This window comes from Doryrhamphus excisus, linkage group LG10 (genome assembly GCF_037039965.1).
Source record: "Doryrhamphus excisus strain RoL-2023G ecotype Guam linkage group LG10, RoL_Dexc_Guam_v1.1, whole genome shotgun sequence".
NCBI classification, from domain to species: Eukaryota; Metazoa; Chordata; class Actinopteri; order Syngnathiformes; family Syngnathidae; genus Doryrhamphus; species Doryrhamphus excisus.
The window spans coordinates 1,607,879-1,752,057 of record NC_136366.1 but is presented as its reverse complement, the minus strand read 5'-3'; the positions used below and the strand labels follow the sequence as shown (position 1 = coordinate 1,752,057).

Here is a 144,179-nt window from a genome sequence, read left to right as displayed (position 1 = left end):
CAAAGATATGTTGCTAATAGCTGAGGAATGATGATTGTCCCCCATAGTCAGGTTACACAAAGGAGACCCTTACAGAAGGGGGACAGGGAAGGGAAAGTGTCCAACAATTTCTGGATGTAAGCTCCAAGAAACACGACAGCCGTTTAATTCATGCTATGAAAGTAAATTAAAGATTTTATGTTTTTCTTGAATAACTTCAGCTTGGAAAATTTTTTGCCAAATTTTGATCCACATTACAACACAAGCATGTCGGTAAACTAACTTCATTTTGTTCAATTAATTAACTAAAACGTTCAGTTTTAATAATAAAATCTTTCATAGCATTCTGTACTACAATGGGCTTTGTTATGGGTTTTATTTATTATTATTTATGTAGTAATACCTCATTTATTGTGGTTAATTGATTCTCAAAGTAGGATTTCTCATTTATCAATTGAATATTTTTGTAGTTAAAGCAAAGAAAACCTGTCCAAACTTCTAAATATAGTTTTTAACTGTATTAGAGCCCTCTACCTATGAAATAACACCCCTATAGTAACCTTTAGACTCGTATTGCATGATATACTCTGCTAAAAAAAATAAAGGGAACACTAAAATAACACATCCTAGATTTGAACTAATGAAAAGTTCACATTAAATACTTTTTTCTTTACATGGTGCTGACAACAAAATCACACAAAAATTATCAATGGGAAAAAAAAATCATATGTTGTTGAAAAACTGTTGAAATTTGATTTCCTGTAGTAAAGACTCAATACAATGTCTTACCATCTTTAGACCACCCAGTGAACGAGAAACTCTCTCAGACTTACATTGGATTGAATCCACTGGTGAGAGATAAATGTGAAACCTGAACATGAGACTCCCTGTATCAACAGGCCTGGAGGGGGTCACCGAGATAGACGACTTGTCCTTAATGCCTTTGTTGCAACAGCAAACATGAAGCCAGACAATGATCTAAACCTGAAAGGTATTTTGGGATAACACAGCTGACTGAGGGCCTCATCCCTCAACAGGCAATGACGAAGCAGCGATGAACTGAAAATAAAACTGCGAGAAAGGCTTCGAGCCTCTCCTCTCTGAAATGATAAAATAAGTGTATTTAATTTTTTTGTACTGGCATAAAAGTTTTAAAGATAATAACCTTTTGTGTTATAAAAGGCTGATCAGACGTCCTTTTTGCCATAATTGTCACTGATCTTGTAATCATTTGGGTTATTATTTATACATATTAGTCTAACTCACAGTGAAAGACAAAATACTAAAATCATCACACAGGACATTAACACTCAAAAGGTACGCTAAGAAACAAACAAACAAATACCAATACGAAAAAAAGAACGTTTTCCCACAATGCTCTATCAAAATATTAATAGAGTGACAACATACTATTTAGATTAAAAAAAATAGCATAAAGTTGAAACAGACTAAAACATGTTGCGTTTTTTAATTGTTATTATGAGAAACAAATAAAACAAAAAGTAAAGTTGAAATTTTAACAAAATTATATTATTATGATCACAAAGTCCAAATATTATAAAATAACAGAATAAATAAAATATTTCTAAAAAATGGAAGAATAAAGATATCAAAATATTAATAGAGTGACAACATACTACTCAGATAAAAAATAGCATGAAGTTGAAATTGACTAAAACATGTTGATTTTTTTATTGTTATTATGAGATACAAATAAAACAAAAATTAAAGTTGAAATTTTAACAAAATTAGACTGGGTAAAAGTTATATTATTATGATCATAAAGTCCAAATATTATAAAAATAACAGAATAAATGAAATATTTCTAAAAAAAATGGAAGAATAAAGATATCAAAATATTAATAGAGTGACAACATACTACTCAGATAAAAAATAGCATGAAGTTGAAATTGACTAAAACATGTTGATTTTTTTAATTGTTATTATGAGATACAAATAAAACAAAAATTAAAGTTGAAATTTTAACAAAATTAGACTGGGTAAAAGTTATATTATTATGATCATAAAGTCCAAATAAAATAAAAAAATAACAGAATAAATGAAATATTTAAAAAAAAATAAAAAAAGAAACAGCAAAAAATTTATACCAATAATACGCTTTGTCACAATTTCACACACTTGCACAGTTTTTTCTTTTTAATTATTAAAAAGTGTCCCCATGTCTCTTGATTTTTAACCAAAACAATAAATTTCAGATGAATTGACTAAGAAAATATAATTAAATCAAATAATGAATAGCAAGATGTTTTCAAATACTTTTTTGTGAATGTTAAAGTGCATTTACAGAATTACGGTGGATTTGCTGAATGTACGGTTTTCATACTATGTCACACATGTCATTCGGTTTGAGGCAAATCCTTATAATTTACACAAAAATGTTAAAATGTGCTGTCTTAATTCCGAAATGGAGAATAACACTCAGGCCTCCTCTTTCCTCTTTCACACCCGATCCAACGTAGCAATTTACACAGGGATTTCTGAAGTGCTATGATTGGGTGCTATTACCAAGCGACTTACAGTATATACCTAAGAACATGTGCTGGCTTCAATAACGCTGCAAATGTACATGCATACACACACACAATACATACACACATATACAGCAGCTGGTGCAAAGCTGCACACCTCAAACACTGATAGACCCCCATTAATTTAATATGAAAATTGCAACCACATGAAATTTCTCCCATGGTTCAAACATACAGCAGCTGGCAACCGCACTGTATGGCAGCCTGTCGATCCGATCCTGTTTTTTTCTCTTTCCTCCACTCCCGCAACTCCCGATCAGGCACTTCAAGGTTTGCCAAGCATAACAAAGTTGGCACAGCATCTGCACCCCCAATCACTGTCGTGCACGCAAGTGTTGTTTCTCTTGTTTTTTTTCCCATCATCTGTTTATTTAGCTATTTCATCTCTTTTCCGAATGGAAATTTTGAGGTTGACTGGTGTTGCCTGTTCCGAGCGAAAACTTGTGCGCACAAAGGCTAAGATGAGGGATGGGCAGAGGCTTGGCGAGAGACAGTGAGAAGTCACCGGGGAAAAATCTGATTTTAACCAGCATTGAGGGGGTTTCAAAACAGTTCCCATATGTTATTTATTTCAACTGGGGTTCAATTTTAAATGGAGCGAGGCCAGAGCTGGCTCAATCCTCGATGTGAAACACAAGTACTGACAACGCACTAAAACACATACTCTACGCTAACTATCCTTGTCTATCAACCGCTGCGATGGTTTATAAAGTGATACACCGCTTTACTGTTTAACCGTCCTGCTAATGTGGACATTTTTATGATCTCGTTGTGTCTTTACAAAACACAAAGAGGCTGCAGTTTGGCTGCGCTGCGAGTACAAAATGTCCGTCTTCAAACAAGTCGAGAAAAAAAACGGTGGTTAAGAATGTACAATATGATTAAAGTGTTGATGCTATGTGTATACGTCGGTCTTACTGTCGTCATGGATACACACATATCGGCGATAAACACAGGACGTGAAGCCCTTCTCGGTTTGTTCTGCTCTAAACATGAAATCGCTTTCATGCCGGTGGAATGCAGCGACGTGTGTACTTCGGTGTCTACGTGTGTGATTTTGTATATGAAGGTCGAAAGAACGCCGTGTCTGTTTATCCTCACCCTCGCAAATGTCAGCGCTATTGCTCAACCCTAACAAATCAGTTATATCACTGTGTTGTATTTCACAGAGTAAATTGAGCTTGGGTGCTCTTTGCAGGAAAAACCTGCAGGGAAAATAATTCACATGTTACATACATTATGACGAAACTTGGCTGTCAGTCGAAATTCAGGGCTTATTCCCTGAATTTCGAACTTGCTTGAGTAGTAAACACATTCCTTGCTTTTCAGTGTGTGATTCTTTGAACCATAGGGGATGACAATAGATGAAAATATGGTGGCCCGAGATATTTCAGTATTGAACAAAGCAAAATTTGTTCTCAATGTTCTTTGTTCTCAATACAAGCAGTTGATGCTATTACAAGGATGAAGAGTCTTGAACCAGTCATGATGTGCTATATATATCACTATATTGACACTTACTATGGTACCCATTATGTCATTGGATGCTCATATCACCTTGTACTTCGGTACGAGGTATATTATTTCCCAAAAAAATAAAAAATAAAAAATAAAAAATAAAAACTTATGGAAAGCAGGAAGTGAACAAATGGAACAGTTACTGATTCGGTACTGACTTTGGTACGAGGTATATTATTTCCCAAAAAAATAAAAAATAAAAAATAAAAAATAAAAAATAAAAAATAAAAAATAAAAAATAAAAAATAAAAAATAAAAAATAAAAAATAAAAAATAAAAAATAAAAAATAAAAACTTATGGAAAGCAGGAAGTGAACAAATGGAACAGTTACTGATTATAAAAGTACCAGATGGAGGGGTAGGATTTTAATAAGCTTTGCTTCTTCCTACTCCTTTTGGACATGTGGAACTGGGAACTGATTATGGGATGCACTCAATTGTAATCTGATGCATGTTCAAATGAAATAAAACCATTACCAATACCATTACCATTACCATTACCATTACCATTACCATTACCATTACATTACCATTACCATTACCATTACCATTACCATTACCATTACCATTACCAAATGATTCCCAGTGACAGACTACCGACCAGTCCAGGGTGTAGTCCGCCTTAAGCTTGAAGTCAGCTGAAGCTTCCATTGTTGGTGGTAGCGATTTTCCCTTCTCTGCCCTGTCAACCGACAACGGAAAACAAAAGGAACAGACACACATCAAGATCAAGGATCTTTCCAACTGTGGGAATCCTACCAGGGCCTACTTCTGTGGCTGGTTTGTCAGAAAAACATCTCCAAACAAAACATGGCGATGCATTTTAAAGCCACCAACACCCTCGGACAAAAGCCGGTTCACCCCAAAGACAACATTTAGAGATGCAAATTCAGCAAGGTTGTTGATGTAGTGAATCGTGCAATGACCTCTACGTTGGGGAGACAAAGCAACCCTTACACAAACTCATGACACAACATAGAAGAGCAGTTTCTTCGGGCCCAAAGTCAGCGGCTTATTTGCATCTGAAAAAGGAGGGGCATTCCTTTGAGGACAACGATGTCCAAATTCTGGATAGAGGGGACCGCTGGTTTGAAAAAGGTGCAAAAGAAACCATTTTTGTCAAACTAGCAAGTCCCTTGCTAAACAGAGGAGTTTTGGACCATCAACTCAACATCTTAAAATCATGTTAACATCTCTCCCCCAAAGATTGTCTTATTCCCTAGGAAGACTAATGGGTTGTTTTGCCACCAGGAAAGTGGATGGCCAATTGTTATCCAGGGGGGCCTTTTACCAACCATGTTGGGCAACAACCACAGCAACAACTCTACTGGGACCACCCCCAGGGGGCACACCGTCCAAGGACATAAATAGAGGGACTCCACACTTCAAATGTTTTGCATTGTCGGAGGAAAGAAATATCTCTTATTGAGCTTTTAGTTAGATGCCAACCAACCATCCAACCAACCATCCAACCAACCATCCAACCAACCAACCAACCAACCATCCATCCAACCAACCATCCATCCATCCATCCAACCATCCAACCAACCAACCAACCATCCAACCATCCAACCAACAATCCAACCAACCATCCAACCAACCAACCAACCATCCAACCAACCAACCATCCATCCATCCAACCAACCATCCATCCATCCATCCATCCATCCAACCATCCAACCATCCAACCAACCAACCAACCAACCATCCAACCAACCAACCAACCAACCATCCAACCAACCATCCATCCATCCAACCATCCACCCAACCATCCAACCAACCCAACCAACCAACCAACCAACCAACCATCCATCCATCCATCCAACCATCCATCCAACCAACCAACCAACCAACCAACCAACCAACCAACCATCCATCCATCCAACCATCCAACCAACCAACCAACCAACCATCCAACCAACCATCCATCCATCCATCCATCCATCCATCCATCCATCCATCCATCCAACCATCCATCCAACCATCCAACCAACCAACCAACACAGGCCATATCTGACATCAGTGATGGAAATAACGGTGTTAAATAAACGGTGTTGCTAACGCCGAGCGAGTAATGCAGTAGTTAATATTACTGGTAAATGTAGTTACTTTTGTAGTCGAGTAACTCAGTAACTCAGTTACTTTTTTGGAGAAGTAACTAGTAACTATAACTAATTACTTTTTTAAAGTAACATGCCCAACACTGTTGGACATGCATCTACGTATATTGATTGCGTTGTGCTTAGTCACAACATCCTATCCATCCTGGTCACTCCCAATGTGAACCTCAGCATATCTGCTGGAAAACTGGAAATTAGAGCTTGAAATTACAAATGTACAATATATTTGTGTATTTTATCTTTGAATGTAATGTAAGAAATGTTTTTTTTTACTGCCACAGGGGGGAATTTCAGATTTACAGCAACGAAAGTACAAGAACACACAAGAGCAGATAAAGTGCAAAAACACGGTAATACAAATCAGAAGTTATATACATTATATATAGCTATATAGCACGTACATGTTGACCAAGTCACAGGTTTACAGTATTTAACGGTTATTGCACTCGTTTATTGCTTGGTTATTGCATGTTTTATTGCAAGGCTATTGTAAAGGATTTTTGGAGCAGTTTTTTATGACAGAATCTGACAGCTGCACAACGGAAAGACCTGCAATATCTCTCCTTCACACACTTTGGTTATATCAGCCTGTCTCTAATGAAGATCCTTAGTGCAGTGAGTGTGTGTTGGATGGGGGTGGGCTTTTTGTATCCTTCCCCTAAACCATGATGTTGAACAATTTATGTTTTCAGGTCATTTGACAGTTGTTTTTGAGGCTACTGTTAATAATAATAATAATACTTTTTTTATATAGCAGGCTTTACAGTGAAGAAAAATAGAATTGAGTAGAAGACACATTAAAATACAACATCCATACATTCATTCAGAGCTAAAAACAAGGCTAAAAGCAGGGAACAAGATGTCCAAATTTTGTTGTTACTTGTCAGAGAAGATGCAACTTTCCCATGAATGGCTCCACTTGTGTATGCAGGTCAAGGGTCAAATAGCTTACCAAACAAATGTTGTTTTCCAATAATTAGTTTTAAAGGTATTCAAATCAATAAAGCAAACAGGGGTGCCCAAATTTATGCACCTGCCTACTTTTGTTTAAATAATTATTATTATTTCACTTCCCATCTATGATTGTGTTGGTCTGCTATCTGATATATTTCACTAAAATTGCTGATCCCGACAACCAGCGATCATGTTGAAAATGACCAGGGGTGCCCAAAATTTGTCATGCCACTGCACATATAAGTATACATTGGTCACGGCCTCCCCCCACATAGGAAAAGGCATGGCATAACATATGACTGGGTCATACATCGATCAGATCAATCATCACTCCCCAGGCTCTCACATAGCGTTTAAACACATGCACACCCTTTTTAGCCATTTAAGTTGAACCGATCTTCCCTTGTGGGGTGTTAACGGCGGAGCAGATGTGGCTGAAATGCTGTTTTAATGTGATGTAGAAACTTCCACAGGAACAATTCATTCCACCATTCCACCCAGCAGAGCTCTTTCAGCACCTCATCATCATCATCAGCATCCCAGCCACCAAGGCATAACAATCCTTTGTCTTGACGATTAATTTAAGCCTCACTGCAACAAGTGCCGGCGCTCACTGATGGGGGGGGGGGGGTGTTGTGCTGCAGTTTGCAGTTTGATAGAATCAAACATCGGGATGCTTTATCTGTCTTAGTTTGGCAGTTGCGCCGTCTGGCTCCATGTTTGTTAACATTGCTATGGAAATGTTGGACATAACAGTTATTATCATAACGGGAGTCATGTTGAGGGGGTTTCCACTGAAGGAGTGCATGCGTGTTTAACCGTCAAGAGGTGTGTATATTGTGTGTGTGTGTATCTCTGAGAAGGAAATGCAAGCACAGATTGGGGAGATACTATATGCGTGGTGATAGGGGTGGTTTGGACTAGAAGATCATGCAGGTTTGTGCAGCCAAATCTGTGGAGCCTGCATTTAATCCTTTCTCACTCGAGGGATTTATTGTAGGAATATTGTTGCTTTTCATTCTGTGATCTACCAGGTTTTGTAAATCAGAGCTAATATAAAGTTCCCGTTATGATAAAATTAATGCTTTTCAGCTTTTAGTTGACTCCAGACTGGAGTACAGTGATATATGGAAATTTGACCCTACTTTGGCCACGTCAAATTTTGATTTAGTCCACATTCAAAACAAAATTTCCCTTTGAGATAATTTATATTTGGAATGGTTTCCCATTTAAAAGTTAACATTATTAATTATTTGAATCATGCCCGGTTTTTGTATGATTAGCCAAAAATAAAAAAAAAAACATTAAAATTTTTTCAAAATTTTAGCCAAACCTTTATCGTAAATATTGCATGTAACAAACAAGTACATTTTCCCAGTATTCGTTCTCCACTTTGTACTTCAAATTTCGCAGCTTCGCTCGATTATTTTTCAAAAACATAAATTACAGTCCGATGTAGCAAATTTTTTTTGGCTAAATTAAGCATGTTCAAGCATTAAAAATTGTTAAAGTAACAAAATTAAAAATATGCAGCTTTCAGAAAACATAGATCAGAGGTGTGCAAACTATGGCCCGGGGGCCACATCCAGCCCGCCAAGTGTTTGAATACGGCCCGCCCGTTATTTCCAAAGTATGTCATTGAAACCTAACATACAACCTGGCAACATGGCTTGAGCCAACCTTTTGATGGTTTAGGTAGCTTTTTTTTTTTTAAATCAATTTTGTTATGGGCTACACGGCGGTCTAGTGGTTAGCGCGCAGACCTCACAGCTAGGAGTTCAATTCCACCCTCGGCCATCTTTGGAGTTTGCATGTTTTCTCCGGGTACTCCGGTTTCCTCCCACATTCCAAAAACATGCTAGGTTAATCGGCGACTCCAAATTGTCCATAGGTATGAATGTGAGTGTGAATGGTCGTTTGTTTATATGTGACAAAGCCAGCTGGGATAGGCTCCAGCGACCCTCGTGAGGATAAGCGGTAGAAACTGAATGAATGAATGAATTTTGTTGTTTGATGTGGTCTGCTGTTTACAAAGTTGTCCTGAAAAAAAGGACACAAACACATATAAAGCAGTTTGCATGACACTTACACGACAGATACAATAAATCCAGGTGAACAGTTACTTCTGGACCCCTGTCAATTTAAATTAATTTGGCCCGCGAGTCAAAAACTTGACACATAGATAAAGAAAACCTACAAAATTAGAACAGTGATGTGGTGAGGGATGACTGTAAAATGAAACCAACCACTAATCACCTCAATCCCAGCTGAGCATCCCATTGAGCCAACGCCAAAGCAGAGACCCACCTAAGTTATTACACTACATAGCTGGATTTATTTGAATGAAGCCATAATAGCAATGATTGTGTTAAACATGCAGTATTTACACTCAGTACATATGTACAATCACGTGTCCATATGTTTGCACTTACGCTTTGTGGATTTTGGCATTGGAAGCTCTGAGTGACTGTGAACTGGAGGACAATTTCATGGTTCACTTCCACTACTTCTTTGCTTTTTGCGAGTGTTGAAAGGCTGACCTTTAAAGTCTCGCATGCTCCGTTTCCTGGAGGAACTGTACTGTTTTGTTTTTTTTTTTCGCTGTTGCTTTGCTTGTGTTTTAGTTTTCATAAAATTCCATGTGGAGACTTTTATTTCAACACTTTGACTCATCTGAATGAAGTCGTCTGGTGTCAAACTAACGTCACTTTTGTACTATCATAGCGAGTTTCTTTTTATGTATTTTGGCAACAATGATGGAGATGCACAGAAACAGTTGTTAAAACAGGTGCACATACATTACAGCCCGGGTTCCTGTCCATCTTATTAATATTAAACCAACCACTACAGTCGCGTTTTGCTAAATCGCCGTTCAAACGTCGCTACCTCGCTTTATTGCCAAAAAAAAAAAATCATGAATAAATGATCAAGGTTGCTCATGGAAAAGTACTAAGAGGTGAAGATAGTAAACAGACACGCTATCGGCAGAGTTAGAACCAGTTTGAGCCAGTCTCTCGCACATAAACTTGACTTCACTTTTAGAGGGGTGTGGCTACTGTGTACTATCTGTGTACTTTTTTCATTTTGGGCACTTCTTCGGTTATTCCTAATTCTCTGTTGGCAACGCAGTCGCAGGAACCAGAAACGCTGGTCATCATAATGATGGGCAAAATTTGAAAAAATGTGCACTGTTTTTATTTTTTATTTTTTATTTTTTATTTTTTATTTTTTATTTTTTATTTTTTATTTTTTATTTTTTATTTTTTGTTTTTTTATTTTTTTACTGTGATATAGGAATGTTAAATGCTGTGAAATCCTGGTAATATTTAACAGTGTAGTAATGATCTGGCACTTTTTTATCTTTTTTAATATCTTTAAAACACAGAAAAGAGAAAGACATACGTATATGTTCAGGATTGTGGATGATGGTGATGGTAACGCTAAAAGAGAAGAAGTAGTTTTTACAAGTTTTAATATAAGTCGTAACTTGTACTAAATGAACTCCTAAGTCACTGAGTTGTAAAATCAGTCAATACAAAAATGAAAAGAAACTGTAATAAAACAAAAAGGACAACTTCTTACTTTCCTTCTTGTGGTTGTCTTGCAGACATTAAAATATTTCTCCGGTCTAGTCTGGAAGTATAACCTCTTCTTCTCCTACCAGATCTCCTTTTAACAGTAGACTGAATCTACACTTTGATCTCATTCAATCATCTTTCATCATCATTCATTTTCAGTTGCCATGTACAGTAAATGGCTTTCCTTTTTGATGGTGCACGGTTCCTTGGGAGACATCATGAAGTGTAAAAACGCAACTACAGTAAAGTCTCGTTATATCGATATTCTCGGGAGTCGGAAAAAATACCGATATAACCGGACTATCCATATATCTGATCCTGCGCCGAACTGCATTAAAAGTGGGCGGATCTTTGATATGGCATGTAATTTTCTCCTTGAGTTCATGGATTGCGTATCTAGCATGCTTTTGTACTACAATACATTTTGTACTACAGTAAATAAAAATAAACTTACGCTGTAGTGATTACCAGTTACCGGGACATAATTCACCCCGGAACTATCGATAGGGAAGGTGTTGCCACCCGGAGGGGTAGGCGCGAGGGACGGGTGTTTTCCGCTGTGTGTGCTGCACTCTGGTGGTGGAAGTGTGAAAAATAAAGTTGACTGGAAGCAGCCGTTCGCCGTGTTCTTTTTTGGTATTGAAATCCTTAAGCAAAGATCGATTTAAGCTGCTTTTGTATCGATATAAGCAGACCAAATTGGCTGGCGGGAGATGAAAAGGGCATCGTAGTAACCGGATTATCATAATAACCGGGTATCGTACTAACGGAGCTAATTATATCATAAAAGACTAGAAATTTGCCGGGAAATGAAAATAGTATCGTAATAAGTAGTAATTCGTTTTAACCGATATCGATATAACGAGACTTTACTGTAGTTCTATAAGCGAAAGCTAGTTCTTCTGGTGTTTACAAACCACCACCAAATGCTTTTTCATTCATTTGTGGGTTCATAACCAAGAAACGAAACCAAAACGGAACACCTTAACTGAGCACCACCTGTAGACTGAAGATGCTTTGGAGTTGGATTCCAAGGGGAAGACAGTCTCTTCTTTCTGTTAGGTTGATTTTTTTTTTTTTGCACACACACACACACACACACACACACATCCTGCAATCAAGGGAAAGCAGCAAGGATTAGTTGGACATTAACAATGATTAATGAGAAATCTAAAAAAGGCAGCCAAACAAGGCCTTGACTTGGCATCACTTGGCGGCTTTGAAGAGGACTCCTCTTTCTTGTTCTTTTGTGGGCACTCTGCAATCCAACGCGCAGGCCGCAGAGAGCGCACAACACAATATGCATAGCTACACACGTGCACACACACACAAAACACACACACACAAAACACACTTTTCCATCTGCTTTTTACTCTGACTGAGGATCTATAAATCAAAGCTGGGATGAAAAAGGAACACAGGGCTTGTGTTTAAGCATGGTATAAAGTGTCAGTGTGTGCAGATGTGTGTGAATGATTTCAAGGAAACTGCACAGCTGTAAGCCCCCCCCCCCCACACACACACCCCAACCCTGAATGGAGAAGAAACTAAGGGCAGACATTCATTAATGTCTTTTTGCAGGCTTCTATGCGAGACCTCTTTAATCGAGCGCAGTCAAACGCACACTACGATTCATCCAGATTGAAACTGGACTCGTTGGGACAAACACTCGGGCCGTCCTTCCTAGTCAGTCTAGCGTTCGTTTCACCTTGTCAGTGTGCATGGCCTGATGAAACCTGCTTGGATGGGAAGCGAAACGTCTTCTAAGACACTGAACATGAACACCCCAGTTGGGATCGATCAAAGCTTGGATGAAAACCGGAATGCAGACTTTGTATTTGGTAATGGTAATGGTAATGGTTTTATTTCATTTGAAAATGCATCAGATTACAATTGAATGCATCCCATAATCAGTTCCCAGTTCCACATGTCCAAAAGGAGTAGGAAGAAGCAAAGCTTATTAAATCCTACCCCTCCATTTGGTACTTTTACAATCAGTAACTGTTACATTTGTTCACTTCCTGCTTTCCTAATATAGTTTAAGGTTATTTTTATTTTACTTTTTATTTAAAAAATATTGTTATTATTATTTTATTTATTTTGTTAATATTTTTATTTTATTTATTTTACTTGAACCAGTCATGATGTACTATATACGTATATCACTATATTGACACTTACTATGGTACCCATTATGTCATTGGATGCTCATATCACCCCGTACTTTGGTACGGGACAAGAATAAAATAAAATAAACTATGATATAGTTTAAGGTTATTTTTATATTTTTTTATTAAAAAATATTATTTTTTTAAATTAATATTTTTATTTTATTTATTTTACTTGAACCAGTCATGATGTGCTATATGTATATCACTATATTGACACTTACTATGGTACCCATTATGGTATTGGATGCTCATATCACCTCCTACTTCAGTACAGGACAAAAATAAACAAAATAATAAAAAATGAAAAAAATACCTTAAACTATATTAGGAAAGCAGGAAGTGAACAAATGTAACAGTTATTGATTGTAAAAGTACCAGATGGAGGGGTAGGATTTAATAAGCTTTGCTTCTTCCTACTCCTTTTGGACATGTGGAACTGGGAACTGATTATGGGATGCTGTAAAGCATCAGTGTGTGCAGATATTTATATTTGTGTATGATTTCAATGAAACTGTAGTTTTATAGAAGACACTAAGGGCAGACGTTCAGTCATCTCTTTGCAACATCACACTACTCACGTATAGAGTCAAAGAAATCTTTTCACACTCAGTACTATTTATAGAAAAGAACCTGCCATGTGGGAATATGAATTCTTAAAAGAAACATTTTCTGTACTGTTTCATATATGTATTGCGATCCTGTGGAAAAAAAAAAGAGAAAAAAAAAGAATGATTTGTGTGTACGGTGAGATGTTCCCATGCTATGGAGCGTCAAGCAGCTGGCTGGACAGCAGCCAAGCCAAACCTGTGGCCGATGGAAGCAGAACAGGCCAACACGGATCTCCATTCCTATTATCCAAATCACGGAGCAATAGAGAAGTTGATGAGAAGTCTTTCCTGTTTAAAACTGATAGACCTGGGAAAGCAGGATCAACTCTGTGCAAATGTCCACCCTGTGTAGAAAACAAAGCCACATTCCCAAACTCCACTCAGAAAGATCTAGAGCCAACTCTCCTGTTTCTACTTTTTGTCCTCTCATTAGGGCGGCCGAGCCGTCCTCATGCTGAACGAGGTCGAGGTGAACCAACAGGGGAGTTACGGATCCCATTTGGAAACCATTCTCCTTCTCCGTCGGGAATGTTTGCACGTCTTCTGGAGATGACTGCAGTGATGTCACACACTGGCACAGCACTGCTGTGTCAGGAAAGAGGGGGCGGGAATGAAGGGAGTAGCGAGGAAAACGGGAAGGAGAGAGTGAATTGCTGAAACGCCAGTTTTTTTCCCTCTCCTTCTCACCACACTGTAAATTAGTATGCCGGTTCCTTGATGGAAAACATTTGGGGGGTAGCACAGAGGGGGCCTCGGAGACCCTGGAAATGCGAGAGCTCTGTGTAAGGTGGGGGTGGTTCTGGTTTTGGTGTTCTTTCAGTTAAAAAGGCTGAGGTCCCAGTAGAGGAACTACAGCAGATGAGCCTGGCTGCTTCTAATAAAGTTTCTCCAAGCTCCATATTTGATGGAAAAATCAGAGGAGGTATAAACAGCTTGGCCTCGCACACTTCTGGAGATAATTAGGTCAGAATAGTCCAATTTCCACTGTCTAATGTTGACTGTTTCTTGAAGTGGGATATACTGCAATCTTTGTACATAATCCAACAAAACCATCATAGTCAGCTGCTGGGTAGAATCTCGTAAAAAAAAAAAAAATCGGGCGCTTTTTGTGTTTGTCTTTCATGAACATCACTGAAACATAATTTACCCTTAACTGTAACAGTGAAGAGCAAGCGCAGGCCACACAGTTAGGAGAACCGAGTTCGATACCACCCTCGGCCATCTCTGTGTGGATGCATGTTTTTTTTCCGGGCAGCTGGGATAGGCTCCAGCACCCCGCAACCCTCGTGAGGATAGGTAGAAAATGAATGAATGAATATAAGTCATTTGTCTTGAGTACCGGCACGGCGGTCGAGTGGTTAGCGTGCAGACCAGGGTTCAATTCCACCCTCGGCCATCTCTGTGTGGAGTTTGCATGTTCTCCCCGTGGGTTTCCTCCGGGTACTCCGGTTTCCTCCCACATTCCAAAAACATGCTAGGTTAATTGGCAACTCCAAATTGTCCATACGTAGGTATGAATGTGAGTGTGAATGGTTGTTTGTCTATATGTGCCCTGTGATTGGTTGGCGACCAGTCCAGGGCCCCAAGACAGCTGGGATAGGCTCCAGCACCCCCGCGACCCTTGTGATCAAAAAGCGATAGAAAATGAATGAATGTCTTGAGTACCCCCTCACTTGCAGTTAGGGTTGGGTATGTAGCATCGATGGGAATCGGTACGGGATCGTTCACATTTCTTCATGTCGATGCCTAGATTCAATGTGACGTCATAAATAGAAGAAGAAGCCAGTGCAAAACAATGAAGAAGAAGACGCTAAAAGGTTTGGCCACTGTGTCCCCTGATGAGGAGGTTTGATGTAAATCAAGAACGGGACGGGTAAGTTTAATCATGTTTAAGCTACCAACAGTCAAGACACCTTTTCCGCCCAAACAACATTCTTCCGGCCTTCTGTTGGCTACATCCTGTTTACAACATAAGGCTAAATAGCTTACACCAACACGGTGGCAGAAACCAAAGTATACGAGTGCTAAGTGATAACATTTCCTGTGTAAATTTCATAGACAGATATTTTGTCGATAAACATTTAGTCTCTCACAAAAAGTAATCATCTTTTGTTGAAGTAAACAACTCACAGAGAACTTCAGACACCCTCATTTTTAGACCATGCAACCTTTTTAGGACCCTTAACCGCATCGGAATTGAGAAACCGAATCAAAAACTAGAATCCAAAAAAGGAATCGGAACTAAAACTGGAACCGGAACTGTTCAAATTCAGACGATTCCCAACAATGTATGCGCACCCCTGGTACTGCGCTACCTGGTAATGGTAATGGTAATGGTAATGGTAATGGTAATGGTAATGGTAATGGTAATGGTAATGGTAATGGTTTTATTTCATTTGAACATGCATCAGATTACAATTGAGTACATCCCATAATCAGTTCCCAGTTCCACATGTCCGAAAGGAGTAGGAAGAAGCAAAGCTTATTAAATCCTACCCCTCTATCTGGTACTTTTACAATCAGTAACTGTTACATTTGTTCACTTCCTGCTTTCCATAATACAGTTTAAGGTTTTTGTTTTTTTTTTTTTAATAATGTACCTCGTACTTTGCCATTGCATTAATGTTTAACATTTTTTGGTTCATTGTTAAGGTTTTACAGCCTCAAACATGAGAAACATGAAAGTTAGTTTGACTTTTTTTTAATTCGCAAGTCAATTAGTCCGTTTATTTATGCAGATACGACACAATCGAATTTATACACACAAGATTTTGACACTGCCCCAAAATTAAAATGGTACATTCCCGTCCACCCATTCATTCCTTCCAGCTGTTAGACAGTCTGAACAAAAAAAATCATGGGCCAAAGAAAAAAAAAAAAATTCTTGAGCTTTCTTCCTGGACTGCCTTCCTATCGGACTAGTAGTTCATCACACAATTTAAAAAGTCTACCAGTTGTTACAATGCCTTTGAATACCGATCACAAAAGGTGATAACCTCTGGCTAATACTATTGCAACCTGCCCGCTAACCACTAGTGTAGTGTCGTGCTGTAACATCTTTGGGAACCGTCCTATGCCCACTATCCTTTACACTCTTTACACAGGTGTGCCAAAACCAAAATAGTTTGTGGAACAGTGATTAACAGTGATAAAAATAAAAACAATGACTAAAAACTGTATGCAAATCAGTCCTTCACGGTTGTATAACAATATGATCTCACATTAAAGTTGGACAGTAAAAATATAGGATTACCATAATGAGTCTCTGCTGCACTGGCAGTGTCATGAAAACACGTACGCCTAAATTTAAGCCGGTCCCAGAGGCCAGGCAAAACAAAGATCCAGGAAAAAGGCGCCTGCTTTGGTGTGCAGTCCCAGCACAGAGCTGTTAAGAGTGGAAAAACAACAGGAAACACATGTGGAGGCCTTCGTACAGGGAGGAATAGAAGGGCAATGGAGCAGCCAGGAACCAGGCTGAGACCCAACCTCACATGGACTGTTCCACTGACACTTCCTTATCCGCTGCATGAAGGCAAAGGTCGGACCAGTGGGACACGCGGAGTCGCTATCGATGCTGAGCTCAGCTGCAGGAAGCAGCCCGGCACAGAGTGATGGCTGAAAACAGAAAAAGGACGGGATGATGGATCCGAATGGAAATGGTCACTTGTGGAATTGTCATACTTACATAACCAAGACATACAGTTGGGAATTATTGATGGAAAAACACCTCTGACACCAGGAGAGTATCAAAAAGGAAAAATTCAGTATTTGTAAGAGTTGGGAATAAAATGATAAAATTGTGGCTATAAGGTGGCTGACTGGTTTAATTTTTCCGCATAACGGAAAGCCACATGTGTAAGTTGTCATCACTTTTCCTCAGCTGCCCGAAGATGAAAAGCTTCTGGGAGAAGACGTTGACTGTAAGCGGCGTTCATCTACAGCTCATACGTTCAATTTCGCCTACAAAGGAACAAAGCTGTTTTCCATTCATTCTAATCCGCTTCAGTGGCTGGAGCTTATCCCAGAAGACCGAGGGAAACGTTGGACTCTGCCGTGGATTCATCGCCAGTCAACTGCAAGGTCATTTTGAATTGGGTGGGAGTGGCAGGCAGGTAAAACATGGCAGAGTCAGGGGAATGGAAAACCAGGGATAAAACTGTGACATTTCGAGTTATAGTATATGGAAATAAAACACCAATCAGAACACATTAACGATCCCATGTGTCCAATTCTCTTGTGCTGTCGTTATCATATAAGTTATCAATGATAACTGAGTTATCAATGTTATAAGTTATCATATAATCATTTGTGATTTACTTCAAAACTGTCACAGGAACGGTCAGCAGAGGTGTTCACATCTTTTTTTTAAGTTCATTTCCTGAAGCACAGGTTCACAACTAGTGGGTCGGGACACAAAAGTGGGTCGTAGGTCCATTCACATTAAAATATGATAATATTATAATAAAATATTTATAATAAAATTGTGGAACATTTTAGTCCTCTTCCTCTTCTTAACAGAAAAATTAATAATATCACAAATTAAAAGTACTTTTAGAAAATGAAGTAAATAAAATTGCGGAATATTTTAGTCCTCTTCCTCTTATGAGTATGAGTAAATTTCTTATTTAGTGCATTGTTTATTTGTGCATTATTTGTATGCAGTTTCATCGTATCCTTCCTCATTTCTTGATAAAATGTCATAATAAATTCTTCAAAAACATACATAAAATGAAAATAAAAAAACAAAATAAAATTGATTAATAGATGAATAAATAACATCACAAATTAAAAGTACTTGTAATGTAAGAAAATGTAATTTTAAAAAATGTAATTAAATTAAAATGAGTGAATAGAAGGTGAGTCGTGACTTAATGACCAGTGGAAAATATTTAATTTAATTTAATTTAATTTAATTTAATTTAATTTAATTTAATTTAATTTAATTTAATTTAATTTAATTTAATTTAATTTAATTTAATAAAAATTATATTTTTTGGAAAATATTAAGCACATGTCTTTAATGTACAGGGGAGGGGTGCCCAGTCTCAAAGCACCAATCACTTCTCCTGGCATCCATTGGAACGTATGTTGCAAATGATGTAATAGTCAAATTAGTCTATGACATCATTTAGGGACTTATAAGACAACATTTCATATGATCCGTATGAAATGTAACTTGCCAGATGGAAATGTCAGCATGTCCCAGGTCAGCGAGACTTACTGAGCCTTTACCGGCGTCATCACCTCAGGTCTGCAGGTACCTTACTTGGATGGACCAGCTAAAAGGATGGAAAAGCTGATCTTTTGCACTGCAGCTGGATTCCCCTCTTTCGCTTTAAACGAGTTTGGGATGATTTGTTTCCCATTTGTTTTCTGTCATCATCAATATTCCAGTGTGAAAGAAAATAAATACAGGTCTTGGGAATCTACAGTATGACGGTTCCAAGAGACATTCATCAATGAAGTAACATTCTTCTTATGTAACAGACCCTGGTTGGGTTCAGTTCTTGTCACAGTTTATTTAACTTGATTTCCCTAAATAGGAACCTTATTGCATTGCATAAGTCCTCAGTGGAGCAGAGGAGGGGTATGATGGGAAGAGATGATGGAAAAAATTAGTGGAAAATATGACTTGGGCACACAATGGCAAGTGAACTTCATGCTTTAATCTTTGACCCGACTCTACTTACCTTGTACACATTTGATTACATATGCTTTCAAATTTGGTGTCATAAAAATGGTTTTATTAGCTGCTACTGCATTACTGCAAATGCTGGTACAACAGACTGAAGGGCTCACCTTTAAAGGCAGGATGAGGAGCTTGGTCATTCGGAGGTACCCAAAGTCGAGTCGTTGCTCCTCCACATTGAGAGGAGCCAGTTGAGGTGGTCTCGGGTGTCTGGTTCGGTTTCCTCCCGGATGAATCACTGGGTGAGGTGTCAAACTGACAAACGGCCCCAGGGTAGACCTAGGACACACTGAGACGACGGTCATCATTATATTTGTGCCTTTCAGCACCATGATACTTTGTTTTTTTAAAGTGTTTACCGATTAGTCTCATTCAGGACCACACCATCTTGTGGTGATATCTCATCTTTGCACCCATTTCAACAACATGGTATATATATATATATTTGTTTTTTATTATATTTATTATATATTTTTTTATTTTTTTATTTGTATTAATTATATTTTTATTATATTTATTATATTTTATTTTATTATTTTAAATTTTATTTATTATTTTAAATTTTATTTATGATTTTATTATATTTTTATTATATTTATTATATTATTAGGGCTGTCAATCGATTAAAATATTTGATCATGATTAATCGCATTTTGTCCATGTTAACTCACAATTAATCACATTTAATCACAGATGGAAATAAGTTTTTATCTAGAATAAGTAGAGGAAATGGTATGAATGTGAGTGTGAATGGTTGTTTGTTTATATGTGCCCTGTGATTGGCTGGCGACCAGTCCAGGGTGTACCCTGCCTCTCGCCCTAAGACAGCTGGGATAGGCTCCAGCACCCCCCGTGACCCTCGTGAGGAAAAAGCGGTAGAAAATGAATGAATGAATGAATGGAGTAGAGGAAATATCTTTGTGGTAAACGATTCGTTGTGCAACTACAAGGATAATTAAATCAAATTTTATGTAAAGGGATATCAATTTAGGAACTTATTTGGGCCATTATTTCAAAAAATAGAGACAGCAAGCACATTGTTGTATTACTATTTTTCTTTAGTTTCCATATTATTAATTGACATTAATCGCACATGCCGTTAAAAAACAAAGTTTAAATAGTGAATTAATTTCAAGTGCTTTCTGATAATTTCATTTGATTTAATTTTTAACTATCATTCAGACTTTTGCGGATATATTTTTGTCAGATATTTTACAGTAAAGAATCTTTTGTGTCCAGAAAGCCAAGTCTCTCTCTTGAGTATATGAAAATAAAACTGTTGGATACAACAGTTGAATGTCAGAAGATGATTTGGACGATTGACCCACCGTATTTTATTGATGGGATCTATTTTGGTCATTGCATAATACATATTTCTTTAACGAAAAAAATAATAACCTGTAAATATTCTGATGATAAATGATATTTCTGCTGACAAGAAACTGGAGACTTAGTGTTCCCTTCCCACGCTTACTTGTATCACAGAATACTTTAGCAGATATTTGGCTGCACAAACTTTGCGGTCAGTACATCCAAAATAAATTCAAAGTTCCAGTTGTGTGAGACAATAAACCAAAAGCTTGTCTGATGAGTTATTCAGAAGGATTTTTAAGAGGCGGGAGAAATCACACACAGATTGCAGACTAGCATCTGTTGAGTCAATAAAAAGGTGCAACAACGCTTCCACACAGATTGGCCTCTTGATCCCCGAAGTCTGACTTGACCGCATTCTTAACGCAAACAAACAGGTGCATTGTGGGTGGGGGGGGGGCAGCGTGAGAATGCCCGCTCGTGTGACGACAACGATGAGAGACGGCTAACACCACAGGCTTTAAGTATACTCTTCAAGGTCAAGATTTTTCTCCCACACGTCTTGTCTGGTGAATAGGCTTCTGTGTGGCGCGGTGGCCGGTCCGTCAACACATCCGGATGCCGATGCGATTACCGTGGGGATATTGGGAACGGATTCCTGAACGGCCACTGTCGTATTTCAAGATTAGTGACTAGTTTAACGGTACGGTATATGTTGATTTCATTATCAATGGATAACTCTGTCTGGTCTGGTTGCTTCCTCACGTAGAGTCAAAGTCCAACTGTCTGTTTCCTTTCTGTTCCTTACTGGCTTTACTTTAATGTAAAAAATGGAGGACTTTTGTTTTATGTCTTTTTCTATTGGATGCTGTGCAGATGCTGTTCATAGCACTGATCCCCCAGAGGATCACTCTTTGGAGATGGGAAGTGATGAGCACTGAGAAGCATAAGGACTATGAAATCGTCCTGTAAAGCCTCTGTGAAGACGGTGTGCCGGGACATCTCAGAGGTCTGTGAGGAAGCATGCTTCAACCAAATGCCAGCACGAAAAAAAAAAAAAACCCTCTTCTCCTGTTCTCAACATCTGCAGACACTCAGAGTTTCCATGTTCTGGCTTGATGAACCACAACACATGTTGAGTCTGAGAGAACACTTATACAAGTACAAATCCACGCACACGATGACCAAGGACTTGTGTTTGTGCGCTCAAGGCAAGGCCAAATATGTTCCTGCCAGAGTACAATCAGGAATCAGACATCTTGTTTGGACAAAAACACTTGCTTTTTGTAGACCCTGTAAATCACAGCAATTCTTTAATGACAATAGTTGAGACACATACTGCAGCCCATACTGCAGCCCAACTTCGAGCCGCTCACAGAGTCAACATGAATAAGACTGAAGGCTGTTTCAGGGGCAGCAGTCAGGTACTGTTTTCAAAAATACCAATTTTGCACCGGTATTGGATAATAATTTAAGGATACTTAATCCTAATATCTGCAACTTTATTCTGATAACCACAAAAATATAGTGGTTTTCAAACTGGGGGAAGTGGGGCTAGGGTTACCCTAACCCCTAACCCCTAACCCCTAACCCCTAACCCCTAACCCCTAACCCCTAACCCCTAACCCTAACCCTAACCCTAACCCTAACCCTAATCCTAACCCTAATCCTAATCCTAACCCTAACCCTAACCCTATGTAAGGATGTGTAATCCTAGTATCTGCAACTTTATTCTGATGACCACCAAAATATAGTGGTTTTCAAGCTGGGGGGAAGTGGGGCTAGGGTTACCCTAACCCTACCCTAACCCTACCCCTACCCTAACCCTAACCCTAACCCTAACCCTACCCCTACCCCTACCCCTACCCCTACCCCTACCCTAACCTAACCTAACCTAACCCTACCCTAACCCTTGAACCCTTGAACCCTTGAACCCTTGAACCCTTGAACCCTTGAACCCTTGAACCCTTGAACCCTTGAACCCTGATCCCTAACCCCTAACCCCAACCCCTAACATCCTAACCCTACCCTAACCTTTGACCCCTGACCCCTAACCCCAACTCTAAACCCAACCCCTAACCCCTAACCCCTAACCCTAACCCTAACCCTACCCTACCCTAACCCTTGACCCCTGACCCCTAACCCTGTTTCATTATTAACCTTTTAGGCGCCAGAGTTATTTTTCAAGAAAATATTCAGTTTTGATATTACTACTTCAAACGGTTGTAGCTTGAAAATGGTAATGGATAGTTGCATACTGTAATTAAGAAAATTCACTGGTGACGTCAATTTGCACAAAAATGGTCGGATCCTTGTCTCCACGATACCCAACAGGCTTATCAAAAATGTTTAGGTGATTGGCGTTACAGCATATATTTCATCTGTGGAGCTAATTGTATTCATATTAACTCATTTGCTTTCAACCTAACTATTTGCTTCCAAAGATTTACTACTTATTAGGGATGAGGCAGATACTCGTTATAATCGAGTATCTATTACAGATAGTGCACTTTTGCTGGATACTTGTATGAAACGAGTACATTTCGGCATTATCCACATTTATGTTTTAAGAAAATGCTCATTATGTATTCACTTTTCAAGCTCTGTGATTGGCCAGTCACACACAGCGACCGCCTCTCCCAAGACTATTTTGGTTTATATCTAAAATTATTTGTTAAACTTGTACCGTAACAAGCACGGTGCACAGCGCTGTACAGACACTCAACAACTCGATTGTGGTAGCATGACCGCATTTTTTCCTTGAAATTTGTGTTTGTCTTATTCCATAAAATCGTCATAAAACAGGCAGGCTACCTACAATATAAGAATTTTGTTACTTTTCAGTTAGCAGTACACAGACACTGGTAATGGTAACCTCCATAGACTGGCGATTGACGGTAGCACAAAAGCGGCATCAAGCATTCTGCATGTATGGCTGACATACGTGTGCTAAAATATTACACCCTTCTCAATACTTTGCTGTATGCAAGTTACAATTTTAAACTTGTTTAATCCGGGGTGCATTTCAGATGCAAGACAGCGGGCACGATCGTGCATCAGTCACTGAGGGTGTTTTGTTTTTTTCATCTCCTTGCTTTGGTTGATGATTTAAAGATTTGGCCATGTCTCCCAATATTTACTGTTTTTATGTTGTTAAAATGAAATAGAAAATGTAATTAATTCAGCATAGTTAGCAGCACTGCTATCGGGTACAGTAATATACCTTCCAGTTTAATAGGAGTGCTCACATAAGGTAGAGTGCTGAGGTGTACCTGATGTCTCTCCAGAGATCAGATCCAATGCAATAGGATTTGTTGGAGGGTCAACAAAGGGTTTTCACTCCACACAGCTGTGAGGGACACATGGGTGACTTATTGAGCGTGGGAAATGAAGCTCTGACTCAGGACACGCACATGGACCTGATATGCAGAGCCACCGGCATCTTGGAGACATGATGGTGTTAGTGAGCGTGTACTGTATGAGGTGGGCTGGCAGTGGGGGGGCCCTCATGTCTCCAAACTGCCCACAGCAGTGGAGTCAAGTGACAGTTGTGCCTCCGCTGCCTCTGACGAAACTTTTGAACTTGTTTTCGGTGGAATGCTGGGCAACCGCCGCATCGGCGTAAGTGTGTGTGTTTGTGTGTGTGTTTGTAAGGAGCATGAAAAAGTGTTGTGGTAACCCAAAAGTTGTAGAAGATAGGGGTAAAACATACACCAGGCCTGATTTCACGACACAGTTTGATGATTACATTGAGTCATCCCATTTTTCAACAGACAGCCTTTTTGGTACCGACCTTTTTTTTCAGTTTTTTACTGTTTTATGCTTATTTTTTGCTTATTTTTTATTGTCTCACTCCCATTTCTTCTCTTCGTATTTTGAAAATCTACTTAGAACCTCCTTAAGAACAATTCTTGCAATCTTTCAACTTAAACTGGTCTTAAATGGGATCTATTAAGCTCGTTTTTCAACCCTTTCTATTGAGTTGTAAACTCCCATAGAGCAGCTACACACAATAACCCATACAGAAAACTTCAGAAATCTTCTTAAAACTTCACCTATTCCAGCTGTATTTCCTTGGATTTCCAAAACGGTCTGTTTTAATTTATTCCACCCATGACCCACTTTCAGGCACGCCCACTCCGCTCTGATTGGTCACACGACCAAAGTGCTTCCTAACTACAAACGAACCCTAATATTGAGGGTATTTGGAGAGCAAATTGAAATGTGTTCAGGAGCTACTGGCTGGGGACCCCTGACTTACCGCGTATGAACTAGGCTCGTCCAACCTGGCCTGCCCAAGGAGGATCACTCATTGTCGCACACACTTTGTCAGAAGCACCACTGGTGCCGTGAAGCTCAGGAGAACCAGGACGTGTGGCCGCTGCCTCTAACCTCACATGCCCCAGGAGGAGCACTCATTGTCGGTCACACTTTGTCAGAGGCACCCCCGATGCTGTGGAGCTCAAAAGCCGGTTGTGAGGGTGCCACGTGGATGCACAGTGTGTCCAAAATTAATGCACCTTTCCGGGTAGTTGAGAATCTTTCATAATACTATACCATTTAAAATGAATACATAACTAGGCTCATCCAACCTGGCCTGCCCAAGGAGGATCACTCATTGTCGCACACACTTTGTCAGAAGCACCACTGATGCCGTGGAGCTCAGGAGAACCGGGACGTGTCGCCGCTGCCTCTAACCTCACATGCCCCAGGAGGAGCACTCATTGTCGGTCACACTTTGTCAGAGGCACCCCCGATGCTGTGGCGCTCAAAAGCCGGTTGTGAGGGTGCCACGTGGATGCACAGTGTGTCCGAAATTAATGCAGCTTTCCAGGCAGTTGAGAATCTTTCATAATACTATACCATTTAAAATGAATACATAACTAGGCTCATCCAACCTGGCCTGCCCAAGGAGGATCACTCATTGTCGCACACACTTTGTCAGAAGCACCACTGATGCCGTGGAGCTCAGGAGAACCGAGACGTGTGGCCGCTGCCTCTAACCTCATCTGCCCCAGGAGGAGCACTCATTGTCGGTCACACTTTGTCAGAGGCACCCCCGATGCTGTGGAGCTCAAAAGCCGGTTGTGAGGGTGCCACGTGGATGCACAGTGTGTCCGAAATTAATGCAGCTTTCCAGGCAGTTGAGAATCTTTCATAATACTATACCATTTAAAATGAATACATAACTAGGCTCATCCAACCTGGCCTGCCCAAGGAGGATCACTCATTGTCGCACACACTTTGTCAGAAGCACTACTGGTGCCGTGAAGCTCAGGAGAACCGGGACGTGTCGCCGCTGCCTCTAACCTCACATGCCCCAGGAGGAGCACTCATTGTCGGTCACACTTTGTCAGAGGCACCCCCGATGCTGTGGAGCTCAAAAGCCGGTTGTGAGGGTGCCACGTGGATGCACAGTGTGTCCGAAATTAATGCACCTTTCCCAGTAGTATTCATAATACTGTACCATTTAAAATGAATGCATAAATTTAAGCATTTTTGAAGAAATCTGATGAAAATGTATGCCTTGTTCGCTTTTTTTGTTCAATTTTAGCTGCACAAACATAGACATTGTTATGTAATCACACAAGTTGCGGGACATAACTTTGTCCTAACATTTAAAATCAATCCACAGTTCACATGGATTCAGTGTCTTGCATACATTCACTGCACATGCTCAAGAATTGTTACAGTACCCAGCGGATGAAATGTGTTTATTAGTACCCAGTCGAGTGGCTTTATGGCTTTAAACCAGGCAAGCATTGCCTTATGTTTTCCCATGTGTTGTGTAAAACAACAGTCAATGACCTTTCAACCTCCAAGCCTGGCACCAGAACGCTACTGGCCCCAGATTGGCCTTCACACTGGAGGCACGAATCCCAGCCTGCTGCACTTAAATGTAATCTCGGTAAAGTTATTGGGAATTCAATAAAAATAACAGCCACAGATTCTTTCACGACAATTACAGGGTTTGAGTGTGGGGCAGATTTAAGAGGAATGAGGGATCGTAAAGTGTAAGGTCTTAAGAAATGATGGGTGATGTAAAGGCTGAGCCTCGAGTTGTGACCACAAAGTGACCACTAATTGACTGTACAAACACTGTTGTGTGATTTCCGAGAGGTGAAAGGTCAACCTCAAAATTATTCTCTGAATCCAAGAATCTTGCAGCGTAATCATTTATTTCATTCCGTATCGTGGTTTTTCACTCTGAGGTTCATGGTCCCTGAAGGAAGCACAGATTTTTTATTGTTTTTTTTATTTTTTTATAGCTGTTGTTTCTGTCAAATGATGGCGTCTGCAGACGTCATTATTAATATGCAAACATGGAATCAATAGCACATGGAGGCACTTGGTTTGAGGCATCCTCTTTCAAATAATTATTGAGAAGGCACAGACACCACGAACAAGTCAGCATTGTATTTGTTGGTAATACGCAAAGTAGGGGTGTTTAACAATAGTCGATATTTCACGATTTGATTCAGAGGACTCTGGACTTCGCAGACGAATAGTATGAAAATGTCATGTGAACAAGATCGTACCATTCTGACTGCATCAGTAGGGTAAAACTAACCTGTCTCACGACGTGAACAATCCAACGCTTGGGGAATTTGGCTTCACAATGATAGGAAGAGCGAAGGATGGAAGGATCAAAAAGCGACGTCGCTATCTTTAGAGTTTGGCGGCATAACAACAACAAGAAAAAAAAGTGTATAATGGATGCTAAGAAACAAAGCTTTTTAAATCCTACCCCTCCATCTGGTACTTTTACAATCAGTCACTGTTACATTTGTTCACTTCCTGCCTTTCTAATCTAATTTAAGTTTTTGAATTTTTTTAAATCATATTTTAATTTCAATTTTAATTTTAATTTTAATTTTAATTTTAATTTTAATTTTAATTTTAATTTTAATTTTAATTTTAATTTTAATTTTAATTTTTTTAATTTTTTTAATTTTTTTAATTTTTTTTTATTTTTGTGGGCAAGCACGGAGCGAATGGGGCAAAGAGTTCCAAAGGGTGGGGAAGGCTCTGTAATATAATATGTACTATATAATATAATATAATATAATAATATGGTAACAAATCTGGTTAAATGTCACCCCATCCTCTTTTGAGTCTCTAGCTGTCACGGCCACCATAATATGTCACAGTTACGTCAGTGCCAGAATTTGCATGCAGTCTAACACAACACGCATACACAAGTTTATAAATGAGACCCCTGGATGGGAATAATATACTTTATTAAATTCATGTTTTCAATACACATTTTTTTAAATCTATTTCCAGCTGCCCATAACTTGTCTGTTTTGGTGTCAGCTGACGTTCCCGGGCTTCTGAGCAAACAGGTTGAACAGGACATGCAGCACATTTTCGAACCGCATGCTCGGCATGAGAATCTGCTGGTAAGGCTCTACAAATATTTTGCTCTGAAGACTTGAACAGAACAGGAACAAACAATCTGTTTTTTTTTTGTTAATTTCACAATAAAAACTATTCCATACGTAGTTAGTTCATGTAAATATTTTATCAGGAAAAAAGGCAAATTATTTATTTATTGCAGAGAATAAACAGAAAAACAGACTGTGTACATGTATTTATACTGTTTATTCTGTATATTTTGTATTTTCATTTTTTTAATAGATGTGTCTGCACATACTTCACCAAAACAAATTCCAAGTATGTGTTTGATCATACCTGGCAATAAACCATTTCTGATTCTGATTCTGATTCACACCCCCATTGAAAAATAGTAATGAATCAATGTTAATCACTATTCCTATATCCTTATGTAAAGACAACCATTCACTTTTCATTTACCGTACTTCTGAGTACTTCCTTGATGGTCTTGATTATCTGCATTCTAATATACGTAGTGTATAATTGCAGGCCCTTAATGTAGAGGATAAATATCGACCCTTTGCATGATGCACATTTCAGTGGGGGGGTGTATGTCCATCATACACCAGAGATCCAGATTTCATTGTGGTGATTCAGAGAGTGTAGCGGCTCGTAGCCAGCGGCGGAGAAAGTCGTTGCATCGAATGTCTTCTGAGCTTGAATCAAAGCGTTACGTAGCTCCTCTGCTTTTTGTCGGCCAGCAATTTGGCTTGGCACGCCACCAAATTTTCTTTATATATTGTGTGAAAAAACAAGGAATATAAAAATCAGCGGTTAGTTTCAGAATAAACACAGTTGACATTCATTGTTTGGTTTTCTGCAAGCGGCGCTGTGTGATGCATTTTCACATCTCGTGCTTCTTTAAACCTTTATACACTCATTTCTAATCATTTCTAATAATCTTAAACTATCATTCATTCATCCAATCATTCTCATTGGGGTTGCGGGGGTATGCTGGAGCCTATCCCAGCTGACTTGGAGTGAGAGGCGGGGTACACCCTGGACAGGTTGATCTTAAACTGTTTATATTTAAATGTATGGCGGTATTTCCTAAATTTCACTTTACAGATCATCAATCAAATTTCAATATTAGTCAATGACAATACAACTGAACACAAAATTCTGTTTTTGAATTTTTTTTTACTAATCGAAAAAGAAAAATCTTAATCAACATGGCTTTATGTGGAAAAAGCGATTGACCCCCCAACATAATAACTGGTTGGGCCACCCTTAGCAGCAACAACTGCAATAAGACTTTGTGATAACTCACAACTCATCTTTGCCGAATTGTTGTACATAATTCCGTATCATTTGAGTTTTTAGGATTCAGGTCAGGACTTGGACCAGACCACTCCAAAGTCTTCATTTTGTTTTTCTTCAGCCATTCAGAGGTGGACTTGCTGGTGTGTTTTGGGTCATTGTCCTCCTGCAGAATCTTAGTTGTTTTCAGTTTGAGATTACGAACAGATTGCCGGACATTGTCCTTGAGGATTTTTTTGGTAGAGGGCAGAATTCATGGTTCCATTTATCGCAGCAAGTCTTCCAGGTCTTGAAGCAGCAAAACAACCCCACAGACCATCACACTACCACCACCATATTTTACTGTTGGTATGATGTTGTTTTTCTGAAATCCTTTTCTGAATTCTGAAAATGTGATGGGACACACACCTTCCAAAAACCATAGAGTACTGACATTAACTGAGGCAAGGGATGTTGTTGTGGGGTCTTTTGCGACCTCTTGGATGAGTCATCACTGCGCTCTTGGGGTAATTTTGGTTGGCCGGGAAGGTGTACCATTGTTCTATGTATTCTTAATTTGTAAATAATGGCTCTCACTGTGGTCTGCTGGAGTCCTAAAGCTTTAGAAACGGCTTCTACTGCCAGACTGATGGAGATCAATGGTCTAAATGAAGTTACTGTATGTTCCCTTTTCACACAAGGCCATGGAGATTTGGATTTTTATCATTGATTAATACTTTCTTCCTGATTCTTTGTATTGCGTTGGTATCGGAGAAATCGTCAATGATCAAATATTTTAAAAGGTCTCACATTGTTTTAAAAAGCAAGTGCAATATTTTTTGTTGCTGTGCTGAACTCTTAGCATCAAGAAGGACGATGGATGAAGACAATGAAATGAACGAACAGAGGGTCCGTACGACAGTTTCCGCGCCCCTCTAGAAAGTGAAAGTCGATTTTTTTGTAGAAGTTTGTGTGAGTCTGTCAGCCTCCTATCATATCAAGCACGTCGTCTATGAAAATGCACCAAGCTCAGACTGAATGTAAATGCGTAATAATAATATCGAACAGGCTGTAGTCAACTTCTTACCTGACATAAACAATCCCAGGAGGTCTTGTTTGGAATGTCACATACGGGTCAATGATATTTGCAGTGGCCGTGCCATTGGGAACGACCCAGGACAAGAACCCATTGTGTTCACCTTCAGTGACTGTGATCAGCGCAGGCCATGTGTTCGGTATTGAGTAACCTGGGTAAGAAGATGGCATAAAGGCGTAAAGTTATAATTCATTTTTTTACAACTCTAATTTGATACAAAATGATTTCATATTTTTATACCTACCTGCATCTCTCAGTTTCTCAGAGAAGATCTTTAACTTTAAATTTGCAGCTACTGCAGACGCAAGGTCACCTGATACAATTTTGGTGGTAATCCAAAGCGTCCTATCATATAAACGTGTGTCAAAATGCTGTGGACAAAACAGATTCATGAACCATTTTCAAATTGCTTTTGTCGATGTGAACTGTTCCAGATTCAACGGGCGACTTACAGAGTTTGCCTCAAGCAAATGGAATTGAAGGCATGGTTTGATGGGACACGCGTCTGGAACTGTCTGTGCTTTACAAAGGGAATCCAGAACCAGGACTAAGAGCACAAACACAGACCGGTGCATCCTCTAGTGCTGTTGTAGTCCACAATCTAGACTAAGACACACAGTCACCAGTCGGTCAAGTCCCAGACACGCCCACAGATACTGTAGTTTTTGTAAAAAAAAAAAACAAAAAAAACACAGATAACACAGAAGCTCAAAATAAAAAGTGGCAAATCTAGATTTGATTCACAGAGATTTCACAAAAAATATTTTTTTTTATTGAATGCTTCATTATAATTAAGGCAGAGCTCATAGTATTCTAATGGTATTGCCATTTACCAGTGGACCACAAAGAAAGCACAATATCAAATTAAACCTGCAAGCAGTGTTGCACCCATCAATGAGACTCAGGGTTCAAGTAAAGGTTTTTTGTCACTTCGTGTTGTTGCTGTGTGGTACTGTGACAAATTTGAAGTGACCAATACGTATCAAATATATTTTTTTTATGACCAAAAAGCCATCATAATGATTAAGAAGTGTAAATTTTAGAAGAATAAAAATGACATTAATATTCTATAATTTGATATTGTCACATGGGAACCCAAATTCAAAGACACTTCCGTGAAACAAAAAAGTTTTTAAACCAATGTAGTCCAATGGGGGTAATGATTACACCGGACGAAAAGTCGAAACCAAAAACTGAGCTACCCAAAGTAGCAGTAAACTGCTAGCAGGAAACACAGAGAGCAAAAGACACTGTGGATAAAAGGTCACGCAAGCAAAACCAAGAAACAAACAGAAATCACCGTAAAACTAACTTGTACTTACAAGAAACGTTGCTAAAAGCCAGAAATGACATAAAGGGCTAACACGTCGCATGTAGGACAAGGTCGGTTGAGGTAAGATCTGGCGACGAGGCGCAAGAAGGTCAGGAACAAGATTGGCAGGAGGTGTGTGGGAGTGAGTGGCCCGCCTCCTGATAGCCAAAGGTGCACTGCAGAGCAACAACACAGATCCTGACACATATTTATTTAAGGATATTATATTTGTTTGAATTTTATTAAAGGGGCTCATGAAAAAACTTCTTACTTTTCATACTATGGATTTTTTTTTTTACAGACAGTCTGCAGTCAGTCTACTGCGCAGAAATTAGCACATCACATGCTCAACCTCTGTGCATGTCTTGTGTTTTTTGTTTTTTTTTGCAAGTAGACCAACCAAAGGAGCCTGTTCAACCAGTTTTGACGTAGGCATGAAAGAAACATTGCATCTTCTTACTCCTTCTTGGGCATGTGGAATTGTGAATTGTAATACAGTAAAGTCTCGTTATATCGATATCGGTTAAAACGAATTACTACTTATTACAATACTATTTTCATTTCCCGGCAAATTTCTAGTCTTTTATGATACAATTAGCTCCGTTAGTACGATACCCGGTTATTATGATAATCCGGTTACTACGATGCCCTTTTCATCTCCCGCCAGCCAATTTGGTCTGCTTATATCGATACAAAAGCAGCTTAAATCAATCTTTGCTTAAGGATTTCAATACCAAAAAAGAACACGGCCAACGGCTGCTTCCAGTCAACTTTATTTTTCACACTTCCACCACCAGAGTGCAGCACACACAGCGGAAAACACCCGTCCCTCGCGCCTACCCCTGCGGGTGGCAACACCTTCCCTATCGATAGTTCCGGGGTGAATTATGTTCCGGGGTGAATTATGTCCCGGTAACCGGTAATCACTACAGCGTAAGTTTATTTTTATTTACTGTAGTACAAAATTTATTGTAGTACAAAAAGCATGCTAGATACGCAACTCAAGGAGAAAATTACATGCCATATCAAAGATCCGCCCACTTTTAATGCAGTTCGGCGCAGGATCGGATATATGGATAGTCCGGTTATATCGGTATTTTTTCCGACTCCCGAGAATATCGATATAACGAGACTTTACTGTATGTGATGTATTCTAATGTAACTTGTAAGTTGTATGTTCAAAATAAAGACATATAAATAAAGATCTTTGAAGAAATAAGTAGGGATGAGCCGTATTCTCGTTAAAATAGATCCGGAACTCAGTGGATCCTCATTCGTGTCCTTGGTGCAATTCTTCAATCTTCAGCTCACCCCTATTTTTGTTTGTAGCTAAAATTACTTGAAAAACATGTTCCGTAACGTGCGGTCTGCAGACACCCAACAACCCAATTGCTGCTTTTTATCCTTGCAATGTGATCTGTTTTATTCCATGAAGTCATCATAAAACAGGCGTGCTACCTACAATATAAGAATATTGTAGATTAACTTGCATTGACTGGCAACAACTTTAGGAACACTTGCACAGTAGCACAAGAGTGGCATCAAGCATCCTGCATGTATATGGCTGACATAAGGGTGCTAAAATATTACACCACTCTCAATACGTTGCAGTATGCACCTTTGCAATCCTAAAAGTGTTTCATAACGTTCACGGTTACATGGTTACTTTTCACAAGACAGCAGCAGGCACGATCGTGCATCAGTCACAGACAGTGGTTTTTTTTTTCATCTACTTGCCTCGCCTGATTTGGCTGGTGATACCAAGTCAGTTGCAAAACTGCTTGTAGTACTGAGCACGGTGCTTTTCAGGAAAATACAGTCGACTGAAGGCTGAAAGATTATTTCCCTGTTTGCATGAATCACCAACTTCACACAGCTCATTAAAATTTATTAAATAATAAATCTCAAGAAACACTCAGAGACATACACAGTTTATGACCCACCCACTCGGACCCACAGATCATTTAGATGGGTGAACAGATACAGATACGATAGCGGCGTACGAAGCCTCAACTGTTTTCAAACATCAGACAAAGTGAAAATATCTTTCCCAGTTTTTAAGCTTTTGTTCTGGAGTGTTTATTATATATATATATATATCTAAAAAGTGATGCTTATCTGTGGTTGTGGTGGAACACAAAAGGCTTGCAAATATCTGCGCAGCTCTCTTATTAATTGGTTCCAGACCCAACTGTGATATGCGAATTTCTGCAAAGTCGGATAGAAAGTTTTAAACACGAGTCTTCTAGGTACGGTGTTCTTGATTAAAGATGGGAAAGCACAGCAGAGGATCCAAACCACTGTCAGTTTGTATCTGTTCCAAACCAGTTCCTCCATCAATATTGCTCTACCATTACTCATGCTTGCGCACTCTTTTGTCACATGCACAAACAAAACCTCAAAAGGCATCTTTGTTCTCGCCCTGTGTGGAGAGGGTGAAAAGTAAACAAGCGTTCTTTTGGAACAGATAGAAAAAACTGGCGTGAATATGAGGTAGGAGGAGAAGTTGAGGGGGGCTACATTGAAGCAATAATGCTAAACACACCTTCCTGTTTTGACATGAGTTATTTCTCACCGCAATCAGCAATCTAGATCCTGCTTCTGGTCGAATTTCGGTTATGTGGAACATAGTTCTGGTTCGACGGTGGGAGTTTGGCTTCTCAAAACAATATGCGTTCAAATGAGTAAAACATTTGCATGACAAAAAATCAGACCTCAGTGTTTCTTTGTCTTTTGTATCACTACATGCCATCGCCTGTCCATCGTTGTGTATATGTGCCACAGTTTTCATTCATGCATGTAAACACTGTGGAACACATGCAACTTTTACGACAATTAAAAGAATCGGAATCAAGAATTGTTAGAAACAAGAATCAGAACCGGATTCAAATAATACCAGACCCTACCGAAGAACGAGCCTCAATTTTTCACTTGCCTGCTATTATAATTATTTCAGGAAGAGATTATTTATTGTTTAGCCAATGCACAACTTACTAGCAAATGGTTTGACCCCAGTCTTGACATCAACTGTATTTTCAGGACCACCTGAACTAACACAGATGGAACGTGTGAAAACACGGCGTAACTCAAAAGTGTTGACAGTTGATGAAATTCTCTGCATTTAATAAGTTCATTGGATATTCATTGTTAGCCATACTATGAGGGTATTCAGTTTATATCTTCTCATTTCATCCCAAAGTCAGTTTTCATTGTTGGCTTATATGTATGTATTTATCTCAACAGTAATAAAAGGCATTGCAACTGTTTAAATGCACTTATAGGTACTTTCACATATGCATAATGCAGTACTGAATAGCATAAAAAGTAAATGATGTGCAATGTGATTCAATATGATCTGCCATACAACGCAGTAGTATACAGTAGAGATGTATCTAATGTATGTTCTTATGAACCGGTATATATTTACATTGTGAAAAGTAATTTTGTTTTCAGTCAAAACTTTAAATCTTATTTATTTGCTTGATTCTAACCTTTTACACCCTAAAGCCATAAATCACACAAGTACCAAACCCAAACTGTTAACTACTTCAAGGTACGAGCAACTGTGTGTGTTTTTTGGAGGCATCTGTTATAGAGGTACTGGTGATAAAGCTACAAAAAAAAAAAAAAGTTTAATAGTTTGTTTGCATTAAGAGTAAGTTGTGTAATCCAGACCAGATGAGAGCTGTCAGGAAGTGAGAGTACGTGTGTGTCCAATAGGAGGACCAGATGTCCGCTTTTCCAGAGAGAATTTGGTACATAGAGAAATTGTCATTGTTACCATATTTTCTCTTCTGCTGCACTTCTGCAACCAATCAATTACTCTTCATGCACTCACTCAGGACAGACAGTATATATGCACAATATTATACACACCCACTAAAAAAAAAAATTATTGCATGGATTAAAATCAGCTTTTGAACATGCATGGAAGCACCTCCATCAAAGCAAGTACAGTACATATGAATGGAGGAAACCAGACTTTTTTTTGTTGTTCTGTGCAAATTGCTAGCCATCCAGAACAATATGTTCATCCTAAATTGAACAGAGGGTAAAAGTTGTGTATTTGTTCTGCATAACTACTTCAACAGACACATTGTTGATAGCACAATGTGGCTTGCAGAAGTCCTTCTCATGACGCATCCTAATAGTCATTGTTGTCATCTGCTTTTCGCCATATCCACAAGAGTCATCGCATTTTAAATCTGAAACGTTAGTCAACTGCACAGCTGCACATACAACATGTACTGGAATGTTCCATTCATTCATGTCTGCATTTGTTTTTACCGATTTGCAACTTGCAGCCAAGATAGCGTTGACAGGTCTGGCGAGAGAAACAAACAACTATCTCTCTGGGAAAAAAAAAAGTCCAAAACAACAGGGAAAATGGGAATTTGCAAGCGAGTTTCCAAAGAAACAGACTAAAGTCGTGTATAATAAGCGAACCTGTCAACGTTGAGGGGATGTGCCAATAATCACATTGGAGATGTGTTTGTAAACTGGTACTGGGGTGTGTCTTTTTCTTTTGGCATTAATGTACTAAAGTTAAGGCCCTGTTTACATAGATTTTTGTATTTTTTGACAGGCTGAAAAAAAACTAAAAATAAATCACTGAGTAACAACAATATTATACACAAAGCACTTTGAACACACATGCATACAAAACCACACGACAACAGGCGGAAGAAAGTTTAAGAATAAGAAGAATTACATTTCCATGTGGCTGAGAGGCTAAAATGATAAAATAATTTGCTGTTTTGACTTAAAAACCATGTGGATAGCACCTTATTTATTTATTTATTTATTTTGCCATTTGCTGATGTCCTTGGAACATAACCCCCATGAAAGATGGGGATCTACTCTGCCTGTTATTTTGATTAGAATTATTAATCTTGCAGCTAATAGCAGTTAGCAAGTAATAAAGTATAATATTAGTCTGTAAGTGATGTTGTTTGGTCTGGAGACGGTGCCACTGAGGAAAAGACAGGAACCAGAACTGCAGGTAGCAGAGATGAGGATGCTGAGGTTCTCATTGGGAGTGACCAGGATGGATAGGATCAGGAAGGAGTACATCAGAGGGACATTACATGATGGTTGGGACATGTCCAGAGGAGAGATGGTGAATATATTGGTCAAAGAATGCTGCCAGGTAGGAGGCGTAGAGGAAGACCAAAGAGTGTTAGTGAAGGCGGACATGAGAGAGACAGATTCAGAAGACAGGGTTGGATGGAGGTGATTGATTTGCTGCGGCGACCCCTGAAGGGAAAAGCCCAAAGAGAAAAAAGAAGAAGATTAGTCTGTAACTTGAAGTCAATGAACTAAAGCATTATCATTGAAATACGGTTTCTGCTTGAGTTGTGTAACAGGATAGTAATTGACAGTAAAAAGACACGGCTCTAAAACTGCGGCGTTTTTCTCATTCCCCTACTTTTCCCATCTTTTCATGCTCTGATGCTTTTCATCCTCTCAGATGGGGACCGCTGTCTGTTTTTCAAGATCCAAGCAATAGTTCCCTGTAGGATGGGGGCCATGATATTTACCAGATGTGTACTATGCATGTGCTCTGGAGTGTGCCAGTGGAGTTTCCAGTGATCTGCTCTTGGATGTGCCAATATGCCTATCAGTGATACAGTAATTTGAAATGCAACAGGTTGGAGATCACCATAGAAACTGCAAACTGCATTTGTTTGGACGTAAATGCAGTACATGCGTGAATGTGCCGTTTGCCCTGCCAAGCAGCTTTCCGCTCCGTTTTCTTAAACCAGACCCCAACCATCCTTCATTTATTTATTAACTAAGCCAGTCCTTTGGCAAGCCCATAAAAGCCTCCATAAGTGCCCTGCAGTTCTTTCTAAACACTCCAGAAAGTTTACCTCATGCGTTACCTCAGATCCACATAGGATCTGCCTTTCAAACCACCATCGACAATCGAGATAGCGAACACCCGCGACCCACTAATAAGGCTGATTGAGTGGTAGGCAGACTCAAAGGCAGCCAGTACTTTTCACTGCGTTATAAGACAAGAATACTTCAATTTAGCCATACTTTTGCCGTTGCTATGATAAAAGGACCCAAATTATCCAAACCATAAAGCATTCCAGAATCCTGTCATTGAGGTATCATTGTACTAGTACGATACTTTTGTGTAGAGAGTTCTGACACAGAAAGGTTTATATACTGACAGTCATTATTATCATTATATGTTGTGGATTTGCAGTACTCGGGTACTTGAGATAATAATGAGTTGTCATATTGTCCCAATTCATTGCACATGGTTTGGTGTCTGTGCCAAAGTGGACAGATACTCAGTTGGTGTCTTCATCATTCGAGGATTGGACGCCTATATAAAGACCAAAAAAGGCCAGCATTGTTAATCCAGTGAACTGCTTTTCAACTGTTCTGGTCTTCTGCGTTTTCCTGGATGCCTCCCTGAGGGGATGTTCAGGGACCATTGTTTGGTGTCTGTGCAAAAGTGGACAGATACTCAGTTGGTGTCTTGATCATTCGAGGATTGGACGCTAATATATAGGCCAAAAAAGGCCAGCATTGATAGTCCAGTGAACTGCTGTTCAACTGTTCTGGTCTTCTGCGTTCTCCTGGATGCCTCCGTGGGGGGATGTTCAGGGACCATGGTTTTGTGTCTGTGCAAAATGGACAGATACTCAGTTGGTGTCTTGATCATTCGAGGATTGGACGCTAATATATAGGCCAAAAAAGGCCAGCATTGTTAATCCAGTGAACTGCTTTTCAACTGTTCTGGTCTTCTGCGTTCTCCTGGATGCCTCCCTGAGGGGATGTTCAGGGACCATTGTTTGGTGTCTGTGCAAAAGTGGACAGATACTCAGTTGGTGTCTTGATCATTCGAGGATTGGACGCTAATATATAGGCCAAAAAAGGCCAGCATTGATAGTCCAGTGAACTGCTGTTCAACTGTTCTGGTCTTCTGCGTTCTCCTGGATGCCTCCGTGGGGGGATGTTCAGGGACCATGGTTTTGTGTCTGTGCAAAATGGACAGATACTCAGTTGGTGTCTTCATCATTCGAGGATTGGACGCTAATATATAGGCCAAAAAAGGCCAGCATTGTTAATCCAGTGAACTGCTTTTCAACTGTTCTGGTCTTCTGCGTTCTCCTGGATGCCTCCCTGAGAGGATGTTCAGGGACCATGGTTTGGTGTCTGTGCAAAAGTGGACAGATACTCAGTTGGTGTCTTGATCATTCAAAGATTGGACGCTAATATAAAGGCCAAAAAAAGGCCAGCATTGATAGTCCAGTGAACTGCTGTTCAACTGTTCTGGTCTTCTGCGTTCTCCCGGATGCCCCCCTGGGGGGATGTTCAGGGACCATGGTTTGGTGTCTGTGCAAAATGGATAGATATTCAGTTGGTGTCTTGATCATTCGAGGATTGGACGCCTATATAAAGGCCAAAAAAAGGCCAGCATTGATAGTCCAGTGAACAGCTTTTCAACTGTTCTGGTCTTCTGCGTTCTCCTGGATGCCTCCCTCGGGGGATGTTCAGGGACCATGGTTTGGTGTCTGTGCAAAATGGACAGATACTCAGTTGGTGTCTTGATCATTCGAGGATTGGCCTATATAAAAGCCAAAAAAGGCCAGCATTGATAGTCCAGTGAACTGCTGTTCAACTGTTCTGGTCTTCTGCGTTTTCCTGAATGCCTACCTGGGCGGATGTTCAGGGAATGCCCATCCGGCCTCGGGGAAGACCCAGGACATGTTGGAAAGACTGGCTGGATGAAGCAGCAGGGGAGAGGGAATTCTGAGCTTCTCATTTTAGACCCTTCAACCTGACCTCAGGTAAGCAGAAGAGGATGGATTGATGGATAAAAGACAATGGAAATTCAGGTTTTTTCCATTCATGTGATTTGGAGTCTATTCCAGCTGACTTTGGGTCAGGGAAAGGTCAGAGTCAAGTTGTGTCATGAAGGTTTAAAACTTATGAGCTATGGTAGAGTACATGGCAGTTATTACAGTACATTGATGAGAGGGGAAAGCAGTTAACAGAGGGAACTGGCAGCAGTACAATCAAACCGTGTGAGTGTTTTGACAATAAAGTGACAGAACATTACTTGTGTCTTTGGCTGTACTCCAAACAGGTTGTTGTCTGTACTGGAGGATTAGGTGTCTCTCAGCACCTTAAGCTGACTGGCAAATGTGACAAAGAGATAAAACTGCCATGGCTGCACGTATCCAGGCCTGTTTAAGGTGTTGCAACCGCTATTAACACCAAAGCCAATCAGGCTGAACCATGACACAAGTACCGTATCTGACATGTTTTAACACAAACAATAAATCGGGGATAACCAACTGGCAGACTGTGTTCAGACCCTGGAACTATCATCAATAAATTATGTAGTAAGTATATGACGCTTTGGCCTCTATTTTGACTGGTACATGTATTAATCTATTTGAATATCAGTGGAATACCGCCCTGTCGTTGATACATGCATAGCAATCTGAACGACACACGGAGTATTCACTCAGTGTACAATAAATGGCACAGAAAAGATCTATCAAGGACAATATACTGTATATAAGTATGAGGCACATATCCAATAGGCAAACAGAATAACCTGTTTGGGCTGACCGAATACCACATGGCAATGTTGTAGAGCTGTATCGGTATTACCTTATTTTCGTAATAATAAGGTAATGGACCCTCGCCTCCTCAATAAGTCGACAGTACAGTAATCCGTCATATTATACATTTTTTTCCCAAAATCTATTAATAAAATATATTAATTAAAATATAATAATAATATAATTAAATATATTAATTAAAATATAATTAATATAATAATATATATATAATTATAATATAATATAATTAAAATATTTTGAGGGAAAAAAAGGCAAATTTAAGTCCTTTATACGTATTTTCTGCTTATATTTTTCAGTTAAAAAATTAACTAAAATACAAATAACGGTGTGATGATACGTAGTATTCTAGGCTTTTCAAAAGGCTTCATTAAAGTTACTGTAATGTTTGGAGAAACACACCTGATGTAATGGACCTCGCTAGTACTGAAGATGTCCGTGTAGATATGAATGTAAAACTAGCCAAATAGCCAAATAGCTGACATGTCAAATATAGCGTACCGACTAGCATCCCGTCTGCTTATTAGTCAAGTCATGAAGTTCCTCCTGATTGGTCGGTGAAAATAGCGGTGAAAAGTTGAACTTTTTTCAAATTTCTCGGATCGTGTCGCAAGCTAGCGTATGCACGATGACATGTACGAACACAAACATTGACATGCACGAATTTCGCGTGTTGCTTGGCCGGATGTTGACAAGCAAAATTCCCCCTTTGGAGCAGGTTCCATTGACAATGAATGGAGTAGAGGCCATGTCGCCCATCACTGGTGTCTATGGAAATACAGGAGCTATGAAGTACTGAAACTGTATTATGTAGTCATCACCTGCTGCTACCATGGAAATTGCCATAGTACTGTTTCCATAATGGAATATTTCCAAAAGATCCAATTTAGAATATTCTGTGCACATAATATAAATTAGATTTAAATGAAATGTGATCCAGTAAAAGTGGAAGAGGAAAGTGCACAAACTTTTTTATCTTTTATAAAGGAGATATAGAATATGGTTAACAACATGGGACAGTAAATATGACTAAAGCATTAAGGAAGTAAATATTCTAATGATTTCGCTATTGTGTATAACTTTTTATAAATCTCCCACATCTGGCATACAATCATAAACGCCTCAAATTATCCGCAAGAATTATTTGTCATTGTTTCTGGATGCTGGGTCAGAGAGAAAGGAGAAGAAAAATACTCTCCAGTGAGTCTCTAGCTCCCCCAGTGGGTCAGTTACGGCTACAACCGAAGCCACCAAATCCGTTCTTCATGTTTTTTTTATCTGACAAGCCATTAAACCATAATGGAGAGCAGATGCCCTGGAGATGGAGAGCTAACCGTAACACCCACCCACGCACACGTACACACACTAAAACACACACACATCTGCAGCATGGATAGAGAACTAGGTCTAATTACATAACACTTGCCTTACTCACCATGGAACACTAGCGATCACCCCAGTTTTTCCTAAATCAAAAGATGCTGGACTGATGCACACAAACACGCTGACGTAATCACAAGGATGTGTCGATAAAAACACTTTTCCATTGATCACATGTTGAAAAGGACAAATCACTCATTCACATATTCAACACGGTGATGTAGCAAGGAAAAAAAAGTGACTTTCCGGGAGAGAAACACCTCAGGACACGGATTAGCGCATCAAGAAAAGAAACCCCAAAAAGAGGCGGAAATGTGCAATGTCACTGGAATTGAACCACCAGTGTGCCAAGAAAAACAGTCAAAAAAACGAGCAATACAGCAGGAAGCAAAAGAGAAACAGACAGGAATGGAAAGAGTCGAATGAGGTGAACGCAGAAATGATGAAGGACAGACAGGAAAGACGAATCAGGAAAGCGGTGAGAAATGAATGGCCGTCAGCATGGAGGTCAACATTCCTTGTGATGATGATGTTGGTAATAGATGATGATGATGACGAAGGGCCAACTTTGTAGGGAAAGGGTCAAAACAGTCACTCGTTGACATGGAAACGGACATTGTTATGAGTACACTTTGTCCCTTGATGTCATCCTGCTGCTTTTTTCCTCGACCGCATGGTATCCATATGCTGGATTTACACCGCTGGTTCTCAAATATTTTCTGTCATGCCACCCAATGGGAGCCAGAAATGTTTTCGTACCCCCCCGCCCCCAATTTGAAATACTATTTATATTCTATTTATTTGTCTGAAGGCAACAAAATGGAGAGCAGTGAAGCTTTCAGCTTGCAGAGTACCACAAATTCCTCCATGTTGGCAGGTCTGTTCACCGTGGAGTAATACCAGTTGAAATATTCAGATATTATGTTTTTATTTTCGGGCGGCACGGTGGTCGAGTGGTTAGACCTCACAGCTAGGAGACCCGGGTTCAATTCCAACCTCGGCCATCTCTGTGTGGAGTTTGCATGTTCTCCCTGTTTCCTCCCACATTCCAAAAACATGCTAGGTTAACTCCAAATTTTCCATAGGTATGAATGTGAGTGTGAATGGTTGTTTGTCTATATGTGCCCTGTGATTGGCGGGCGACCAGTCCAGGGTGTACCCCGCCTCTCGCCCAAAGACTAAGGCTAGGCTCCAGCACCCTCGTGAGGAAAAAGCGGTAGCAAATGAATGAATGTTTCTTTTCGGTCACTTATGGTCATGAGGCTGCGACGATATGGTGACGTCATTGTTTTCAGAAAGTCGTGTTGTGCTTCTCCGCATGGCGATGACAAGGCGCCGTGGTCAGATTTTCCCACTTTGGGAGACGTTTTCAAAACTGTTTCAGGGAACCCAGAAGGTGGATTCCATGTTGAAATACCATTTCGACCTGAAAAGTTTGGTGGACAGACCCAAAACCATTACCATTTAGAACCTTAGAGGTAAGCTAATCAATTGTAAGATCACCCTGTGTGGGTTCAAATCTTTAGTCAATTGGATAATCAACCACGTGTGGTACTCTTAAGAAGACTATTTAGAGAATCGTAGTAAAGTACACTGAGCCCAAACATGCCGACTGTACAGTATGTGCAGTGCTCAAGAGTCAAGAAAGTCGGTGTTGTGTGCGCTGGTGCTTCGACGCAAAACGATAATCCGGCTTTCAGAGACTGAACTCAGAACGTGAAGAGCAGCAACACATGCAAACTTATTCAAAATGTTCAAAATGCGTGCAGGGAATGTACCATGCGTACATGTTGGCAGTTCTGCATGCAGTAACTGAAAGTACAGTAAGCTATAGATCAACCAAGTTCACAAATCTACATAGTCCTGTGAAAAAAAATAGGACACCACATAGTGTAAGTCGTCTACTACACATAAAAGAGAACATTATGTACTCCTACTCTTATTATTTTTCACTCAAATACACCACACATTGATGCTTATTTTTTCATCAGACCCCAATTTTAACCAATAAATTGCATTGTCTTGAATCACCCCAAAATTTTATACATGCCTTTTATACTGTATAAGGGACTGACCGGCTTGTAAAACCTCCTTGCCCATTGGTCACTGGCCATTTGTCCAATGATTATCAATCTTTGTGATTATTTGTATTGCATGATAGCAGGTCATCCATTGCAGTTACAATTTGCAACTCTATGAAAATAATTGCATACTACAAGGTTTCCTAATTCATTCACGATTGAAACTATTAAGAACTACATTGACTGTGATTTACGTTGACCTGCAGTTGGTGAAAACAAGAGCAAACCTGCTTCACGCATGAATTACAAATACATGACTGGATTCGTCTGTGTTATCAGGAAGGTTGATTTCTCTTAGCCGGTATTACTATTCATGTTATGACAAGCTGGAGAGAAAGTGTGTCAAGTACACAACTTAGTGTCTATTTTAAATTATCATTAAAGAGAATTTTGGGAGAGGAAAGTTGCCCTCTTTTGCACAAAGAACGGATACAAATACCGAGGCACCAACAGTACCATGGGTTTTTTACAGAAAAAAAACACAGTATTTGGGTTGAAATTTGGATTTTTTACACAAATCCAAATTTTAACACCACGCAGTTATGGATTAAAAGCACGGACAACATGAGTCAACATTTGAAAAACGACACATTCATATTCATCTTAAGCAATCTACTTGAAGTATAGCCAACGGATATTTTCAGGCAAATGTCAACTTCAGTTTTGAACCTTATACCGTTGGTTTTGGAGCAACCATTTGTGGCATAATGGAAGCTGATAATTGATTCCACTAATTTGAAATTGTTAGTACAATGTACAATGGAGGTTCGAGTCTGTCACTGTCACCAATCGGGGAGGATTTTATGGGGGTTAAAGTTCAAATGCAGTTTCCATAAAAACGGAGGATTTGTTTGATCTCGATTATTTGCTTAACCAAGTTGCGGGAGGTGTGGTGAGACACTTGAGCAGTTATAAAAATGTGAAAAAAAGAACACTTTCTTCGACTTCTACCATTCTTAAAATGGACTACATGCATGTTCTGAGGTTCTCTATAGAGTACCTCAGACATCTTTGAATAAAATCATTAAAAAAATATATTTGAAATGTTTTATTTGACATTCAATTTGGTCACCAGGGGGGTCGACATGTATTTATTTAAAATATATACAGTGGAACATTGTTTTGTGTACAATTTTTTTGTTGATGTAAAAAATGTAACACATAAATTTGTCTCAGTTTGCATACATTTTCTGGTTAGTGTAAAATATGGTGTGTGTTTTATCGCGCTTTGACCTGTTATGATAGTACAGATAAAAAGTAGAACATTTTGCAGTAGAAAATGACCCGTTCCTGTGTACTTCAGAATTCTTCCTTCTCGCACTTCCAACCCAGCAAGATGTCTTTCATGCCATTCATGCCGCACAATGAAGCAAGTATGACTCCACACTTCACTTCCCTTGACATTAGCACTGCATTGTGGGACGCAGTGGGAGCAGACGCTGGGTCAGAGGAAAACTTTACTTGCAGGCTTTGCACTCACACACAACATTTTGCAGTTGAGAAAGCAAAGACAAAGGCAGCAGTGATAAAAGTCTACAGTATGTTGACCTTTTGCATACTCCGTTGTTATCGCTTCTTATCAACTTTAGCATCTCTTGGCGGTGCCGTAAACCATCGTCACTTAGCACTTAAAAATCACAGTGTTTCATGGTTCAATACAGCCTATTATTTACTTTAAAAATGCATATTTAAGTACATTTTATGTATTTTGGCCTAAATTGAGTTCAGTTAAGAAGACGCATTCAAAGATGTAGTATTCTACAGTGGTCACTAGGTGTCAGTAATGTTTGGTGAAAAACTGATATCAAACTTGATGGCCAAAACAACAGGCTTTTATTGCAGTGCAGGTTTTAATTATCTCACAAAAGACACAATAATCTCTAACAAAGCCATAACCCACGGCGAGCTGAAACTCAACTCTGAACCCTTGACCGCACTTCCTGTCCTAAACAGTTTTTATGTTCTAACTATGAAAATACTCAATTTATTAATCCTATATATTGACTAAGATGAAGCCAATTTTTGTCTAAAGCTACTTTCACACTGAATGTTATGATGCCCAATTTTTTTTGGTCAAATACGATCTTTTTCGATAGCTGTTCACATCACCAAAAATATGCAACCTTTATTTGTGTAAAAAGTGAACACAATGCATCTGGCAAGTGATGTGGACGCTAACCAGGCAGCGACGTCAAATGCGCGTGACCGTGTTTACAGAAGGAAGCTTGTCCTCAATTTGTGGTCTCTCCTGGTGCATTTGGAGGAATCTTGTGCAACCGGAGTCAACATTTTCGTAACCAAATGATTGTGCGTAGGAGGTTAAGAAAAACGAGGGCAAGACTTTTGGTTCTGGTAGTTTGAAACTTTTGTTTTGAGGAGTGTGTGGGTGGATGTCGGAGCCAAAAATGGTGGGACATTGATATAAACTGATTTTCTGACACTGATTTTAAAGTAATTTTCGGATGACCGGAAGAAGTTTTGCCTCCATCTGTTCGTACTTTTCCCCAACTCGTAAAGGCAAAACATTCCTTTGATTTTCATTCAGACTGCAGTTGCATCCAATACATTCATTCATTCATTCATTTTCTACCCACTCTGGACTGGTGGCCAGCCAATCACAGGGCACATATAGGCAAACAACCATTCACACTCACATTCATACCTATGGACAAGTTGGAGTTAACCTAGCATGTTTTGGAAAGGAGGTGGGAGGAAACCGGAGTACAACAAAACATGCAAACTCCACACAGAGATAGCCAAGGGTGGGATTGAACCCGGGTCTCCTAGCTGTGTGCTAGGTCTGCACGCTAACCACTCGACCACCGTGCATCAAAGAGATTTCCTCTTGCGACCTGCAAAAACATTTTAGTTCCGTCATCAATGGCGTGATCTTTGCTAGAATTGTGTATGACTGCATTCCGTTTAAGCTTGTAAGTTAGCCCATTCCAAGACTTTGGAATGTAGCCATAAGCTATTTTTGTATTATTCTAAATGTTACACATCAAAAGTTGAGAACAGTTTGGAATGTGCAGGCACATCGCAGTAAAACCGTACCGTTTTTTTTTTTTTTTTTTCAGTCAACTGCTGTTATTCAAACATTGAAGAACATTCCTACCAGATGTGCAAACCGGGCGTTGCAATTAGTCATGGTTTGATACTCATGTGGCTTCATAAGATACTATTCCAAACATCAGAGCATGATGATCAATACAGGACATTTTCCATTAAAATAAGGGAAATTATGTTTTTTCTGTAAGAGTTTCCACCAGCTCAAGAAAATACAGAAAACTGTGAAAACAGTAATTATTTCATTCAGTTCTTGTATTCATTATATCGTTCTGGCAGGCTGCAGGCCACTGACCAGGCCAGTCATTTGGTCAGCTGCGAGTTTTACAAGAACACTGCAGCCTAAGGTTGTAATTGAAAATGCATTGGTTCAATTAGAGAATTAGAGAAACCCCTCCATCAAACAGCCCGGACCAACCCTTCTCTTTGGAGTGCATATGATGCCTGCAGGTGCTGACTGCGCCGCAATTGCACCCGCCACCCATTAGAAACACACACATAAAAGCCATAATATCTTTATATCTCCTGGCCATAACCTCGCCATCCATCTCTGGCATCTACCGAATCTCCTTCTCCAAGAACAGATCAGATTGGAGTCTGAAATGATAAACACCGTTTTGAACGTTGGATGCTGTTTGGAAGGACTGTAGCTGACGCTCACATGTATATGTGTTTTAAAATAGATTATGAGCTGTTTTATTTTCCTCTTCTCCTAAATTCAATTTGCCATCGTACATGTGGTCTGTGCTGCGTATTTAACTCCATCATCCGTTCGGTCACGGTCTGTTCAGCCTCGAACATCCACATCAGTAAACCCGTGCATTTAAGACAATTAGTCAATTCCAGTAATCCTATTCATCCCAAACACAACTAACCCTGTCATTAGTTATCTCCAGCATCAGCCACAAACGGTGATGCTGCCTTTCGTTGCTTACGTTCATGCAGAGAATCATCGACTCTGGCGGCTTCATATTTTTGAAAGATGACAACCTTTCTCCGATGTATCCTATATTCAGAGTGCGGGATGGAGCTTGAAAAGCAAAACCTCAAACTTTGCTGTGGTTATGTACAGCTGTCTGGTCCACAGACAGGCTGGATTTATGTTTACTTGCAAGTCTCGAACAATTAGTGCAGCCAAAGTTGAGTGTAAAACCTGGAGTCTGTGAATCATAGTGATGACTATGTTCTAGCAAGCTCAGCTTTACTAAGACAAATGAATGCATCATTCATGTTAAGGACCTCAAACAATGCACAACGATGAGCCAATTCAAGAAACAATACAAGCAGTTGATGTTTGCTAAATACAAGGATGAAGAGTCTTGAACCAGTCATGATGTGCTATATATATCACTATATTGACACTTACTATGGTACCCATTATGGCATTGGATGCTCATATCACCGAGTACTTAGGTACAGAAAAAAATGAAAAAAAATGAAAAAAATTTAAAAATTTAAAAATTTAAAAAATTTTAAAAAAACAAACTTTGCAAAAAACAATTTAATTAATGAATTAATAAATAAAATAAATTTGCTAAATACAAGGATGAAGAGTCTTGAACCAGTCATGATGTGCTATATATATCACTATATTGACACTTACTATGGTACCCATTATGGCATTGGATGCTCATATCACCGAGTACTTAGGTACAGAAAAAAATGAAAAAAAATGAAAAAAATTTAAAAATTTAAAAATTTAAAAAATTTTAAAAAAACAAACTTTGCAAAAAACAATTTAATTAATGAATTAATAAATAAAATAAATTTGCTAAATACAAGGATGAAGAGTCTTGAACCAGTCATGATGTGCTATATATGATGTGCTTTGGTATGGAAAAAAAAAAAAAAAAAGTACCCATAGTACCCATTATGTCATTCTATGGTCATATCACCTCGTACTTCGGTATGAGGTGCATTATTAAAAAAAAAAAATGTATTACGGAAAGCAGGAAGTGAACAAATGTAACAGTTACTGATTGTAAAAGTACCAGATTGAGGGGTAGGATTTATTTTTTAATAATTTTTTTTAATTTTTTAATTCAAATAAACAAAATACTTTAAAAACAGAAGGATTTGATACAACTTAAATCAAGTCGATTCTACTGTTCATGTTTGTTGATTCATTTCCATTACAAATATTCCCAAGAGCGATGCAAATTGATTTGTTTTGCAGTCTGTACTTTATGTATATTTTTTAGTACATTTGAAAGGCAGTTGCAAACTGTCACTGTCATTTTGCCACAATCATTATGATGAAGGAGGCATGCCATGGCAATCTTCTGTGCGCTTAGAAAAAAATATTGTACCAAGGGGTTAGTAATAATACTCAGGATTCATGCAGCGGCAGCAGAATCTCGCTCTGCAAACATTATTTGGGAACAATCCTCGTGTTGATAGACAAGCTTCATACCAGTACGGTAGCCCTGTTTAAAAAAAAAAAAGAAAAACCAGCCCTGTGATCACCCATTCCCAACTTTCATCCCCATCTACAAGAGTGCTGAAAGATGAACAGATTGGAGGAAGGGAGAGCTGGAATTCCTCAAGCCCAATCACACATAAACACACCTGAGATCAGATCATCTCCTGTAAAGATAGACAGACCTGCACAACCGTCGGTCAAATTGTACTTTCCCACACACACCCTCTGCATATGTACAAATACATACCAAGCGCTGTACACAGCACTAAAGTGAACAAAAACACAATTTAAAGTAATGGTTTTATTTCATTTGAACATGCATCAGATTACAATTGAATGCATCCCATAATCAGTTCCCAGTTCCACATGTCCAAAAGGAGTAGGAAGAAGCAAAGCTTATTAAATCCTACCCCTCCATCTGGTACTTTTACAATCACTAACTGTTACATTTGTTCACTTCCTGCTTTCCATAATACAGTTTTTTTAATTTTGTAATTTTTTGTCCCGTACCGAAGTACGAGGTGATTTGAGCATCCAATGCCATAATGGGTACCATAGTAAGTGTCAATATAGTGATATATATAGCACATCATGACTGGTTCAAGACTCTTCATCCTTGTATTGAGCAAATTTATTTTATTTCTTAATTTATTTTATACATTTTTATATTTTTTCTGCTTTCCTAATATAGTTTAAGTTTCTTTTTATCATTTTTTTAATTATTATTATTTTTTTTTATATTTTTGAAAATGTTTTGTACCAAAGTAGGAGGTGATATGAGCATCCAATGCCATAATGCAGGGGTGGGCAAACTACGGCCCAGGGGCCACATCCGGCCCGCCAAGTGTTTGAATACGGCCCGCCCAATCTTTCCAAAGTATTTCATTTAAACTCAACATACAACCTGGCATCATGGCCTGAGCCAACCTTTTGATGGTTTTATCAATTTCGTTTTTTTTGACATGGTCTGTTGTTTACAAAGTGCTCCTGAAAAAAGGGACACAAGCACATAATAATAATAATAATTATCATTATTATTATTATTAGATTATTATTAGATTATTAGATTATTTACGTAATAATATAATAATTATTATTTTAATTTTATTGTAATTATTATAATATTTTATTATTTTTTAAATATTTAAATATAAATATAAAATAATAATATTATAATAATAATAATATATAATATATATAATAATAATTATAATAAAATTATAATAATTGCATGACAATTTTACAGATACAATAATACCAGGTGGACTGTTACGTGTAAAATATATAGTCTACCCCCCCGTAAATTTTGTCATATCAATGCGGCTCGCGAGTCAAAAAGTTTGCCCACCACTGCCATAATGGGTACCATAGTAAGTGTCAATATAGTGATATATATAGCACATCATGACTGGTTCAAGACTCTTCATCCTTGTATTTAGCAAACATCAACTGCTTGTATTGTTTCTTGAATTGGCTCATCGTTGTGCATTGTTTGATTTCCTTACTCAATCCATTCCATAGTTTGATTCCACATACTGAAATGCTATGGCTTTTTAACGTATAGTCCTAGCATAGAAGTGTTTCTAATTTAGTTCTTCCCTGAGATCATATTTCTCCTCTCTTGTAGAGAGAGTCAACCTGTTTTACTTGCAAGTGACCGGTGACAGCAATCACCAGCAGTCAATGGTCAAAATTTGCTAGTAATTAATAAACCCATAAAAAAGTCCAATTTTTATGTCAGTGTTTATTGTGGAGCGGTTTGAAAGCTTCTGGGATGAGACTCAGCACCACCAAATCCAAGGCGGAAAAGTATGAACTGCACTCTTCGGGTTGAGAGTGAGGTCTTGCCACAGATGGCGGGGTTCAGGTACCCAAGGATCTAGAGAGGCAGCCCAACCGACAGAACGAGCAACCAATATGAGTTTCCTTCATGGCGTGGCTGTCCTACGAGGAGCCAGTTGAGGTGGATCGGGCATCTAGTCCCAATTCCTCCCAGATGACTCTCTGGTGAGGTGTTCTGGACTTCCGTACTGATACTGCTTCCTCCACCACCCACCCCCAGATAAGTGTAAGAAGATGGATGCATGGAAGATGATCCATAAACAGATGGAATTGACATCAGTGAAGCATAAACGTGTGTGTTTCCTTCAGAAAAAAATGACATATTTCCATACCCACTGTATTCATTTATGTTTATTAATGTTAGTGGGGGTGTGGAACTGCACCACACTGAAAGCTGTTTCTAATACGTGCCCCTCCCGGGAAGCTAAATAAGATAAGCAAAATATTATAAACAGCTGTCAGTATGTTGAAGTAAAGTTCTACACCACTAAAAACTACGACCACATAAAAAGCTTCTTGCTATGATTAGCTCTATGGCCCTGTCAATCAAAACTCTGTATTATTATCTTTAAGAAATATTCTTTTATTAGATCATAGAATTAATTAAGAATGGGTTTACGGCAAAGGATCCACAATGTTGCAGCATCTGCTAAGACTGGTCAACGTTATAGAAGTCTGACAAAGATCTTATCCAGATTGTCACAAAGGTTCATTGCTTTTTCCCTTGTACAGAATTTAGTGACAAAAAGCCAACTAACCAATAACTCACGCCTCAGTTTTCTTTTCTTGGCAGAGCTAACGAGGAAATCTGAAAATGAGGCTGGTCAAGCGCACACGGAGACATGCACCAGTGCATGGAGTCAGGAGGCAGGCATTTCTGCGGTCAGCTTGGGTTCTTTGGTGGTCAAAGAAGAATTGTCAGTCAGTTAGAATAGGAGAGGCATGGCTATGCAGGGCCCTTATTAAAACAGATGATTCAGCCCCCTTTGTAAGGTCACGCTCGGGGTGTGACAGCATCAGCCGCAGAAATATTACTTACCAACGGAAAGGTTGTGACCTCCAGTATTTGAAAAGAGTTCTCGAAGTCACAGTTTGTTCCAATGAAGATGCCAGGGACTAACAGTACATCATCTGAGTCGGTGCCCGTGTAATCAGTTCATCAGCTTAGTCAGAGGTCACTGAGAGGGACTGGGGGTGTGCATGTGAAATCAAAAAGGTGGCAGATACTGGTTGAAAAACGGTCAAACCAGCACTAAAATCCTAGCAATGATAAACAAACACAAATGTCAACAATAACAACTGAACAGGACATTAACCTTATTGCAATGTTTTTCTTTCAAACACTGTGGAAACAATTTGGGAAAGGCCACTTTCAGCAAGGTCCATCAAGGCATGCCCAGATCCTTTGTGACAAACCAGAACCAAAACATTTCTCTACACATCATTCTTGGTTTAAGCTGTTTTCTGTTTCTCTTGAAGCCAAGTCTTTGAGGAAATACTGTAGCTCACTTAAGTGACTTCAGCCTTCACATACGTTGATATACAGCAATCCCTCGTTTATTGTGGTGCGTTGAATATTTTCCGAGTTAGAGCACAGAAAAAAATGTCCAACCTTCTGAATACCCATTTAAAGGGTATGCCTTTTTTAACAAAATGTGTAAACAAACATGGCCGATTGAAATGTGAGCGATCACACCGGCTTAGCCTCCGATAATCTACCGTCAAGTGACCTCACATTTTCTATACCCTTTTATCCTCACAAGGGTTGCAGGTATGCTGGAGCCTATCCCAGCTCACTTCCGGCGAGAGGTGGGGTACACCCTGGACTGGTGGCCAGCCAATTACAGGGCACATATAGACAAACAACCATTCACACTCACATTCATACCTATGGACAACTTGGAGTCGCTAATTAACCTAGCATGTTTTTTGGAATGTGGAAACCGAGTACCCACACATGCACAGAGAGAACATGCAAACTCCACACAGAGATGCCCAAGTGGAGACTCGAACCCGATCTGTATCGAAATTGGCCGATACTCACATTATGAACTGAAAACCTGAACGAAAAGCAGGTTTGCCCGCCTCTACTGGGCCCCTCCAGCTGCATCCGCTACCTTCTGAATCGCAGACCCACACACTCGCCACAGTCCAAGCCAGCTGTGCGCACTCATTAGAAAGCCAAACTGCGGAACTGCAGAGACTGACGTGCACCCACCGCATGCACGCTTACGGAGTCAGAAGTGGTTGCACGTCACACGTCATCCGTAGGCCGACGCAGCCCCGCAATAAAAGGCCGACATGGTGTCTGCATGCGTCCAAATCTGTACTGAGGTGATTTTTGCCCACGCTTGTAAGTTGGGCAAAGGGACCAGGGCTTTAGTCACTGCCCGACAGATGACCACATCGTGAGTCTCGAGAACTCACCACTCCCTGCCAAGTGCTTGCCCCCCAAATGCCGCACCAATCTAAAGCTTTTTAAACCACCCTAATCAGACATTGTATGTGGCATGTTTTACAAGGTGCAAAACTTACATCAGATTCAGTAAAATACTATAGTAAAATACTAAATCTATTGAACAACTCGTTCATGACTCGCTCATCACTAGTACATATTGCCCATAGGCATTCACTCCAGATTATGGGCCTAAAACACATTGAATAAAACAACCTGAGGAATGATGACTGCTGCCTCGAGTAACCTGAAGCCAACTGCACACATGCACAAACAGTGCCTGCATGACCACCTGAAGCATTCTGGGATATTGGAATCGCTGCTCCATCCTCCCTCTTCTCTTGTTCCCCTCCACCCAAACCTATTAAAACATTGCTCCTGAAGGAAACACCCACTTCCTTCACATTCCTGAAGGATTTTCCATACAGAGAATAGTAAACAAACCTTTGAACAAAGAGTGAGTGTGGAGGCGGGATTGGGGGGGGGTGCATGGACAAGTTAATGTTATTTCCTTCTTGTAGTAAATCAAACCTAGAGGCGAGGAGGGCGTGGGGGGTTTCCTTGTAAGTTGGTTGAGGTGTTTACAGTCAGCAGCAACGGTGGAAGGAGTAGCTGAAGGAACAAAGGGCTGTGCAAAGACCTGAAAAACCCGAGCCAGCCTTCCCCTCCAACCACACACACGCATGCACATTTCCTGGCACTGATTGGGATGAGTAAGCAAAGGGAGGAAGGCTTCCTTATCAGCTTTCCTTATGAGGACCTCTCTGATTTTCACTGACTCGTGTCAGAATGTCAGCGTCAACATCTGGGTGTGTGTTCATAGTTGTAGCACAGAAAGCCTGCTAACAACCTTCTAAATACAAAGAACATTATTAACCAAACTATGGAATGGATTGAGTAAGGAAGTCAAACCATGCACGACGATGAGCCAATTCAAGAAACAATACAAGCAGTTGATGTTTGCTAAATACAAGGATGAAGAGTCTTGAACCAGTCATGATGTGCTACGTATATATATCACTATATTGACACTTACTATGGTACCCATTATTGGATGGTCATATCACCTTGTACTTCGGTATGTGACAAAAAATAAAAAAAATTACAAACAATTAAAAAATTTTAAATTTTAAATTTTAAATTTTAAATTTTAAATTTTAAATTTTAAATTTTAAATTTTAAATTTTAAATTTTAAATTTTAAATTTTAAATTTTAAATTTTAAATTTTAAATTTTAAATTCATTAGGAAAGCAGGAAGTGAACAAATGTCACAGTTACTGATTGTAAAAGTACCAGATGGAGGGGTAGGATTTAATAAGCTTTGCTTCTTCCTACTCCTTTTGGACATGTGGAACTGGGAACTGATTATGGGATGCACTCAATTGGAATCTGATACATGTTCAAATGAAATAAAACCATTACCATTACCATTACCATTACCATTACTATTTAATACATTGTGCAGGAATCTTTTAAAATCATTTGTCTTATTTCGGTTTTAGTCACAAATAAAAGTATTATTTTCATTACAGCAAAATATCGCTCTAGACCAGGGGTGTCAAAGTGCCATCTTGGGGGCCATTTGTGGCCCGCAGTTGATTTTTTCTTTTTTTTATTGGCCCACAGCACATTCCAAAAATATAATTTAACAAGAAAGCCCCCCCCCCAAAAAAAACACTACAACATTGGAAATATCTCCAAATAAAGTCAAAATATTAAAACAAAAACAAGTTGATAAAAGAAAGACAATAACATCGTAGTAGCTTAACATTGAAACGTGGGGCAACGTTATTGTTATATGATCTAATATGATCATTTTAATGTAAAAAAAAAATGAAATGACTGTGTGATGCACTCAATTGTAATCTGATGCATGACCATTACCATTATTGGAGCCCTCCAGACATGAAATAGCACCCCCATAGTAAGTAAAGAGAATAGTAAGAATCATGACTCGTGTGTTTTGCTGTAAATGTGTTGAGGCGGGGTGGACAGGAAGTAACGTCACAAGTTCCAAGTTGAGGTTTAGCTTGGTTTAGGTTTCTGTGGCAACAGTAGCCGGTGTTGAGAATTATTGTGCATGTTGTGAGACAATTCCGACTGGGAATAAAAGCCTGTTGTTCCGACGATCAAGTCTGGTGCTTGCGAGTCTTACAGTGACGTTACTGAAACTTAGAGACCGGTCTAGAATACCACACATCATCCCTACGCCTTTGAATGCGTCTTCGGAATGTACTTTTCCATTTCCAATGGAGAAAATTGTTTCAAAATGTAAACAAAGTTCCGGTTAACCGGCGACCCCAGACCTTTTGTGTTGTGTTGTATCCCCGATAGGCCTGTTACATGATTTCGATTTGGTCTTTGTGTTTGTGTGTGTGATTGAGTGAAAGAAAGTAACAGGAAGAGTTCAAGAAATGTAATAAACCCGTCAGCGACGTTTGGCATTTTATCCCAAATAGCAGGTGAGTCTTTCATTTCCAGGACTCAGCGGTCACACTGGCAAACAACGGTTGACTTTTAAAAGTGCTGATTTGCGCCGCCATTTCCCGCTGGCACACACAACACAACCTTGGCATACGTACGTAAGCCTCTCTTAAGTCGGTTTCCTTTACTAAAGGTCACGTCACTCAGTGTTGACAGTTTCAGAGGCCATGCGAACTGGGCACCCACCTCGAATCCACACACAATAAACCCTTGTTCCAGTCTTAGACCTTAGATCTACTGCATGTTCCACTGGAAACCCATTTATCACGTTGCAGCGTCACCGAAGGCTCCGATCCTGTTGCTTTTTACTCAATCCCTCTGGCAGGAGCTGGTCTGCAGCTATTATGGATCCTGCCCCGGCTTGCTCACAGGAATGCACTATTGAGAAAGCACCGCACCGCAAACCCTCCCAGCCATTCCAACCCATAATCAGATCCAGCTTGTCATCCCCCATCCCATCTCTTTCTCTTTCTTTCTGCCTTGCTCCCCGTCTCTAAAAATGACATGCGCGCACACACAGAGTGAAAACACCCACATAGAGAACAGGAACCCAGACACCCCCGCAGAATCAGACACCAATTTGTAGTCATGTAAGCTTGTGCAAACACAGCTCGGCAGTGACGTGTGAATGTAGATGCACCAGGAACGACCAGCGCGATGAAAGACAAGAAGAATAAACCAATGTCATCATTTCATGAAACTCTTCTATTTATTTTGTATATGGGAATAAAACAATAACGGACATGTTAGCAGTCTGGTATATTTAGCTTTTTTATTGTTACGTGATGGCTCCCATCTGGTGTTTTTAGGCATCAAGACATTCCACAGTTATTTGATGTGAGTGATTTTGATAACTTTTGAAAAGTTCTCCCCGTGGGGCAATTGCTGTGTCGGTATGTTGTAGTGGGAGACTTTCAAATCCTCTTCTCCGTCACTTTCATCACAGAGTTTCACCATTTCTAACCACAAACCCTCCCTAACCATATTGGCACATCACGAAAAACATCATCATTTTCAAATGTGAGCGTCTTTTGAAGACTTTTGCTTTGTTGGTGAAGTCACCCAAAGTAATATTTTTAAATAGTAAAATCATTTCCAATCAATGTTATGCCCTACCACAACAAACAATTATGACCGTTGAGAGCAGTTAATATTGCGCAAGTATTGTTTTTGTGGTTCAAGAAAAAATCTATTTGGGTTTGAAATAAGGATTATGGATCCCAATACTGCATGAGTGAGAACGTCCGATACCGATACCAATACCGATAACATACATGCAGTGTAAATGTTTAAATGTACTACAAGCAATATAATTTTATCGACAATATCTACTCATTTTTGTAACATTTATTTTCATCTTTCATCTTATTTCAAGTCAAATAACGCCCATATGCTTGTTTTCCCAAAACATGAACACATTATTCATTGAAAACCTGAATGAAAAGCAGGTTTAGCCACCTCTGCTGGGTCCCTCCAGCCACATCCGCTGCCTTCTGAAGTGCAGATGCAGCCGACTCCTCATCTGTGCCCGGAGAGGAGATATGATATCAGTGCGCACAACACCTCGAGTCACATATCATCTGTAGTCCGATGCCCCGCACACAACAAAAGTTCCTCCTGCACTAAAAATGCTACATCGTGTCTGCATGCTCCCAAATCCGTACTGATGGATGATCTCGGTGAGACATTTTTGAGGCACATTTTGCAGGGTTCAAATTTGTATCACTCTAACAAAGTCCACACACGGCGGACATACTTGTTCTGAATGTTGCAAACAAAAATTAGATAATGTAAGGTACAGTAGAACACGCTTCCTGTATGTCAACACCACTCGGACAGGCTGACTGATGTAAACATAAGCAGGTGTCAACATTACCAAAAATTACCACTTGCCAGACGTGAAAATTGGTGATAATAAAGAATTTTTGACATTTTGACATTGTTTCCATGCATTTGTGCATACATTTATTTGAATGGCCCAACTGTGATAAGTGAATTTCTGTGAACTAGGATTCCTAATTCATAAAAAAACAATATATTGTAGTTTGAGCATACAAGAAAGCCCTTTTTACACCCTTCTAAATATGTTTACTAACATTATTAGAGCCCTGTAGACATGAAATAACACCCCTATAGTCACTGTTACACTTTTATTACCCAACATTGTAAACATAATCGTCAAAAATAAGATATAAGTAAGATTTGTGCTCGTGTGTGTTGCTGTAAATGTGTTTCAGTGAGGGGAGGACAAGAAATTAAGATGCTAGTTCTAGCTTAGCGTGGGTTACAGCCCCAACAGTAGCCCGTGTCAGGGATTACTGAGGAAGTTGGCACCAATTTTTCCTAGAAATTACATCTTTTAAGGCGGTCTTGTATGTTGACGGTGACTTAAGTGGGTATATTTTAATAAGAAGAACACGTGACAGATGATGAACGGAAGGTTTGTCGGTAGAAACGAAGCAGAATAAGCGACTAAAATGTATTAATTGTGCATGTTGCATCTTTCCATTGTCTATAATATTGATGCACTACAGCACAACATTAAGATTAATTAATAGTGATTAATTTTCTTGTATTTTGGAAAGTTAGATGAGTTTGTGGAGCAACCTCACCATTCCCGGATCTCAAAGCAACAAATCCTTTCATCGCTCTACACCTGGCTGCCTATGAAATCTGCTGATCCTTCCCTCTTCATCGCCAGACCTCCCGTCTTTCCGTCCATCTACTCACTAAGGCGGGATGGGGAATATTTCTGTAAGCTCCTTTTTCTCTCATCTTCTCTCAGGAAACTCTTGACTGCGGGGCTTTCAATAAAATCTCAGATCCAGCGCCGTTGTAAAAAACCACAGCTTCGATTACACAAAATGAAGCGCCGCACAATCCCGGGCAAGTGAAAGGTGTTTTCAATAATTACTTATTATATGTGTTTAGCGAATCAGAAACATCTGCGGTGAATTTGACTGAAAGAACCCCAAAACATTCCTAAAATAGGAGTGACGCACACAGACTGAGACACTCTCTCTCTCTTTCGTTCTCTCGTTCTCTCTCGCAGACATACACACAAACTGGAAGTCTACACTGCACCATTGTCAAGACGGGTCTATTTGCAGGCTGTTTTTTTAGCTGGCCGCAGCTGGGGAAATGAATATCAAATGTGGTTCTACCCCCATAAATCAAAACCTTTTGCCATGTTCTGACTTTCTCCCCCCATTTAAAGTCAATTCACATGGGCGGTGTGCATTACACTTATGCCTGACGGCTTAACTCTTTCTTCTGAAATAGTCAAAGAGGAGTTTTTAAACGAGCTGAAGGTCAAGAAGACACAGGTCTTTCATCAAAGCTTGTGCTGAAGGTACCGGCGTTTCACATGAACTTAAATTATGTATGACGGTAGAGAGAGGTATACGGTGGCCGATAAGGGCGAACGTCCAAACAGTCAAAAAACAGAAGTAATCCAAAACACACAAACACCAGACCCATGATACAAAATACAGATTAAAAATTCTGCAATTTCCAAAAGCATGAACAGAACCAGGATCTCAAGAGCACCGACCCTGAGGAATACCAGTCTTTAAAAACTCAAGATTAACTGTCCACACTTTTCAGATTAAAAAAATCACAATCTATTAATGCAACCTGGCCTCCAAGCCCAAAGTCCTTCCATGCATGTTTTGGACCAACATTTCGGGCCCAAACAGCTTGACTCTCGGATGGCAGTACTGCCACCCAGTCCCCAATAACCTAGGGTGTCTCACACTTGGGAGACTATGCATCCGTCCATTTTCTACCGCTTATCCTGCTTATCAGGCTCGGAGCCCAAACCATCCGACTAAGGCCGAAAGGTACTCCACCTTGGACTGTACAACCGGGGACTGAACTGAAATCAGGCAAGTCGACCACTAGATCAGTGACATCTATTGACTAGATCCGTGACTAGATCAGTCACATCGGTGACCCACTTGGGAGACCGTTCTGTTGTAAGTAACCCTACAGCACATTGGTACATCGGAATGATCAACATCATAAAACCTTTATTAACTGTAAAGGCATTGTTAAATATCTTTAAGCATTAATAATTGTCATACAAGTACTGTATATTGTCACCACAGGATACTCGTGGATTTCTTTCATTTGCTTTGAAGTGTATGTATATTTTCAATGGTATTGTAAATAGAAAGTGTTTTGATGGCGCTATCTACAGGGCAAAAAAATTTGCACTGCAGCTAAGAATCCAAGTCAACTCACCTAACATTTTCCAGGAGGAAGATGTTTTGATAAAAATGTTGACGTTTTGATGTATAACTCAACTTTTTCTACGAACTATACTGTATGCCTGTAGTTATTTCTTAATGTTTAGAACTGAATGTAAAATGTGTTTTAATGTGAGAGACAAATTTTAGCCTTTAAATTATCTGTCAAAACAAACAATTTGATTTTTTTCCTTCGAATTGTTCAGCTCTAGATCTTTCTTAACCCTGCATAAGTGGGTCAAAAATGACCCGGTCAGGTTGTTTCCTTGAAATATCTCCAGGTATTCCTCAAAAAACATGTTTTTGATATCATGCCATTCACATTTTTAACTTATCTTTTATACATTTTAAGAAATTTTGGTTTTGTGTTACTACCCGAACCTTCCATAAGTGGGTCAAAAATGACCCGGTTTGTAATGAAAAATTGTTATCATTTCATATTCCAGGTATTCCTCAAAAAACATATTTTTGATATCATGCCGTTCACATTTTTAACTTACCTTTATGCAACACACAATGGATCCTCCCATTTTGTACTGTTGTACGGGGTCATTTTCTTTTTCAAAGATGGAATAAAGTGAAAAATGAAGATGTTTCTAACATGAAATTATTCTTGTGTGGTCCTAAATATAATACTAAATATCATATAAGTCATTATTCCTAACCAAAATGGCAAAATTGGCATAAAAAGGCATTGATTCTAGTATGGGTGATTTTTGACCCACTTATGGAAGAGTGTAGCGTCCAGTCACTCGTGCATCTAAGGGTTAAGTCAGTACTGTGGAACTTCTCAAATTAATTATTTAAACCACAATGATAATCACAACCCTGAGCGAGTGTGTGTACTTTTGTGTAAATTCGTGTGCACGCAGGTGGAGAGTGTACTCAAAGCGCCGGAGGTCCTGGACTGGAGTATACCTCTGCTTTTGTGGGATTAGTGGGGATCCAACGCTGTTCAAACCTTACCCCGACCTAGTAGCCAGGCCAAACCAACACACACACGCCACATCAAGCTGCGGGACAATAGACATGGCCGTCTGTTGATCCAACAGGTCTGGGTGCCCGCTAAAGAGGGATTGTGGTTGCCTGGTCTGATGTCCTAACGAAGGGGGGAAGCATCGCCAATGGGAGATGTGAGGCGATTGTATGGGTGTTTTGAAGTAGGACAGGGTGGGGGGGCGTTGGTCCATGGGGTCACATTAGGCTATGTATGCGAGTGTATGTTTGGGACGGTGGAATGCGAGGTAGGGAAAAGGGACGGCCCTGTAATACCAGACCTAATCTCCGATGAAGACACCGAGTGCAGACACACGTATCAGCAGATAGAAGATAGACATGAAGGCTCACAGCGCCGTGTATTTGTTAGAGCTAGATATCTAAAAATGTATTTAATTTCTTTAAATTGAATCATGAAGGACATACATTTACAAAATGCACATTAGAAAGAATATTGTCATCCTGGTATGCTAATACACCGAAACTAAAACATCAAAAAGATGACTATAAGAGGTGTTATAAAGGGCTCTACTAATAATAAAAAACGTATTTAGAAAGTCCTAAAAAATAAAATAAATAAATAAAAATAAATAAAAAATAAAAAATAAAAAATAAAAATAAAAATAAAAATAAAAATAAAAATAAAAATAAAAATAAAAATAAAAATAAAAATAAAAATAAAAATAAAAATAAAAATAAAAAAAGAAAGTCCTAAACATGTTTTCCATGCTCTATTTATTAATATTTAATCCTACTTTTACCTTTAACCAATTAAACACAATAAACGAGGGGTGACAATGTACCAAATTTTTAAATGCAATGAAATCCTATGGGCAGCTACCAGTTTGGAGGGTGTATTAGATATTGTGTGTTATATTATTATTACACTTTTACATTCAGTCAAATAAAGGGGTTTCTAAAGTGCAGCCCGGGGGTCATTTGTTGCACATGGCTGTTTTTTTTTGTTTGTTTTTATTGGCCAGTAGCACGTTCTAACAACATTTAGGTTAACAGAGAGAGCTCTCTGTGACATCACAGTGAGCTGGACTTCCTTATATGGGTGTGCCCAGGTACAAACTGTATGAGCTGAGTGGGACCGATAAAAGAGGAGTGGCCATGAGTGGAATACATAAAAATACAGGAAATACAGCTGGAATAGGTACAGATTCTGAAAGATCTACAAAACTTTCTGTGCTCGTTATTGTGTGTAGCTGCTCTATAAGAGTCCACAACTCAATACAAAGGGCCGAACATGAGCATAATAGGTGGGTGGAAGACATAAAAATACAGGAAATACAGCTGGAGTAGGTACAGATTCTGAAAGATCTACAAAACTTTCTGTGCTCGTTATTGTGTGTAGCTGCTCTATAAGAGTCCACAACTCAATACAAAGGGCCGAAAATGAGCATAATAGGTGGGTGGAAAACATTAAAATACAGGAAATACAGCTGGAGTAGGTACAGATTCTGAAAGATCTACAAAACTTTCTGTGCTCGTTATTGTGTGTAGCTGCTCTATAGGAGTCACAACTCAATACAAAGGGCCGAAAATGAGCATAATAGGTGGGTGGAAAACATTAAAATACAGGAAATACAGCTGGAGTAGGTACAAATTCTGAAAGATCTACAAAGCTTTCTGTACGGGTTATTGTGTGTAGCTGCTCTATAGGAGTCCACAACTCAATACAAAGGGCCGAAAATGATTCTGAAAGATCTACAAAGCTTTCTGTACGAGTTATTGTGTGTAGCTGCTCTATCGGAGTCCACAACTCAATACAAAGGGCCGAAAATGAGCATAATAGGTGGGTGGAAACCATTAAAATACAGGAAATACAGCTGGAGTAGGCACAGATTCTGAAAGATCTACAAAGCTTTCTGTGCGGGTTATTGTGTGTAGCTGCTCTATCGGAGTCCACAACTCAATACAAAGGGCCGAAAATGAGCATAATAGGTGGGTGGAAGACATAAAAAAACAGGAAATACAGCTGGAATAGGTACAAATTCTGAAAGATCTACAAAGCTTTCTGTGCGGGTTATTGTGTGTAGCTGCTCTATAGGAGTCCACAACTCAATACAAAGGGCCAAAAATGAGCATAATAGGTGGGTGGAATACATTAAAATACAGGAAATACAGCTGGAGTAGGCACAGATTCTGAAAGATCTACAAAGCTTTCTGTACGAGTTATTGTGTGTAGCTGCTCTAAAGGAGTCCACAACTCAATACAAAGGGCCGAACATGAGCATAATACGTAGGTGGGTGGAATGCATTAAAATACAGGAAATACAGCTGGAGTAGGTACAGATTCTGAAAGATCTACAAAGCTTTCTGTACGAGTTATTGTGTGTAGCTGCTCTAAAGGAGTCCACAACTCAATACAAAGGGCCGAAAATGAGCATAATAGGTGGGTGGAAGACATAAAAAAAACAGGAAATACAGCTGGAATAGGTACAAATTCTGAAAGATCTACAAAAGTACTTATTTACCTCTGTGCACATACACATACTGTATACACAGAGACACACATACCAGTCTTATAAGTACCCAATGTGTACATATAGTACAGGAAATGAAGAGTATTTGTTGTAGTTTCAGACCTTGGGCTCTTCTGGATGAACGTGGCGAATAGCAACAATAACAACCCCCCACCAGTGGAAGGAATGATGTCAACTTCTCCCCTCCGATCTACACACTTACACAACATAAACTGACCCCCCCCCCCCCCCCGGGGTTGCCCACATCAGACACTAACGAAACATACCAATCTACCATAGCCGGCCGCTCGCACATACACAAACACGCCGGTTCCTTTGCTCGGCTCTCTTAAGCCTTCCTCCCAGCCCTGATTTCAATAGTCACATTCATAGTCCACAAGGAGCTATTAATAAAACAGCAAAGGCATGCTGAGCCACACACCTGACTGGCCCTGCCAATACAGAAACCGAAACGCATCATAATTCACCTTCTGGAAAGTTAATGGCAAGAAATATAACAGTAGTTAGAGCATAGAAAACATGTTTATCACCTTCTAAATAAACATTATTAGAGCCCTTTAGACATGAAATAACACCCCTATAGGCACCGATATAGTAGAAATAATAACAGCAATTTAAGATTTGCTTTAAATGTGTTCCGATGTGAGAGGAGAAGAGTAGGAGGACAGTGACCAGTGTCAATTTTGGGGGTACCAAACCCCAAAAGAATACCACATCCACACAACGTCTGCAATTCGGATTCTAGCACTGATCATCCATGAGTGGAATCAATCAATACAATAATAAGTATAGTATACTTTTTTTTTACATTTATCGGCATATGCCAATTACATGCCTTTTCACAGAAATCGGCTGATATTGATTGATGTCTGATAAGTCGGAGCATCACTACTTTGAATGTGTCTTCTGAATGCCTTATATTTGTATTTGATTTGACTTTCTGATTTGACCATTTTTATGCTTGAAAATGCTTAATTTTGACAAACATAGGTAATATTTGTACAAATGTAAACAATCAACTAATAATAGTCCATATTCAACCTATAAAACATATTTTAGAAATACATTTAGAATGTAAAAATGCAAAATTTCAATAATTGATCATAATTAAAATTAAAATTAAAATTAAAATTAAAATTAAAATTAAAATTAAAATTAAAATTAAAATTAAAATTAAAATTAAAATTATTTTGAAATTAATTAATCTTTTTTTTATCGCCATGTCACATTATATCTGATCTATGCCCATTATATACCAAATTTATTTTCAGGATCATAAATATATATAACTGAAAATTGATAATAAGTTAAGAGATGGCTCACATGTCTGAAAATCTATTTTTTTTAATAGCATAATATTCCAATCAGACTTTAGTTGTGTTATTATGAGCAATAACAAAAGACAAGGACACCACATTATTTAAGTTGATTTCACATTTTCTGTTTATCAATTTTTAATACCGATGTTGTAGTATTTCTAATCATACTAAAGTGTCGCAATGTGAATTAAGAGTTACAAAGTGAGCGAGCAGAATATCCACAAATGTATTTATTTTTTTGCATTTCTGTTTATTTAGACTACACATACACGCATAATAAAAGACGTTGTTCATGGTGCCTGTGAATGCATGCAAAAAATGTATCACAATTAATTTACATATATTTTTGACAGCCCTAATTTCGACATACCGTACATTTGTTTTGCTTTTTGTGTTTTTTAAAAATGTGAAAATTCACATTACAAGGAATTTCTACACACAACACTACACTCATTGTCATCCACCCATGCTTTCCCCTTATTGAAATACATGGAATATTTGTAACCTTCCTTTTTTTTTTCCACAGGATCAAATTCCGCCCTATCGCAAAGCCTGCGCAGCACCTGTAAGTACACTTGCCGCCCCGTCTGCAACCGCAGGCAGCGGCGGGAGGAAGGGGTGCAGAGTTCCCAGGCTCAGCGAAGGTGAATATAATGGGCGGCCTGTTCTCTCTTTGCCTACATCTCCTGCAACATCTCTTTGAAGCGGGCAGCCGTGTCAGCAGCTCCCTGCCCCCCCCCCCCCCCCCCTCCCCAGCTACCATGCTGCCCTTCATGTGCCCACGGAGAACGATGGCTGGGCGCCGACAGATCCACACAACACCCAAAACGAATAAACAAACACACACAAAACGGCAAAACGGCTTGTAGACAAATATTTCCAGATATACCATAGAGAGATTACCCATAATTTGCATGTATATATGGAGTAAAAAATATATATATGGACCATTACAGCATCATTCATTTTACACATAAACTGTTCAAAGTCACAACACTTTTTGGACTTTGATTCCCAATCCAATAATTTCACAATTATTATTTTAGATTAAGTCGAAGGAAAACAAACAAACATAGAACTGGAAATGTTTTTAGCAAGTAACTAAAATAACACAAACTTATTTCATGAAATGTAGAATTTGCAAGTATTTTTGTAATCCAACATTGTAGTGGCGTGATGGAACGTAGCATGGATCCATATATTTTCATAGACGACAAAAAAATGGTCGCCATTATGTCATTGTATGGTCATATCAAAAAAAAACCTTAAACTATATTAGGAAAGCAGGAAGTGAACAAATGTAACAGTTACTGATTGTAAAAGTACCAGATGGAGGGGTAGGATTTAATAAGCTTTGCTTCTTCCTACTCCTTTTGGACAACTGGGAACTGATTATGGGATGCACTCAATTGCATGTTCTCCCCACATTCCCAAATTCCGAAAACATGCTAGGTTAATTGGTGACTCCAAATTGTCCATAGGTATGAATGTGAGTGTGAATGGTTGTTTGTCTATATGTGCCCTGTGATTGGCTGGCCACCAGTCCAGGGTGTACCCCGCCTCTCGCCCAAAGACAGCTGGGATAGGCTCCAGCACCCCCAGGACCCTTGTGAGAAAAAAGCAGTAGAAAATGAATGAATGAATGATAAAAATGTCAATTTTTTTGAAGGAAATTAATAAAGAATCTATCGAACACCTTCTGTTTTAAGTTTCCCGCATTTTTCGTTTTGTATTTTAACTTTCATGGGGAAGAAAATCCTCTTTGGATCTGCTGCACAGCTCCTGGTCATTCAGCAATAACACTCAGGCAACAATCTGGCAACACATCCTGTCACGGATGTTGGAAATTGTGGTGGAAGGCCACAATTTCCCTTATTTTCCTTAATTTTGAAGTACAGTAAACCTCGGATATATCGGATTCAATTGTTCCCACTGGTTTTGTCCGATATAAGCGAAATCCGTTATATGCGTATACTGGAAAATGTCAGTTTTACGCATATATCGGATTTATATCCGGTATATGCGTAAATCGGATTTTATCCGTTATAAAAAGGCACTTCCTTGACTATGTTTCCAATGTACCTGGACGCGCAGGCAACGCTGCAAATGACGTCGTATAGCGGCCTGTCACGATTCGGCGAATCAGAGCGCCACGATGCGGCCATCCGATATATGCGAGGGAAATTGGAACGGGACTGGAGATTTTGTCCGAAATAGGCGAAATCCGTTATAAAAAAAATCAGATATATGCAATGAATTTTTATTGGAAATGCATTACAGAAAAATCGGTTCTTTTTTTATCTGTCCGTTGTGAGCGAATTTCCGATATATCCGAGTCCGATATATCCGAGGTTTACTGTATTCACAGGTATGCTTCTAATGTGATTATTACACAATGGGATAGTGGCTGTATTGGAATGGCCGATTAAGCACACATTTTAAAATCCAAATTATGTTATTTGTAGCAACCAAGTGTGTATTTACACTATTGTCTACTACAAGGATCAAAATTTGGGATAAACAGCAAAAGAGTGCGATTCCAAGTCAAACACACATTTACTATTAACATATGAATATTCGTCCTGTCTTTCATCGTGTGTGTTTCTCTCTCTCTCTCTCTCTCTCTGATGAGTTGAGGTCAGTGCAGCCAAGAATGTCGTTTGGCTTTGACTCGGATAAAGAATACTTGCCCGCCATCGAGATCCCACTCTTCACTTCCAGGCAGCTATGTGCATGCATAAATCATAAAAAAGCTCTTAAGAATTCCCTCCCTTATTTGTGACATCAATCTGGACAGGCGGGCACATTATGGAGGATGTGGTTTTTAACCGGGTCCCGCTAGGCCTGATTGCAGGATAGAGCGTTTAAACTCTTACAAGATACAACCTTGTACAGTAAAAATTTATTTTCTTTGTGTTAAAATTTGAGGTTGACATTTTATGCACGGATGACGACTTTGCTAAAACAAATGCTTAATAACGCTTTAAAAAATGATGTATGTGGGTAATGACTCTCTATTAGCAGTTAATTAATTAATTGATTGCTGTTTTATGGTTTACTATGATGAACAAATATTGAAAGACACGTCAAATGTAGTATTCTAGTCACTACTACGATACACTGATGAGACGTACATGTATCCTGCATTAAGCTGACTATCAACCTAAGTTGAGTAAACTAGCTAGCGCTTAGATTGCTACCGTATTGTTAAAGCGATGGCAGTCTTTTGTGTCCCTTTTGGGATCCCGTAGCCTGTGCAGAAGCAGGGCACAATGTGATGTAAACAAAGCTAGTAGTATTGTCAGTCCATGTTGGACTTATTATTGCTTATGTCCACAATATTTATTAATACAAGTATTGTATCAAGGTTACTATAGGGCTGTTATTTAATGTCTACAGGGCTCTAATAATGTTTATAATGTAATTAACTGGTTTTCTATTTGGATAAAATCAGGGATGACAATTGAGGGATTATTGTACATACAGTCAGTATTATTAGAGCCTTGTAGGTATAAAATAACACCCCAACAGTCACTTTCACACTAACAGACGACCACCACGAGCATAGTTAGCGAGCTAACTACATAGCCTCTACAATTTACTTTTTGTAAACTTAAGAAAGTGTTTCAAACAGAGTGAGGAAGACAAACCGAGAAGCTGAAAAATGACCACTTCCACACGGAATGAGAGGAGAACCTTTTAGGGTTAGGGTTAAGGTTAGGGTTCACTCTGTCACTGCTAAAGTGAATAATTTAAAGGAAACCCTAAAACCTAATAAAATAGTCCAACCGATCACTGGTCAATTGATTGATTGATTGATTGATTGCATTGAATATGCTCCAATATTCCATCTGCATTACGATATATAGTCATCTTGTTTTTATAACGCAACAACACATCTTTGGCATGCACTCACTGGCAAGTTGACCGATACTTCAAATGATACTAGCGTTTGGTGTATTTTTACGTATGCTACATTTAAGTCGATTTTAAGACCTAAAGTTAAGAGCCAAGCCTTCCTCAAACATACCACAAACCACAAAGCTATGCGTCCCATGCTGTATTAAACATCTGTTTCTGATTATTAATGAACATTTGCTCACAGAATCATTGTATGATAGCTAGCAATCCCCAGTAGTAAAAGTATAATCATTATTATTATTGTTTTGTCTTTTCTCCTTCCATTGCACCATCAAGCCAAGAGAAACTTGAGCGTTGAAGCATTTGTCAAAATGCCAAAAGGAAATGATGACATTCTGCTCGGCTGAACACCAACAATATATGTACCTATAAGTGTGTGCATGTGTCTGTTGGCTGTAACACTAAAAGGTTGACAGCTAAAATCCCATCCAAAGGAGTCCATGCACAGCTATTCTCTGCTTTAAAGTGGAAATAATTCCTTTTTTTCATGGTAACTTAAGTAGAAAGTGGAAGAAAAGAGTGACTCGGCTATGAAACCAGTCGAGGACGCTGTCTCAGAAAGCAGTTCACTCAACATTTTACAGCAGGAAGATGTTTTGACAAACCATGCCTGTAATTGTTTCTTAATGTGTAAGACGCGTAATACAGGGTTTAGAGTATGAAAAATGCTTTTTATGGGTGCGTCCATTATTCCGTAATTGCATTTATTCATCAAAAAATATGTAATTTTAAGCACATTTGACATATTTCTTGCATAAAGTCAACATAAAAATGGCTAATTTAACTAAAAAAAACAATACAAGGCATTTAGGAGACGCATTCAAAGACATTACAATGATATGTAGTATTATATGTACACTAGTCACTATGTGTCGATAATGTTTATGTATTGTTCATGAAAACACACAAGCACCAGACTTGATCATGAGAAAAACGGGCTTTTAATGCAGGTTTGAATTATCTCACAACTGCCATAATAACCCCTAACACGGATTACTGTTGTGGCCATAACCCACACCGAGCTAAAACTCAACTCTGAACCCCCAACGTCACTTCCTGCCCCCCCCCCCAATCAGCTCCCCTAACACCAAAATATATTCACAGCAACACAAACGAGCATGACTCCTGATTATGTATAATTTTGCTTATTATGTGGTCTATATTGGGTAATATTGATTTTATGTATTTATTTTTTTAATTGTTCATATGTATGAATGTGAGTGTGAATGGTTGTTTGTCTATATGTGCCCTGTGATTGGCTGGCCACCAGTCCAGGGTTTACCCCGGAGCAGGAAGTTGCTATGAGGTATATGCACATAGATTTAAGAAGACATAGATTTTGGAGGGACACTACTGGGCCAACTGTTTTCATTCAAACAGAACACACAGCCAATCATATTCAAGTGTCAGTTGAGCAACATGACGTGAATAACAGAAAGCGCAAACCATGGACAACAGCACCCCCAGCTGGTAGAATAGCAAACTGCAAGTTAAAAAATGCATTCTGTTTCGACTCTCAGCCAGATCTTCTAAACCTTGTGTCTCTTATTCGTTATGTCTTGTATAAATATGTATACACGTACTCTGTAAGGATAGACAACTTTGCCATGAAAGGTTGTCCCGAGTTGTAATCACTAAACATCTAAAATTTGCATATTCATTGTTAAATTACAGCGATTTCGACCATTAACAATGTAACTGGCACAGTTGTTCTAAGTCATGATATATGGAGAAGGATGATAATATCTAAATATGATGACATTTAAAAGCAGGTATTCGAATAGGTGGACAAAATCCGCCCCCTACTGGCTGCTAGTTTTGACAACTCTATGAATTTGTTCGCTTTGTTCGCAAAAGAGTTAACGTCACAGTTAACTCACTCACCGAACTATAATCTACTACGTGAGAAAATAACACGGTGTTTTCAAAATTCTGCTCCAGGTGAGGCTCGAACTCACAACCTCGGCATTGCTCTACAGTGTACTGTCATATAAGTACCGCGCGCTAACCGATTGCGCCACTGGAGCTCGGCTAAATAGGCGAGCAGATTAGTTTATAACCCAAACCCCATACGCATACACGTGGACGTAAACGCTCATTTTTATGCCTGAGCGAAGTCTGCCTTGCTGTGCTTAAAGTTTTTAATGCAAGTGAATGCTACTTATAAATAATATATTTTTAAACCCTCGTATACTCGTATTGTCGATATGATTTGTAACATAAATGGCAACGCACTGTTTTCTTACCAATTACCAATTTTAAATAACCAAAATAAGCACATACACATATAGATCTGACAGTGCAGTAGCTTAGTTAAAAATGGGACATGCAGTAGACACTCAATGAAACGGCATGAGAATGATTGAAGACTGGAAATGGAATCATAACAAATAAATAACAATGACGGGCAACATCACGAAGCATACCTGGAGTAGTTTCACACAAATGTTCATGATACGCTACCGTACATTAGGAGTGGTAACAAATAACAAAAGTTTGCATAAAATTCCCACCGCAATAGAGTTGGCCTTGCTTTTCCCTCAGTTTGGTGGTACATTGCTGCCGCTTACTGGTCAGTTTATGAACTGATCAAGGTTTTTGGGATAAGATTATTGATCGTTGTTGGGCAAATCGCTTTAAAGAACACAATTAGTTGTATGTACTAGTTTCTTATTAATAAAATTAAAACGTGAGCTAATCACATTTGTTGTTAGATTTGTTTTATTCTATCTTAATTTATGTTAATAGTTTTTTACTATAACTCTCCAGTCCAGTGGTGGCGCTAACACACCATGTAGTCGCCTTGAGAAAAAACGAGGAAGACAAAAGGCGGAAGCTGGAGTGACGTTCGACGTCATATTATTTTACTTCCGTTTCAAAGTAAAAGTCTGCCAGCTAATGTGTTTTATACAAGTGTATAAATGCCAAAGTTAGGGTTAGGGTTAATGCCAAAGTGTGAATGCTAAAGTTTGTCAACTCTCAACACAACTTTCACTAATCCATTAAAAAAAAATCGTTCGGAACAACAACTTCCGTTTTGGATGTTAGTTTCATGAAACTTGCTGTAGCTAGCTGTGACCACTAGATGTCAGTATTTTGCGCGTGACTTGTTTTGTGGCGACTTAATTTATTGTCATTTTTGTAATAAAGTGTTTTAATTCAGAGTGTTAATTCCTCCAGCAAATAGTGTAATAAAAGAAGACTAATGAGCTGAGTAACCATATCAAGTGTATTCCTTCATCTGAAATCTAGTATCTCAATTATAGATGGATAATATCATCAGGGATTATTTACTATATTTACATGTTTGTTCTTTCTCAAGTGAGGTGGCTTTTAATTCTCAGGAGGGGGGTGCTAATTTCCCTAACTAAACCATGGTGACACAGCACAACACATAATATATTAAGTGTCCACACTTTGATAACTTTACGGTCATTGACTCTGATATGGTGTATTCTCCTTCCACATTCATGTTTACTGATTCTATGGACTCTGATCTGGAGGTCTAATGTTCCTCAAACTGTAGCCATCTTTACACAGTGTGTGTTTATGTATTGACTCACTGTTAGTTTTGAAGTGAGATGCTTTAGGCGTAGACTACCAATTTGTGACCAAATTTTAACTACTAATTCAAAAGAATTAACAATAGAAAAATGTATTGTCTTTGATGATAAGTCCAGCTCACATGTTCATTGTTAATAATGACTCAACAGTTTATTAATTTGGGTTTAAATGTACAATGTAGATGATCTAATGTTTGCGTTTCAGCACACATCAATACACAAACCAGCACCTTGACCGAGGCTCTGAAAGCGAGCGTTCATATCAGCACCTAACAGATCAATACTGGCATTTGTAACACACACACACACAATTACCACATCGTCCAGATTTGCTTCCTCATCATCATCATCGACCTCAGCCTGTGACAGGCACTTCTGTGTCCAACATGGATCAGCTTAATGTTTAGCCCAGGATCCACAAATACACACACATATACGCACACACAGGGATTAACAAAGCACAGGGACACATATGCTACCTGAGGATGGAGGCGAGAATACTACACGAGAGGAGAACGCCAGGTAGCGATGAGTTACTGCATGACTCTTAATGTTGCGCTTGTAGTTTATGTTCTATGGCTGCCGTATCTACATGTAGTAACTTGATGTTAGTAACTTTAATTTACACTGCAATCAATGGAGTAATGCAGCAGGTGGAAATGGTATTTTATGACTTGAATTAATCGTGTAGTTTTAATGAAAGGTACAGTAAAGCATGAATGATGGCATTCAGTAGGGAAAAAACACACTGAGCAGCTAACGATTATTTCCAAGGCTTTGATTAGTTAAGCTGAGATCTTAGCCTGTTAATCCCATGTAGAGAAGGTAAATTGGCTGTCAGTCCTATGAGGCTGCAGCGAATGGTAATGGTAATGGTAATGGTAATGGTTTTATTTCATTTGAACATGCATCAGATTACAATTGAGTGCATCCCAGTTCCACATGTCCAAAAGGAGTAGGAAGAAGCAAAGCTTATTAAATCCTACCCCTCCATCTGGTACTTTTACAATCACTAACTGTTACATTTGTTCACTTCCTGCTTTCCTAATACAGTTAGTTTTTTTTTTTATCACGTACCAAAGTACAAGGTGATATGAGCATCCAATGCCATAATGGGTACCATAGTAAGTGTCAAAAAATAAAAAACATAAAAAAAAAATGTTTTAAATTTTTAAATTTTTAAATTTTTAAATTTTTAAATTTTTAAATTTTTAAATTTTTAAATTTTTATGTTTTTATTTTTTTATTTTTTTATTTTCTTTATTTGTTATTATTTATTTTTATATTTTTATATTTTTATATTTTTATATTTTTATATTTTTATATTTTTATATTTTTATATTTTTATATTTTTATATTTTTATATTTTTATATTTTTATATTTTTTATTTTTTATTTTTTTATTTTTTTATTTTTTATTTATTTATTTTTTTTTTTTTTTAATTTTGTATTTTTTTATTTTTTGTCACTACTAACTATACTACTAACCGGTACTAACTAACACAGTTCTTGTTGTCAGGACACATTACAGATGAAGTCCTAACCGAGCCCCGTGGAAGCGTCTCCTCTCGTCCACTGTCCGTGCTCGCTCGTCTCTACGTGTACGCGCTGCATGGCTGCCTCTGTGAGGTGTGTTTCACGGCCGTGCTGGACTGGTGCAGCATCCGGGACAGGAGGATGATGGGCTACAGCAGTCTTTGGGCCCTGCCTATGTACGCCACTGCGATCTACATCCTGGAGAAGCTGAGAAGCCGGCTGCTAATTCGTCATCAAGCACTGCCTTTGCGTCTCGTAACGTACACTCTGTTCATCTACACGTGGGAATTGACCTGGGGTACTGCACTCAGTTGGCTGAAGGCCTGTCCGTGGGACTACTCGGGGTATAAGTACAACCTTGGAGGACTGGTGACTCTGGAATATGCTCTTCCTTGGGCTGTTGCAGCTTTTATAGCAGAGCAGCATGTAATCGCAAACACTTTGAGGATAAGACTGTAAAAATAATAAAAAAACAGGCATTGTTTAAAAAAAAATGAACCTTCAAGAGCAGCAATAAAACAAAGTAGAACAAAGGCTTTTAATTGTTTATAGTGTATGTCATTTAACTTTAAATACGTGTGTTTTTATCAATTCTGGCATTTTTTTGTATTGCTGTCTAATTTTATAACTGATTGTGATATTTTCTGAGAATGTTTTGGTTTGTTGTATAATTGCAAAACTGTCCATTTTTAAACTACCCGTATCAATTAAATGAACAGTTCTCTAGACGAGAAGTGTCTTCAGAACAGTGGTGTCCAGCAGCAAATTTTAAAAATATTAATTAACAATAATACAAAAAACAACAATTAAAAAATCAGCAGTTATTATAAAGAATAATGTAAAAATATTCAGAGAAAAAAGTTGTAACCAAGAAAAAAATGATAATTTAATGACAATAATGAGAAAAAATAACATAATATACATATATAAAAGTTGAAAAAAAGTAATTAACATGATGAAAAACAAAACAACAAACAAAGATTGTAATTTTTATGAAGAAATAAAATACTAACAGAAAAACAAACTAATTATGAAGAAAAGTAAGATTTTAATAGCATAGAGTTGAAATAGTAGACAAAATTGGTAATGTTATGAGAAACAAACAAAACAACAAAGTTGTAATTTTTGGAAATTTATGTTGCAGAAAAAGTTATGATGTAACAAGAATTAAAATCATAAGAATAAAGTGATAATTTTGAGAATAAGATTGGAATAGTTGAATAATAATGATCAGAAATGAAATAAAAAACACTTGTAATTTTATGAGAATAATTATTACAAATTATTAAGTGAAGGATGTCATGTTCTAATGAGAAAAAAAAAACATAACAATAAACTTGTTATGTTATTTTTTTAAGACATGATAGACAAAATCACAAGTCGTGATTGACCAGGATGTAGAGTGACACTTGTGAGATAATCAGCGTTTTTTATATTTATTGATGTCTGTGGGGTCGCTGCTATGACATCGGCCTCCCTCTAGGTTCCTTTGGCTTCCCCTGGTGGACAGAAGCAGCATTACAGAGCCTTCCATCCATCTATTTTCTCTTGTCCTCCAATCAAATGCATTTCTCATATGAAATGCATATTTGTATATTTATCAGGTATAATAAATGGGTGGTAAGTGTTAACTGGCTGTGTGATGAGTTTAGCGAACGTATTGTGAAATAAATGTATACATTGCACATTTTAAAACTGACATGAATGGAAATTGCAAAATTAGACTACAGACAGAGATAACACAAATATTTTATTCTGACATTTTTTTTGTGGAAGTTGAATTTTAATATTATCATGAAGTCATGTGTCCACAATTCTTTATGCTGATATGAATTTAACATTTTGTGGTTATGTTTTTTTTACAACATTACTGTATGTTTAGTGTGTATGATCAGGGTCTTTTACGCTCAGGGTTTTGGACCACAACCAGTGCCACAGTCTCCTCATCTCTCTGCCACTGGTACCTAAAGGAAAAGACATGAAATATATTGTATGAACAAATCATAACCTCCAATAAATTAGGTGAAATGATAGAAATCACAGTGTGTTTGTGTCTCATTGATATTTTGATAATAATGTTGACTGACTGGTTATGCTCAGGAACCAGCAAACTATTCCCCGCAGAGAGATTAAACTTCTGTTCATTCATGGTTACCCACGAGGATCCTTCCTGGGGGTGAAAAAGAGAAAAAGATGTTGTTTAGTCCAACATCATTTATACTGTATACCCTGGAATTTTTTTTAGTTCAATTAACTTAATTTTGCTTATTACTTTGTTTAAAAATCAGGAAACGACATTAGAAAGTTTTTTTTATGTAATTATCAAAAGACTTTCTCAATGTTGGTATTGTTTACTGTATGTCAGCGGTGGTCAAAGTGTGGTCTGGGGGACATTTGCAGGCTGCAACTGTTTGTTTTTAATTGGGTAACAACGCTAAAAACATAATTTAACAAGAAAACTGAAAAAAACAACACAAATCAGCAGTCAATTTACAAGAATAAAGTCAAAATATTAAGAGAAAAATGTTGTAATCTAACAAGAAAAAGTCATAAATCCATGGGAGTTATATCATAATAGGATATTTTTTGAACATCAAAATATTATGAGAAACAAAGCAACAAGTAGTTGTAATTATTGAAAATATTAGGTTGCAGAAAAAGTTACAATGTTGTGAAAATTAAATCAAAATATTACAGGAATGAAGTCATAATAACGAGCCGAAAATGTACAACAAGAAAGTTGAAGTAGCTGGAAAATTAAAAATTTAATAATAGTAGAAATGGAAAAAACAAATGTCATTTTATGAGAATAAAGTCAAAATATCAAAAGAAAAAACATACATAATGACATACATGTCAAAAAATAATTTTAGTATCACATAGTGAAAATAGTAAAGAAAAAAAAGTCATAATATTAAGAAAAAAAACAAGTTGAAAAAATTAGGTTATTATGGGGAAAAGGTCATTATATAACACAAAAATATTAACAAAGATTATTAAAAGTGAAAGTTAAAATATTTTGAAAGTCAAAATATTACAGGAATGAAGCCATAATAACGAGAAAAAAATGTACAACAAGAAAGTTGAAGTAGCTGGAAAATTAAAAATTTAATAATAGTAGAAATGGAAAAAACAAATGTCATTTTATGAGAATAAAGTCAAAATATTAAAATAAAAAACATACTTAATGACATACATGTCAAAAAATAATTTTAGTATCACATAGTGAAAATAGTAAAGAAAAAAAAAGTCATAATATTAAGAAAAAAATAAGTTGAAAAAATTTGGTTATTATGGGGAAAAGGTCATTATATAACACAAAAATATTAACAAAGATTATTAAAAGTGAAAGTTAAAATATTTTGAAAATAAAAAAAATTAAAAAAGACAGAAGTTCATGCTAATAATAATTTTTTCTTCTATAACACAAAGCTAGATGCAGTTTTTTTTACATCACTGCTGATGCACTACACAGCTGATGGGATATCGTACTTTTTTTGTGTCATTTCCAGCTGAAATTGTCCCATTCACCAAATACAAATTCACTTTAACTCTAAAGAATGATCCGCATGTTGGCAATTGATGATAAGTGAAATATCATAAAAGATGACGCTATAAAATAAGAACATACCAGCTGCCAAATCCAAACATCGCTTTGCAGTATGGGCGCATCAGTTAAACCGGCTCCAAACAAGGTTACCTGTCAAGGTCATGAGCAGCGTTATTAATTCATGTTTGCATCATTGGAAACTCAACCATTGAGTGACATCTGTCATGTGCTTGATGTAAAAAAAATCCTTTTTGGACCCAAGTAGTCATGAATCCACTCCATATCGATTGAAATGTACACCTTGTCGATGATCGTACCTCTGTCTCAAACTGAGCCCCAAACATGTTTATCGGGTTGCCATTGGTCAGGAACGGCTTGTGTTTATCCAACCAGGACTTAAAGCAAAAGGGCGACATCACATTCATGTTGTTCATTTGGAACGGAGGCTCTCCGAAGTCTTTATCTGCACCAACAAAAATCACGAAACTCCAGAAAAACTAAACAATATTCCGATCAGGTAGACCCAAACATGATGGCTCACCTGGATCGGGTTTTCCAGTCTTGTACTGCTTGGATGCCATGAATCTGGAAATAATCGGATAAATAATTGAAACAAATACAGATAAACAAGAACGTTGTGAGTGATCATAACATGAAGTTTCTTACTCTTGGATGATTGGCACTAGTTGGGTTCCAAGATCTTCACAGGAGAACCATTTCTCAAAGAGGATGTCGTTTGTGTTCTCTACATAGTACCTGAAGGCATCAACACATGCAAATAGTACATTTTACTTTGTTTAATATCCCTTCATTTGGTGTTTATGTATGTTTCTATACATGAGGGGTCGGCCGCCCTTCCTCAAGCTTATCGAATCAGCAGCCAGAACTCAGCCAAGACGTATTCATCTTGGCTGCAGTCGGATAATTTGAAATATTTTCAAAAACATGCAAAAGATTCAAGCATTGCGAGGCTGAAACTCCAGAACACGGGTTGCCGACCCCCGTGCCGTAGGTCAAGGAGGCCCAACCTGAGGCAGTCAATCTCAGTGAGCAGTCGCCTCCGCTCCACCACCAGTCCCACAGTGTTGGCCTCCCGCTGGGGGGAGTGCGGGATCCGAGCAGGCAGCAGGAACATCTGAAAAACGAGAATATAATAAAAATATAATAATAATAATTGCTGCTACACACCATCCCCCCACCCAATACCACCCAAGGCCACAAATCATATACAATTGTTATATATCTCATTCTCAGTCTTTGTTAGCATCTTTAGCTTCACCAGCTCTGTCACATTTCTATGATGTCATCAGCAGTTGACTCTGTAGTTCTTCGCCTACGAATACAGTTACTGTATGCCACAAGTCTAAAAAAAACAAGTTTTATGTGCATAAAACTATTCTTAATACATATAAATTATGAATAAAAAAGATGAATAAACATTTAAGGTTGCTTTGATCTTCAAAGAAGACTTGATTGTTGACAAAGACACAATGTGGCAGGAAAATCAATGCAGACACCACCTTTGTAAATAGTGGTTCTAGGCCTCACAGCTAGGAGACCCGAGTTCAATTCCACTCTCGGCCATCTCTGTGTGGAGTTTGCATGTTCTCCTCGTGCATGCGTAGGTTTTCTCCGGGTACTCCGATTTCCTCCCACATTCCAAAAACATGCTAGGTTAATTGGCGACTCCAAATTGTCTATAGGTATGAATGTGAGTGTGAATGGTTGTTTGTCTATATGTGCCCTGTGATTGGCTGGCCCCGCCTCTTGCCCCAAGACAGCTGGGATAGGCTCCATTTATAATAAAATAAAATAAAATAAAATAAAATAAAATAAAATAAAATAAAATAAAATAAAATAAAATAAAATAAAATATTCTTTAAGAGAAAAAAGGGAAAGCTTGCTTTACATTGATAAGTCTTTATTTTTTATTTTATTTTTTTACCTTTTTTATAGAAACTTAAAGTGTCAACCATGATATTATTTCTTTGCTTACAAATGCATAATTCAAGCTCACCTCTCCCTCCTTGATGTGCACGTCCTTGTTCTTGCCGTTTTCAATCACCTTCAGACACATGTCTCCCTTCACTTGGTAGAATAGCTGTTGGAAATAAATAACATTGCTCTCAGATGCTGGATAACTTGTATATACTACTTAATGCATGTTAAATATTCTATCAAACTGTCATTTGCCCACAATGGGTCGTGCCCATATGAGTTTATATTACAAATCTGGTGGAATTCATTGAAAATATGTGCTTTTTTTCTTACCTCTTCACCTTCTTCAATATGGTAATCTTTTCTGGTGTTTGGCCCGCCAACAAACATAATATTCAACTGGGAAAAGTGCCTGGATAAACGGAAAACAGTAGCTTTTTTTTTAAGCAGCATCAGGTGAGGATTTTGTTCAATACAACGTCACGTATCTTTCTACTCACATGAGCTTGTTGCACACTGGTGGCAGGAAAGCATTCTGATTCTCTGCTATCCACTCCTCCACATTCACAAGAAGGTGACTCTTACTCATTATTTTAAGGAGCCGTTTGGTTCTTGCTGTTATATTGTCACTCGGAACTGTTTGCTTTTACAAGACCGGCTGACACTGAAAGTCCAAAATGCAAAAGTGGGTGTAGGCGAGTGGGAGGAGTTGTGAGTTGGTGAATGGTTACCTTCAATGTTATCATGACATTGACAAGAGTTCTTCAGACACACTTCATTGCAACCGATCTTTCACAAAAACGCAGGTAGAAGAGTCTTACATATCATATCACAAAGGTGTGTCCAAACGAAGGGAAAGGATGCAAGGGCAACTTTCATATTTTGTAAGCCGATACGCTAAAAAGTTATATACATTGGTGTGGAAAAGTGTTGAAAAGTGTGGAAAAGTCCTCCCTTGCTGATTTAATATATTTGCATTTTTTTGCATGTCGGGCCAATATATATAATCTCTATATGGTAACACGGGGTTATCCAAACTTTTTCAGCCTGCAAATAATGGCAAGGTTTATGAAATTGAATCTGATCTAATAATTCAATAATATAATGTAATCTAATAATGCAATTATTTAATAATGTTTTGTATAAATTAATCCAAAATCAGAGAAGAATGTAAACACCAAGCTAGGGTGGGGCAGCCGTTTGTTAGGCATTTTTATGGGTGTATCATTATTTTTTTTATTATTTTGAATTCATTTAAAAAATAATAAAACAACAATTATACATAAATATAAAATAAATATATATATAAACAATATATTGGCTAAGTCCCAGCTTTTGTTTTTGGATGTTGGCACAAAAAACATACATAGTCTGGACTATGTAACTATTATAGATATATCATAAACAGCCTTAATGAAATACGTATGCAAATACGGGGACTACATCCGTATTAATTGTCAAAATATTTATAATCCTACTCTTAAAAACTACAGAAGGGGGTAAATATGTTTACAATGCGTATAAACTTTGTACTTATAACATTATACAGCGTCAGAAAGCTAGTGGAACCGAATCGAAACTAATATTACGGTAACTCTCTTGCTCCACATGCATCATCTTTGACAAAATCGACCAATCACAATGCGATGTCGTGTCCAAACGTAACTACTGCAAGCGTCGAGGTCTGTCAACTCTGTTTCGACTCGCTTGTTGTATACCAGCGAACACAGAAGCCTCGCGGAATCAGGTGAACACATGAATTATTTATTCAGATAATGCAGCTATGTTTCAGTGTATTCTATTATAGTAACTTCGCCGTCAACAGCCATTGGATTTGGACGTAGAGAAAATGTTGAGCGTCGTGCTAGCTTAGTGTTTCAGTCGGATTTGCGCTAGCGTCACAATTCCGGTTTTCTGTCAACTTGTTAAATTTGTTAAAAAGGACAGCAAAATATCACCACATCTAATAAGACCACATAAATTTATTATTATAACCTTACTCGACTCTGTATTTTGTTGTCCATGTGTCTCAATATAATGTGCACCCAAAGTAAACTTTAATAAACTTTGCTAATGTGTTCCCTTTCAGCACAATGAGAAGCAGCAGGTGTGATGCGCAATTGGGGGGCCTCATCCTCTTCCTGTCCTCCTGTCTCCTGTGTGTCCGCTGTCATGGAGACCATCACCAGGGACAGCCACCAGTGGTTGAAAGTGCTGCTCACTTTTCGGGTCACGGTCGCTTTGACAAAACCGTAGTCCAAGATAAAGAGTGAGACGCATCCATATTACTAATGCGCATGCTCTATTGAAGCTGTGTTGGCACACAGGAGCAGTGAACTCCCTTGTCTTGTCTCGCAGGCACATTATGGAGCATTTGGAGGGTGTGATTGACAAACCGCAAAAGGACATGTCACCCCAGGAACTTCAGCTGCACTATTTCAAGATGCACGATTATGATGGCAACAACCTGTTGGATGGGCTGGAGTTAGCCACGGCTATTACGCACGTCCACAGAGAGGTAGGGTGTTGTGCTCTTTTGTGCATTTTGTTTTTCTTTAAGGCGTGACCACAAGTGCATGTATCCTAAAGTTGTGCAGTTCTTGATCCTACTTCAAAGGTAGTACTGGTCCCGTGAAGTAAGATGATATTTTTTTTCTCATTACATCGTATAAAATACTCCCCATACTGTACATTTTTACACTATTTATACACTTTTTTTTACATATTTAGGTAATGTGAAATTCAATATTGAAATGCATTGGACTGGTCCATATTTCCAGGCTGGTTAAGCGGCCATATTGTCACATTATAAAATATTGTTTTGAAAAATTTAAGTACCATTTAAGAGAAAACATATATATGTAAAAGTAGTAAAACACTAGTTTGAAGTGTCTCCCACTGTTGCTGCCGTTCTATAATTATATAATAATCTTATAATTTGCATAATTGGCCATGACACATGTGTATGTCATTTTTGTGGACGGTGTAGGAGGGGGCGGCACAGGAGCGCCTTAGCTCGCGAAGAAGAGCGATACACGTTTTCATGATATCTTAAGAAGTTATATATAGTATATTTTTCAAGAAAAAAAAACCTGGAGTGTCAAAGTGACTATAGGGGTGTTACTTCATGTCTACAGGGCTTTAATAATAGCTAAGTATGAAAATATTCCATTTATTTTGAATTATACTTGACAAAAATTCATTTTATGCGGTCGGGTGTGGAAACAATTAATCCTAAGAACAGAAGGACAACTGTAGGGGGAAAAGCATATTATTAGTATGAACTTTTTGTTTTTTTTCCCCAATTTTTGCTGTTTTTTATTTTCCAAATATTTGACACTTCTTAAATTATCATAATAAATTTTTCTTTTTGTAATATTGTGACTTTATGTCACCTAATATTTTGACTTTATTCTCATAATATTAACTTTTTCTCAAATCTTTTTTTCCCAAACTTTTTTTTGTGGGATTGGGATTTGAGCCTGTAGCTCAAACCAGCGGCCGAGGACGTTCACATGATTTCTTATTTTACATATTTGTTACACTTGTCACTCAATGTTTGAGATCATCAAACAGATTAAAATATTGTGTTGTTACTACTACTACTACTACTACTACTACTGTTAAAGTCAATTTCCTTTATTTTCTTTGTTTGTGTTTTTTAGGAGCGAGGAGAAAACAGCCAGCCGATGCGAGAGGAAGATCTAATGAATCTAATCGATGACGTTCTTCGGGATGATGACAAAAACAATGACGGTTACATAGACTACGCAGAGTTTGCCAAATCACTGGAATAACAAGTTACCTCAGATGATGCCGTTTTTGCCCCCCCCCAACGCAGCAGGAAGGAACCTGCAGAGCGCCCGCTTGTTGAGACCATCGCCGTCTCCAGCAGGAATTGGTGAAGCTTTCTTTTTTCCTCCAACTCCAATTCATAACAAAACTTTTAGGTTGGCTTCAGTCTTGTAGCTTCCTCCAATAGTGCCTTTTTTTAAGGGCCGCTTCACACAATTTGTAGTATCTTTACCAAGCTAAAGATGCAATGGCCCACAGGCGGGGATTCCAAACCAAACTAAATCAAAGGTGGTGCTGAGAAAACAAGCGTTAGAGAGCTGTGTAATAAAAGTACAACAAATATTTCTGCCTGAAGGCCGGATTCTGATAAGATGCCAATCACTGTCATACCCGCTGTCGACTTACCATGAATGTATCATTGCAGAAGTGAATGTGACATGGAAATACTAGAAACAATCTAGTTTATTGATAAGCTTAATCCACGTGAAGCACCTCAACACAACTTCACCTCTGCTGCGTCACTTTGCCATTTTTTAAATAATGTACAGTTTATGGATGAATTCTATTGATATATTTTGTCATCTGGTGTTGATTCTTCAGTTTATGTTGATTACAAATATTTAAGAACATTTTTTTTTCCTGAGAATGATCTATTAAAATCTATTCAGAAGACTTTTTTGTTTTTTAATTTATTTTTACCAACATTACAAAGTAACCATGGAGGCTCCAATGCGGTTATTGCAGTTAATTGCCTCCAGACAAGTAAGTCCGGAATATTTTTTCTAGTTAAGATCATAGATAATCTGTTTACAGCCTTCTAAATATGTTTTGACGTAATTGGAATTGCATCGGTCAATACGTCTTCCTCAATCACAAGCATACAGTTTGTTGATAATTTACTAATAACTAATAAAAACACAAATATTTATGTTGTTTTTTTTATTGTAAATGCCTAGCCCTGATGTAAACAGACAAAGACAAGAAGCTACGACAAAAGCAGTGAGCTAGCATTGTTCAACTACGAGCTGAAGCTATAAATGCTGACACCCCCATTGAAAAGCCAGCATTTTAAGAAATGCTGCAAAAGTTTGACAGACACTACAAATAAAATACATGTCGCAAATGGCAATTCCGCAACGTTGTTGAATGAAAGATGACATATTAAAGGTAATATCGCATTATCATATGTATAAATAATAGTAACAGTGGTTAATTTTGTGTCAAAAAATGTAGACCGTATCGTTTAGCGTCAATTTGTGGAACAATAAACATTTAAAAAACGCACCGGTGTTGTTTTGTAACTGGGTACTTTTCATTGTACTTTTCTTAAAATTAACGTTAACATCTTTTCTCATTTGGTTCTCGTTCACCCAATCTCGTGCATCGTCTTGTTTTAAATTGTGTTTTTATATTTATATTGAAGTTTTAGATTTAACATTTTGAGTCAACATATATCCAATATTTTCATTTAATATTTAGTTGTAAAATGTATATTTACCTTTATTATATATCATTTATAGTTTGGTTTCAAATTCAAATATATATATTTGATAATAATATATATATTTAACATTATATTTATAGTTGGATTAAAGAGATTTAGGATTTAAAGTCAGCATTTGTTGAAATTGTTGTTGTTAAATAAAATAAAAATAAAGTAAAATAAATCGTCTTGTCTTGTGACACCCATGCAAAATAAGCATTAGCATCTTGGCTTGTTATCATGTGACATCAACTTTCGTCCCTTGAATTTGATAGAACAGTATGTTTATTATTGTTTTAGTTCCATCATACTGTACTGTGACTATTTCTCCAGGTACTGTACTATCTTTGTATAATAAAGTATTGATACACTGTCATAAAATGTGCTCCATAAGTAGGAATATGCCTAATACCTCACTACAACCCAATCTACTTCCTGGTGGATGCTTAGCTCCAGTGAGAGGGGGTGTCCAGGGTCTGCATGGAGGTCAGAGATAACACGGTTGAAGTCAGATTGCTCCTCAGCGGGCCGTACCATTCCTCATGATGGTGTTGAGGGGTCGCCTGCGGTGGCACGGAGGGGCAGGGATACTGGCCGACTGTGCCCGGCGGTGGGTGGTGGGGGAACATAGCAGGAGGTAGAACCGCGGCCAGGGGCTGGGCGTAATAGCGGCGAGCCACGGACGGCGGGACATGGATGCTGCCTAGCAGTGCCCTGTGCCCTGGCATGACACCCGGAGGGAGACCTTTTTGGGATGCGCGCTCACGCTTACGCTGCTTGGCTCTTCTGTTCTGAAACCAAACCTGTGGACGCACATGGGACATTCTCTACTGCTTATCTTCATGAGGGTTGCAGGGTGCTGGAGTCTATCCCAGCTGTACTGTGGACTGGTCGCCAGCCAATTACAGGGCACATATAGACAAACAACCATTCACACTCACATTCATACCTATGGACAATTTGGAATGTTTTTGGAATGTGGGAGGAAACCGGAGTACCCACGCATGCACGGGGAGAACATGCAAACTCCACACAGAGATGGCCGAGGATGGAATTGAACTCCAGTCTCCTAGCTGTGATGCCTGTGCGCTAACCACTCGAACACCATGCAACTGTGAAATATATTATATTATATTATATTATATTATATTATATTATATTATATTATATTATATTATATTATATTATATTATATTATATTATATTATATTATATTATATTAAATAATAAATAAATATAATAATTTAAAAATATTAGATTTCAACTTGTACTTCAACATGTATATTTAGAATTAAGATTTTGCTTTATATTTACATTTACTATTCATACGTAGATTTCACATTTATATTTTATATTCCGATTTAACATTTATAGTTAACATTTATATTTATATTCAACATTTTGATTTTAAATATTTATATTAAAGTTTTAGATTTAACATTTAGATTCAACATATATCCAGTATTTTCATTTAATTTTTAGTTGTAAATTGTATATTTACCTTTATTATATATATGATTTATATTTAGGTTTTAAATTCAAATATATTTATATTTAACATTATATTTATATTTGGATTAAAGAGATTTTGGATTTAGAGTCAACATTTAATTTCTACCTCAAATGTGAAGAAATTGCTGTTGTTGTTTGTTAAATAAAACAAAAATAAAGTAAAATAAATAATATAAAAATATGTTAAATAAAACAAAAATAAAGTAAAATAAATAATATAAAAATATGTTAAATAAAACAAAAATAAAGTAAAATAAATAATATGAAATAGAATAATATAATATTAAATAATATATAATATAAAAATATATAAATATAATATAAAAAATAATAAAAAAAATAAAGTTAAATATAACTTATGGACTAAGTGTGTTTGAATTGTTACCCCGTGTGCGTATGCGTGTGCGTACCTGAACACGAGCCTCGTTGAGCTTGGTGATTCGGGCCAGCTCCTCCCTGAAGTAGACGTCAGGATACTGGTTCTGTCCAAAGGCCATCTCCAACTCTTCCAGCTGCTTGTGGCTGAAAGTGGTGCGGAGGCGTCGCCTCGCCGGAGACTGAAAGGCTCTGCTCCGTCGGCTGACACCTGCCCCCGTGGAGGTCACACCCGCTGACCCCTTGTTCGGCGACTCTCCGATATCTGCTTTCAGGATGAAGAAAGACTGAGATTTTTCACAGATGCTGACAAGCAAATTCGTAGTTAAGGAAATTCTTCAGCTCCTGTTTTGTGATGTCGTCGTGTAGCCCGGGTTGTCATCCTGCAAAAAGAGCGACTTAACTCCCAAGGTCACCTATGGCTGCCTGGATAAAAGGCGGATTAGACGGACTGTATGGTTCCCACTAGCATGAAGCAACCTGAGATGGAGAGAGATTTATTTGCCAAACACAAACTCGTGAGAAAGAGATACCAGAAACTGGAGGATTTGATGCCGGTTATTCCCACAACTGCTAGCAATGTGACTAATTTGTTAAAGTGGAGGACACTTTGTCAATTTGATGATTGGTTGCATGAAGTGCATTTTCTTGTACTTATGTATGATTAAAAAAACACTTATCACACTTATTAGTCAGTTTTTTAATTGGCCTGCAGCACGTTCTAAAAATATAATTTAACACGCAGTAGGTCAGCAGTAATTTTACAACGATAAAGTCAAAATATAAAAAAAAAAAAGTTGTGGGCTAACAAAAAAAGTGGTATTTTTATTAGAATAATGTATTATTATGAACATTCTAAAAATATAATGTAACATGCAGTAAGTCAGCAGTAATTTTACAACAATAAAGTCAAAATATTAAAAGAAAAAAGTTGTGGGCAAACAGGAAAAGTGGTATTTTTATTAGAATAATGTATTATTATGAACATTCTAAAAATATAATTTAACACGCAGAAAGTCAGCAGTAATTTTACAACAATAAAGTCAAAATATTAAAAGAAAAAAGTTGTGGGCTAACAAAAAAAGTGGTATTTTTATTAGAATAATGTATTATTATGAACATTCTAAAAATATAATTTAACACGCAGAAAGTCAGCAGTAATTTTACAACGATAGTCAAAATATTAAAAGAAAAAAGTTGTGGGCTAACAAAAAAAGTGGTATTTTTATTAGAATAATGTATTATTATGAACATTCTAAAAATATAATTTAACCCGCAGAAAGTCAGCAGTAATTTTACAACGATAAAGTCAAAATATTAAAAGAAAAAAGTTGTGGGCTAACAAAAAAAGTGGTATTTTTATTAGAATAATGTATTATTATGAACATTCTAAAAATATAATGTAACATGCAGTAAGTCAGCAGTAATTTTACAACGATAAAGTCAAAATATTAAAAGAAAAAAGTTGTGGGCAAACAGGAAAAGTGGTATTTTTATTAGAATAATGTATTATTATGAACATTCTAAAAATATAATTTAACACACAGTAAGTCAGCAGTAATTTTACGATAAAGTCAAAATATTAAAAGAAAAAAGTTGTGAGCTAACAAAAAAGTGGTATTTTCATTAGAATAATGTACTATTTTGAGGGGAAAATGTCATTTTTAGCAACATATGAGTCATGATATTATTATATTTTCTGAAAATTAAGTTGTGTAAAAACTTATGATGTATGATGTCATTATGACAGGAAATAGAAACCAACAGCATGAATGGAATAGACAAGTATAAAGACGAAAAAAGTCATGTTCTAAGTAGAAAAAAGGCTCAGAACATTAGGAGGAAAAATAACATCATTTTAGTTGCATTGAATTGAAATAAAAGACAAAGTATTTTTGTAAAAAGTTATTATGTATGATGTCATTATGACAAGAAATAGAAACCAACAGCAGGAATGGAATAGGCAAGTATAAAGAGGAAAAAAGTCATTTTTTCAAGTAGAAAAAAGGTTCAGAACATTAGGAGGAAAAATAATAATAATTATTTTAGTTGCATTGAATTGAAATAAAAGTAATTGGAAAAAAGTAAAGTAAAAATTAAAATATTTTTGGAAAATTGCAATATTATGAAAAACAAAAGTTAAAAGCAAAGAAAAAAATTACAAAATTATAATTATAATAATAATAATTATTATAATAATTAAAAATAAAGTTGAAATATTCGGAACATTTGAAGAAAATTAGTAAAAAAGACTGAAATTTGTACTCAGTATTTGTACTGAGATGCAGTTTTTTCTTGAAATATATACAGTATACAAACGTCTTAGCATATCTATACATGTGTTGCCTTCCAAAATAGCAAAATGTGCCTTGCATCCTTTCGGTTTCAGTATTTGGCCCTCGATGGAAAAAAATTGGGCACACAATAAAACATCTTACCCTGAAATACTTCTCTATTATTATTACGTCTTTTTTTTCAACTCACCTGCAGTGGAGGTAACGGTCGCCGTATCTGAGTAGACGTCCTGGTGACTCCTCTCAGCCTCCCCTGTTACTTTTATGTGGGCCATCCCTGCACTGCTCACTGAGAGGGTGAAGGTAAGCACTGTCAGGACCCCCCCAACACACATACAGACCCAAGTAACCCGTAAGTCACGTGTCTCTTTACCTTTTACCTGTGTGGGTGTGTTTCAGAGTTGACTGAAGAATCACAAAATGAACCAACCAAAGCGAGACAGAGATAAGAATAATAAGAAAACAGAATAAGAATAAATTAATACTTAACACATCACGTTAAATAATACATAATATCATAAGTCCAGTCCTGTTTGTTGTTATTTATCCATCCACATGAACAGCATCAACGTGTTTTCTGGTCAAAATGAGGTTGCGTCATGAACACTGACCTAAACTGAAGGTTAAGGTGAGGCCTGCAGATGTTTGGATGGTAATGTTGTGGGGTCTTTTGTGACCTCTCGAATGAGTCGTCGCTGCGCTCTTAGGGTAATTTTGGTCGGCCGGCTACTCCCGGCAAGGTCCACCACTGTTTTATGTTTTTGCTATTTGTGGATAATAGCTCTGACTGTGGTTTGCTGGAGTCCCAAAGCTATAGAAAGAGTTTTATAACCTTTCCCAGACATCACTTTTTCACACAGGTTTGGATTTTTTTTTTCGTGCCCCTTGCCTGAAGACAGCTGGGATAGGTAATGGTAATGGTAATGGTAATGGTAATGGTAATGGTAATGGTAATGGTAATGGTAATGGTAATGGTAATGGTAATGGTAATGGTAATGGTAATGGTAATGGTAATGGTAATGGTTTTATTTCATTTGAACATGCATCAGATTCCAATTGAGTGCATCCCATAATCAGTTCCCAGTTCCACATGTCCAAAAGGAGTAGGAAGAAGCAAAGCTTATTAAATCCTACCCCTCCATCTGGTACTTTCACAATCTGTAACTGTTACATTTGTTCACTTCCTGCTTTCCTAAGTATAAGTTTGTTATTATTTTTAAATTTTAAATTTTAAATTTTAAATTTTAAATTTTAAATTTTAAATTTTAAATTTTAAATTTTAAATTTTTAATTTTTAATTTTTAATTTTTAATTTTTAATTTTTAATTTTTAATATAAAAATATTTTTTTTTATTTTGTATTTTTTGTTATTTTTTGTTTTTTTTTTTACATTTTTTTTACATTAAAACATTTTTTTTTAATTTTTTACATTTTTTGTCATGTACCAAAGTACTCGGTGATATGAGCATCCAATGCCATAATGGGTACCATAGTAAGTGTCAATATAGTGATATATATAGCACATCATGACTGGTTCAAGACTCTTCATCCTTGTATTTAACAAATTTATTTTATGTATTAATTTATTTTATAAATTTTTCTAATTTTTTTTTAGTTTGTTTAAATTTTTTAATTTTTTTTTATTTTTTGTCACGTACTGAAATATGAGGTGATATGACCATACAATGTATACAAAGTATGACAAACATCAAGAAAGGGGCAAACACTTTATCCACACAGCTGTATAAATATACATATTTTGATACACAAATGATAATTACTATAGTATAAAAGCATAATTACTTTTCACAATGCATGGATTGGATGCTAACTAACTTTTCAATTCGGTGTACTGGTGCATGTGAAATGACAATAAATTGACAATAAATTGGCAAACCTCAGGGCATGGTCTCCAGCGGGTGCCCAGACTCAGGACTAAAACCGGCGAGGCTGTTTTAGTTTTCTGTGACTAAAAAATGTGTAACAGTTTTGCAATCTTTGGAATCTTTGGAATATTTGTCTCCTGCTGAGGAAAACTCTCAGCTGGACTGATGCTACCACAGGGTGGCACTGTGCTATCAGAGTGGGATTTAAGGCATCTTATTGTACATTGTGTGTGTGTGTGTGTGTGTGTGTGTGTGTTTTCAGGGTTTCCTGACAAAGTCAAAAAGCCTTGATGCAATAAACATAAAGCTGTCGTGCTTCTTTTGTCATCTGCTACTTCACACAAACCCGTCCAAGCCTCCACTCGTGATCGAATAACACGCAGGTCATACAATATGGGGTGTTGTGTTACAATCACCACACGCATGCACACACAGTAGTTGTCTTTCATGCAGTTTTTACACATTTGCATTAATAGACTGATAATAAGAGTCAAATAATAATCAATCTGAAGTGAAATGTTGGAAACGACATTGACATTGTGTTCTGAATGAGCTGAATATTTTGATTTTGGAATAGTTTGAAGCAACTGAGAAATGTGGGAGTCGTTAGCGGATAAAAAATATTCGAAATACGATTGTGGATGGAACCAGCAACCGTGGGATTGGGAGACAAGCAATCTACCGCTTCAGCCATGTCACCCCAAACTTTTTCCACTAAGGGCCACATACTAAAAAATGAAAAAACCACTTTGATATTTGGGAAAGCAACACGTGTAGATATTCTACAAAGTCATACGTACTGTATTTCAAGAAAAGGCTGCATCTAAACTTTGTGATTTAGGTGAAAAAGCGTATTATTGTGATTGTTTGTTATTGTAACTTATGAAGTTTGGTATTTGCTCTTTTTAACCCATTTTTGCATTTTTTTTTACTAAATATTTGAACATTCTTCTTAAATAATCTTTGTAAACTTTCTACTTGTTTTATTATGACTATATATTTTTTGTATTTTGACTGTAATTTTCCAAAAATGTCAACATAATTTTCCAAAAATTTCCTCCAAAATTGTGAGTTTTTCATCATATGTTCATATTTTGACTTTATTCTCGTAACATTATAACCAAATTTTTCAACAATTACAACTGTATTCATTTTTTTGTTTGCTTTTCACAATATCAGGACTTTAAAAATAGAAAAATATATAGCATTTTTCTTCATTATGTCACATTAGTGCTGCTAAAATGCAATTTTTTTCATGATACAGTTTCTTGTTGAAATACAACTTTTTTCTGTTAATATTATGACTTTATTTTTGTAACTACTATATTGTACTGTTGATGTTTAAATTTTGCTGTTGTTATTTTTTTTAAATTATAGCTTTAAAATGTGCCGCGGGTCAATTAAAAAAGCAGCTGCGTGTCACAAATGGCCCCTGGGCCGCACCATGGCCACCCCTGCCCTAAGTGTTACAGTGATGGAAAATGTAAAATGATTTTTCACCACCAGAGGGCGTCATTTCATTCATATGTTCATTCATGTTTAGCAGACATTGAAATAAGTTGAAGGGCTGCACGACGGTCGAATGGTTAGCGCAAGCCACACAGCTAAGAGACCCGAGTTCGATTCCAACCTTGGGCATCTCTGTGTGGCGTTTGCATGTTCTCCGCCAGTTTTCTCTGGGTACTCCGGTTTCCTCCCACATTCCAGAAAATTGTCAGAGAAAATCTGAAATTACTGTAAATTTGGGAATTTGAAGACCTGAACATTTTGACGCTGGGTTGGTCTGAATGGGTCAACAAATGTTAGTTCACAGACAAAAAATGAAGACATTGAGAGTCCGCATGAATACTGTGTCTTAAACTTGAAAATGGGAGAGTCCACTATGGACGCATTTAGGAAATTCTTCCCTCCCAGTTTCCTGGGACCCAATTGGGAGTGACCCGGTTGGCAGACGCGCAGACGCGATGGAAGGAATGTAACTCCATCCGCCCCCTGTCCACCCCTCCAGCCTCCGGCCCTCCTCCTCCTCCTCATCCTTCCAGCAGTCTTCTGGCCCAGCATGTGAAGGACAGAGAAAGTGTAGCGTGAGAAAGACGCCTTTTATCGCTTATGCGTTCATGTAACCAATCACGGCTTCCAATTGGGACGCTAAACAACAAACAGCAAAGGCATTTAGCCGTCGCAGCAAAAAGACCAAAGAAATCAGATCATGCTGGACTCCCTCATGTGGCTTTGACGTCTCCTTTGGCTCGGCCTTTACGATTCCACCCATTTCTAAGAAACTTTTTAGTGTAATCTGACTCATTTTTGCAGCGATTAAAGAGCCTCCCCAGGGATGAAAGTTCAAATAATCAACCAGGTTAGTCCGAATCCACACAGGATTTTGCGTCACTTTTTGAGATTGTTGCAGCCTTAAATACCTGGTTTCGGAATTTTTCCTGGGGAGTTCTATGAACAACTTCCTCAGGTAAACATTTTAAGGGCTCTTCAAAATATTAAATAATCTTTGTAAACTTTCTAATTGTATTATTATGACTATATATTTTTTGTATTTTGACTGTAAATTTCCCCTCAACCTAATTTTCCAAAAATTTCCCCCCAAATTGTGACTTTTTTTGTGAGTTTTTCATCATATGTTAATATTTTGACTTTATTCTCGTAACATTATAACTTTTTTCGTAACCCAATTTTCCAACAATTACAACTGTATTCATTGTTTTGTTTGTTTTTCCACAATATCAGGACTTTAAAAATAGAAAAATATATATCATTTTTCTTTATTATGTCACCTTTGTGCTGCTAAAATTCCTTTTTTTTCGTCATACAGTTATAATAAAAATAAAAATAAAAATAAAAATAAAAATAAAAATAAAAATAAAAATAAAAATAAAAATAAAAATAAAAATAAAAATAAAAATAAAAATAAAAATAAAAATAAAAATAATAATTTTATCATTTTATGCCAAAATTTTGCCCAGTTTTTCGGTACATTTAGCAAATAAAATCCCCCAAATTCTGTATTTCATTAAATTGCAAAAATTTTCATAAAATTTCAGTATTGTAACCTAATTGGTCTACGCCTGTTAACTGTTTGCTTTTCCTTGTAGGAGACAGGTTATAAGTTTGGCGTACTGTGTTCAGTCTGCACGGGTGTAGATGGGCGTGGTCATATGGGCACAGGAAGCGTTGTGAGTGGATGGATTTTTTTTGGACCATTTTCTTACGCATTGTCACGTTTTGTCATATTTTCTTCCATAGTGTGCTATCATACTTACTACGTACAATCTTGGTCAGGTTTGGGCGTGTCCTCTGTGAGCAAAGCACTCGTCTATTTGGTTTGTTGGCTTTTAGTGTTGTGGGCGAGCGATGGTGGTGATGGCGATGGAGGAAAGAGGGGCTGGTCGTTGGGTAAAAGCCAACCCTAACTGTCACAGAGCGAGGCGAATCTATGTTGCCGGCTTTTGGGGACTGGGACTCCAGGTCTGGGGCTTGTGGGTTGCATGCCTGGAGAGTGTTTTCAGTGGTCAAAGTTCATACTTGTTGGTCACTCTCCAAGGAAGGAAGGTGCTGACTTGATAATACATTTATTTTTCCTAATATTTTCATAATAGCTGCCAAAATCCCAAAGACGGACTAGTTGATAATGATTGGCGGCCGGCCATCTGTTCAAGATCCAGCCTGGTCATGATTCGATCCCTCCCATATCTTCATACAGGATGGACAGTAATAAAACCAAAGATGGTCAGCTGAGTAGCCAACCAAAGTTTACCGTCCGTTCTATTGATCCCAATGTGGTATCCGCGACCATTGCCGACTAAGGGATCGGTTTACTAAGACCCAGGGCCCTTTTGGCGAGACTATGTCTCTCAGCTGGGAAGACTACAGGATCTGACTTACGGGGTCAAACTTTGCAGTTCATATCCATTCAGTCAAATTTTCCGATAGCTTTGTGTAATTTCACGGTCAGATAATGCTAACTCTCTTTATGTTCACTGGAGGTAACCACTTACTGAGGAGTCTTTCAGACCATCGGACCAATCTGCATTATCAATAAGCAAACCTCATGACTCAGCAGATGGCGGAGTATACAGCAATGTGTCTGCTGCAGGCAACGCCATTGGACGCTCATTTTTCTCAGATATAAAAGAGACAAGAAGATTTGGCTGTTGTGACATGTGGTCCTAAGACGCCCCCCTCATTATAATCCAGCTTTGATTACCACAAATAGTACAACAAGTACATTTATGGCGATAACTGTAATTAAGTCACACTTCCAAGTAAAATGTCAGCTTGATCACAGAATGAGATAGATAATGGTAGCGTGTGGCAACACGCCCTGAAAGAGGTTTTCGAGGTTCAGCTGTTTGGCAAAGAGAGCCCATGGATTTGCAGAGCTGTCGTCTGGATGCCTCCTGTCCAGACTCCCTTGGTGGTGTTCCCTTTCACTCCCGGCAGCCTTTTATTGGCTTCACGGGCCGTCGCTGCCACCCTGACTTAGTAAAACTCTTGCTACCACAAGAATGAGCCCGAAGGAGTGAGACGGCACCCAAAAAAAAAAATACAGTCATCGTCTTTTGTTCGTCATAATCTTCACTTAGGCCGCCCAGGTAGAACTTTCAGGTTCTGGATTCAGATTTTAGTATATTATAGAAATTACCGATAGATCAATACAAGATATTGCATCTTGATCTCGCTTATAATTGGGCATATTGGACATAGCGTCTTTGGCTTGGCATGCTAAATGCGTCCTGTCTCCAGGAATTGAGCGTGCCAAGAACCACCACATAACTCCCAGGGAAAACCCCAACATGCAGCATGTACTGGACGGGTTTCTAACAAGATGCGACATGTAAATTCAAGAGGCTCTTAAGTGTTGATGGGCAGATTCGATGCTGTTTTCCACGCGTGTGGCGGCGTTAAGATGTGATTAAGATGTGTTATATTGGGTTAGCGACAAAAACCGAGCTTACCGGAACTTTAAAATCACGTTGATTTTTACAAACGTTTCTTAGGGTCTTGCAAAAATATTTTACAATCTCGCAAAGTTTTTCAGGATCTCACAATAGCTTCACAAGATCGCACTAATGTGACTCAGGATTTCTCAAAATCTCTGAAAAGTTCCTCAGGGTCTTGCAAAAATATTTTACGATCTCGTTTTTCAGGAAAAACAAAGCAAAAGCAAAGTTTTCCAGAATCTTGCAAAGGTTTCTCAGGATCTCAAGATAGCCTCTCAGGATGTTTCTGAGGGTCTCGCAAAAAATTCTCAGGATTTTGCAAAATCTTCTTAGGACCTTGCAAAAGTTTCTCAAGATGCGAAAAAATGTCTCAAGATCATTTTGCAAAAGCTTCTCAAGACCTTGCAAAAGTTTCTTAAGACGCTAAAATGTTTCTCGAAATTGATGAAAAGTTTCTCAAGATCTGGGAAAAGTTTCCCAGGGTCTTGCAAAAATATTTTTCAATCTTTTTTTTCAGTTTTTCAGGATCTCAGCAAAGCTTCTCAGAATATTGCAAAGGTTTCTCAGGATCTCAAGATATCCACTCAGGATGTCACAAATGTTTCTGAGGGTCTCGCAAAAATTTCTCAGGATTTTGCAAAATCTTCTTAGGACCTTGCAAAAGTTTCTCAAGATGCTAAAAGGTTTCTCAAGATCTCTGAAATGCTTCTCAGGACCTTGCAAAAATATTTTACAAGTTTTTCAGGATCTCACAATAGCTTCACAAGATCGCGCTAATGTGATTCAGGATTTCTCAAAATCTCTGAAAAGTTTTTCAGGGTCTTGCAAAAATATTTTACAATCTCGTTTTTCAGGAAAAACAAAGCAAAAGCAAAGTTTTTCAGAATCTTGCAAAGGTTTCTCGGGATCTCACAATAGCTTCACAGGATCTCGCAAAGGTTTCTCAGGATCTCAAGATAGCCTCTCAGGATGTCACAAATGTTTCTGAGGGTCTCGAAAATATTTCTCAGAATTTTGCAAAATCTTCTTAGGACCTTGCAAAAATTTCTCAAGATGCTAAAAAGTTTCTCAAGATCTCTGAAAAGCTTCTCAGGACCTTGCAAAAGTTTCTTAAGACGCTAAAATGTTTCTCGAGATTGATGAAACGTTTCTCAAGATCTGTGAAAAGTTTCCCAGGGTCTCGCAAAAATATTTTACAATCGTTTTTCAGTTTTTCAGGATCTCAGCAAAGCTTCTCAGAATATTGCAAAGGTTTCTCAGGATCTCAGGATATCCACTCAGGATGTCACAAATGTTTCTGAGGGTCTCGAAAAAATTTCTCAGAATTTTGCAAAATCTTCTTAGGACCTTGCAAAAGTTTCTCAAGATGCTAAAAAGTTTCTCAAGATCTCTGAAAAGCTTCTCAGGACCTTGCAAAAGTTTCTTAAGACGCTAAAATGTTTCTCGAGATTGATGAAACGTTTCTCAAGATCTGTGAAAAGTTTCTCAGGGTCTTGCAAAAATATTTTACAAGTTTTTCAGGATCTCACAATAGCTTCACAAGATCGCGCTAATGTGACTCAGGATTTCTCAAAATCTCTGAAAAGTTTTTCAGGGTCTTGCAAAAATATTTTACAATCTCGTTTTTCAGGAAAAATAAAGCAAAAGCAAAGTTTTCCAGAATCTTGCAAAGGTTTCTCAGGATCTCACAATAGCTTCACAGGATCTCGCAAAGGTTTCTCAGGATCTCAAGATAGCCTCTCAGGATGTCACAAATGTTTCTGAGGGTCTCGAAAAAATTTCTCAGAATTTTGCAAAATCTTCTTAGGACCTTGCAAAAATTTCTCAAGATGCTAAAAAGTTTCTCAAGATCTCTGAAAAGTTTCTCAGGATAATTTTGCAAAAGCTTCTCAGGACCTTGCAAAAGTTTCTTAAGACGCTAAAATGTTTCAGCTCTCTGAAAAGTTTCCCAGGGTCTCGCAAAAATATTTTACAATCTCGTTTTTCAGTTTTTCAGGATCTCAGCAAAGCTTCTCAGAATCTTGCAAAGGTTTCTCAGGATCTCACAATAGCTTCACAGGATCTCGCAAAGGTTTCTCAGGATCTCAAGACAGCCACTCAGGATGTCACAAATGTTTCTGAGGGTCTCGCAAAAAATTTCTCAGGATTTTGCAAAAGCTTCTCAGGACCTTGCAAAAGTTTCTCAAGACGCTAAAATGTTTCTTAAGATCTCTGAAAAGTTTCTCAGAATCTCTAGAAAGTTTCTCAGGACCATAAGATAGCCACTCAGGATGTTTCTCATGGTCTCGCAAAAATCTCTCAGGATTTTGCAAAAGCTTCTCAAGACATTAAAGAGTTTCTCAAGATCCTAAAGAGTTTCTCAAGATCGCTGAAAAGTTTCTCAGGATCACAAGGTAGCCACTCAGGATGCTTCTCGGGGTCTCGCAAAAATTTCTCAGGATTTTGCAAAAGCTTTTCAGGACTTTGCAAAACCTTCTCAAGATTGTTGAAAAGTTTCTCAAGCTCTCTGAAAAGTTTCCCAAATGTTTCTGAGGGTCTCGCAAAAAATTTCTCAGGATTTTGCTAAAGTTTCTCAAGACGCTAAAATGTTTCTCGAGATTGATGAAAGGTTTCTCAAGATCTGTAAAAAGTTTCTCAAGATCTGTGAAAAGTTTCTCGGGATCTCTGGAGAGTTTCTCAGGATCATAAGATAGCCGCTCAGGATGTTTCTCAGGCTTCTCAGGATGTCACAATGTTACTGAGGGTCTCGCAAAAATTTCTCAGGATTTTGCAAAAGCTTCTCAGGACCTTGCAAAAGTTTTTTAAGACACTAAAATGTTTCTCGAGATTGATGAAAAGTTTCTCAAGATCTGTGAAAAGTTTCCCAGGGTCTCGCAAAAATATTTTACAATCTCGTTTTTCAGTTTTTCAGGATCTCAGCAAAGCTTCTCAAAATCTTGGAAAGGTTTCTCAGGATCTCACAATAGCTTCACAGGATCTCGCAAAGGTTTCTCAGGATCTCAGGATAGCCACTCAGGATGTCACAAATGTTTCTGAGGGTCTCGCAAAAATTTCTCAGGATTTTGCAAAATCTTCTTAGGACCTTGCAAAAGTTTCTCAAGATGCTAAAAAGTTTCTCAAGATCTCTGAAAAGTTTCTCAGGATCACAAGATAGCCACTCAGAATGTTTCTCAGGGTCTCACAAAAATTTCTCAGGATTTTGCAAAAGCTTCTCAGGACCTCGCAAAAGCTTCTCAAGATTGTTGAAAAGTTTCTCAAGCTCTCTGAAAAGTTTCCCAGGGTCTCGCAAAAATATTTTACAATCTCGTTTTTTAGTTTTTCAGGATCTCAGCAAAGCTTCTCAGAATCTTGCAAAGGTTTCTCAGGATCTCACAATAGCTTCACAGGATCTCGTATTTATATATTTTTATAAACACAAACACCCAAAAAAACAAACAAAAAAATAAAAAATAAAAAATAAAAAATAAAAAATAAAAAATAAAAAATAAAAAATAAAAAATAAAAAATAAAAAATAAAAAATAAAAAATAAAAAATAAAAAATAAAAAATAACCCAAACACCTGCTATACTCGTGAAACACATACAATATTTTATAATGAAGCTCGGCACATGTTTTATATAGATATGTATTTTTTTTTAATAAAACTGGACTTGTGAATGGCGTATAGAAGGGTTTAGATTCTGTTCCACAGATGGCGCTAATGCACACCAAAGCTGCTTGCCAACCGCCAATAAACAACAGAAGAAGAAAAACACCACAAAGAAGAACTCACCCTGACAATTTTCCGGTTTTCTGGTAACAAGATACCTCAATCTCCTCAATCCGATTATAAATTCATTCAGATTGGCACTTTTCTTTCGGAATGAGGTATATACAAAAGGTTAGATTCTTTCCGTTTGAGCAAATAACCCGAATGGAATTGGAATATTTGCGTCCATGTAAACGTGTCTATTGTATGTGAATGAGAACAATGCAAGCTGTTTACAGGGTAAATAAGATGACTGGCCCCCATACCTTCCAAAAAACTCATATAAAACTAAAGTGTCTCCATGTGAAAGTTACACAAGCACGACTTTAAGTATGTGCAAAAATTGGGAGCAGTCGTGACCTTTGGCCTATTGAGAACATATCAGGCTGCCCCATTGAGGCGGTGATGTCACCCCGAGTGCAGAACTGGCAGTGCTGGAGGAGAAGGACTTAAAAAAAGAACTGCCTAGAAGAATAATTATACGAGCGAGGGAGTGAATCAGGAAATAGCTTTTGGTTTGGGAAAGTCAAGAGTTCGAGGGAGGACTGCCCGGTGTTAAGTGAAAACAGAATTTGAAGAAAGAAAGAATGCAAATAAAGCCAAAATGCACAAGCCCCTTTCTTGAAAATGGGTGGCAGTGGTCAGCAAGGAGAGTACCCGTTCCCTTTTCCATCCACCCTTCTACGTTTTCTTCTTTGCTTTCTCATTCCGTGTGTAGTTGCTTGGCAAGCGTCGCCTCTTTCCTCACACGTTTTAATGGGTATCTTCCCAATCACTTTTTATAGCAGGAAATTTCTGCACACCACATTGCGTGAGCTGAGTTGAAGGAGCGCTCCATTCTTAGCTTGGTGCTGTTGAGTGCCAGGGTGTGTGTATATGTGTGTGTATGTGTGTGTTAGAAACGAGGGAGTTGAACCGGAGTGGCATTGGTGTCAGTTTGTGTTACAAAAGTTACAAACCCCTCAGCACCCCTTTCTCTTGTCTTTTGTTCATAGATGTGATTATTCATAGAATAATCTCACGACTCCAACTTCCTCACCTCGCAATGTCCTCCACGTCTTCTACTTAGTTTGACCGTCACCTGGACTTTTCTTCTTTGGTTTCCGAGCCTCGAGGTTTAATTGCAATAATATTTGCTGTTCTCCACTTCCTCCCTGGAACTATTCTCTCTTAACAACAACCATTATTTTTAGCCACTGTGCACAGTTCTGTCATTTCCTGTTCTTGGATGGTGGTACTTAGACTGAGACTTAAACACACTCCATGCCCCTCTGAAGTACAGTGTGTTCTTAAAATGTTCTTTCTTGACGAGACAACCACGTGGGAATGATTTTAGATGATGCCAAAGTTATCTGAAACCTGAAAAAAAAAAAAAATGGCATGGCTCCGAACGCTGTGTTTAAGAAGGCGTTCTAACACTGGCGGTTTGTGATGTCACAGAGTGCCAGGCTTCCTTATATGGGCGTGTTATCTGGCTGTCGGTCAGATACGCTGTCTGCTCTGCTTTTCTGTTTATGGCGTTAGCAATGTTCATTCATTCATTTTTCTACCGCTTCTCCTCATGAAGGTCGAGGGGTGCTGGAGCCTATCCCAGCTGTCTTTGGGCAAATTACAAGCTCAATGAGTCACCTGGTGGGGCCACGGTGGTACTGCAGGTGGGCCATGAGAGGTCATTAAAAATATGATAAATTTTTGCAAATATTATTGTTTTTATTTGGTAATTATTTTTATTGTAAAATATTTATTTCACAATTAAAAATATTTATAAGCCTAAATAATAACCTACTGAATAATAATAATAATAATAATAATAAATGCAGCATTTTGTTTATGTACTGTGGGTCATGAGAGGTCATTAAAAATATGATTAATTTTTGCAAATATTATTGTTTTTATTTTTTAATTATTTTTATTGTAAAACATTTATTTCACAATTAAAAATATTTATAAGCCTAAATAATAACCTACTGAATAATAATAATAATAATCATAATAATAATAATAATAATAATAATAATAATAATAATAATAATAATAATAATAAACGCAGCATTTTGTTTATGTACTGTGGGCCATGAGAGGTCATTAAAAAATGATTAATTTTTGCAAAATTATTGTTTTTATTTTTTTATTATTTTTATTGTAAATTATATATTTCACAATTAAAAATATTTATAAGCCTAAATAATAACCTACTGAATAATAATAATAATAATAATAATAATAATAATAATAATAATAATAATAATAATAATAAACGCAGCATTTTGTTTATGTACTGTGGGCCATGAGAGGTCATTAAAAATATGATTAATTTTTGCAAATATTATTGTTTTTATTTTTTTATTATTTTTATTGTAAAATATTTATTTCACAATTAAAAATATTTATAAGGCTAAATAATAACCTACTGAATAATAATAATAATAATAATAATAATAATAATAATAATAATAATAATAATAATAATAATAATAATAATAATAATAATAATAATAATAATAATAATAATAATAATAATAATAATAATAATAATAAACGCAGCATTTTGTCTATGTACTGTGGGCCGTTGACATTTTTTAGATTTTCAATTGGGCCCTGAGTTGCTAGTTTGGGAACCCCTGCGTTCAATCATTTGAGCAATGTAATCCCACAGACCGTGGAGGTGTGGAGGTACAATTCTTTACAGTAAAGACCTCCCATGCAGGCGAAATATGGCCAGGAGACTATACAGATCTCTCTACAAATATACATTTAACGTGGACCAGAATGTCTGCGTGCATTCAAGCGGTCTGGTAGACGGCAGGGCAGGATCTCCAGGTTGGGAGGTGATCTGGCAGAAGATTGAATAAAATGCAACGTGGCAACATTTAGCCACAAGTGGGCTCTTTTAAATGATTTTACGAAGTCAGAAGTTCTATACATTTCCCTAGTATTTGTTAGCGTTGCCTTTAGACTGTATGACTTGGGTCAAGTGTGTTGGGTATCCCTCCACAAGCTTCTCAGAATGCTTCGCTTGAATCCTGGCCCGGTTCTCCAAATCCTGAGTCAGATCTGCACACGCCTTTTCAAACCTGCCCACACATTGTCATGGCGTCGTCGTCCATTTGGAAGACCCATTTGCTGCCAAGCTTCAACTTCCTGGCCGGTCGAGATGTTACGTCAATATTTCCACACAATGTTTTTACCCATGATGCCATCTGTTTTACCAAGCGCACCAGTTCCTCCTGCAGCAAAACATGGAAGGTATATTAAATGCAAAATAAAAGGCTGCTGCAGTAATTGACGACAGTGACAATTAAGGTTTCATACAAGCGCAAATCTGTCTTCCTGTTGCTATGAATGCTTTGAATTCTTAGTTGTACCTCATAACTTATGATATATACAATAATAATAATAATAATCCATTGCCGATTTATGATTTAAATTTCACTCTCACTGTGTTTCAAAATAAATTATCTCTGCTTGGTGGTTCACGACCGCCCATTATTAGTAAATAAAAAATAAAAAATAAAAAATAAAAAATAAAAAATAAAAAATAAAAAATAAAAAATAAAAAATAAAAAATAAAAAATAAAAAATAAAAAATAAAAAATAAAAAATAAAAAATAAAAAATAAAAAATAAAAAATAAAAAATAAAAAATAAAAAATAAAAAATAAAAAATAAAAAATAGAAAATAGAAAATAAAAAATAAAAAATAAAAAATAAAAAATTCATTTTCTACCGCTTTTTCCTCACAAGGGTCGCGGGGGGTGCTGGAGCCTATCCCAGCTGTCTTCGGGCGAGAGGCGGGGTACACCCTGGACTGGTCGCCAGCCAATCACAGGGCACATATAGACAAACAACCATTCACACTCACATTCATACGTATGGACAATTTGGAGTCACCAATTAACCTAGCATGTTTTTGGAATGTGGGAGGAAACCGGAGTACCCGGAGAAAACCCAAGCATGCACGAGGAGAACATGCAAACATGGCCGAGGGTGGGAATTGAACCCTGGTCTCCTAGCTGTGAGGTCTGCGCGCTAACCACGAGACTGCCGTGCCGCCCAACATAAAAAATTAAAAATTAAAAATTAAAAATTAAAAATTAAAAATTAAAAATTAAAAATTAAAAATTAAAAATTAAAAATTAAAAATTAAAAATTAAAAATTAAAAATTAAAAATTAAAAACAAATAAATAATGAATAAATAATAATTATTGGCCTCATCTAAGCATTTCAAGCATAAAAATGTTATGTCTTATGTCTTACTATATTGGGTAATATGAATGTGACTTTAGGGGTGTTATTTCGCATGGAGAGCTCTAATAATGTTTTGTTTGTCTGTTTGTTTCTTTCCGCTTTTTCCTAATTATGGATCTTTTGATTTGCAAAATGTTAAAAAGTTTATTTTTGAAGGTTGTAAACTGTTTTTTATGCCCCCTAGCATTGTGGCAGATGAGCTATAAAGGGATCAAGACGCCACGGCGAGGGTTGGCGTAGTCGTTGTCGATGCCTTAAGAGGCATCTTGTTCCCCACAATGAGGAATTCACTTCACTATTGTTCTTCTAATTTTCAAAAAATGTTTTTCGCAATCGTATATCCAACTGTCCAAACTTGTTTGATGCAGCCTTGTTACAAGATTTGAAAAAAAAAATTTAAGATCACAAGATGCAGATGTCCTTGAGCGTATTAGCCAACAATCAGAAGTAGAGTTGCTCAATGACCACTGATTGTTGTTTTGGGGAGTCGGAAAAAAATATCCGCTTCACTACTGCCAAATGTAGTCACAATATGCGGCATCCATATAGCGACCACACATGTTTTATGATGAGCGCTTCATGGCCACATGACATCATTCAGTACATCATTCAGTACATCCAGAATGTCTGGCAAAAGGGAAGTGTGGGCAATACCCGCATCGTAAATAAACAAGCCAGGCACATGCATGACAGCAATAAAAGTACTGAGCTGCATGTGTGGTCATTACCAGGCAATGCTCGACGCCTGGAGATGGTGGACTCGGGATTAACACCCAGACTCACAGGAAATGTGTCAAAAATGAGACATGTTAAAGTGAACTAGATAAAGTCAATTCAGTTCGAAATTGAGTGTGAATGCCGAAGCTGAACTAGAAATATGTTGGAATCTATTCACCAACTGTGGATAGAACCAGCAACCACCGAGTGAGCAGAATGTTAAACATTGAAACTGTTTGGTCACAGAAAATATGGACTTGAACGATGAATGAATGAAGAAAATATAGCTGGAATAGGTGCAGATTCTGGAAGATCTAGAAAGTCTACAACTCAATACAAAGGGCCAAAAATGAGCATAGTCCCTTTTAACAGTGCAGCTTCATACTGTAACTTAATGCAAATACAGTGGAACCTCAGTTAGCAAGGTTTCTTTTGGTTAATGTCAAAAATGTACACCCAACATTTTGCACCCAACTGCTAGCATAAAATACATTAAAAAACCCTAACTTCTATGAAATGTAAAATTAAAAAATTAAAGTTAAGTTGAAACTGTTTGGTCACAGAAAATATGGACTTGAACGATGAATGAATGAAAAAAATATAGCTGGAATAGGTGCAGATTCTGGAAGATCTAGAAAGTCCACAACTCAATACAAAGGGCCAAAAATGAGCATAGTCCCTTTTAACAGTGCAGCTTAATACTGTAACTTAATGCAAATACAGTGGAACCTCAGTTAGCAAGGTTTTTTAAAATTAAAATTAAAATTAAAATTAAAATTAAAATTAAAATTAAAATTAAAATTAAAATTAAAATTAAAATTAAAATTAAAATTAAAATTAAAATTAAAATTAAAATTAAAATTAAAAAAAATGTTTTTAATTTAAAAATCAAAAATTAAAAATTAAAAATTAAAAATTAAAAATTAAAAATTAAAAATTAAAAATTAAAAATTAAAAATTAAAAATTAAAAATTAAAAATTAAAAATTAAAAATTAAAAATTAAAAATTAAAAATTAAAAATTTTAATAATAATAACAAACTTGAACTATATTAGGAAAGCAGGAAGTGAACAAATGTAACAGTTACTGATTGTAAAAGTACCAAATGGAGGGGTCGGATTTAATAGGCTGTGCTTCTTCCTACTCCTTTTGGACATGTGGAACTGGGAACTGATTATGGGATGCACTCAATTGTAATCTGATGCATGTTCAAATGAAATAAAACCATTACCATTACCATTACCATTACCATTACCATTACCATTACCATTACCATTACCATTACCATTACCATTACCATTACCATTACCATACGGATGCATGAAAGGGTGGATGTTGTAAGAGGACGTAGTCGAGGGATATATTGATTTTCCAACTATCCACAAATGAATTGTGTCTCGGTGAAATAATGACTGGAAGTCAAGTCAAAGGGAACCCGAGATGGGCTGATGTGATTCAACTCTCCCCCTGCTTCCACAGAAGGGACTTTGGATGAAAATTGAAATAACTCTTCTCTTTGTGGTCATCTTTGGCCGAATCCCACTTGAGAAATAAAACCGCAGCTTCTCTTGAACGTCTCTAATACGCCAACTGCCAACTTCCACCAGGACACAGTTTTTTACGGTGTCGTTTACGGTTTAGAAAAGTAACCGCTGTACAATAAAACGGAATGAAATGAAAAGGAAAATACTCACGCTTTGATGATGCGTGACAAACATGTTTCATATAAAGGAGACGGGGATGACTTCACACATCACACTTTTCACTCCTTCTAATGTAAGTGTGAGATGAAGTAAATTGTTGTTAAAATGAGACATGCCCTTATTTTTGATGATGCAATTCAAATGTCCAAAAGTTTTCAGTCATCTAAAAGTAAAATGAGTGAGAATAAAAGTACTTTTATGCATTAATTATGGCATAAAAGTGTTGAGGTTATCAGTGATACATGTGAATCACATTGGTCTAGGTTAGCAAAGTTATTAAGGGGGGGGGGCAAAAACACGTACACACGCTCGTACACGCGCACAGGCACATACTTAAATATTATTGTAAATGAAACCTCTGATATTAAAATCCGTCTGGCTGTCGTGACCCAGTCAGAAAAAAAAATGGCCAACATGTTAACAACCTACAGTGGCTGATGAACAGGAAGTCCTGGCCAGCGAACAAGATGTCCACGCCATCCTGGAGTGACAGCGGCAATGACCAATCATACAACCCAAAGACAAAAAACAGCAAAAAGAAACATTTTTACCAAAACAAACGTCTTAGCGGTGTAGATGGGAAAAGAGAGTTGATCACTGAGTTGATTTTAGCGTCAAGCGGCCAAACTTGCCCAAGCAGGTACGTAACAGCACCTTACCAAACTCACACTTGGCCAAGTTTCGGGTGAGGGTCATGTCGCTTCGGTTCAAAAAAAGTTTCAGAAAAAAGTTTGGGATGGCTCTGAACGCTCTGTTTCAGAGGGCGTTCTAACAATGGCGCTTTGTGATGTCACAGAGTGCCAGGCTTCCTTATATGGGCGTGCGCTGTAGGCCAGATACTCTGCTCTGCTTTTTTGTTTATGGCGTTAGCAATGTTCATTCATTCATTTTCTACCGCTTATCCTCACGAGGGTCACAAGGGTCCTCACGGTGCTGGAGCCTATCCCAGCTGTCTTCAGGCGAGAGGCGGGGTACACCCTGGACTGGTGACTGTTCCCACTCACATTCATACCTATGGACAATTTGGAGTCGCTAATTCACCTAGCATGTTTTTGGATCGAAACCGGAGTACCCGGAGAAAACCCACACATGCAAGGGGAGAACATGCAAACTCCACACAGAGATGGCCGAGGGTGGAATCAAACTTGGGTCTCCTACCTGTGTGGCCAAACCACTCCACCAACATGCGATCATGGCTTCGGCTCGTTCATTCATTCATTTTCTACTGCTTTTCCTCACGAGGGAGCCTATCCCAGCTGTCTTCAGGCGACAGGCGGGGTACACCCTGGACTGGTGGCCAGCCAATCACAGGGCACATATAGACAAACAACCATTCACACTCACATTCATACCTATGGACAATGTGGAGTCGCTAATTAACCTAGCATGTTTTTGGAATGTGGGAGCCGAGTACCCATGCATGCACGGGGAGAACATGCAAACTCCACACAGACATGGCTGAGGGTGGAATCAAACTTGGGTCTCCGAGCTGCGTGGCCTTCACACTAACCACTCGACCAACGTGCAGTCATGGCTTCGGTTCATATATGCTGTAAATGTTATCTGTATTATCACACGTTTCTAAAGTTTTACTGACTTAGGTTGAATAAGCAAAAAAATCAGCAGGTCATGAATGCCGAATCATGACTAAGCAGTTATCCATCAGTCACATCACAAAATGTGGAAACAATGAAGCTCTGTAAATACTTTCCGGATGCGTTGCGTTATTCAATCATCTGATAAAAAATACTAAAACTCCAAATACGAACACACCCAATTGAGGACAACTGCTTTAAACTACTGACCTGGGCCAAGCCTTGCAGTGCCAGCCCCCCCATACATCCCAGAACTAGACCACAATACAAATTTGAAGATGACTGCCTGGCCTCCTCCATGTTGGGGCAGCAGTCACCACAGAGGGCACGGCTCCAGCTCCGAGACCCATAGCCGCTCCACCGCAAGGCCTCCAACTCGACTGGGAATGACGGATTAAATATAATGCTTGCACGTCAGGTCTGCAACTCCAGAGAGGGAGTGAGGAGGAAGGAATTTGTCAGAGCTCCATAAACACATGCGTGGATTCAGATCCGGGTGCCGGGGCTCAGAGTGAAGAGAACTTTGAAGAGAACTTTCCTGGGGCTGGCTTGAGGGTGAGCGTAAGCAGGGCTGCTGGGCGGACTGAGGGTTTAGGCAAAGGCCAGTCAAGCGCTTCGATGTCATGGTAATGGTAATGGTAATGGTAATGGTAATGGTAATGGTAATGGTAATGGTAATGGTTTTATTTCATTTGAACATGCATGAGATTACAATTGAGTGCATCCCATAATCAGTTCACAGTTCCACATGTCGAAAAGGAGTAGGAAGAAGCAAAGCTTATTAAATCCTACCCCTCCATCTGGTACTTTTACTATCAGTAACTGTTACATTTGTTCACTTCCTGCTTTCTTAATATAGTTTAAGTTTTTTTTATTATTTTTTTAATTTAAAATTTAAAATTTAAAATTTAAAATTTAAAATTTAAAATTTAAAATTTAAAATTTAAAATTTAAAATTTAAAATTTAATTAAATTTTTTTTTAAAATTTAATTAAATTTTTTTTTAAAATTTAATTAAATTTTTTTTTTTAAATTTAAATTTTTTTTAATTTATTTTTTCATTTATTTTTTTGTCACGTACCGAAGTACGAGGTGATATGAAGATGTCGGTGAGACAGGAACTTGCAATCTGAACTGGGTATTTGGAGAATAAAATACACTAGTTGAAATGAGCCAGTGAGTAAGAAAAGAACTAGGTGGAACGGTGCAAAAACTGTATGACGGACCACTTCCAGGGGTCCAGATTGAGAAGCTGCGAGCTGAACTTGACTTATTTTGCCTCATTTCCGTGGAGCTGGCGGATGAAGAGAAGGGTTTGAGGGAGGCAGTTTTAGGAGGGATAACTGACTGTCAAGACTTTTTATTTGAAACAGATCCCAAATGTTCCTTGGCCGACAGATGTTGAACAGGTGGGAGGTCTCAGTGCGGAGGCGGTAAAGCTTTAACTGAATGAGGAACCTTCTGGACGGACCGCCTTGGGCCCTCTTGGACACCACAAAACTGACATGATGAGATTATGTCTGGGTGCCCTTTTTTTTTTGGAGGAGTTTAAGTATCTTGGGGTCGGACGGCTGGATGCGGCGTCTTCATTAATCGGTCCGGTGAAGAATGAAAAGATCTCAATTTACCGATCAATCTATATTGCTAACCTCACCTATGCTCCTAAGTTTTGAGGTTTTGAGTAGTGACCAAAAGGACAAGATGGTGGTCCAAGGGTTCAGAGATCAGTTTTAGTTTGGCGTGGTGGTTTCATACGACCGCAACAGTAGGCTTTGTTAGGGATCATCGTGCCTGTTGGGAAGTTATTCAAACCTGCAATAAAAGCCTGTTGTTCTGGCGATCTAGCCTGGTGCTTGTGTGTCTCACCTAACATTACCGAGAATACTACATTGAATGCGCCCTCTGAATGCTTTATATTTGGATTTCACTTCATTTAGTCATGTTTATGGTTAGCACGCAGGGCCCACAGCTAGATGACCCAAATTCAATTCCACTTGGGTTTTTGGGGACTCCAAAAACATGTTAAAAAAAAATTGCTGGTAGGGAATCAGGAACTCCAACCACTTGTGCCTGATGGAATTGTAGGAATTGTAAACAAACGTAGCCTTCCCTTACACTCAAGAAACATTTCCTGGGAGACATTGCTAACGCAGGGTGTACGGCGGTCTAGTGGTTAGCACGCAGACCTCACAGCCAGGAGACCTGAGTTCAATTCCATGTTCTCCCCATGAGTTTTCTCCGTGTATTCCGGTTTCCTCCCACATTCCAAAAACATGCTAGGTTAATTAGCGACTCCAAATTGTCCATAGGTATGAATGTGAGTGTGAATGGTTGTTTGTTTATACGTACCATAATAATATAATAATCTACCATATTCAAGTGAATTAGATGTTTTTTTCTGTTTACAGATAAAACTAAATTATTTTGTACATTTGCAGGGCTGTGAATGTTGAATTGCAAATATTCCGGGATCCATTATAATTCAGTTTTCTATTATTTCCAAAGCTTCTTACCGCAAACAAAATGAAGCAGACCAGCGTCTAGGAAAGGATTGTTTGACCTTAAAGAGTTTAGCCTTAATTAAGCAAATATAATTCAGCAATGAAGCGTGAATAAAATGTTCTTGATGAGCACGTCCCTGTGCATTCATGTCAAGGCCAGCTGGAGGTCAACGCTCACAAGGCTGTGCACCACAGACTTGGAGGCTCTCCAACGCTGGGAAAAGCAGCAGCAGTGTCTTGTTGCTCTTCCTCCCTGTTGTCTCCTTTTCAAACAAGAGGGCTGCGGTGTGCTGATAAGACTCAAGGAGCCACGTGGTGAGGATGTATTCCGGCTCGCGGCAAGAAAAAGTGCGACGGAAATAAAGTCAGCTTGTTTGCATTGCATCATGTTTAATGCCTGCGCTTCATCCCAAACTCACATTTGGTCACATTTAGGGTGAGGGACATGTCGCTTAGATTCAAAAAAGTTTCTGAAAAAAAGTTTAGGGTGGCTCTAAACGCTCTGTTTCAGAGGGCGTTCTAACACTGGCGATTTGTGATGTCACAGAGTGCCAGGCTTCCTTATATGGGCGTGCGCTGTCTGCTTGTCTGTTTATGGTGTTAGCAATGTTCATTCATGCGTTTTCTACCGCTTATCCTCACAAGGGTCGTGTGCAGGGGGGGGGGTGCTGGAGCCTATCCCAGCTGTCTTGGGGGGAGAGGCGGGGTACACCCTGGACTGGTTGCCAGCCAATCACACATATAGACAAACAACCATTCACACTCACATTCATACCTATGGACAATTTGGAGTCGCTAATTAACCTAGCATGTTTTTGGAAAGTGGGAGGAAAGCGGACTACCCGGAGAAAATCCACAGGGACAACATGGAATTGAACTCAGATCTCCTAGCTGTGAGGTCTGTGCGCTAACCACTCATCCACCGTGCAGCCTGTGTTAGCAATGTCTCAAGAACCCGGAGAAAACTGACACAGAGATGGCCGAGGGTGGAATCGAACTAGGGTCTCCTGGCTGACGTTGACGAGTCCCTTACAGTGCAGACACGGACACTGCGAGCCGAGGACACAACTCCACACATGCATCCTCATGACGCCAAGACAAAGCTCTTCTTTGTTTGTTGTGTTTGGCTGGGAAACAAGACCTCTTTATTTGTTCAACAAAAAAAAAAAAAAATTGGAACATTTTGTGATTTTTGCTCGCTGACAACACAAGCGGTGATGACGCAACAAAGCATGGTGGGGGAGGGGCTGTGACATTTTTCTTTTTCCTGCATTGACCGCCTTAATTATGACAATAATGCTAAAACAACATTTGTGTTATGCTACCATCTTATGTATCATATTACCGATGTTTCCATTCTGCCATCACTTCTTCACTTCATCTGGATGAAGCTATTCGCTAATTCAGCACAATGGGGACGGGAATTTTTGAACTGTCAAAAAAAAAAAAAAATTAAGTGAGGCGCCTCCCTTGACCGTACATCACTGACAACTGCTGAGGAGGCCAACTATAGAATAAAGAAGCTAAAAAATATTTGACATTAAGGTGGGGGGCTGAAACAAACGCAGAATGCCAAACGCCAAAATGTTCACAAATGTAAAAAAAAAAAAAATTCCGTTCCAGCGTAAAGTGAGATGACAAAAAGTCTTGGCTTTAAGAAGCTTATCTAGCCCAGCCTGATAGTCCTCACATTCGACGTGCGTTTTGATGCCGCTGCCAAAAACGATATTTATTGCAGGCCAATGTGCCGAGCACAGATAGAGCCGTGTGTACTGTTGCTGGGGGTGGCGGTGGGGGGGGGGGGGGGGGGTTACTTACTTACTCAGGGAGATGAAATCCGGTGGGCTTGGTCTACTGAAGGCACACAAGCCGCAGGTTTATAACGGGGTCTTGCCAAAGAGTCCCACATGATCCAGATGTGATGATTTTGCAGCATAATAGTCCACATTGGAGAGTCCGCATGACCTCCCAGGAAGCCTCCCACCCTTTACCCTCCCGGGCGTGCATCAATTATTCATAATCCTTGGGTAGCTAACTTGAAACTGATAACCCACATGCTATTTATACTTCATTTCAACTGCGGCGTTGCAGGCTGCTCGCGCTGCCTGTTTGTATGGCTGCTTCTGGCCACGGTCGGGAAGTCTTGGGATGGCTGGACAGGAGGCTTAAGTACTGTCTGCAGTCCCTCAAAGACTGGAAAGAGGGCGGAATGTGGAGGATTCACACCAAATTCTGCAAAACCATGCTTCAATAAACAAAACAAAAAAATCAGAAAATGACCTGCTCGGAACTATCCAACAAAAGGTATGGTTCCCCGTCATTGATTAATTTTTAGCATGGAGAATTGGCCCAATATTTCTGTTCATATTGACATTTTGGTTGTACACTGCACATCCCTGCACATGCATGATGAAGCATTCACAACCCTGCCAATTTGTGGATTGCTGACTAAAAACAAAAATACTCTATTTTCCAGCTGAAACAGCTAACTCGCAATAAATCTGTAATAAAGTATAAATACCTGATAAGAACAGCATCCATCAGGGTCATTTGTGGCCTGGGGCAAGCTCTGAAAATTTAAATGGAAAAATCAGCAGTAATTCTACGAGAAAAAGTCAAAATATTGACAGAAAAAAAGTTGTGATCTTACAAAAAAAAAAAAAGTCAAAATTTTACAGGAATGAAATACAAAATAAAAAATAAATATACATTTAAAAAATTGTATCATTTTTGTAACATAAACTCGAAATATTAAAGGAGACGTTTTCAAAGTGGTAATATTATGAAAAGCAAACAAACAGTGAACAAAGCATGAGATTAAAAAGTTATATTATGAAAATTAAGTCATAAAATAATGTGAAAAATGTTGAAAAGAAGCTTTACAAGTACAACAAAAAAAAATTTTAAATGAAAAAAACAATTTGAGAAAACGAGAAATAAAAAACGAGAATAAAATGTAAATAATAAGAGAAAAAAGTTATGAGGAAAAATAATGAGTAAATAGTGAGTAGATATACACACTATTGTTCTCTGAAAAATGTCACGATGCTTTTTTTTATCTTGAACACATACACACAGCCTAGTCGAAGAACATATCTCCAACTTCGATATTTCATCTTGAGCACATAAACACATGGCCTATTGGAAGATTTTACAGGAATTTTAAAAAATTGTATCATTTTAGTAACATTAAGTTGAAATATTAAAGGAGATATTTTCAAAGTGGTAATATTATTAAAAAGCAAACAAACAGTGAACAAAGCATGAGATTAAAAAGTTATATTATGAAAATTAAGTCATAAAATAATGTGAAAAAAGCCGAAAAGAAGCTTTACAAGTACAAGAAAAATGTTTTTAAAATGAAAAAAACTATTTTACGAGAATAAAATGTAAATAATAAGAGAAAAAAATTGTTATGAGGAAAAATAATGAGAGTAAATATACACACTGAAAAATGTCACAATGCTTTTTTTTTATCTTGAAGACATACACACAGCCTAGTCGAAGGACGTATCTCCAACTTCGATATTTCATCTTGAGCACATAAACACATGGCCTATTGCAAGAACATGAGGGGAGACAGCTGTTACTCGTGTTGCGTTTAGAGGCCAACCTGAAAATCTGTATTAGGAACAACACCCAACACCTAATATGGAGCAAAGTGGAGGATATAGTAGAAAGGGGAATATGCAAATGAGGAGGGAATGCTCATGGCTTCTTGGGGCGTCTGCTAGTGACAGCTGACATCCCTCCAGTGGACCGGGATTCCAATTGAAGACTCTTAGCATTATTTCAACAGCTGATGTTCAGTGTTCGGTCCTATGGACCGAGGGGGTTTTAACTATGACGTGATCATCACATTTATTCATATGACGGGTCAGCGTGGTCGACAGTTAACACTTTTATTGGAATATTAAGACAGTGAAGCAGAAGCCAAGCACCAAGAGTGACAGCTACACTTGTGTCGCATCATATGGTTCTTCCAAATGAACAGGTCACATTGAAATATGAAATATGAATATGATTCTACCATTTACACACGCTCCAAATCATACCTGACTGAAAGCAGAAGAAAATGAAATGTGAATATGGTGGTGATGACACATCCGTGGCGGCTGGAGTCCCAGATTTGAAAGGGATTGGAGTCAAGTCAGTCTAGGTGACACACGGTGGTACCGGTGGTACCAGTGGTACGGCGCCGGGAAAACCGTTAGTTGCTAGCATTGTCCGGTCCGGCACTCACATCCACACAAACCAATACAAATATTAAAGTGACATATCGCAAATGTTACACCAGCCTCCACTGCATATTAGGGAGATGGAACTATACATACAGCATTTATACCATATATAGACTGTACCTATGGGAAACCTATTTTTTTTGTATTTCACAAAATATATATATTTTTTTCACAAAAAAATATAAAAAATGTTGATGTTGTGGCGTCGGTTTAAACTTCCCAAGTAGGAACATTTAAAATCGGGTCACTTGCGTTTTTATCGGAACCGGTGCTTCAGGCATCACTGTCCTAATACTCACCGGCTGCACTGTATAACAAATACACAATTAAAGTGCCGTTCGTTTAACAAAAAAAACAAACTTTGTGGTCTGAATGGGTTTCTTTTCCTAGCTCACAGTACCCAGAGACGTAATTAATTAGACTTAAATAACAATTTGGAGCTCTGTCGTAACTAAAAAAAAAACATTCAAATGGCAATGGAAGCCTATTAGCAACCACTGCTAATTAACTTATGCTCAGCAGTAGCATACCAGGAAGACAATATTTCTGACAAACATGCTTTTTGAGGGGAAAAATGATATTGTCATATACATATACTCAATAACCGGGTAGTGATAAAAAGCAATAAATTGGTTTGTAAATTTGGAGCAATTTTTCCCATGAAATGAAGTCCAACCAAGTCAAGTTGTGTTGTTATGATGATAGAGTGTTGGCTTGAGAAGAGTGAATGTTTAGAACTGCATGTTACGATTATTAATTTAGTCGATTAATCGGTTAGGCCGTAGACCAGGGGTGTCCAAAGTGCGGCACCAGTCAGAATTTCACAAGCAATTGTCATTTTAGTAAAGTTAGTTTGGGAGAACATGTTACATTGGTATAAAGTCAAAATAACACATTTGGACACCCCTTCCTTAGACAGACCAAATCAATATGAACTAATCACAAACACTTAGTGATTAGGTCCGCAGTATATCATAAAAGAGGCAAATATCACTGTTTTCCAAAGTCAAAATTGATATGTGCAAATATCTTGTTTTACCTAAAATAGAGAGCGCTGTAAGAAAAGCATGTGAACACTTAAGGTAACTGATAGGGGATTTTACGACTTCAGTCACAAAACGGAAAATAAAATCATTAATTTACAAATTAATCTTTGTTGTGATGTTTGTTGTATTTGTAGGTATTAACATAGCTTTATTATTCTGGTCAGTTACGTTAAAGGGCTACTATTATAACACTACTTATACCGTAGCTACGGTCATGGATAATCTTGCTAAAAGTTAACATGGGTACACTCTTGATCATCATGTCTTCTCATCAGGTTCAGTTTTGTGGGTCAAAAGCAGAGTTCGGGGCTTTCAAAACAAACAAAAAAAACCCCACTGATATATGCTACAGAAAAGCTGGTATTGGACCCTCAAAGTCTTTCCTCTCCACCCAGCAAGTGTAACTGAAGATAGCGATACATACAAGCTTATAAACTCATCGGAAATCGCAGGTCATTTACTCAATATGACAATTTAACTCGTGGTGTCATCTTGGATAAAAAAAAGTCATCACACAACAACTTAACACTCAAAAGGTAGATAATCAATACAAAATTATTTTTTTATTCTAAACTTGTATTGGTACTGGTAAGTTACTGTGTGATGACTTTAGTGTTCTCACTGTTCAGTACATCAAGTAATGACCTGTGTTTTCCGATGGATGGCTTATAGCTTGTGACTGGCTCCTGCCAAAGAAAGGGCTACCGTTTCCTTCACCGAGTCGTCAGCGGTACAGTATTTAAAAGATGATTAGTATCTCTGAAGTAACAGATGTCACAAGATTAAAACATGGCCATAAATTGGCCGCACCGCTGTATAACACGCAGGGTTCAAGTTCAAAAAGCAGCGGCTTATAGACCAGGAATTACGCTAGTTGTTATTTTAATCAGATGTGATGGCATCAGAATGGCCTGTGGTGAAGCACCATTTGCTCAAAGTTTATATCACTAAAAGTAGATCAAACAGTTAATCACAAAAGGCACATAAGTTACACTAGAATTGCTATGATGTCTGAAGTGACATCAGCACCACTGTGTTCTGAAATCTACTGTACTTCCGAATGCCTGCAGTGCACTGTACGGGTTAGCTTGGCTTTATGGCATTTCGCATTGAATGTTCTTGTAACCTTTCTGAGAATTTTCCCCTTTCCCTGTCTAAAATATTCCAAATGCCATTACCACATTTCGGTAGACCAGGTGTTTTTACAAAGCTCAACACGTAAACCGCAAAATTATTTTAAAACAACAGCATGATTCAAGTTCGAAGCTGAATTTCACCTTGGAAGAAACCAATACAAAAAGAATAAAGTTGACAAGTTCGCCTTACAAAGTAGGACACAATAAGCTGGTTTATTATTTTTCATTCACCATCACTGTTTATGGAGAAACAAGTGTTGTTAATAATTCATCTATAATCCTTTAAAAAGCACAATTTCCCTGATCTGCTTTTCCTAACTCCATGGACCCTCTCAGAATCCTTCCCCATCTCTAGTTTAGCTAACGCTCATGTGCAAAGAGATGGCAAAGAATGTGGCTTATGTAGCTTTATCCATGAGACAAGCCTGGACTGCAATACACCAGTAGGACTTCCCGATGCTTTCATAGCACACCTTAAAACCCTCTTGGGAAGGCGCTCCACTGTGTGTTTTGACAAGAATAACAATTGAGTGCATAAAAGTGACCTGTACAAAGTAGCTACAGTATGTGGGTTTAAATAGCTATTTGAACTGACTGGGATGGAGAGGGAGGCATGCATGCAGGTCTACAGGCAGGGTGATGTTTTGGGATCAGGCAGACATTTAGGGCAAAGCGGGTGGTAACCGACACAAAACATGGATATTTGTGCCACTCCTCCCAGCCCTCATCTAAAATATATATATATATATTTATATACTGTATATATTCATTTTTATATATCGCTGGACGTGCTTGCCAGGCAGCACTACACAGAATATAATCATATGCTTTTCAGTAAGTAATAATTATAAAGATTAGAATGAATCTTGTATATGCTGTTACATTTTAATTCCAACCTCTACTGGAAAGAGATGAAATCAGTCCGTCCATCTGTACTGCCGCTAATGAACCCTCGATAAAGTTCTGTAATCTTTCTCCGTACTTTTTTACAGGCAATGGACAAAGAACCTCATTTGACCTTTAGGGGTGGCTCCCTTTCCAGCCAGCGAACTCGTACTTTCTGTTTATAGTGATACTCCTTGAGGAAGTCCTGCAAAGCGGGGGGCAGCGGCAGGGAGCCTATCCCGTCATAAGTGGTCCAGCGGCAGATGGCTGCTCGTGCAAGGTGCTGCAGGTTAAAGGGAAAGGTCCGGTGGAGAGGAGCTGTAAGCAAAGGTTCAAAGAACATACAGGCGCTTGGATCCTTGTAGTGCTCCAGCAGTCCGGTGACAGTGGAAGAGTGAAAAACACAAGGGTCGTGCGCATCAAAACTGAAGTTGTGGTTCCACTGCTCAATGCGGGCGTGCAGCGAGCGGTTGTAACGGCGGAAGCTGACAGAGAAAAGGTAGTCCTCCTGGGCTGAGTCCCGTAGCAGGAAGGTGCCCTCCGGACGTCCATCCAGCAGCGACTCAGCCTCGTAGCGGTCCATGACGCCCCAGTAGCAGGGCAGGGCTGTGATCTGCAATAAATCTGGCACCAGGCAATGGATGTAGTCTATTTGGGTGTGAACCTTCCAGGGCCCGGGTTGCTGTCTGTTCAGGTGACCTTCCCCAGATGCATGCCTTTGTTTGGGTCTCCTGGCCTGTAGACAGAGGGTTGTTGAGTCCTCCTCCGAATCCGTGTCCTGAGCTGAAGCAGCAGCGCCTATCACTTGCCCGCATGCCCCCGATGTTGAGGTGCCCAGAGAGCTACCGGTCCCTGATGCTCGGCCATCACCAGATGCCTCCCCGATGCCGGGAGCCATCTTTGGTCCCAGTTTGTAGACAGACGATCCCGGCGCAGCAGCCTCAAGGGTGTGGATCTGTGCATTTGGTGGTGGGTCCACACCTTCCTCAATGCTAAGTCGGCGGCGTTCACGCAGACGTTCCTCCTCGTCTTCCGGAGAAGGGTGGGCCGGTTCAAAGGATTCCAACAGGGCGGTGGAGGAATGTGGGCTGACTGGTGCTGTGTGTTGCTTGATCAAGTGCCACTTGTGGGCAAGGTCTGACCCCGGTGGGAAGGGGCAGGTCTCCAGCATAAGCTCTGTAAGGTGAATCTTCCGCTTGGAAGTAACAGAGTTCTTTGAAGAACGTCTGTGAGCAGGCAGTGGTAAGCAAAGGCCTACGGTGTCACTTAGTCGCTGGCGTAATGACCGACCGTTCAAACTGCGTCCTCCTGACAAAGAGTCGCTGATCTCCTGGATGGAACAGGCACCGCACCGTCGGTCTCTACGATTACCACTTCCTCTCAAGCGCCCAGACCGCCTGTCTACCTCTAAAGAACTTTGAGTTTTTGTGGAACATGAATGTTTTTTCTTGCCCCCCCATGGAGCATGACGTGAATACGAGTCTCTGCGAGCCAGGGGGGCAACTCCTGATCCCGAGCCCACATCCTCGGATTCCTTGTCGATAGTGATCTCTACTATCTGAGGCGTGTCTGAGACACAGTTGTGGTGACGACGTCCTGCTGTGACCATTGGCACTGGAAGAAGGCTACTTGATGAACTGGAGAATTCCGATGCTTGAGCCGCACCTGACCCACTCCCATGGCTGAGATCCAACACGCAGTGGACGGCATCCGCCTCGCTCCTGTCTTCAGTGGATCCCGAACTGTTGTTGTGAAAGAGAGTTTGGCATTTGCTTTTCAGGTTGCTCCACATATTGCCGTATTTGTTTTAACAAGAGCCCCGGGGACCTGTGAAAAATGGGGAAAAATGGGTTAAAACGACAAATACACTCCAGTGGTGGTAGAGTTTGGGGTGTTGGCATGGTAGTTAGGAGTTGCCAGGCAGACATACAGGGACACAAGGCCGCAGCTATAAATGACCCAGGATCTGCTCACAACTGATCTGCTGGTATGTACTGTATTACAGAGCTCGTCTAGACCTGACCAAAACCTTCCTTGAAACAGCAGCAGGCGGACATGAGCAAATGCTCTCTTCTTGCAGATATTCAGGTGAATTCAAAGCTCAAACATTCCTTCCTTGCTTTGTGCTCTGTGGCTTATATTTGTGCAGGCACAAAAAGGGGCCTTTCCCCAAATGTGGGAGTAGAACATATCCAAAACGTGTTAGAGGTTCCCATAGCAAAAGACATGGTGCCAGTATAAGGTAGAAAAGACTGGGTTCAATATATAGACAATTAGGAGTTGCAACCACTGACGACCGTGCAGCCAACCAAAACATAATCCCTGCAAAGAGTGGCCCATAAGAGAAACTAGAGTCAGAAGAAACACTAACATGCCACAGGGCATCCCTCAAGCCAGATGTTGTAGACAGCCTTGTGTTCTTTGCAACAAAAAAAAAACTTGCAAATGAATGGGACTTCAACATGACAGAAAGAAAACTGACTGCAACGATTTAAGACTGACATTACCTCTACCTCTCTGATTACAAGGGATCATATGAGAGTCTCATGATTTTGTTATTCAGTTATGCTAATAATGTTTCATTTTGTTTGCACGACTGTTTTTTTCAATAGACATAGAGCTTGCAAATAAAATTATTTGTGTTTGTGTTTTTGGATGGGATAAATCTTTTCAAGCTTTATTTTACAGAATTTAAAAAAATGGAATTTTTGCTCATAATTCATTCTTCTTAGTTCAAGACGATAGGAAAAACTAATGGGGTTCAGCAAAATAAGGGATCAACATCTTTGTTTGCAAAGAACCTGTTAATTTTCAAATTACATTTGAAAGCGAGGTCCGATATCTGCATATCGTTTTTCAGCCAAAAAAAAGCCAATGTCGGATGTCCCTAAAATTAACCTATTGTTACATTTTTGTAGTTTTCACAAAAAAAATCAAGTTCAATTGAAAAAAAATCTAGATTTTATTTTGGGCCAAAATCATGCAGCCTCAAGTTACAGCATAGGAAACCTGTCCAACCATCTAAATACTTTTTTTTTTAACATTATTAGAGCCCGTAAACTATTAGCAAGATTGAATTTTATCTTTTCCTGTTTAAATTTATCCCAAGCGCGTTCTTTCAGCGCATGCTCAGATATGACGTAATACGCAGCTCGAGACGCTCTTCAGTTTTAAAAATGGAGGCGAGCAATCAGCAGTGGACTGTTGCAGAAAGTTTGTTTTGGATCTAAACTAAATTTCAAGGATGGACGGACGAAAAACTCGCAATACGGAGTTATTCCAACAAGTGAAAGAAAAACTCTGCAAAGCCGGTATCACCTAATGTTGATGTTTACGCTTTACTGCCCACGCCCCATTGACGATTCTGTTTGATTATAGCGGTGCATGTAGACAGGAGATTGGAATATTGCTTTCCATGTATACCATTGTTTTCTGAAAGGTCATTCGGAAAGAGAAAAACTCATGTAAACATGGCTATTGTCTTTGAGTGAGTCTACTGAATGAATTATATTTGTATGTATTTCAGTTCATTAAGCCATTTCTATGGCTGGAAATGCTTAATTTAGCCAAAAGGGCTAAACATAATAAACTCAACATATTCAAAACAGCAATGATATAGTAATTAATACATTTCAAATAAACTGATTGAGTGAAGCTGCAAAATTCAAGCGTGAAGTGATGAGTGCACTGGCGCTTCAAATCAAATCAACATTGACAGCGCGGTCTGTCAACTCTCAAAATCACTACATCATTTATCAAGAACATTTTCAGTGAATATAGATTTTTTTTTTTCATACACACGTTCATGCAGAAATGCAGCAGCTCTGTGTAACAAAACTAGGCTAATTCTACTTTCTGGCAGGCCAACACACCCATTCTCCTGGGATCAAACTGATCCCTGAGACGGCGCTAAGTATGTCACTGTAATCAATAAATCAATCGTGTGATGAATAAAAAGGAACTCTATTATTTTGCTGGCTTCAATAAATTTACATGTGCATGCATGTTTGTTTTCTTCCCCTCTCTCTCTCTCTTTCTCTACCAAACAGGATGACAAGAAGTCTCGCTTTGTGCCTTTGCTGCAACACCTGGGTGCGTTGGTTCCATAGCGTATTGAACGGAGTGAGTGAACCCTCCTGTTAGTCATTCAGTCTTTTTGTCCTATTGGGTGGAGTCGGGGCTGCTAGCAAAAGTGCTGCAGTCTGCAAATGAGCAAATGCAAATATGAATGAATGAAGACACAAAAGTGATGGTTTGTACAGCAAACGCCACAGCCCCAGTGTGAGAATATTGCGCTTTTACTGAGCATTAAGAAGGTGAGCCCATGAACACCTACTAGCCGATATGTCGAATTTGTGGGAAAGTAGTGGCAACGAAGAAGTTGAATACGACACAACGCTGAAGTCGATTCAATTTAAGGTGGTATTAATGTAAGTAATATGCAATGCAACTGTTTGTCCACTGAGTCGACACTTTAGGCTTTCTGGACCGGATTAATTGGATTCATATGATCCCTAATGGGAAAATTGATTCGGTGAGCCTCCGTTTCGGCTCGGAATCAGACATGAAGTCATTTCAGACAAGAATTAATGACTCCAAATAAGGTTCTGCAGTATATATTTATTTAAAGTTTCTTATTAACTTGTTGTGGGAAGCTAAAATCCCAAAGCATGTCAATTGTGTCATTAATAACAATAACATAAACCAGGTATGTGAATGTAACATTCTTAAATCAATTAATTATTGTTGTAATATGTTTTTATTTCGGCATAACCTCTTCCCCTTTTTCCTGTTCCCAGTCAAGTTAGCCCCCTTGCTAGTATTCGCCGATCCACGACATTGTTTAACATATACAAAAGTATACTTATTCGGCCAGACGAACCCCAAAACGCCGTTAAAATATTTAAAAACAGATATTACAATATATTTGCGGTAAGTTGGAGACCGAGATGGGGAAAATAATGTCCAAAGATGCTAACCGTTAGCATTCCACAGACTACTTTCTGGCCGTGGAGCTAGCCTTTAGCTAGCGGCGCAGCTAGCGAGCTTAGCGTGTTAGCTTGAGTTGTAAAATCCGGACAAAATTGTACACGAATGATCGAAACAAAACCGTGCGGCCGCGACTGTGTGGATAAATAAGATAACGCTGGTTGTGTAGTGACGTGTTTCTCCAAGTGTGTCTTACCCTTGTGCCGTTTTGAGAGCCCTATTCAACAGCCCTCTTTGTCTGCAAAAAATGGCTATTGAAAGCGAGCAGGCATAGATCCTTTTGGCTTGACCACGGTGTCGACGAAGGCGAAGAAGGTCCGATAATACTTGAAGGTGTCATGCCGAGTTCTTAAAAACATTTGGTAGTTACCGCTCTAATTATTTAAACAGCTAAATAAAACTAAAGCAACTAACTCCGGTTCTTCAGAGGCGATCTTCTCCGCCGAGCTAGCGGGAGTCTCCAGCAGCCAATATGACGGCGCTCTCAGACCTCCGAGAGCCGGGGAGAGCTGCGATCGCTTTGGCAGCGCGACTGACGGCGTGTCGGTCCAATGGAGAACACGGAAATCATTTCCACTTCCGACTGGGAACGCGGATAGGGAAAGACCCCGAGTCGTCTCCCGCTGATGGGCGTCCCATGCCACCAATGAACACGAAGCCGTGGATGGACTCGATCGTGGAAACGTGGAGTGTTGCAATGATGCTCGTGGAGACCTGAGCAAAATGCAGGGACGATGACGTCACCCAGGTAAGACAATCTACTCAAAACGCATAATGCTTACAAAACTTGCAACATATCTTGTCTGTGCACGGATTACTTAATATACAGTTGAAATGTTTGGAAAATTAAAAAAAGAAAAATGTATACTAATCATGCGCCTTTTTATCTATGATATATCACAAAGGTGAGATTAATTGTTTTGAATTTTTTGCCATGAAAAAGTGCATGTTTGTCACACCTCAATGCAGATCATCAAACAAACTTAAATATTAGTCAATGACAACACAACTGAACACATAACTCAGTGGAAAAGGTTATAAAGCAATTTCTAAAGCTCTGGGACTCCAGCAAACCACAGGGAGAGCCATTAACCACAAATGGCGACAACATGGAACACAAACAAAATTACAGCAAGCAAAATTACCCCAACAGCGCAGCAACACCTCATGCAAGAGGTCACAAAAGACCCCACAACAACATTGAAAGAACTATAGGCCTCAATTAGATAGTAAAATACCAGGGGGAAAATACACAAATAATATATTTTTATATATTTGCTATATAACTAACATTTGAACAGGATCAATAAAAAATCAGATCATTATTATTGCTTTATTGGATATTATATAATTAATTTTACGACATATAGAGCTGGTGCAATAGACCAATTAATTATCACCGTCACTTCCCCACTGATTTGAAATCCTATGGAGTTGGCTTACTTTTCGAATGGGATGACAGATGTCTCCGCGCACATTGCTACCAAATCTTCAATAAACTGTAATGCTTGTGATTAAGGAAGATGCAGTCACCCATGCAATTCCAACTACAAATGGAAGATATTTTTATGACTCTTATTTACACAGTCACAAGGCAAACTGCGCTTTTATTTTGAAGGCCGGCTGTACGTCCTCTGCGTGTTGAGAATGTCGGGAAGCACGAAATCCATAGAAATACAGCTGAATAGGTGCAGATTCTGGAAGAACTAGAAAGCTTTCTGTGCTGGTTATCATGTGTAGCTGTCCACAACTCAATACAAAGGGCCAAAAAGTGAACAGAAAGCGTTGTTAGAAGTTTTTTTTAGAGGGCTTTATAGTCAAAATATGTGTATCACAATGACAGCATTGTAAGCTAGCTCAAATGAACTTGTTTTCTTGTGTTATAATGCACGGAAAAGGGAAAGAAATGTGTTCCACATAAGGATTGTGAATGATGAATTGCTGTGAATTACCATCAGCAATTGTCATGGTGAGATATGTTTATTGTATTCATCATACAGTATGGATGGTCAGAAAGTGAGCTAAATAAAAAATGTAAACAACATGGCCATATGTGGACAGTACACCCCATTATCTAACTTTATTCATCTTTTGGAATTTAACCTTATCCATCTATTTTTTTACTATCACTATATTTGTTTTCAGCACACTTACTTACTATACTTACTATTATTATTGTATTTACAATTATTTACAATTATTTGTTGTTTTGCTATAAATGTTACAATTTGTAAAATGTGTACCTTTTATTTAGAAAAAAAGGTAAGCAGTAGAACATAAAAATAATGTATGCACCTAACTTTATGGACAGAAACATGTATTATCATCTAGGCAGCAAAGCGGTGAAGGCTGATGATGTCATGATAATCAAGTGGCTTCTGACCTTTGGTCTCCAAGGTTTTAAGGGGTGAGAATTGGGATTCAGCCTAAAGCAGGGCTGCCATCTTGTGGCAAAAGAGGAAAACTAAACCCTCCCCATTTTTTTCTCTTTCTTCTGCTTTTGATGATGATGACTGAGTGAAAAGATTATTCAAAAGCAGCATGGGATGAACATCATGATTCCAACAAGCGTGTTGATCCAGATGACCGTTCACAACTACTTTCTTCATCACCACAAAATTCCAAACTCAAATTACAAAAAAAAAACACATTCGCTGAACTATCAAATGAAATCAAATAAAAATGAGCATCACAGCAGTATTTCAGGTAAATAAATAACCTGGTTTTCAATTTGGTCATCGGATCCCACTTATGTGGTGACCATGGTCTGGCCATGACTGGACATCTAGACATTTCAGGTATCAACTTACTGCGAGTAACGGCCTCTCTTTGCCACACCAATGAAACATTTCTGGTTGCGGTCCTTTGTCAACTTTTATGTCGGTCAATGGTCCAGGTTCCCTCAGTTGTCGGATGTGCCCTGAACACCTCACAAGGGAGACGTCCGAGAGGCATTCTGACCAGACAGCCGAGCCACCTCATCTGGCTCCTCTCGGTGCAGACGATCAGCGGTTTTACTTCGGGGTTTTGCACCCCGGCTTTAATGGAGAGCACAGCCAATTTATAAAGAAAACCCATTTTAGCAGCTTGTACCAGTGAACTTGTACTTTTGGTCTTTACCAAAGCTTATGACCATAAATGATGGAAGATAGGAGGGCTTTGAGGGCCTGGCTTTTTGGCTCAGCTCCCTCTTCAGCACGACGGACCAGTGCAGAGTCCACATCTTGCGATCCATCCTTCCCACACTCAGAAGCAAGATCCCAAAGTACTCAAAGTCCTTCACTTGGGGTAGGATCTCATTCATTCCTAACATGGAGACAACATCCTTTTCCAGCAAGAACTGCTTTCTTTAAAAGATATCATCCACATCTACATGCGGCGCTATAATCACACACAAAGCTGTGTGACACACCAAATGTGCCTTGTCTTTCAGTTACTTTGAAGTATAAGTCAAAAAATATCAAGGGAATGTACACAACCTGTCACTTCTGGTCAGGTGATGGCGATGGGATGGCGATGCCGTCGTTTTCCGTGATGTCATCCTGGTTTGCTTGTCCACACGGCAACAATAAATTAAACTGGGTTATCGGATCTTTCCACTCTTGAAGCCATTTTCCAAGAAATACTCTTGTTGCTCTGTGGATGAAAAGCTGAAACAGTAAAATGCTGGATAGTGTTTTGACCAGAAAACGTTTCTCTGTGGATAAGCCCGAATTCTTTACATTATGTGACGTTTGCTTAAAAAGCTTTGATGGGCCGGATGAGGTCAGCAGCATGCCTATTGAGGACTCTGGGTCTTGCAGTACCGAGCCAAATCACCTGTTTGCTGTATACTTTACAGCCTGGGTGTACTAGTGTCTATGTATTGAAAACACATTCATGTTCTATGTTCATTTGGTCACCAGCCAATCACAGGGCACATACAGACAAACAACCATTCACACTCACATTCATACCTATGGACAATTAAGGTTAGTGGATAGTGGAGTCGCCAATTAACCTAGCATGTTTTTGGAATGTGGGAGGAAACCGGAGAACCCGGAGAAAACCCACGCATTCACGGGGAGAACATGCAAACTCCACACAGAGATGGCCGAGGGTGGAATTGAACCCTGGTCTTTATACTTTAATTGTGATCAAATATATTCAAAAGAGAGTTTTTGGGCCATTGATGGTTGAGCAGTTTATTTTTAAAGATTATTAGCGGTGGAAAAATTATTTTCACATGATCAAAATGAATTTTTTGCATTGAAAATAATTTCAACACGACTAATAAAATAAATACATCCAGACAGACAAAGGTCCATTAAAATAGTCTTAAATAAACAGAACAGTGTGGAGTCCGGCATCATTCCTTGCAGACAGTCATCACTTGTCCAATCCTTCCGCCTTCACACCAGAATTTCTGTCGACACAAAGACATAAGCTAGCATCCAGCACATGTATGACATGCGTTGTTAAGACACCATATCCTACTGCCAGCTTTACTAATTTCCCCATAGGGATCTTACACGGCTAGGCAGAGCTGTTCACCCTGTGGCTGCCTCTGTGTCTTGTTGCAACACCTCAGTCGGTTGGTTGCGATGTCAACTGATGTAGGTGTTAAGTAGTTCAAACTCAAAAGCATGCAAAATATAACAAACTGCTCAAAGTATACAACGTAGAAAAAAATACATCAACAAATGATTACAATTTTCTTGTGTTGTGTGTTTTGATTAAATAAAAGGTGGCTTTGGGAGACTCATAGGTCAAAACTGATGGGTCTTTTTCGGGTCAAAACAAGGCAGTAGCAGGAATGCTCCAACTTGGTTTGGTTTGCACAGGTTTTACTCTTTCCCTGTCCATCCAGAGAACACGGGCCGGTCCTTCTCTTCTTGGAGGATCACTGAGTGGACTTCTCCAAGGCAGTTTTGGCGGTCGGTTGTCCGGTGTTGGGATTTTTGGCTTGTCTGGTCCATATAAGCGACGAAGACTCAACCGTGTCCTCCTTACCTCAGGCATGGATGACGTGAATACTTTGGGCCTTCTTGGTACAGGTGTGATGCGAGGTAACACGGTGGTTGCCTCCAGAAACGTGAATCTGCTTGGTATTTCTGTTTTTTCAGGTCTCTTCGGCACAGATGCCTGGCAAGGACCCACTCTGAGTTTCTTGGACTCTTGTGTTTTTGGAGGCGTCTGTAGTTCAGGTTTTCCTGGTTTTTGTCGTTGAGAAACCCAATTGTTCTTGGACTCAATTGGTTTCAGTCTGTTTTTGGGAATGACTGTTTTTGGTCCAAATGACCCCACGCCGGGTTGATCAGGCATTAATAGTGCGACCCTGTTCATACACTTGACCTTCTCGGATCCGGGGATTTTATCCTGTTTGTTCAGCAGGGAATTTTTGCCGGCTTTCTGTGTTTCTTTGCCATGTTTATGTAGCATAACATTTCTTTCATCGTCATTCTTTGTCACAAGCTTTTGTGACACTTCTGCCAAAATAGCATCAGAATCGGATATCAGCTCTTTCATATCTGAAGGTGTTGTGGATGAAGATGACGAAGGAAGATCAAGTGGAACTTCTGGTAAACAGCACTGGTTTACATCCGGCATTGTGTCAACCGGAACTGACGGTGAATAACACTGGCTTAGGTCCGAAACTGCAGCTGTTGGAGAATCGCACTGGCTTAGGTCTGGTATTGTCTCCACTAGAACAGGTGGCGATTCGAACTGGCTTAGGTCCGGTAGTGTCTCAACTGAAACTGGTGGTGAATTGCACCGGCTCAGGTCTGGTATTGTGTCGAATGGAACAGGTGGCAAGTCACACTGGCTTAGATCTGGTGTTGTCTCCACTGGAACAGGTGGTGGACAGCACTGGATTTTGTCTGGCATGGTTGCAACTGGAACGGGTGGTGTGCAGCACTGGCTAATACCTAGCATTGTGTCGCTATCATCACTGAACCCTAAGCTGTCATCTTCACTTGAGATCCATTCCACTGACAACAGGTCTGTCTCCGTGCTGGCGTCACAGCAGGAAAATATTTTCTTATTCCTTTTACTGCGCTTCCTTCGTTTGTGTACTAGCTCTTGTGGTAAAACATTTGCTAATGCCAAATCCCTGTACAGCTTCTGTAAAAGGTCTTCTATCTCTTCCTCGGATATGTTTTGCAACGATGGGATAGAGTCCATAAATGGGGCTGAACGCTTTGTTTTTTTGTCTTTACTATCTAGAAGGTTCTTCTCTGTAGAAAACCATTTACAAAACCACAAAAATGAGCACATATTTATTTCAAACATATTTCAAATTCATGGCAATCATGTATTTTAGGGGTGTCACGATACACTCAGCTCATGAGATGAGAGAATATTGGGTTCACAAGAACGAGACAAGATGATATTTTAACATTTACGTAGAAAATATAATAGCAAATTATACAACCGGACAAACAAGCTTTTATTTAACTGAGTCGCAAAACAATGAGGGTATATTTTGAGGCACCAAGACTTGCCTGAGAGACATTTTTATTTGTTTTTGGGGGTTTGGTACCCCCAAAAGGTGGGACTATATTGTAAAACGACTCTCTTCTTCTAAACTAAGGTTGACTTACAGAGGACTTTTTCTTTTGATGAACTCTAATCGAACATAAGAAAGCGAAGTTTGGACCGATTGTTACACAAGATGAGTCTGGATATTCTGCCAAAAACAAATTTGCTGCACTCAGAAGGCACTTCCAAATAAGGACTACGTCATTGTTGCTGCTTTTGAAAAACATCTACCATATCACGTCTTTATCAGAAGTCTTATGCAACGATTGTGTTTTGATCTGACAAATTTTAAGTACATTTGATCAAGTGTTTAATTACTACAGCTTCTAATTGGACATAACAACATAACAACAACGGTCTCATATCGCAAACAGTTAACGTCAAGGTCAGTTTGTGTTGCACGGTTTATAATGTGCGCAAAGCACTTATTGTGCGATTCCAATCGTACCTTGCGCACTACCACTCCCATATTACATAATTACGTATCATTTAGTAGCGATGCCTTAGCTTATATTCTGATAGACTTCTGGCTGTCCAGTGCCTGCGAGACAGCTTTTCTCTTAAATATGAAATATATTTTAAGCTTGAGATATCGTGACACCCCTAATGGATAGTGATTAACAGTATGTAACATATAATGACACTGCAATATCTATTCATCCATTTTGTATACTTATGGTTTACTATATTCATTCATTCATTCATTTTCTACCGCTTGGGCACAGGGGTGCTGGAGCCTATCCCAGCTGTCTTAGTACGAGAGGCGGGATACACCCTTGACTGGTGGCCAGCCAATCACAGGGCACATATAGACAAACAACCATTCACACTCACATTCATACCTATGGACAATTTGGAGTCGCTAATTAACCTAGCATGTTTTTGGAATGTGGGAGGAAACCGGAGTACCCGGAGAAAAAACATGCACGGGGAGAACATGCAAACTCCACACAGAGATGGCTGAGGGTGGAATTGAACTCGGGTCTCTTAGCTGTGTGGCCCTCACAGTAACCACTCCAACACTGTGCAGCCCGGACTATGATATATTTACTATAATGTTAATGTTATTGTGTTTTTTATAATAATTATTTGAAGTACTGTAGTTAAACTTGCAAGTTGTTGAGTACTGGAGTACTTATCAACGTGTATCTTACCCCATTTCTCTTGGAACAGTATAAACATGCTTTTGGGATGCTCTTCTTCGTGACAGCCTATGAAGTCCATCAAGTCCGTTATGTACTGGTGTATAAAGTCACTCATGTCAGTCGGTTGGGAGAAGTATATTGCTCTGAATATACAGTCCACTAAACTTTTAAGTCCAAATGGATCAGCTATCACAGGATCCATATTAGTTCTTTGTATTTTGTCTAGTCGAGTATAGAACTGTACGGACTCAGGCTGTTTTATGTGACCTCCTAACTGTCACAAATCCAATCAGGAATCATTTTTATGTCACACTATGTATATGATTTGATCATACACTGAATGGACTTTAGGCGAGACAGCCAAAGATGGCAACACAATATTTGCTGCAGGTATTTTACCGCAGACGTGGACAATACTCTTCGTGCAAGATGTATTTTTTTATTATGAAAATGTGAAACCATGCAGCCAAAACCGTTGACAGTAAAGCTTATTTTGCTGAATATCATAGAGGTCAGGTTTGATTATGACAATTACCCCCAACAAATTGACCTTATGTTAAAGCATTGTGATGATGTCACAGGGGCTTTCGTTTGATATCATACCTGGGGTTCCCCCCACGAAAAACTGGTCACTCCGTGTGTGACCCAAAATTCTAACTACGCTTTTACGATTATAACCAATCTGCTCGCGTGAGCTTCAGCCAAGGCCTGCATCATCATAACAATATGCAATCATAGTAAGCTAGAGCATTACAATGTAAACCCCAATAAGTTAGCAGAACTCAAAAAAAAAGCGAGGCAATCAGTTGCCACATTTTTTTGAGTTCATAAATTCAAACATTTGAGTATATCAGAGCTTTAATATTTGGAGTTGATATTAGATTTTTTAAATTTTGGGCTGAAAAGAGAAATAGCTTTCTTTTTTGCATTCTCTGTGCCATGCATTTTCCATTCTTTAATTTTTTATTTTCTTCTTTAGCTTTAATTTTCTTTTATAAGTAACTACGAATCCTTTTAAGTCGGTTACACAAATCTGCAAAAAGTTTATATTAAGTTAAACAAACTGAAAAGACAGATAATGCAACTGGTAATCAACATTTATAAGTAGAACTTTTAAGAAAATTTGAAGTTAACTATACTTATACCAATTAATTATTTTGAGCATTCGGATTTACGGGGTCTTAAGTTGTATATTAACTATGTTTTTAAGTTAATCTTACTTAATATAGCCATAGTTCAGTTTAATCCAAACATATTAGTTAAAAGTACTTAAAATGGAACAACATGTTAAATGAACTTGATATAATTAAGTTATTAGAACTTTTTAAAGAACTTTGAGTATGCATTTATTTAACCCTTAGATCCATAAGTGGGTCAAAAATGACCAGGTCAGGTTGTTTTCTTGAAATATCTTCGTAATGAAATTTTTTTTATCATTCCATATTCCAGGTATTCCTCAAAAAACATGTTTTTGATATCATGCCATTCACATTTTTAACTTACCTTTTATACATTTTAAGAAATTTTTGTTTTTGTGTTACAACCCCAACCTTCCATAAGTGGGTAAAAAAATGACCTGCATGCATTTTCTATGGAATCCAATAGGAATCTTTGATTCTTATCAACTCATCAACTCCTAAATATAATACTAAATATCATACAAGTCATTATTCCTAACAAAAATGGCAAAATTACTGGTATCCATGGTGTAGACCTTTCTGGTCAAGGTCATAAGCAGCTCTGTTTCTAAGGAAGCATTTTGAAAGATAAAAAAAAACATGTCAAATACCAAAATACAGTACTTGTCGATTAATTGATTAATTGTTCATGCAAAAGTCATGCAGTCATGAACCAAAGTAAACCAACCAAAAAGGCCTTTTAACACAGTTAACACTTTTATTAAGTAGACAAGGAGCATCAATGCACCGATGGCTGCAGCGCTTTGGGGCCAAGGTCCTGAAGACGGAACCTGACCCTGGATGAGATGGCGAAAGTTTATCTGACCCGCTATCTACCCCACGACACAGAATAACAATACAGTCGTGCAGACTGGGGTAGAGAAAAGGAGCACCGTTTACATGAAAGCATCACTCAGATCATTGGAGTCCATTGGGAACAAAACAGTTCTTTTGCTACGGTTGGTGCTTGAAAGAAAATGTGGATATTTTTGGCGTACAAGTTCAAAGTTCATTTTTAAAACACTAGTGCAGTTCGCTTTGGGCTGGCAAATGCAACATAAAAAGTATGAATGGATGTCAACCTGAACACCATAGGCAGTTGAAAAAGCTCCAAATCGACCAGTCACCATTTGGCATTTTCTTATTTTGGCTGCTTCTTTCATTTGAAACGTTTGTTTTAAAAATGCTACTATTGAATGTAAACTATTAAACTGCATTGATCATCTTTGCAAATAAACTACAAAAAAATGAAATTGCACTTTACACATCAATCATCTGGAGGCATCGTCATGTCACATAATTAAAATAACATGAAGTATACATTTTAAACCCTTAATTCAATTAATGACTGGAGTATTGGCAAATTGAACATGTGGTTTTAAATAATATTAATATAGCAGTCAATGAGTGGGAATTATATTTAACATTTTTAACATTTATTCTGGTGATCATCCAGAATCGTCAATTTATTGCAAGACCTTCCATTGTCTGAAAAACTACAATTAACTTCAATCACATGCATTATTAAAAAAAATCCTGGAGCTTGATTTAATTTACGGTATACACAGTTTGGGGGGGGGGGGGCATAATAATCTGATTTCATAATAACAGAACAGATCTTTTTATGCACAGATCAGTCATTGGTGAGAAAAAAAGAAAATGGAAGCTATACAATACAAGTCACACCTGATCACATACTTGGTGAAGAACTGAACAAAGAATGTCCAACTTCTGCTTGCAAACCAGGGTTTTCCCACCAAGTACTAAATCACACTTTGACCAGGCCTCAAATACTTAGGGCTTCAAATACTTGTACAATTATTTTAAAAAAAAAACTTAAACTGTATTATGGAAAGCAGGAAGTGAACAAATGTAACAGTTAGTGATTGTAAAAGTACCAGATGGAGGGGTAGGATTTAATAAGCTTTGCTTCTTCCTACTCCTTTTGGACATGTGGAACTGGGAACTGATTATGGGATGCACTCAATTGTAATCTGATGCATGTTCAAATGAAATAAAACCATTACCATTACTTATTTCACTCAAATTTAATACAAACTAATCTTTGTAAGGTGGTCATCCTAGAACAATCAAGGATCAAGTCATAATTTCCCCCACTGTATGAATTGTTAGATCCAGAAACTGGTCAGGTTTGTGCTGCAAGAGGGGCAGTGTTTAAGAACAGAGGACTGTGCTTCATCTGCGGAACCTTTAATATAAAGTACAGTAGAAGGTCATTTTCGCCACCCGATGTTGATGACAGTCTGTGTGCGTTTGTTTCTTTGGGCATTAAATATGCGTCATTTTGTTGGTCAAATGTTGGTAAAACACATGCATGACCAACATTTGAAATGAAATATTAACTTTAAAAAATAGACAACTCTAAGTCCAAAATATTTTGTTGATACAACATGTCACTTTCTAGGGGTCTTAAAAATAAAATAAAATGAAAATAAAAATTTAAAAAAAAAATAAAAATTACTTTTAACATTCCAATGTTTTTACATTTTTGTACATTTCTTTCTCAAAAATATTCAGACTTCCCATTTTTTTTTATTGTACTTTATACTTTAACCTGTTCATCCAACTTGAAGAGTTGGTTGCACTTCATTCAAAGATGTGAAATCATTTGCCGTTAATTGTTATCCATAATTCATTTATACCCGATTCCCTTACAAAAACTGTCTAGCATCCAGGTATGTATTTCACGGTCACACTGGTAGAATTTTTGGCTAAAAAGGTACTGAATTGATTTAAAGTTACAGAATCGTTTTGGATGGTGTCGTTGCAATGAACAAATATTGTCGTTGAATCGTACTGTCAACCGTGAATCAAGATACAAATTGAATCGTTACTAAAACGAATCATTACAACTTTACATAACATTAAAACTTTTCATCCAATGTAATTTTCCAAAAATTGTAACTTAATTTTTTTTGTTGTTATAACTTTAAAAAAATCTTTAACTCCATGCTACTAAAATTACATAATTTTTTCTAGTAATATTCAGAGTTTACACTTGTAAAATTGTGACTTTTTCTTCTAATATTTTGATGATATTCTTCTAAAATTACTGCAGATTTGTCCTTTGTTGTGTTTGTTTTTTTTTTGTAAAATGAAATTACATTTTTTTAATGTTAAATTATATATTTTGAATGTGCTGTGGGCCAATAATAATACAAAAAAAAAATCCGCAAATGATCATTCCAAGCCCCACTTTGGAAACTCCAGCTCTAGCCGCTCACTGTATGGAGCTAAAAAGCAACTATAATTGTAGCATAACAGATTTGAAAACAATGCTTTTCTTTTTTTTTGCTGTTGCTTCTCCCGGTGACTCCCTGGGAAGGCTGTACTTAACACTAAAACCCTGTTTTAAAGTATCGGTTGTCGTTTGGCAAATCCGGAAAACTGGGCATGAGTGCTCTCTGTGCTTCTCTTGATGACATCGAAAGTGAATATATTCATATTGTAAAGCCGTTTTTTAAAATCAAGCAAAAAAAAAAAAGCGCAAACATACATTCTCTCATAGTTGAAATGTAATTTATCGATTATAACAAATAAAATTAAGAGTCTTGGGTTTTGTGCTCCTGGTAACAAACTTCTTTCCAAGTCATCAACTTTCATTGCGTTGGCGTTCCCTTCAGCGCTCTTCGTTGTCTCTGCTCAATTGACATCGTTCTGGAAGTCCAAGACACGTGTGTAGTTTTCCGCTAAAATGACGGCGTGTGTATGTATCATGTGATCAGGCAGCAGTTGATGCAATGGGGCCCCAGTCTTCGCTTCAGAGCTCCTTTCTTTCTCTTGGGAGCCAAAATGGCAATGATGGCCTCATCAAACACGGTCTTCAGGCCTTTCTGGGTTAGCGCCGAACATTCCACGTAGCAACAGGCGCCAATCTGGGGAGTAGGGAAGCGAGGTTAATAAATCGGTTCATGTCAAGTCTCAAACTTGTGATTTACGGCATCTTTCCAGTCATTTTCTGTAACCGTTCAACATTTACATGTAAGACTCTGCCTATTTTGTGCACGGTGGCTAGCACGGGTCATAGACAGGTTATCTCCCAATTTGGCTGTTGCACGTTTTTCTATGTTTTTGACAGGAATCTGAAATGTTTGACAGTTTGTGTTCCAAAACATACAGACCTCCTTTGCCAGCTTCTGGCCTTGCTCTGTCGCTATCGGTTTCTCCTTCATATTGTTCAGTTTGGCGATGGTTTTGGGATCGTCACGCAGGTCAATCTGAGGGACAAACATTTTGGTTACTGATAAGCAAAACGGTCTAAAACTGCTGTAAGAGCGCCGTTCTGGTAGTTGTAGTTGTATTCAAATGTAAAATGACCTAATGATTATCAGTAAATCAATGGGGCAATTAGGATGAGGACCCTGGTGAAGACTTACCTGGGTGCCAATGAGCAGGTAAGGGACGCTGGGTGCATACTCCTGCAGCTCAGGCACCCATTCTTCACGCACGTTCTGGAAACTGGCAGGGTTAACCACAGAGAAGCAGATGAGAAAGACATCGGTCATCGGGTAGGACAATGGCCTCAGCCGGTCATAATCCTCCTGGGAAAGGATTCAGAGTCGGCATTAGAAAAGTCACGGCGCTCCGTGATGATCTGGCGATGGCGTCAAATGCTAACATTTTCTCTTCTCTGAAGTTAGGAACGATAATTCTGAGTCTATCGAGTGGTTTGTTTCACAGCGACGGCCGAGCTCCTGCTGCTTTTCACATATGACGGATCATTTTATGACAGGCTTGATGCTCATAAAAACTGCCAACCAGATGTGAGTTATGAAGAGCGAGGAATGCGAAGACCTTCACACGGGATTTACTTTCTCCTCTGCCCTCTTGCTGACAGAGGCAATTAGGAATTTATTTATTTTTTTATTCGCTGTCCTTCAGCGCAAGCTCAGCCGTGGAATGGCCGTGACACGTTGGAATGCCGGGCTGATTCCATCTTGGATATGTGTCTCGTGGAAGTGGGTAATTAACCCATGCATTGCATTAACACAGGGATTTAATTAAAAATAAACTAAAAAATAAATAACTTTTTTTGATAAAAATAAAATAAATACATTTTTTGACAAAAATAAAAAAACTTAAACTATATTAGGAAAGCAGGAAGTGAACAAATGTAACAGTTACTGATTGTAAAAGTACCAGATGGAGGGGTAGGATTTAATAAGCTTTGCTTCTTCCTACTCCTTTTGGACATGTGGAACTGGGAACTGATTATGGGATGCACTCAATTGTAATCTGATGCATGTTCTAATGAATTAAAAACCATTACCATATATAATTTTGAAGACTTTTATTGAAGACGGGATTCTTGACATGACTGTTCCCAAAGACACTATGCGGCAGCGAGATCAATGTCGGTGTTGATCTTGCTGCCACATTGTATCTTTGGTGATAATCAAGTCCTCAATGAAACCTTAAAAGTTCCATCCATGTTCTATGTTGTTTATCCTCACCGGGGTCGCAGCTCTGCTGGAGTCTATCCCAGCATTCCGGGTCACATGTAACTGTATTTTTTTTTAAACCCTGAAGGAGAATGTGTACATATGCCATTTTTTGTTAAAAATTGTTTTTATGTAAATATACCCTGATCTACTTCCTACTACAATGCTATGCTAATGGGTTGTTGTTTTGTCCATGACCTTTGCCGGTGAAAAGTGAATCCTGAGATCAACCGCAGAACTGTAGAGATGTACAGTCGTATTTTTCGCAATTTCCCTTGTAATGGGCCCACAGCTTCTGTGAGATCCATCAACGTTACTCCTGACACTAAACACAATATGTCCTCCAGCCACTGGTGAGGCATTTTACACTCAGTGCAGACGCTCTCACTCAGTTATGTTCAAACTCCTGGGGTTGCGAGGCCACTTTGTTAGGCTGGCTGTCTCCATCGCAGGATTGTTGAACAATTGATGCCATCAATTGAACACCACATCACAATCTATGATGCCATCAGCAGATACTACGATGAGTAGAAGTAGAATAACGGAGCGAGTATACGTATGATAAAAACCTGCACACATCCCTTCAAGGCTTGCCATGTTCCTCCGGTGACCGTGTGATCGCTCCCGTGTGACTAAGTCGCATATGACCGGAATTACAGTGAGTCACCGCCACATCCACACCTTCATTGTTCATCGCTCTTCCAGCTTCTACCGCCTTCTTCGGGGGCTGTAAGAGTTCACAGAAATCCACATCTGATCCGCAAATCCAAGCTTGTTACTAACCTGGATTTAAACCTCAAAAATCATCAGGGCCCTTTCATGGTGATTAACAAAAATTCATCTCATCCACTAATAACTGTACATTAAGAACATCCCGCCACGCTCCTCACAAAATCCAATCTAATTAACAGGAAAAGACACGTAAATGACATTTTAGATCTCGTAAGAACACCTTGATGGATGTTCCAACACTAAAATACATCAGTAGAAATTATGGTACATGTTATACACAGTATAAAACTGTTAGAATGACGTCATTCTAATGATTATTCTAGCACAATACATTCATTTTATACAGTTACACAAGAACCCACTACCGCTATTTTATCCTCAGCAGGGTCGTGAGGGGTGCTGGAGCCTATCCCAGCTGTCTTCGGGCGGGAGGCGGGGTATGTACGTATGTATGTAACACATAATGACACTGCTATGTCTATTCATCCATTTTGTATACTGCTTATGGTTTACTATATTCATTCATTCATTCATTTTCTACCGCTTGGGTACGGGGGTGCTGGAGCCTATCCCAGCTGTCTTCGGGCGGGAGGCGGGGTATGTATGTATGTATGTAACACATAATGACACTGCTATGTCTATTCATCCATTTTGGATACTGCTTATGGTTTACTATATTCATTCATTCATTCATTTTCTACCGCTTGGGTACGGGGGTGCTGGAGCCTATCCCAGCTGTCTTCGGGCGGGAGGCGGGGTACACACTGGACTGGTGGCCAGCCAATCACAGGGCACATATAGACAAACAACCATTCACACTCACATTCATACCTATGGACAATTTGGAGTCGCCAATTAACCTAGCATGTTTTTGGAATGTGGGAGGAAACCCACGCATGCACGGGGGGAACATGCAAACTCCACACAGAGATGGTCGAGGGTGGAATTGAACTGCGGTTTCCTAGCTGTGAGGCCTGTGCGCTAACCACTCAGTCGCCGTGCAGCCCCAATTAAGGGTTACTTCTGGAATATTATTTCAATGAGGTACACGACATATATCTGATTTTTTTTTTTATTTCTATTTTCTTGCTAGTAATGTAAAGTATAATAGTAATTACTACATGAATGTCACCACACGCCCGTGCATTAGCAACTATCGGCATGGCGTGGAGTTAATTTTGATGGTCCACGTGAACAGAGATAGTAAAAGTCAGTAAAGGGTTTTTAAATGAAAAATATTTGATTATGGTATGACCATGCAGACGTACCCCGGCAGGGATGGACTTTAACTGCCCTCGAAGCAGTTTCACTCCCCAAAATCTCCCCTTCTTCACTGTTTGTCTTCATCCCATCTGTCTCTCACTTCCTCTTTCTCGCTTTTCCTCCGTCATCCTTGCCCCTCTTATTTGGGCCACGCCGCTTTGATCACAAGCTGAAGCTATAAACATTACCAGCTGGACTCCGGTTCCACATAAAGAGGTCAGCGGAGTCAGAGGCAGCGGGGGGCGGATTTTGAACTGTGGTAACCCTACTCTCCCTGCGCTGACATCTGGGGGAACTTCTCCATTTCTGAACGAGCTAAAAACAAACCCTCCTGCGGTACACACACATTTACAAATACATCAGAGCAGACAATGAGCTTCCTCTTTTTTTTAACACTCCTGCAAAAAAGAATATAACACGGTTACAGGTGGATCGGTGGGTGGCATGATGGGGTGAGATTAGAGCTGCTGAATATTCTCTTGACCTTCTCGTGCCTCGTTTATCTCGTTTTCCGGTCAACAGGATTCAGTTTCAGATTGTGATTCACACGGTTAAATCCAGCCTGTGCAGTGTTGACTGCCCGGCGTTTCACGCGTGGACATTTTTAGGTTGTTGCAGAGACAGCATCACATGACATCATGATATCACAACTATCGTACATGATTATTATTATTATTATTATTTTGAAAGTTTTTTTTGTAATGCTTCTTTAGGCGCCTATGAATAAAATACATTGTTATGATTATGAGTAGTAGTACAGTGGAATCCATTTATGTTGACGAACCTGTCAATAACCAGAATAGAAACTGAAACTAGCTATTCCTGTCCCGGAGACACTGTTGTAATATTTCGCTTTGAATATTGTGGCTTCACTCTCACTCACTTTTAAAAAAAATATATATTAATAAATCAAGCTGTTTTGTAGTTGAACACTGTCCATTATTAATAAAAAAAACAAGCATACTGAATCAAATTTAACTTCTTTTTTATGTACATTTCTGTAATTTCCTGACTATAAGATGCTGCTTTTAACACACGCTTTGAACCCCGCAACTTAAACTTGATGGATGGATGGGTGGATGGATGGGTGGATGGATAGATGGGATATAAACAACATAATGTACAGTGTAAACAGTAAAGTTTTGCGTTGGGGGAAGTAAATGTAAACGTGTATGCAATAGTTTAGGTTTGTTTAAACTACATTTCCCATGATGCTTAGAGTACAGATTCAGGAAGTGGTGTTTAAAATCACATTTTCAGGTCTTATGTCAATGTGCTTTGATCTGACAAATCTTAAGTAAGTTTGATCAAATGCGGAATTATTAGAGCTTGAGTTTGGCCTGCTTGGGCCGTGGCAGCTGTTGAACTCCGATGGGGAAAAAAGAATCTCTTGTCTCACCCACTGGAGCTTACGAGTGATGCTGGGAACCCCGATTCGAGGTAGGATCGCACGGTTTATAGTGTGTGCAAAGCACTTAATGTGCGGTTGCAATCCTGGCTCGAGCGCTGCCGCTTCCATGTGTGTTCCATATGTCGCAAAGTGTACAAGTATATATGTCGAAAATGGATTTTCTTTTTAAATGCAATGTTTGCGCTCCATAGGTCGGAACTTATGGACAACATTTTGAAGCACAAACATTGGTAAATGAAGTAAAATACAAATATAGAAGACATCCAGATGTCTAACTGCTTCCAGACCCGCCTGTGATAAGTGAATTTCAGCAAAGTAGGACTCCTTAATTATAAATTGAATGTTTTTGTATCTAGAGCCAAGAAAGCCATGACTTTATTCAGTGAACAAAGCAAAAGAACCAAATATTTTATTGTTCGCCACTCATTACTGTCGCTTGGACAACACAACACAAGAGTGTGATACTTCCTAGCTCCCGGTCCCAGGCATTAACAATCGCAGCTGGTTTCATTTAGCCCAGGGGTCGGGAACCTTTTTGGCGAAGAGAGCCATGAAGGCCAGATATTTTAAAATGTGTATCTGTGAGAGCCATATACATTTTTTTAAACATTGAATGCAATAAAATGTGTGCATTTTTATGTAAGACCAACAGTTTTAGATATAATGGACTCTAATTACGTAGACCAGGCACACTACCCCACGCCAATGGGGTGTGGCCAGCACACTTTCGTGAGCAGCGCAGTGTCTAATAATAAATCAAATACTTGTTGCCATTAATACAACTTCTGCTGCTGCATAGTTTTGCACCGTACTCCGTAGACGTATTTCATTCTTTTGGCCATCTTCGTCAGAAGGCTTCGTTCTGCAGCTTCAGCTATTTGACTAAAAGGAGGAAAGTTTACATTTACATGTTTTTTTGACATCTCAATGACCGAGGTAGACTACAGCATTACCCAGTAATAATCAAGTTTTGGTGTTTGACCTGGAAAATATCATCAGGAAAGATAGATATGGTTGGCCGTATTGCAGCAAAATATAGATGGACAAATTAAAATGCATAAGAAAGTTGTTGATTTTGAATATTATTTTTAACTGCCATTTCTGTGATGGTTTACTTTAAAATGTTAGCAAAAATACATTTTTATTGTGGTAAGAAATGCTTGAGAGCCGGATACAGTCATCAAAAGAGCCCTATCTGGCTCCCGAGCCATAGGTTCCCTACCTCTGATTTAGCCCATTGCAAATCAAAAGGGAGCTAACCGTAGGAATATTCATAGCTGTTGCTCATAATAAGTTTAGATCAGCTACATTTTTAGATATATTTGCATCTCTGAGAAACGGACTGCAGCTCCAATAAAGAATATATTACTTTCATTTACATCTGGTGTGCGTTCATAAGCTTGCTCCGGCTTGTTTGTGTGTAACACACACGAGCTTTTATATTGAGAGAAAACACCATTGTGTGTGTTTCTGTGTGTGTGTGTTTCTGTGTGTGAATGTGTGGATGCGTAGGCTGTTGGATTTTGAACTACTCACTGAATGGCACATTGTGAAGAAAAACACCCAGCATTAGGCCAAACCCATTAACAAACCTGTGACATCATTACTGGACATAGGACGCCTGTTCTCCACATAATACGACTTCTGACCCCCCCACCCACTCCCACACCACCATCACTGACTATGCCCCACGACTGGCAGTAAACTATCACCTGTTGCAGCTTAGTGTTTGGCTTGAATATGCAGCCTATGGACCAACACTGAGAAGACAGTGAAGGTGATATCGTGTTGCGTGTGTGTCTTGTGTGTCCTTGACATGATTGGCACCTGACCAAAGAGAAAAAAAATAGATCATACCTGACCGGCTGTGTCATACAGTCCCAGCAAGTACTGTTTTCCTCCGACATTGACGCTCACTGCAAGGAAACGACAAAGAGCAGTTGAAAAGAGGAAGGCCTGTGGTTGGGGATGTTTGGGAGGGGTGCATAAAGAGGAGGTGGGGCTGTGGGTCCCCGACCTCTTTCTGCAATGAAGGCAAACAAGTGGTTTTGATTACAGCAACAGATGCAGGCCATTGTGGAACAGGAAACTGTGACTTTAAGTGCTTTATCGTTCATATATTAACATATTATTATACATAAACTCGAGGAAAACACACCCCAACATGCAATGATGGTTTTATGACTCCAGACAATACGATAGGTGAGCGCCTACCTGCGTAATGATCAAAAACTGTTGGGACATATTCCTCTGGAAAGGCGTCATTGGCGTAGCTCATGAGAAGACACGTTTTCCCCACAGCGCCGTCACCGACCACGACACATTTTAACATGATAGTACCGGTTCCGTTAGCCATGATATCAAGCTTAAAATCATCGTCTTCGACCGCCCTGTTTCGCCGCCCTCCTCCTCCGCTTCCTCCTCCCGCTATTGCTGCTGGGCGCTGGCGATCCCCGCGCGGCGGCGGGCATCACCAGCATCGGCGTCGGACTCCGCGGCGCACCGAGCGGCTACACAACTGCATCTCCCTCCCTAAACTCACCGACACCGGTTTCACTACTCCCGAATGGAACCGGGAAACACTTCGCTGTCGCGCAAGCTGACAGGTTTCAATACATTTCTCATCCAAAAAAAATTGTCTTCTACTCTTGGAGCACTTCCGCCGAGGTTGCGCACGTCTCTAGCCGGCCAGCGGTGCTCGTTCTCCGGCGTGGTTCTAGCTGCTTGCCGCTGGCTGTCTAGCTGCTGCTTTGACAAGGTGTGTGCGCGAGGTAGAGAGGCGGAGATTACTGTTGCAGTCAAGGGACTGTGTGTAAAGTACACGGGGTGGCTTGCTCCACAGTACTGTGTATCATGTATCAAAAATATATTTTTTACGGGACAACACTAAACAAACAACAGTTTCATGAAAAAAAAAGTTTGAATAACTGTGCTGCCCGCACACAAATCCATACTGTACCTAATGCAGTGAGAATCCTCTTGAGGATGGCGTTCACTGGAGCTTCACTGATCTCCAGAATCATCTTCAACTCATCCATCTCCTCCTTCAACTTCCATTTGAGGTAGACCCACAGATACTTAATAGGGTTTAGGTCCATTACGTTCATTCTCAGCTTCTTCAGAAAGACAGTGGTCATCGTGGAGGCAGGGATGGACAGGGACCTCATCCTCTCATGTCTCCGCTTGTTTTAACAAAACTGGGATCGAACCTGTGCATTCTGCCTTGTGGCAAGGAGTATGTACCCACATTTTATTCTCATTTTATGCGACACAGCCTGGAAGATCTTTATGCAGAGCAGCAATTATTGCTTTCACATTCTCAGAGAGTTCTTTGACATGAAGTGTTGAACTTGCCGTGACCAGAATGAGAGAGTGTGATCATCAAGTTGTTATTTCAGAGGGAAAAATGGCCAAATTCCATAAAGTACTACTGACATGTACTACATGACTACAGTGGCCCTCCTCCAAGAGGAAAATATCGTGAAGGCCAAACCCTGCAAATGAAAAATGCTGGCTTTCGGAGGTGCCTTCAAACATGTGTCCTCCAACTGCACGGCCCGGTTCTATAGGGGGCTGCACCCCGCTCAGTTTTAACACAGTCACTGTTCTTTTGTCTGTACACTATAGCGTGCAAGGACACACTTTTGTTTTTGTTACAAGAGCACTAAACCCTACGAACAGAAGATGACCTTCACCACAGTTTGTCGGTCTATGTGTGTTGTGATGCGTATGAGCGATGGAGGCAGATGGCGACACAGCAGGAGGAAGTGTTGATGAAAGAAGTGTGGAACATGCAGGGGTTTGACCTCTGTTTGACCTCTGTTCGACTGTCAGCCAGATGTGGACTGTGTGATTCAACTGTCTCCACTTTAATAGTCTTTGAAACTGATCCTATTGTTTTTATTAGTCTCAAAAAGCACCATCTG

The 144,179-nt window shown here is 38.6% G+C and overlaps 8 protein-coding genes and 1 non-coding gene across 10 annotated transcripts; 2 read left to right on the top strand and 7 right to left on the bottom strand.

Annotated features, from left to right (window-relative positions):
* Positions 1 to 27,754: 27,754 nt before the first annotated feature.
* On the bottom strand, positions 27,755 to 31,637 carry LOC144901042 (uncharacterized). Of its 2 annotated transcripts, none has more exons than XM_078793825.1 (5): positions 31,533 to 31,637; positions 30,663 to 30,816; positions 30,455 to 30,581; positions 30,202 to 30,361; positions 27,755 to 28,605 (listed from the first exon to the last, which is right to left on the bottom strand). In XM_078793825.1, the coding sequence occupies exons 2-5, from the start codon at positions 30,783 to 30,785 to the stop codon at positions 28,434 to 28,436; spliced, it is 582 nt and encodes a 193-aa protein (XP_078649951.1). In that variant the 5' UTR covers positions 30,786 to 30,816; positions 31,533 to 31,637; the 3' UTR covers positions 27,755 to 28,433. The 2 variants fall into 2 exon arrangements, with proteins under 2 accessions (XP_078649951.1, XP_078649952.1); XM_078793826.1 differs by having other exon boundaries at positions 30,663 to 30,811.
* A 39,139-nt stretch (positions 31,638 to 70,776) lies between these two features.
* trnai-uau (transfer RNA isoleucine (anticodon UAU)) lies at positions 70,777 to 70,870 on the bottom strand. The gene is made up of 2 exons: positions 70,833 to 70,870; positions 70,777 to 70,812 (listed from the first exon to the last, which is right to left on the bottom strand). It is a non-coding gene; the product is annotated as a tRNA-Ile (tRNA).
* Positions 70,871 to 72,792: 1,922 nt separating this feature from the next.
* Positions 72,793 to 75,959, top strand: LOC131119991 (transmembrane protein 229B-like). Its single transcript, XM_078794373.1, has 2 exons — positions 72,793 to 72,928; positions 73,926 to 75,959. The coding sequence occupies exons 1-2, from the start codon at positions 72,892 to 72,894 to the stop codon at positions 74,399 to 74,401; spliced, it is 513 nt and encodes a 170-aa protein (XP_078650499.1). The 5' UTR covers positions 72,793 to 72,891; the 3' UTR covers positions 74,402 to 75,959.
* On the bottom strand, positions 75,300 to 80,094 carry haao (3-hydroxyanthranilate 3,4-dioxygenase). Its single transcript, XM_058064933.2, has 10 exons — positions 79,931 to 80,094; positions 79,764 to 79,842; positions 79,510 to 79,593; positions 78,521 to 78,627; positions 78,159 to 78,248; positions 78,034 to 78,077; positions 77,810 to 77,955; positions 77,574 to 77,642; positions 76,030 to 76,112; positions 75,300 to 75,906 (listed from the first exon to the last, which is right to left on the bottom strand). Exons 1-10 carry the CDS (start codon positions 80,017 to 80,019, stop codon positions 75,834 to 75,836), a joined length of 864 nt encoding a protein of 287 aa, XP_057920916.2. The 5' UTR covers positions 80,020 to 80,094; the 3' UTR covers positions 75,300 to 75,833.
* A 959-nt stretch (positions 80,095 to 81,053) lies between these two features.
* Positions 81,054 to 85,104, top strand: mcfd2 (multiple coagulation factor deficiency 2, ER cargo receptor complex subunit). The gene is made up of 4 exons (XM_058061307.2): positions 81,054 to 81,177; positions 81,520 to 81,699; positions 81,789 to 81,948; positions 83,096 to 85,104. The coding sequence occupies exons 1-4, from the start codon at positions 81,077 to 81,079 to the stop codon at positions 83,225 to 83,227; spliced, it is 573 nt and encodes a 190-aa protein (XP_057917290.2). The 5' UTR covers positions 81,054 to 81,076; the 3' UTR covers positions 83,228 to 85,104.
* Positions 84,993 to 87,129, bottom strand: prop1 (PROP paired-like homeobox 1). Its single transcript, XM_078793824.1, has 2 exons — positions 86,631 to 87,129; positions 84,993 to 85,511 (listed from the first exon to the last, which is right to left on the bottom strand). The coding sequence occupies exons 1-2, from the start codon at positions 86,715 to 86,717 to the stop codon at positions 85,155 to 85,157; spliced, it is 444 nt and encodes a 147-aa protein (XP_078649950.1). The 5' UTR covers positions 86,718 to 87,129; the 3' UTR covers positions 84,993 to 85,154.
* A 29,731-nt stretch (positions 87,130 to 116,860) lies between these two features.
* Positions 116,861 to 123,237, bottom strand: socs5b (suppressor of cytokine signaling 5b). The gene is made up of 2 exons (XM_058064444.2): positions 122,737 to 123,237; positions 116,861 to 119,378 (listed from the first exon to the last, which is right to left on the bottom strand). The coding sequence occupies exon 2, from the start codon at positions 119,341 to 119,343 to the stop codon at positions 117,676 to 117,678; it is 1,668 nt and encodes a 555-aa protein (XP_057920427.2). The 5' UTR covers positions 119,344 to 119,378; positions 122,737 to 123,237; the 3' UTR covers positions 116,861 to 117,675.
* Positions 123,238 to 125,408: 2,171 nt separating this feature from the next.
* On the bottom strand, positions 125,409 to 130,415 carry LOC131111205 (uncharacterized). The gene is made up of 4 exons (XM_058064084.2): positions 130,217 to 130,415; positions 127,346 to 128,758; positions 125,634 to 125,846; positions 125,409 to 125,578 (listed from the first exon to the last, which is right to left on the bottom strand). Exons 1-4 carry the CDS (start codon positions 130,407 to 130,409, stop codon positions 125,409 to 125,411), a joined length of 1,989 nt encoding a protein of 662 aa, XP_057920067.2. The 5' UTR covers positions 130,410 to 130,415.
* A 4,148-nt stretch (positions 130,416 to 134,563) lies between these two features.
* Positions 134,564 to 143,022, bottom strand: rhoq (ras homolog family member Q). The gene is made up of 5 exons (XM_058064085.2): positions 142,468 to 143,022; positions 142,111 to 142,169; positions 135,783 to 135,947; positions 135,528 to 135,623; positions 134,564 to 135,281 (listed from the first exon to the last, which is right to left on the bottom strand). The coding sequence occupies exons 1-5, from the start codon at positions 142,607 to 142,609 to the stop codon at positions 135,120 to 135,122; spliced, it is 624 nt and encodes a 207-aa protein (XP_057920068.1). The 5' UTR covers positions 142,610 to 143,022; the 3' UTR covers positions 134,564 to 135,119.
* Between the last annotated feature and the right edge of the window lie 1,157 nt (positions 143,023 to 144,179).

Excerpts from the sequence above, each read along its gene's own strand:
- mcfd2 (XM_058061307.2), top strand. The coding sequence starts at position 81,077 with ATGTCGTGTCCAAACGTAACTACTGCAAGCGTCGAGGTCTGTCAACTC. Across the intron at positions 81,700-81,788 it reads ACCGTAGTCCAAGATAAAGA|GCACATTATGGAGCATTTGG; the intron begins GTGAGACGCATC and ends CTTGTCTCGCAG. Across the intron at positions 81,949-83,095 it reads TTACGCACGTCCACAGAGAG|GAGCGAGGAGAAAACAGCCA; the intron begins GTAGGGTGTTGT and ends TGTGTTTTTTAG.
- socs5b (XM_058064444.2), bottom strand. The coding sequence starts at position 119,343 with ATGTGGAGCAACCTGAAAAGCAAATGCCAAACTCTCTTTCACAACAAC.
- haao (XM_058064933.2), bottom strand. The coding sequence starts at position 80,019 with ATGAGTAAGAGTCACCTTCTTGTGAATGTGGAGGAGTGGATAGCAGAG. Across the intron at positions 79,843-79,930 it reads CCAGTGTGCAACAAGCTCAT|GCACTTTTCCCAGTTGAATA; the intron begins GTGAGTAGAAAG and ends CCGTTTATCCAG. Across the intron at positions 75,907-76,029 it reads CTGGTTCCTGAGCATAACCA|GTACCAGTGGCAGAGAGATG; the intron begins GTCAGTCAACAT and ends CTTTTCCTTTAG.
- LOC144901042 (XM_078793825.1), bottom strand. The coding sequence starts at position 30,785 with ATGCACCGGTCTGTGTTTGTGCTCTTAGTCCTGGTTCTGGATTCCCTT. Across the intron at positions 30,582-30,662 it reads ATTTGCTTGAGGCAAACTCT|CATTTTGACACACGTTTATA; the intron begins GTAAGTCGCCCG and ends TTTTGTCCACAG. Across the intron at positions 28,606-30,201 it reads CCTGGGATTGTTTATGTCAG|AAAATTTGGTGGCGTGCCAA; the intron begins GTAAGAAGTTGA and ends CAATATATAAAG.
- prop1 (XM_078793824.1), bottom strand. The coding sequence starts at position 86,717 with ATGGCCTTTGGACAGAACCAGTATCCTGACGTCTACTTCAGGGAGGAG. Across the intron at positions 85,512-86,630 it reads TCAACGAGGCTCGTGTTCAG|GTTTGGTTTCAGAACAGAAG; the intron begins GTACGCACACGC and ends GTGCGTCCACAG.
- rhoq (XM_058064085.2), bottom strand. The coding sequence starts at position 142,609 with ATGGCTAACGGAACCGGTACTATCATGTTAAAATGTGTCGTGGTCGGT. Across the intron at positions 135,948-142,110 it reads TGTATGACACAGCCGGTCAG|GAGGATTATGACCGGCTGAG; the intron begins GTATGATCTATT and ends ATCCTTTCCCAG. Across the intron at positions 135,282-135,527 it reads GCCAGAAGCTGGCAAAGGAG|ATTGGCGCCTGTTGCTACGT; the intron begins GTCTGTATGTTT and ends CCTACTCCCCAG.
- LOC131119991 (XM_078794373.1), top strand. The coding sequence starts at position 72,892 with ATGGAGGCGAGAATACTACACGAGAGGAGAACGCCAG. Across the intron at positions 72,929-73,925 it reads ACACGAGAGGAGAACGCCAG|GACACATTACAGATGAAGTC; the intron begins GTAGCGATGAGT and ends TCTTGTTGTCAG.
- LOC131111205 (XM_058064084.2), bottom strand. The coding sequence starts at position 130,409 with ATGGATCCTGTGATAGCTGATCCATTTGGACTTAAAAGTTTAGTGGAC. Across the intron at positions 125,847-127,345 it reads ACCTGTGCAAACCAAACCAA|GAATGAATGAGATCCTACCC; the intron begins GTTGGAGCATTC and ends TCTCCATGTTAG. Across the intron at positions 125,579-125,633 it reads CCAAAAGTACAAGTTCACTG|CCGGGGTGCAAAACCCCGAA; the intron begins GTACAAGCTGCT and ends TCTCCATTAAAG.